The sequence below is a fragment of the Lactuca virosa genome, chromosome 3, assembly GCF_052849685.1.
Source record: "Lactuca virosa cultivar CGN04683 chromosome 3, Lactuca_virosa_CGN04683_v6, whole genome shotgun sequence".
NCBI classification, from domain to species: domain Eukaryota; kingdom Viridiplantae; phylum Streptophyta; class Magnoliopsida; order Asterales; family Asteraceae; genus Lactuca; species Lactuca virosa.
This window is the reverse complement of record NC_136428.1, coordinates 84587610-84731788: the sequence shown is the minus strand read 5'-3', so window position 1 is coordinate 84731788 and position 144179 is coordinate 84587610. Positions and strand designations below refer to the sequence as shown.

General features: G+C 37.0%; 1 protein-coding gene across 1 annotated transcript; it reads right to left on the bottom strand.

Moving 5' to 3' along the window:
• Nucleotides 1-72806: 72806 nt before the first annotated feature.
• Nucleotides 72807-133660, bottom strand: LOC145163747 (uncharacterized). Its single transcript, XM_079082530.1, has 8 exons — nucleotides 133603-133660; nucleotides 132442-133486; nucleotides 131971-132351; nucleotides 131490-131889; nucleotides 131154-131394; nucleotides 130968-131064; nucleotides 73955-74024; nucleotides 72807-72857 (listed from the first exon to the last, which is right to left on the bottom strand). Exons 1-8 carry the CDS (start codon nucleotides 133658-133660, stop codon nucleotides 72807-72809), a joined length of 2343 nt encoding a protein of 780 aa, XP_078938656.1.
• Nucleotides 133661-144179: the final 10519 nt, after the last annotated feature.

The following is a 144179-nucleotide window of genomic DNA, read 5'->3' as shown; positions in this document are numbered from 1 at the left end:
GTTGTGTCAGATGTTTTTAAAATGGTTTTAGAGACTGTACATTCCCTTTTGTTTGTTTTCTTGATTGAAGAGTTTTTTGAAAGATAATTTGAGAAAACAAGCTTTTCTGGTCTCTTAGATTTTGGAATTCTGACTCGTTTTTTGTTTTTTGAAAAGATTTCCCGATTTTTGCCACGGGATCGAAATTCCTCTTTGAAAGCCTTTTTAGCCTCGTTTTTTGGAGAACCGCAGTCATTGATGTGCAGCTGCGGTTTCCTGGAAACCTTTGATAATTTTTGAAAATGAGGACTTGATTCATCCGAACTAGAAGGTTCGGGATTTTGAGAGCATTGAGCTACTTCAAAGTTTTCAATGGGTATTTCATGATGAATTGGCTGAATAGTCATAGTGCTTTTGATGGTAGTCTGCGGTAAGGAAGATTTGACTACCGCAAAGTAAGTCTGAGTTGAGACTTTTGTGGGACATTTGATGATAGGCAGATGAATAGACTGTGGTTCATGACTGTAGTGAGAGACACTACGGTCTGAGGGCAGAGATGGAAAGTTCATTGAGACTTTGGGACCTTCTATGACAATTTCCTCATCAACAATTGATGAAGTCTGAGAATTGGGATATATTGTGCCATAGATAGGAATTTGATCACTTGAGTGACCCGAAAATTCAGGCATAATTTCCTCAATGACACATTTGTTACTCAGATTATGAAGTCTACCAAAATGAGTTTTGATGTCCTCGGGAAAGGTTTTGTCATTGACTGGAAATTGGAACTCTCGGTCCGGAGGGACATAAAGTCGGTCTTTGTTAAACCGGGGTGAGGAGTCCTTTGCGGTAGGATACTCATTGGACCAACCCCAATTATAAGTGTTATCTATGGTTCCATTGTTCACTAGATTCTCAATAGCTTCACTTTCATTGAACATATTTTCTATTAAAATATTTAAACGTACAATTTCGGTTTGAGCTAGATCTCTTTGATTTAATGCTATTCCTAATTGAGTTTGACATAACATTCTTGCATCTTTTTCTAATTCTAAGTCCTTTTCTAGCATGGAAACTTTGAGTCTTTTGTCTTCTAATCGTCCTCTAACATGGAATATTTCCTGGGATGCAATGTTCTTCTCATCTAAGGCTTTGTTATAGTCTGAAAGGACGGCAACACATGTGTCATTAAGGTTGTCAAGAAAAGGTTGACAGTCATGCATGCTATAATTAAGAGTTTGGATCATAAGTTTTACCTGCTCAACGATGCTTAGAGTTCCATCCTTTGCCATGTAGCAGTAATTCTTTTCCAGATTGCTTGATCCATCCTCGTCCGTAGTAGCCATAATGCATATTTTGCCTTTACCCTTGATGTTGTTGATATCTTCATCCTCATCTCCGGATGACCATACTTGATGTGCTCTCTTGACTTGGGCTACGTACGCCCTTGCCTTCTCTTTTTCTTCCAATTCTTGAGCCATTATGAGATAGAATGCTCTGTCTTTTACTACGTTTGCTTTACAATCTCTAGCAAAATGGTTTTACTTGTTGCTCTTGTGACAAATTACAAAATCAAAATTTTCTTCTACCGAGGTACCGGAGTCAGTTGTCTTTATAGGTTGCGGTACTTCTTTGGGTGGAGTGTTTTGAGATTGCGGTGCTGGGTGAGGATTTTTGGGATATCGAGAGTGATTATTCTGAGGGTTGAAGTTGCGGTTGAAAGGAGGTTTAGTAAACTGCTAATTTTTGCGGAATGATGAGGGTGGTAGCCTGTTGAATTGTTGGCTAACTAGAGTAATGGCATTTTGGAATTCCTCTTCATCATAGTATTAGAGTCGGCTTCGTATGACTGCGGAGGATTGTCATACGAGGGTGAATAAGATTGAGTGTGAGGTGCTTGTTCTATAAGAGCGAGTGGTCCTCCGAAGTCAGCACAATGTTTGAGTACGGTTGATTCTTGTGCTTTCAGTTCACCGTAGAGCTTGTAGAGAGATAGAGAGTGAATTTTTCTATCACCTTGGACGATCATCTTAATTGTGGTCCAATTTCTACCCAATCCATTGAGAAACTGAAGATTGGTCTCATGGTTACTTCGGATGGTGCCCACATTAGATAACTTTGTGACAATTAAATTGAACCTCTTGAAGGAGTCTTCCAGACTTTCACCAGCGTGAGCTTTGAAGTTGTCGAACTCGTTGAGTGCAGTTGTAAGCTTCTTATCTTGAGCTTGTTCTGTGTCGTCATACAGGTTCTTGAGAACATCCCAGATTTCTTTAGTCGACTTGCAGTTTATGATGATGTCGAAGTTGTCAGGAGCAACTCCACAAGATATCTCATAAAAGGCAACATCATCATTTTCCATCTTATCAAGATCATCTTTGGTAGGAAGATTCAAGGCTGGTTGACCTCCTCCCAGTCTAGCTTGTGTGCCATCGTTCTAAACTGGAGTAAGAACAGGAACATGAGGTCCTTCTTCTACAGATCTACATACATCTCTTCCAAGTCTTCGTAGATACCTTTCCATTCTTTGAGACCAATTGCTACCAGTATTGGAGCTCTATTCGAACCTCCAACACTGTTAGAAACATTTAGAGATAATGCTTGTGCCATATTTCCTTGTTTTTTTTGAACATATTCGTTTTTTTTTGTTTTTTTTAAGAAATGAGCTTTAGTGGTATAGAAGGCCTTTTAAAATCAGAGTTCTTGTTTAAAAAGCAACCACTTTGGCTCTGATACCAATTGTTGAGAGAAAAACTTGAGTAACACACTTGAACAAACGTTAGAAGTTTAACTCAATGGATCATAAAGCTCAACAATAATAATAAGTTAGATTTAGATAGTTAAATAATTAGGTGCGGGAATATAAGGAAATATAAATGACAACAAGTATTATATCAAGTATACACTTAAGTTGATTGTTAACGAGGAATGCAATCAGACCAAGTTAGTAAGTGAGATCAAACTTAGTGATTAAGTCAAGACTGACTTGCTCCAAAGAGATAACGATATTAGAATCTGAAGATCTTTGAGGTGAGATAGTAAGAGAGTAAATACGATATTCAAGATAGAGATAATTAAGAGAGAGAGATATTTCATTCAAAATAAGAGAACTCTATTTATAGAGTCTCGAAGATTACAAAAGTCCTATCTGTTAAAAGTTACCACGCAGGGCTCATTGGATAAAAGAAAGTACATCTAGAAAAACAGATAAAAGACTAAGACTAAGTGCTGATGATGATGACTGGGGTTGCGGATAAGAGAGAGGCTGTGTTTTCGATTAAGTTTAAGAGGGTCACTTCTATGTTTCAACATTTCTTCCTCCTTTTGATAACCATTTTTATTCTCCTCTTTCACCTTTTCAGAGCTGTAGCTGCCCTGCCAGTTTTGGTTCTTGTTTGAGGGGAAAGTAAAGTTCGTCAGCTCGCATTCAGATTGATCAGACTCAGAACCTTCTTCTGCAACTTTCTTGCCCTTCACAACCAGGGCTAGAGATCCCATTCCGGATACTACTTTCGCTTCTTTCGTCACTTCATCTTCATGTGACTTCAGGATGCTGACAAGCTTGGCCAAAGTAAAGTTCTTGAACTGCTCATGTGCCTTAACAGTAGACTCCACTACCTTCCACTCTGATCTAAGTCCATTCATAAACGTGACTTTTTGTTCAATTAACTCACGTCCAATACCATGTTTCATCATCTTGCTGAGAATATGATTATATCGATTGAAGCATTGACTCAAACTTTCTTCAAATTTCTTCACAAAGGCTCCAAACTCCGAAAGCAGGAGTGTTTGAGTGGAATGTTCAAGATCTACATCAGTAGAATAAAGTTCCTTGAGCCTATCCCAGATAGCTTTCGCAGTGTCACACGAGCTGACAAGACGAAAGGTATTTTGCAGGCAAAGCGAATCGAATGATTCTCATTGCTTTAACATTACTGATTAGCTTTTCTTTCTCATCATGAGGAATGTATTTTACATCAAGAAGAAGCTGGTTGTATTCCTTCTGAGATTTAATAACTCTTCTGGTTGCTGTATGAACAAAAGCATCTACAGTGATGGCTTCCCAGATTAAATAACCGTTATCTTCCAGGCCGAGAACATAATCTTCGAATTTGAGTGCCCAAACTTCATACTCATTTGGAAAGAGAATCGGGATCCTTGTTGTCGATCCAATGTTGCTTGAGAGATTTATGGAGTTGATGCGATAATTGTCGTGCTGCATGATGATATTTTGTTTGAAACTTGTTAAGAATCAGAAGTGTAAACTAAAGAAGTTTTAGGGTAATACTAAGATCACAGAATAGCATCAAGAAAACGATGATGACGACTAAACTAGATCCAATATTAACGGAAACCCTAATGACTCTATAAATAGAAGAGATGCGTATAGATTACACAGTCTCCTGCTCTGATACCAATTGTTAGGATTAAATATTCTTGAATGGTCGATTAGACTCAAATAGATTAAAGCAAGAACACGATAATGACTCAAAATATGTTGAATTATTCAAAGATCACGCCTCAAAAGAACTCGATGAAGAATTGCTACTGTAGAGGCATGATTAGGGTTACAAGATAAAATCAGAGTTACCAAAAACACGATGATGCATGCATCTTAAATACTCTAACCCTAGATAATAAATACGGGAGGACAGGCCCAACCCGTTTACAAAATAGTCTATACATAAGTCCTAATGACGCAACACAATATACCCAACAATATATATATATATATATATATATATATATATATATATATATATATATATATATATATATGTGTGTGTGTGTGTGTGTGTGTGTGTGTGTGTGGACGTTAGTATGGGTCCAATGGATAAATTTTCCAACTTTATCCATTAGAATAGTCCAAACAACCAAGATCTAGTCTTTAAGTCTCAAAGGGATCAAAAGTGCATCTTTTACAAATTAATCCATTAAATCCAAGTCTCAAACCTATAGATGTGAATCAATATGATGTTTAGATGGATAAAGTTTCCAGATTTATCCATAACAAGGTCACAAACTTTCAAGATCTAAACTTCATGTACTAAAGTGACCAAATGCTCATAACACCCAAGATTAGCTATATCTATCTGCATCATCAAGATTCAAACTTTATACCTCCAAAAGCTAAATCAAGACGAATAAGGCCTGGATCTACAAGCTCGAAGACAACCAACACTTCTCCAAGGTGTTCTTCTTCTTCCAAATGCGCGAAAAATCCACCAAAATCACTCCAAGACTCAAAATCCTTTCAAATGGGGGCTAGGATTTTGAATTTAGGTTTAGAAGGGATGGAGGCTGCAGATAAGAAGGGTTGCAAACGAGTTAAAGCCTTTAAATAACGTCCAAGACCCTAAATTAGGGTTTGTATTTGACTGGAGTACGCCCAATGTACTCCAGGTACGCCTAAGGTACTGCATATCACTCCGCGATCCCCCCAGCCTAGTACGCCCTGTACACCCCACGTAGTCATCTTAGCCCAAACCCCTCACAACTTCAAACGATCATAACTTCTTCATTCCAAGTTCGTTTTCAATGATCTTTATATCCACAGAAAGGTATTGAGGAGCTCTACAACCTTATCAAATTAATTTTGACTTAAAACACCTCGAACTAAAATCCTTAATTTAAGTAAAAGGCCTGAAGCATCACTTTTACCATTATGCCATTGGGCTCCAAAGCACAAACCAAACTCTTGGATCATATAATCTACATTACCCACTTCCAAATGGGTTTAAACATATATTTCCCCAAAGCCCGAAGCCTTATAATACTTGATCTTTGGGTCACGGCCCCGAATTATGAAACGACTTGAAACAAGGTGTTACACCCCCTATGTGTCATACAGGGCAAAAATCTAGCAGATTAAAATTGAATCATTAATTCACATTGGACATGAATTTATATCCATAGTTTACAAGATACATGGGAAGATCGATATGATTGCAAATTGAAAGTTGCACCAAGAAGTTTTAAGTTTATAGCCATAATACAATGAGGCATGTGAGTGAAATTCATTGTGCATCAGTTTCTAGATGGGATGATGGTCACTGCTAGAGGCTATATTAATGCTTGAAACTTGTGAGTGAAAAAGTGTACAAACATCCCTCAAAAGTACAAACCCACAAACTTATCATGTAAGTGGGTTTTGTCCACTTTTAATCCCTTTCTGTTTAATCATTAGTGATGAATATAATGTAATTTTGTGTTGTATACCTGATTAAACTTACCTGACACAAATGTCTCTTGTCTATTGGTAGATGTAAATTTATATTAGGCATATTAAGTTACTTGTGGTGAGGTTACCCTTCTATTATACTTATTTAATTATACGTGCAAATGAAGACCTAAGATTTATATTTACACATAATACTTGTACAGTAGTTGTAGATGGTGGTTTCCATACAAGCATGTGATGGATAACCAGGAGAAACTATATATCATGCCTATGCTTAAGTAAGTTTAATTACGACCTTTATTTACCTCTTAATTCTTTCTCTTTACTTTCTAAAACAAGATAATAAACACAAATTCAAGCGGTAACTATTGGTTAAAAACTAAAAAATATAAGGTTTGAGGGAATCTTGCATCCTTGGTTATAATGCCTTTTCCAATCTTTTATTTGATCAGGTAAAGGTGTTTTTTATGGCTTCGTTTCCTGTTTCTTGAAACTAAGAAAAATAGAAAAGGGAGGGTGGATTTGAAAGATTATGAGGAGTATAAACTACTGGTAGTTATGTAAGTGACTTCTTCTTTTTAGTTTTTATATGTTTTAGTAAAATTCACATATCTCAAACAAAGATATAATTACAAAAAAAATTGTCAAAATGATTAAAATCTAGTTTTTTTTCTTATCAATTTGTTTCTTGAACAATGTAACAATGTTTTAGTATTGTACTTTCAAAGTAATTAGAAAAAAGTTTAATAGAATGACTGAACTTTGCTTTTTTTTTACTCATATGTATGTTTCATGAACTAACTAACAATGTTATGGCATTGTACTTTCAAAGTACAATGCTATAATTAGCAAAAAAAAAGATTAATAAAATGAATAAAATGTAGTTTTATTATTTGTACGTTTCTTGATGTAGGTAACAATGTTATAGAATTGTTTTTTAAAAGTGCATTGCTATAATTAGACAAAGTTTAATAAAATGACTAATATTTTTTTTTCTTATTTGTTTGTTTCTTGATTATTAAATAGATTTGAAAATTTAAGTTTTAGTATGTCAATTTTCATCCTATTATTTTCCGTGAAAATTAGAATGTTCGAGTATTTTCTTTGTGGATTTGGTTAACTAGGATATGCATAGTTTCAATATGGTGTGTCCCATGTAACAATTGCTCTCCCCTATATGCATAATTTGTATGTATTATTCTAACGCTCTCTTTAACTTTACCTAATTAGATACTAATAGCTTCATGGATTGGTTTTCTTTTGTTAACATTTTTATTACCCTTTTCAGTTTCATCTCAGTTTCAAGTTTCAAAGAAAGCGAAAAAGAAAGGGAGTAAGAAATAGAAGTCCATGGAGATGGAGCATGCTAATATTTAGTTCGAGGTCGATCAACTTTCATGTTTCTCCCGCCAACAAATATTTAGTTTGATAATATTATGTTTTAAGTACTAGGACACCATACTTATTAAACTTTTTTTTTAAGATATTTGTGTTTTAAATATTGAGAATATTGTTGTTAGACAAGTTTCAGTTGAAGTGATGATATTGTGTTGTCCATTTATTATCTTAATTGTCTTATTATTATTTTATATTCCATTTAAAATTCAAAAAAAAAATCGGATCTGGTTTATTAATAGATTTTTTGTGTGAAAAGTGTTACTAACAGCATGAAAATAATATTTATTGTAGCAATTAAATAGTGGCATAAAATAGTGCCACTAAAACCTATAAGTTCTTTAGTGGCAAACTAAAAAGGTGCCACTAAAACCCAATTAAGCTGCAACGACACAACCAAAAAGTACTACTAAAAGCTTTTAGTGACAGTGCTTTTAGTAGCACTTTTTTTGTTCCGTTGATTGCCTACGGGGCCTTTAGTGGCACTTTTCTGGTTTTAGTGGCACTTTTTTTTTGTGCCATTAAATGCCAGTTTATTTGTAGTGTACACCTCACTGTGGAGGTCACCATTTAAAAAATCATTTTTGACATCCACTTGAAAGATCTTCCTCTGTTGAACGATCTAACATCTGGTCCAGGTATTAATAAACTTTTATGTATAAATCTTATTTGGGTTGGCCACGGCGTGGTGGAGCATCACCACGATGTGGCAGAGCGTTTTGTAATCGCGGGTTTTTAATGACCACCACGATTTGGTGGCCTATAACCACAGCGTGGTGGAGGTTAAATGAGAAGCCCTAATCTTTGGGGTTTGCGCCCTTATTTAAGGGAATGTGATAGCTAGGGCTGCTCACCCTCAGCCTCCATCACACTCTCTCCGCCTCCAAGAAAACCCTAATCTCCAACTTGTTTTATGAGCCTTTTGTATTGATTTTTTGTAGTAGAAGAAGAAGTAGGTGACATTTGGGCTTGGATTCAGCAAGGGACTCTTATCATCTTCTTGTTGTGCATCTTCTGGACTTTTGTAAGCCTTCAAGTTCCATGCTTTTTAGTTCTTTGTGAATATATCTAGGTTTTTAAGCCTTATTCTTCACATTGGGGTTTATTGGAGTGTTGGAATTCCATAAAGTTGCCAACTTTATGGATCCCTATAGTCTCTTTGGGGTTAGGAGTGTTTGATCCGAAATTTCTTAGATTTTTGAACTCTTTCATGTAATCTTGGCCCTTTTTACTCTATTTTGACCTAGCTTGAGTTCAAGACATGCATTCGACATGCATGTCTATAAAGTAACAATTTTTATGATTCACTGGAGATGAGAATGTCTTATGGAAAGTTTGAATGGTTAGCTTGATGGATTAAGAGATTATTGGAATAAGCTGGTATAAACAGTCACCACGGCATGGTGAATGGTCACCACGACGTGGTGGAAGGCTGCCATGTGGTTGTTTTGCCGTCTAGTCACCACATCATGACTGGAGCTAACCACGATGTGACGAGTGGCTAAGTTGACTTGTTGACATAGACCTTTGACCAGGGTTTGACCAAAGTTTGACCTGAGGATATTTTAGGTTTTTGGACAATATTTTGAGACAAGGTCACTCTTTGTTGTATAGGTGATCCATAGAGTTGATACGCGGAGCTGTGGTGTGATCAACTATCTTTGCAGATTGAGAGGTGAGTTTTCCTCACTGTACCTATGGGTCGAAGGAACCAATGTCGACCCACTGAATTATTTATCCTGGTTAGGGGATGTTACTATGTTGTATTGATCTGTTAGAACTAAGTCCTAGTATATAGGATATTGCCATGCGGTAGTGATATGTAGATCTGCATGTTTGCTTGTTAGCTGGTTATACGCTATTTGTTATGCATATGTTGACATGCTATGGTTAGGGTTGAGGATTTACTGCTATATGCGTGAGCCATTAGACCAGGGGTATTCCAGTTCGATGACTAAATGGAATCGAGGGTATTCCAGTCTAATTACTGAGCGGACCCGTTGTATATTAGCATTCCAGTCCGATGACTGATTGGGCCAGAGGTATTCCATTCTGATGACTGCTTGGACCCAGTATGCAGTGTTGTATATGTTATGTGTATGGTGGTACTTTGGGGAAACTCACTAAGCTTTGGCTTACAGTTTCAGTTTATTGTTTCAGGTACTTCAGATGACCGTGGCAAGGCGAAGGTGCGATCGTACACATCCTTCGGCGACATGTATTTAGAGATTTTATGATACACTGATCTTGGGAATATTTGTATTTGTCACTTGAATTGATATGGTTTTTATTTGAATACAATGGTTTCTTTTAAATTTAAAATGAATATTTCTATCGTGATTTTTGGGATGTTACAAGTTGTTATCACACGCTTGGTTTGAGAGAATTGGGTGAACATTCGTGTGAATCTAGACTCAAATTAAGGAACCCCAAAGGGTCTTCAAAAAGTTTTCAAATGATTTTCAAAACTAACCAAGGAAGGATGCGATGTGTACGATCAGCCGAAGCAAGGAAGTATACCCCAAATTACCACATTGTTATTTGTTATGATATGATAGAACTGTATGGTGGTTGTAGGCTAGAGAACTTCATAATTTACATGATAGAATTTCCTGGCGTATGTTGCACCTCAATGGCAGGTGCAAATTCCGCCCTAAAACTCATCACAAAATCGGTCCATGACATGGCCTCGACGACCTCTTCTATCAAAGAATGACCAACCTCCTCCCACTAGTCGCAGGCTCAATCCCTCAGAGGGCAAGATGCAAATCCCACCTTTAATCTGTAACTCCCGGTTCCTGGTATGTATTTTAATACGAATTATTCATTTTTGCAAAGGGACTCGACGAGTTGGAGGCCCCAAACTCGTCGAGTAGGAACGGGATATTTTTGGACGTGGGACTTGAAGTCTACTCGACGAGTAGACCTGCCAGAGTGAAACCCTAATTTTCAGGGTTTGAACCCTATTTAAAGGACTTTAACACCCCATTGTGGTCTCCCTCATCGCCTTCCTTAGTCCAGAAAACCCTAATTCGAGATCTTGAGCATTGTGAGTGTGTGTGAGTGAAAAAGGAGTGATTCTTTGCCATTTTCTTGAAGGAATAGAAGCTAGAAGTGCTTGGTTGAGGGAAGGAGCTTTGGATCCAGAAGAAGAACTTCATTTCCAGCTCATTTGAGGTATACAGTTTATACCTTGTCTATTTGTTTACTAGATCTCTTCATGGAGTAGTTTAGGGCTTTTAGGAGAATATTTTGGAACCATTCATGGATGCTAGCATGTTTTGGTGTCTTGACTTCAGATCTGGAACCTTTGAGGGACTCCATGGCATAAATGTGCCAACTTTATGGCCATGGGAGTCTCATGCAACTTGTGAACCACATTTTTGGGCTTTTTGAGCTAAATAACCTATGCATTGACGTAAAGTTTGAAACTTTACGTGATATATCGACCCTAGGAAGCCAGATCTACGTTTTGGATGCATTAAGCCTGACTAAAATCGACTGAATAGATTTAGACCATGGGGGACTCGACGAGTTGCTCATACGACTCGACAATTTGGGTCGTGGTCCCCCAAGCTTTTCTGTTACTGAGTAAACTCGTTGAGTCTAGAAGATGACTCAGCGAGTTGGCCATGGTTTGGGTTATGAAGATTGAGGAACTCGGAGAGTGCAAGGAGGGACTCGGTGAGTTGTGGGTAAAAGGTCCTGATTATGTTTTAAGGATGAACTCGACGAGCTCATGAAAGGACTCGACGAGTAGGATCGAGATTTCAGGGTTTTATGGATTATGGAACTTGACGAGTTGATGGACCAACTCGACGAGGTGAGTCAACCAGGATGTTGACTTTGAACAGGATGTTGACTTTGACTTTGACCATTGACCAGAGTTGAACCTTGGAGGGGTTATGAGTATGAAAGAGTAATTAAAGGAGATAATTATGTATAGGAGTTTGAGAGGAGCTGATCACAGAGCCAAGGACAGTTCAGCTACTTCACGACATTGAGGTGAGTTACCTTCCAGTAGAAGTGGGTCTAAGGCCATAATGCCGACCCACTAGTAGGAGTTGTTTGTTAGATGATTGTCTTTGTGATAATTGTCTGGTATGCCACTATCTGTTATGTTTTATTTGCTAGTATGGTATAATGTCATGTGATAATGGTAGTAAGGGAATAGTCTCCGTATCAGGTCGAAAGGACCAAAGGGGTAGATCGGGCACCCCGGTATGCCTGACAGTATGTTTATGTTATGTTGATTATGTGGTAGTGGTAGGGGTGAAATAGTCCCTGTAACCGATTGAGATAAACCGGAGGGGTAGGTCGGACACCCCGGTATGTCTAACAGGGGTAGGTTAGGCACCCCGGTATGCGTAACAGGGGTAGGTTGAGCACCCCGGTATACTCATCAGGGTAGGTCGGGTACCCAGATATGCCTGGCAGTATGTTTATTGTATGGTATGCGGTATGATGGGGGAACTCACTAAGCTTCCTGCTTATGGTTTACAGTTTTGGTTTCAGGTACCTCTTCTTTGAAGGGGAAGGAGTCGGTGTGACTGCAGTGCATCACACACACGATTTTCCACATATGAGATTTCTGGGATTTGTACTCTGACATTGTTACTATATTATGACAGGATTTTGAGATATATGATCTATGGTTTTTATGAAATGAAATAACTTGATGGTGTTTTCTATAAATTGTTTTATGAATCGTTATATCAAAAATGAAAATTTTAGTCTCAAATTTTGGGATGTTACAAGTTGGTATCAGAGCCTTGGTTTGAGGGATTCGGACACACCTTCGGGGGTGTCTGGACTCAAATCCAGGGTTTAAAAGATTTTTTTTCAAGAAAACAGTTTTTCTAAAATATAAAATAAAGAGTTTTGAGAAAGAACAAGGTGTGTGATGCGTGCAATCGGCCGAGATCAAGTAAGTTTTCCCCAAGATACCCATACATGTCATGTTATGATATGATTATCAGAACTGCATGCTAGATTTGGGCTAAGGATCTTGGAAGGATGCCTTATATGCCTACTGTATGTGTATGAGAACTGCATGCTAGATTAGGACTAAGGATCTACGAAGATGCCTTATGTACCTGTATATGTGCTTAATGAATTACATGCTAGAACTGATTAGTCGGTGATATGATGGCCTGAATAGGATATGCTTGGTATGGTTACTCAAAGCCTGAATGCTGCTGGCTTTGTGCTTTTAGGGGTTCTAGTTATCTTTAATTAAATAGTAAACGAATATGTTAAGTTACATATTACGTGGACTAAATAATTTCAGAAGGTTAGGTCTAGCCCTATTTTGCAGCTCTCGGGTGAGTGTAACCGTTGTAGGGTAGGATCTCTCATTCGAAGAATTATCTGGTCTTAGTAATATGTAATGGTATCTGCGAGCTAGTTAGGTAAAGGTAGCAGGGATTTCTTATGCAACTGATGGCGGATAGTAGGTCAGAGAGTTACCCTAGGGTAAGCCTAGGATGAGATTAACATGAAGAGCGAGAGTAGTAGAAGGGACTTGGTGAAGTCAAGGCAATCCTTGAGGAAAGTACGGATAGATGTGGAAGGTAGTATGGTCCCGTACTACTGAAAGAAGAGGATCCGTACTCGATTCAAGGAGGGATGAGATAGAACCATGGAACTTGTAGAGTGTGTGAGACCTCTCGAGGTTATGTATGAACCTGGCGATTATATGTTTTGTTTCAAAATGGTGGTGACAGGTCACAGAGCGGGAGGTTCAGGGTCAGGATCAGGTTCAGGTTTGGGTTCGGGTTCCGAGCCAGTCGATGAGGGATTGCGTGAGTTCATCGCGTCTGAGATTATGAGAGGCATCCTTGAGGCGACCCCGATGATTTTCGGGTCGATCAAGGAATGGATCATTGAGCTAATGGAGGATCGTCTCAGGGCGTTCAGGAGTGACATGGAATCTGGCCAATCAGGGAAACACACACACACTCTCCTTCAAGGATTTCAGGGGATGTGGTGCACTAGACTTCCACGGGGTGAAGGACCCCATCGTGGCCAGGAGGTGGATTGCAGACATGGAGTCTGCTTAGTTGATAAGCTTCTACCTTGAGGGGTCGAAGGTTTGGTATGCTACATGATGTTTGAGGGACCGAGCTCTAGATTGGAGGGAGGCGGTCAGTGACACATTGGGAGCCCCAACGATTGAGGCTATGACCTGGTCGGATTTTGTCACCAGGTTTAGGGCTGAGTTTGTGTCGGCTGTGGAGTTTCGGCAGCTAGCTAAGGAGTTTATGGATATGAGGCAGACTACTGAGTCGGTGGAGGAGATTACCGCCAAGTTCACGGAGAGGGCCTTACTGGTGCCTTAGTATACGGGGGATGAGGAGATGCGGAAGACCCACTACCACAACATGTTGAGAGCTGACATTCGGAAACATGTCAGCTACTCAGCATGCCCGACCTTGGATGACATGATCGCCAGGGCGAGGGGGAGGGAGATTGATATAGAGAACTGATGGGTTTTGAGCATTCTAACACTCCTAAGTGTACATGCAACCCTAAATACCTTGGATCTATGTTTTCTCTATTATACATGCAAATATGATTATCCAAGGTATTCTCCTAACTAGCATACCAAAACATTGATACTAGGATAATAAAATGGATAGAATACATACCTTGTTGTTGTTGCTTGACTCCGTGAAGCTTGAGAGCCTAGTGCCCCAAGTGTGACACCTCAAATGGTTCACACAACATCATGAACTCTTGGAATAACCATGAGAAGAAGACATACATGTTCAAATTGGTTAGCCCTCAAAATATGTATCACTAGTGCCAATTTCTTGAACTAAAGGGGTTCTTATATAGTGTGGCTATTAGGGTTACACCATGTAACTCATGACTTTACCCATTCCTTATGCTCCATGGGTTTTAACCTCCATGGAGTATCCATGGATCACCACATGGGTTAAACCCAACATAAAGGAATCTTGGATCATAAGCCCACATATATAAGAATGAATGATTTACACAATCAATCCCCATATATTTAATTAGTCTCTTTTTGATCACTAAATTAAGTCCAAATTAATTCTTGATCAATAGTAATTAAATAACATGATTTCATATTAATATATTAGAACTTATAATATATTAATATGTCACAAAATGTCTTTTCCTCATAAACGGTCTATCCAAATGTTCCGATGCCATGCAACCCAAATGGACCATGCCGAGTCGGGTCAAGTACATACCAATTATAGTTATGGACTTAGACACTAATCCAACAGTCTCCCACTTGGATAAGTCTAAAACTATTATTGCGTATGACTTCAGGAACCAACTGGCAATCGTAGCTCTCAAAAGCCGCTATCGAACTCTGACCTTGTAGATGAACTCTGACCTTTGTCAATGACTTGTCCATTAGATAAGGGATCATATATTCCTCCATTCTAGATATCATATGGACTGAGACATGGATTATAATCATTCTCTCTGTCCATTTGTTGTTTCCCGATTTCCAATTTATGACGACTGACTAATTGAAGAAATCAAATCAGTCCAGGCCCGGCCGAGCACTTACGTTTGTCATCACCAAATCATCGAGGGGCCCACAGATATCGCTCTTATCCCGAAGGTAAAAGGAATGGATAAACTTTGACTCATATGGCTTGTTCTACTACTTGTTGAATCATACACAAAGGCATGTTTTATAACACCGAGTTACCGAATGCGTTTTCGTGCAATCAATGTACAACCAACTCATAGTAACAACTCATATCTCTAGGTTTGAAGAATATAATATATTATCGTCTCATGATCACTCGTGATAAAATCCATGAAGTGATTCCAATGAGCGCGGGTTGAATCCAATACTCAGAACTTATGAGCACTCATGAGTGTTGTTGCCCCTTGTCCAACATCTTAGACCTCTACAAGCCAACCCATGACAGTCTTGATTCATATCTACTTCCAACATATGACCGACTGTGGATAGTTTGAATAACTTAGTCAATCAGGAAGAACGACCTAGTTATTCTGGAAGTCAAAACATGCAAAATGAAACACAATAATAATAGAATCTAATATGGTATCAAAACCTATGAACATAAATAAAACACCTTTTATTTATCACCATATGATTACACATTATTCATTGTATACTGTTTCAGCTATCAACTTTATTCTTGAATTTAAAACAATAGTTGTCCCATGCTCCAAGCATGTACACTATGTTTTCTAAACACTAGTCATGCCATACACCAAGTATGCATACTATGTTTGTCTATGATCTTCACTTTGTGAATTAGATCAATTGAACATAACTCCAATGATCCTCTTTCACAGTCCCAAATCCTTACTGCAAATGCAAGAATTCCAAATTCATGCCATTTACTGAAATCTGTTAGATTCTAAACTTATATGCATTGATCCTCCTGTAATGATTATGCACAGAGTCACAAGGACTTGACAACAAACATTACAGAGCATTCCAAGGAGATCAACTCCTTGGAAACATCCTTCTTGCATTAAGTTTCCTAATCTTACACAGATTGAATAATTTCTAACTTTAAAACATTTCCATATTCCATTTTGACTATCACTTCTGAACAAGAGTTGCCTCCTTACAGATTATGTCAATATGGTCCTTCCAGAATTATCACTATACTTCCAACTGTCCTTGAGCAACCAATCTTTGGTAAACCTTAGATTGTCCTCGACAATTGTTTAATCCTTTTAGTCATATCCAATTCTAGACCTTTTCCCTTCTTAATGCCCCAGGCATTTGGAAAATTTAGAAATGATGAATATAGCACATGAAATCGATCCTATATCCGAAGCATATGTGACACGAGTCATGATGTCTCACATAAAGACTAAACCAGTCTTTTGCTATAACATTTCCATTTCTATTTGCCAAGTTCTCATAATTCAGATTATGAAAAGGGATGCCGTAATCATAATCGAATTTTAGAACGCAAAAAATGGACCCATATATAGAATTTCCTTATGTTGAGTCATTCCAACATGAAATTTATATATATATCCTTGACTAAATACGACTTAAAACCTCAATCTAAGCTTTTAGAATTGAAATGAAGTATAATTTCCTCTCCCTTAATTATAGCAAAACAACTTTTTCAACCCCTGCAGCCTCACGAATTGACACTTTTGTTTTCTATAATTAACATAGCTAACTTGCAATCTTTATCATAATTATCATGCTCCCACTAACATGATGATTATTAGCATAACACTTATGCTCCCACTAGCTTTGACATGTAATCAGAAATCAGTTGGACTTCTAGAAATCAATACTTTATTGACTTTCTTACCAAAGTTCAGATTTCTGATACTAGATTGCTTTGATAAAACTTTATCAATATCATACACCTTATCTTAGATAGCTCACAGGTGTGTCTAAACAATTTTAAGAACTATGAAAAGGGATGCCGTAATCATAGTCTCGATTGTTTAGACCTTTACCACTTCTCACAAGTCCATGTTAGTGTGTCGGTTAACCACACACGCTCCACTAACGACTTTGAGAATGCAAATATCACAATTGCTATCTATATAAAATCTACTTAGTGAAAGTGTTTCCTCACCATCATTTTCATGAATCGGAGAGAAACCTTATGAAACTTAGATTTTAATGGTGTATGAGTTCCTATCCATATGAATTTTGTCAAAACCATAATCAGAAGACAAGGTTACTGACAAATCCACACTTATATGGATTAAACTTGTGCAATCTTAAATTCTTGCCATTTGGCAGCTCAAGGGCCTGCCATTGCTTCCAAGTAGTTGTGCAACCAATTGAGAACTCTAAGAACTCATATGCAAAGCCAACTATAATTGGAATGGACACAAAAATAGTCAACACGATAGGTTATAAACCTCAAGTCGTGTGCTAGTAAAGAACTTTAGGTTTTACTCTTGATTAGTTCTTGAGACTTTCAAGACCTTTTAAGACTCCCACTGTCCTCTTGACATATAAGACTCTCTTGTTAAATATTCAAGAGATAGTGTGGATTCTAATCAAGACAAACACTTCACACAATTGGCCTTAGTTGGTCTTTGTTTTATCCAAAAACATCACAACTTACCAATTTCAAATGTACAAGAGTAGAAAACTTTTACTCTTACATTTGACAAGTGTTTTAAACCTTCTTTAAGACATGTCACTTAAGTTACAATCTTAGAGTATAACTCTAAGAACTGTTTTTGGAATGAAGTATAAATCATCTTCTTGATTTAACCACTTCAACAATTCATAGCTCCTCTTCTTAGCTACCAGAATGCACTTAGAGGATGAATTGTGATATGGTCTCTTAATCATTAAGATGATTATCTAACATGATACTAAAGTACTCTCCCATCTTTTTAGATTTGAGAAACTTTTATCTTTCTGCCATACTTTGATTCTTCTTATTCGTTCTGTATCACATTGAAACTTCTCCAATGCTACAGACTTATACTTAAACTTATAAGTATAACCATATTTACTGAACTTAAGTAAATCATGACGAATAGTCTTCTTGATCTTTTGTGGTGGACTTGACCAGTGCACAAGAATGTGTACTCGATCCCTTAGTCCTTTCCTTATTCACATAAGGAATTAGTCTTAATTTTCCAAGCTGAAAGTTCTCATTCATCATACTATACAACTTGTATGATTCCAAGTTTCGGTCCAATTGAACCTTGGGTGATGAGAATCTTTCCTTATTTGGTAATATTAGACACTACCACAACCGAAAGAATCAAATCCATTTTTTTTTCAATATTGCTATCAATGGAATCTTATAAGCAACAACTTTTCACAAATGCCATTGTAAGGATACTTAAAATAAATAAAATCAAAACCTTTTTTCTTTTTATTTTAAAACTTTACGGAAAAACTTATCCTTACAATCCATATGAGAACCTTGTTGTTATTTATTCCTAAGCAATATATCATAACTCTTAAGAAGTAGCTCAAGAATCCGATCTTCAAACTATGCGATAGAAATCCATCTATGCCATCAGATTCAGCATATTCTTTCTTTAAGTTTCTTCACTTTTTCTTTGATTCTTAAAACATCAACATGTGACCCAGTCACATCATGTATCAAGAATCTCAGAATAGAAACTTAGCAGAGTTAGATAGTGGACTTTACCCGAAGTAGAGTCAAACTTATTGACTTTAATATCCTTAGGTAAATTTGGCAGCTTCGCAACCAGTGCCCCTTTCTTTGGCAATGGACCATTGATAATGGGACTATCTCAGACTTAGCCTCTCTCTTTACCATTTGGTCAACCAAATTGACTATGGCCGATCCCTTTCCATTGGGAAGAGAGAGCTTTGCTGGATATCCAATGTCATCATTGTCAATGTCCATAAGGTTTTAAGAGGTTGATCTTAGCAAATAGATAAGATCATTAAGGGTCTTGTCATAGTCTGTTTCATAGGAGTCCCAAAGGAACTCACTATGTGACTTAGAAAGTGATTGATCATCAGCTTCCTCTAGACTTTGACACCCAACTCTCCCGACTTGTCAATATGTGACTACATCTCCAAGATGTGATCACACATAGACCTTTGCTTGCCAATAGGGCTTGAGTGACCTTAAACTTTTCAGGAACTTGTGGGTTAGGGAGAATAATTGGAGGAGGTGAAAGAAGTATGATTTCCATGGGACATCATCTTCATTTAGGAAAGCTTGTTTCAAGAGATTTGGGAAGATCATCTTTTGGGAGATATTCAAGATAGTTGATTTAAAGTCTTTAATATAACACCCAATATGAAATATTAAGGCTAGGACCCAACAACCTATTTATAACTGGAAGAGGGATGCCGTAATCCAAGTTATAAAATAGTTGAAGGTAGGTAAATGACGATTTACCAATTTCCACCATGAAAAACGAAATATAATTAAGTTTTAATTGGATTTGAAACTCCTAGATCTTTTGAGATACATTGAACTTTCAATGGCATGTTTGAATCTCGATTGTGCCCTCTCAAGTTTGTGACTGGGATGCCGAGGATCACAAACAAGGTGTGAATTACCATACAAATTAACTTGGTACCCTCAACAATATTACCTAATCGATGTGCCGGTTAACCACACACGCTCCACCGATCTATAATAAAGTTAAGTTACCCTTTGCCACTCTTACTAGTCCATGTTAGTGTGCCGGTTAACCACACACGCTCCACTAACGACTTGGTAAGGTACAAAGTGTAATTTTATGGGCTAGCACCAAATTCATATTTTCCTAAGTAACTAAGATTGGGAATTTATAAATGTTTAGTTACTTAGTATTTATCATTAATACTTTTAATGAAGGGAGAATTATAGTCTTTGTCCTACCCGTTCGGCTAACGACCCTTCACCAGTCAAGGAAGCGGTGGGTGAGAGTGGACACCCATTAAACTGCCATTTTATAGGCAGTAACCTTATACCCCCCTTATAGACCGGCTTCGTGAATGAGGCCTACTAACGGTAAGATTGACTTTATCTTATACATATCTATATAATTAAAATTATAATAATAGTATAAGGGTTTGAATTTTAACTTTTAAAATTCTAAGGGCTAACTTGGAATTAAAGTATTCATAAGAGAAAACTTTTCAAATTCCAAAACTTGAGGGCAAGTTTTGAAACTATTCAAAACTAATTAATTCCATAACTTATGTGTTTAAATTAGTTTTAATTAAAAAACTCTTCAAGTTCCATAACTTGAGGACAAGTTATGGAAGACTTTAAACTAATAAAAAAATGTAACTTTTCTTTATTTTGTAATTTATGGAATTAATTAAGGTTACACATTTTATTACTTAATGAAGTGACTCTTGAACCTCCATAACTTGAGGACAAGACTCTTCATTTTTTGTAACCATTACCAACTTTTATGAGTTTTATGAAACTTAAATGTGACTTTTCATATAACTTGAGGACAAGTTACAAAAACACATTTTAGAATCAACTCTTAGATTAAAATGAATTGAAAACACATAATCATTTAACTTTTCTATTAATCTAAGCAACTCATAAGAACAAGATAATTCAAATCAAACTTTTTCATGTAATTAGCCTAATCACTAAACTAATACAAAACATGAATCTATTGACAATTATCTTTGAAATTGGATTAGCATGAACATTACCACATCAAAAACAAGTTTATAAGTCCAAAAACAGCTTAGGGTAATGTTCCTAGTCCATTTCTAGCCAAAAACCTCGAAAATATGCTGTCTGGGGCTCCTACTCGTCGAGTGTATCAACCTACTCGCCGAGTAGGATGATTTTCTTCATGTACTTGGCGAGTTCATCAGTGGACTCGGCGAGTACAGTGCCCAGAATGCCCGAAATTCGACTTTTTCAGCATTTTTCAGCAATTTGCATCAAGTATAATTGAAAACAAGCCTAGGCTCTGATACCACTGATGGGTTTTAAGCATTCTAACACTCCTAAGTGTACATGCAACCCTAAATACCTTGGATCTATGTTTTCTCTATTATACATGCAAATATGATTATCCAAGGTATTATCCTAACTAGCATACCAAAACATTGATACTAGGATAATAAAATGGATAGAATACATACCTTGTTATTGTTGCTTGACTCCATGAAGCTTGAGAGCCTAGTGCGCCAAGTGTGACACCTCAAATGGTTCACACAACATCATGAACTCTTGGAATAGCCATGAGAAGAAGACATACATGTTCAAATTGGTTAGCCCTCAAAATATGTATCACTAGTGCCAATTTCTTGAACTAAAGGGGTTCTTATATAGTGTGGCTATTAGGGTTACACCATGTAACTCATGACTTTACCCATTCCTTATGCTCCATGGGTTTTAACCTCCATGGAGAATCCATGGATCACCACATGGGTTAAACCCAACATAAAGGAATCTTGGATCATAAGCCCACATATATAAGAATGAATGATTTACACAATCAATCCCCATATATTTAATTAGTCTCTTTTTGATCACTAAATTAAGTCCAAATTAATTCTTGATCAATACTAATTAAATAACATGATTTCATACTAATATATTAGAACTTATAATATATTAATATGTCACAAAATGTCTTTTCCTCATAAACGGTCTATCCAAATTTTCTGATGCCATGCAACCCAAATGGACCATGCCGAGTCGGGTCAAGTACATACCAATTATAGTTATGGACTTAGACACTAATCCAACAAGAACATCAGAAAGAGGAAGGCAGAGGCTGGACAGGTTACTGGGGTTTCGGGGAAGAAACCCAAGGGGTTCGACACTAGGTCGAAGGGCTATCAGCGCCGGAGTCGTTGTGGGAAGTGCGGCAAGCCACATGAAGGGGTTTGTAGGCTGGGATCATTAGGCTGCTATAAGTGCGGCAAGACTGGACACTTTGGCAAGGATTGTACTGCCTCTACCCCCACCTTTCAGACATCATATGTGATTTGCTTTCACTGCAATCAGAAGGGCCACAAAAAGGCCAACTGCACGAGATTAACAGCAGCAGCGCCAGGCGCGGCGCCAGCTCCAGTGACCCTGAGGATCACGGATGGCTGACAGGGCAAGACAGATGCTCCAGTGGTGAGGAACCGAGCCTTCCAGTTGACCGCCAAGGAGGCGCATGCCGCACCAGATGTAGTGACGGGTATGTTTTCTTCTCCGTAACTCGTATTACATGTCGGTTATGATATTTATGTGTTGTGTTTATGTGTTATATTTAGGATCATTGCATGTAAACGGCATCCCAGTTCAGGTGTTAATTGACTCGGGGGCTACCCGATCATTTGTCTCTCTTGCTCTTAGCAAGAGGTTTTCTGAGTCTTCATGCATGTTAGATTGTCCTTTAGAGGTCGAGATTGCTGACGACCGATATGTCCGGGCATCAGAGGTTTTCATAGATTGTGTTTTGAGATTATATGACGAGCGTTACCTCGTAGATTTGGTTCTCATTCTGTTACGTGGGAACAAGATTATCATCGGCATGGATTGGCTGAGCCCTAATAGGGGCAGTGATCGACTGTGCACAGCAGCTGGTGCGTATCAGAACCCCAAGTGGGGGAGAGTTGGTGATTAAGGGCGAGAGGCCGCAGCGAGGACCAGCTTTGTGTTCAGCAGGGAGGACTCGACGCTACCTTCAGCAGGGTTGCGCAGGGTACGTCACCTACGTTATGGATACCCGGGAGTTTGGTAAGGCGACTGTGAGTGATGTGCCAGTAGTGCGAGAGTACCCAGATGTGTTCCCAGAGGAGTTGCCTAGGATACCTCTGGAGAGACAGGTGGAGTTCAGGATCGACCTAGTCCCAGGTGCGGCTCCGATATCCAAGGCACCATATCGGTTGGCTCCTCCCAAGATGCAGGAGTTGTCTACACAGCTGCACGAGCTGTTAGACAAGTGATTTATCAGGCCGAGCAGTTCGTGTCGGAGAGCCCCGATACTGTTTGTGAAGAAGAAGGACAGGTCGCATCGGATGTTTATAGATTACCGAGAGCTGAATAAGGTAACGGTGAAGAACCGTTACCCACTCCCGAGGATTGATGATCTCTTTGACCAGCTACATGGGGCATCTTGGTTTTCCAAGATTGATTTGCGTTCAGGCTACTACTAGACGCGAGTCAGAGATGAGGATGTTCAGAAGTCTGCTTTCTGGACTCGCTATGGGCACTATGAGTTCGTGGTGATGCCCTTCAGGCTGACTAATACCCCTGCCGCATTCATGGACCTCATGAGCCACGTATGGAGACCGATGCTGGATCGGTTTGTGATAGTCTTTATAGATGATATTTTGGTGTACTCCAAGACGTAGGAGCAGCATGAGGAGCACTTGCGAGAGGTGTTGGATACCCTTACGAGAGAGAGTTTGTATGCCAAGTTCTCCAAGTGCGAGTTTTGGTTACGCGAGGTGCAGTTTCTGGGGCACCTTGTCAACCAGAACGGGATTTTGGTTGACCCGGCCAAGGTGGAGGCCGTGATGAGATGGGAGGTTTTGAAGTCTCCATCTGAGATTCAGATTTTCCTCGGTTTAACAGGCTATTACTGTAGATTCATTCAGGACTTCTCCAAAATAGCAGTACCCTTGACCCGACTGACGAATAAGGCCGTTGTATTTCGCTGGGGGCCTGAGCAACAGAAAACGTTCGAGACACTAAGGTAGAGGTTGTGTGAGGCGCCAATCTTAGCCCTGCCAGAGGGTGTGGAGGATTTTGTAGTGTACTGCGATGCGTCCATTTCAGGCTTGGGCGCAGTCTTGATGCAGAGGGGACACGTCATCGCTTACGCCTTGAGGCACCTGAAGCCTCACGAGGCGAACTACCCGACGCACAATCTGGAGTTGGGGGCGGTTGTCTTCGCCCTCAAGATTTGGCGACATTACCTCTATGGGGTCTGTTGTACCATTTACACGGATAATAAGAGTTTGAGGTACCTCATGGATCAGCCAAATCTGAACATGAGGCAGCGTCGGTGGTTAGATGTGGTGAAGGATTACGACTGTGAGATCCTCTACCACCCAGGGAAGGCCAATGTTGTGGCCGATGCGCTTAGCCGAAAGGCAGCCCCGATCAGAGATATTTGCTTGAGGATGATGGTAGTGACTCCGCTTTTGGAGCAGATCAGAGAGGCCCAACAGGAGGCTATGAAGGAGGAACATCAGAAGAGTGAGCGTATTGTGGGTCAGGTTTCCTCCTTCGACTATGATTGTCGCGGGTTGTTGGCACTCCATTGGAGAGTGTGGGTTCCGTGTCATGGAGGCGTGCACCAGGTTTTGATGGAGGAGGCGCACAAATCCAGGTTTTCTATCCATCCCGGGGCGACGAAGATGTACAGAGATCTTCGTCCTGATTATTGGTGGCCCTGCATGAAGCGGGATGTAGCCTGGTATGTTGAGAGGTGCTTGACCTGTAGGAAGGTCAAGGCCGAGCACCAGAGGCCTTATGGCAAGACGCAGCCGTTGGATATCCTTATGTGGAAATGGGAAGATATTGTTATGGATTTCATCACGAAGCTTCCCAGGACCGCACAGGGGGTAGATTCAATTTGGGTCATTGTGGATCGGTTGAACAAGAGCGCCCCTTTCATTCCGATCCAGGAGAGCATTTCGGCCGAGAAGTTGGCCGACATCTACATCAGAGAGGTAGTAGCTCGTCACGGAGTGCCAGTTTCCGTGATTTTTGACCAAGACGTGTGATTTACTTCTAGATTCTGGAAGAAATTTCATGACGAGTTGGGTACTCGTCTGCATTTTAGCAAGGCTTTTCACCCGCAGACGGATGGTCAGAGTGAGCGGACCATCCAGACCTTGGAGGACATGCTGCGGGCATGCGTTCTAGACTTTGGTGGTATCTAGGATACCTACTTTCCCTTGGTAGAGTTTTCCTACAATAATAGCTACCACGCGAGTATCGACCGCCCTCCCTTCGAGATGTTATATGGGAGGAAGTGCAGAACCCCGATATGCTGGGGTGAGGTTGGACATAGGGTCATGGGGAGTACCGAAGTGGTACTCAAGACGACAGAGAGGATCAATCAGGTCCGAAGCAGACTTCAGACTGCTCAAAGTCGGCAGAAAAGCTACGCTGACAGACACCGATCCGACCTAGAGTTCCAGGTCGGGGATATGGTTCTCCTGAAGGTGTCGCCTTGGCAAGGTGTCATGCAGTTTAGGAAGCGGGGCAAGTTAGGCCCCAGGTACATTGGTCCTTTCAAGGTTGCAGCCCGGGTAGGCAGGGTGGCGTATAGGCTGGATTTGCCAGCTAAGCTTAGTCATATTCACAGTACCTTTCATGTCTCCCAGCCGCGGAAGTGCCTGGTAGATGACTCTGCGGTGGTACCTCTAGAGGATATTCAGGTGGACGACAGCCTGAACTATATCGAGCGGCCGATAGCTATCCTCGACAAGAAGACGAAGGATCTGAGGAACAAGAAGGTCAAGTTAGGTGTTGTTTGTTTTTCTTAAGAATCTCTTCAAAACTCTTATTGCTGCGCGGCGCAGCACACGCGCAGCACTTTTTGTCCCGCAGCAGTTTGTTTTTCGGAAGTCTTCGGGGCTTAAAACCTCTGCCTGTGTGCTTCTTGGGGAAGCACTTGTTGTACCTCTTCCCACCCCTCCAAACCTAAACCTAAAAAAAATCCAATCCCAAAAAGCAATTGGCCCTTTTTTTTTCCAAAAATCTAACAACGACGTGTGTTGTTTTTTAAATAAGTGTCCATGAAGTATATTTAATATTACGTTTATGGTCCTTTACTTATATACTATATTCTATTTTCATCCCTTTAACATTTAATACATTAAATATATATCCCTTTAACTGTTTTCTCCCATTTGATTTACATAAGTTAATTCATTTTAATGTTGTTTTTTAAATTAGTTTATTTTAAATTTTTAATGTCTGCAGCAGTCTGCAGATGTTAACAAAAACAAACACGCTTCTTATTACAGTCTGCAGCCGTTTGGTCCACCTCTTCTGCTGCAGAGGTTTGTAGAGGTGGTCCGCAAAATTTTTGAATTTTTGCTTCTGAAAAACAAACAACACCTTAGTGAAGGTGCAAGGGCTCGGAATGGACTTGGCAACCAGAGGACGAGATGAGGGAGCACTACCCTCAAGCTTTTTTCGGATGCAGCAGCAGACTTCGAGGACAAAGTCTAAAATAAGTAGGGGAGATTTGTAACGCCCAGTTCCTGGTATGTACTTTAATAAGAATTATTCGTTTTTGCAAAGGGACTCGACGAATTGGAGGCCCTAAACTCGTTGAGTAGGAACGGTATATTTTTGGACGTGGGACTTGAAGTCTACTCGACGATTCGAGAAGCCTCAACTCGACGAGTAGACCTGCCAGAGTGAAACCCTAATTTTCAGGGTTTTGCACCCTATTTAAAGCACTTTAACACCCCATTGTGGCCTCCCTTATCGCCTTCCTTAGTCCAAAAAACCCTAATTCGAGTTCTTGAGCATTGTGAGTGTGTGTGAGTGAAAATGGAGTAATTCTTTGCCATTTTCTTGAAGGAATAGAAGCTAGAAGTGCTTGGTTGAGGGAAGGAGCTTTGGATCCAAAAGAAGAACTTCATTTCCAGCTCATTTGAGGTATAAATTTTATACCTTGTCTATTTGTTTACTAGATCTCTGTCACACCCACAAACCGGAACAGCGGAAATCTTCGGGGGCGGAGGACGTCATGTACAGTATCACCACAATGCATAATAGTAAAACAAGCAACAACATCATCCATTGCATTAATAGTATAATTTAATACAAGTGTGTTATGTATAGTTTATAAGACACCAAAAATATGAATCAAAATAAGAGATGAGTCTTGAATGTGCTCCATCTTCTCAAAACCTGGTCATCGGTACCTATCTACTGGCGACCTGAGAATACAAGTTATTTTGAAAGCGTAGATCAGCATTAAAGATGGTGAGTTCATAAGTATTTTAGTGTCATTGTTCGTATAAGTTTGAAGAAAGTGCTTGTAAATGTTTGATGTAAAATTTTGTAAGTGTTTGATGTAAAAGTTTGTAAACTTCCTAGAAAATCCTATATTTTCTACTAAAGTAATCTTCTACCAAGACCCAACTGTTCTTTATGTTTGTTCTTTTGTAAAAGTGTGTGTTTTCCCAAAGTATGACTATCATTACCAAAATATAGTTTTCATTACCGTTTATATGAGAAGATCACAATGTGAATGAAATGGGAAAATAAAGATGTACTATAGTTTTATCTATTTAAATACCAATGTACTAACTACCTTAAACCTATTTGTTTAATTAAGGTAAAATGTGATAAGATTGTAACCATACTTGATCGACTAGTATAACATGAAGTTCGAGATGTCAAAATGATATGACATTCGTCACCCGTACACCTGCAGGTCCCACTATAGCTAGCAGCAAGGTGTGGGATGGTTAATCCCGTATAGATCTATACACAAATTCACGCTCTCCCTCCAGGAGACTCTGGGTACAAAACGTCACGCAGCAGTATATTGTCGCACCATGAAGTAGTATCTCACATTAATGTTATAGTATTATTGTATTTGTATAGTATGTTCTAGTATAGTGTATGTTCTCTTTGCCTAGTGTGTAGTATGTTCTATCTGTTTCTCTTTATAGTGAGTATTGTTTCTCGTTATAGTATGTACTGTTTCTCGTTATAGTATGTATGAACTGACTCTTGCATGTTTCATTGTTCTAGAAATAGTATTAGTGACTTCCTAAACTATACCTATTATAGTTTACTAGTAATGTTGTTTGTATGAATGAACATGTTTGTACACCTTTGCTACCCAAAGGTATTGAACTGAATGAAGAACTTTTATATCTATATAAATACACATACTATATAACAAAGATTCAAACGACCTTCGGATAAACAACCGATACCCTAAGTCCACAACCAAACAAGGAACATGAAATAAGGCGAGTTATCAGTCCTAAATCCTTTCAACCCTACTTATATAACTATATCTATATAGACATGATTTTGACAAAATATAAGTTTAAAATAGTTTGATAAAGAGTTTTGCATATAAAAGAGTTTGTAAAATGATTTGAAGCAATTTGTTTGAAAACACACTTTGAAGTATAAGAAATCCATTTGTTTGATAGTTATTACTCATATGTGATTGATATAATAACTATAATGTTTCTACTTGTATCCCCCCCCCCCCATAAAAGCATTTAAAATCATTTAAAAGGTAAGTTAAGGGGTATGAACTCACTTGCAGCGAGTTATACGAATGTAAGATCGGTTGTAGGATGCTAAGTCTCAAGTGAAGACTCGAGCAAAACGGATCCTAATAAGCATATAATGACACACACACATATATGTATATAATTAGTGTTTATACAACTAATCATGTAAGGAAAACACCTTAGGACTTAGGAAACACTTAGATTGAAGTGTTACAAGTACAAAGGATTACATAAAATGGGTTTATGGCCACACATGAGTGTGTACGGTCAAGTGGTGTACGGCCACTTGTGTGTACGGCCAGGTGTGTACGGCCATGGAGTGTACGTCCGTACACTCCTTGAAGAATTTGCCAAAAAGTGTGGTCCAAGGTTCTATCTTGCATCCTCTAAGTGTTCTTGATCTTGTGTTGGAATATAACATGAGTTTTAGGCCAAATATGCACTAAACAAGGGGTGTACGGCCATATGAAGGGTGTACGGTCACACACTCTTTGTGTTCATGCATTATATGATGTTTTAGGGCTAGAAAAGGAGTGATTTACAAGCCTAACTAGAAGATGGAAGAGATACTTATGAATTTGAAGCCTTTAGAGGTGTTTAAGTTCCAGGAACTAGTGTGTGTTCTTGGTGTTCTTGGTGAAAATGAAGAACACTTGAAGATTTAACCAAAAGAAGTAATTTCATGGATGAAATCATGGATCTTCACTAGATAGGGTAATGAATCAACTAATCAAAGGAAGTAACACTTACATATTGAAGATCTAGATGAAAAACCCGATGATAGTTGAGAGAGAATCGATTTCTTAGCTTGAAGGAGTGAAAAGTGATAAAAATGGCTAAGTCCCACATATATATGTGAGTGTGTATGGCTAGGAGGGGGGTGTACGGCCGTACACCCATGTGTACGGCCGTACACTCCTCATGAAGGAGTGTTTGGCCCTTTTGAAAAGTGATGAACTTAGGGAACCCATTTCTAAAACCTAACTTTGAAGGTACTAGGCTTAGAACACTCAAACAGACTCTAAACCATGCTAAAAGATAGCAGAAACGAGTCTGACTTTGATTGAATTGAACGGTTGTACAAGATAGAAATTTCGGGTTGTCACATCATCCCCCCGTTAGAGAGAATTTCGTCCCGAAAATAGAGTTTAAACAATTAAGCTATTACAAATAACTAAACGAAAAGATGAGGATATTTCAGTTTCATTTGATCCTCGCGCTCCCAAGTGAATTCAGGTCCTCGCTTGGCATTCCAGCGAACCTTCACTATCGGGATACGGCTTTGCTTCGTTTTCTTGACCTCTCGGTCCATGATCTCTACTGGTTCTTCCATGAAGTTGAGGCTCTCGTTGATCTCGATCTCGTCGAGTGGGATTACAAGAGTCTCGTCGGACAGACACTTTTTCAAGTTCGAGACGTGGAAAGTAGAATGTACGTTACTGAGTTCGCGAGGTAGTTTGAGTTTGTAAGCTACCAGGCCGATTCTAGCGAGAATCTCGAAAGGCCCTACGTATCTTGGATTTAGCTTTCCACGCTTTCCGAAGCGTATCAAGCCCTTCCAGGGTGAGACCTTCAATAGAACACGGTCGCTCACCTGGAATTCCAAAGGTTTCCTTCTCTTGTCTGCGTAGCTTTTCTTTCGGTATCTAGAGGCTTTCAATCGCTCACGAATTTGAATGATCTTCTCTTTCGTTTCCCGAATGATTTCCGGACCCGTGAGAGTGCTGTCAGGAACTCGTCCTTTAGCTAACTGAGTGTCGCCCACCTCATCCCAGCACAGAGGGGATCTGCACTTACGGCCATAGAGGGCTTCAAATGGAGCAGACTTTATGCTCGTGTGATAACTATTGTTATAGGAGAACTCGACAAGGGGTAAATGAGTATCTCATGCCTTCCCAAAGTCTATCACGCAGGCTCGCAACATATCTTCCAAAGTTTGAATAGTCCTCTCACTTTGTCTGTCGGTTTGCGGATGGTAGGCTGTACTCATGTCCAGCCTAGTTCCTAGAGAACTTTGTAGCGACTGCCAGAACCTTGAAGTGAATCTACTATCTCTATAAGAGATAATGGATATGGGAACACCATGCAGTCGTACGATCTCCCTAATGTATGTTCTTGTTAGTTTCTCCATCTTTTCAGTCTCTTTGATAGGCAGGAAGTGTGCGGACTTTGTTAACCTGTCTACGATCACCCAAATGGTATCGAGACCACCCGTTTTCTTGGGCAGCTTGGTTATGAAGTCCATCGTGATCCGCTCCCACTTCCATTCAAGTATCTCCGGTTACTGGAGTAAACCTGATGGTTTCTGGTACTCGACCTTAACCTTGGCGCAAGTAAGGCACTTGCTCACGAAGGTAGCAATCTCTGCTTTCATGTTAGGCCACCAGTATAACTTTTTAAGATCCAGATACATCTTATCTGAACCTGGGTGGACGAAATATCGAGTGTTGTGCGCTTCGGTCATGACCATGTCTCTGAAACCACCGTGTTTCGGTGTCCAGATCCGATCCATGTGATAAAAGGCTCCGCCACCCTTGACTTCCAAGTTCTTATCCATCCCTCTCAGGGATTCACCCGCCACATTTTCAGGTTTTAAGGCTTCAAGCTGAGCCTCCTTAATTTGTGTGGACAGGTGTGAATGGATAGTCATAGTCAATGATTTGACTCTACGACCAGAGTATTCTTTCCGACTTAGGGCGTCAGCTACTACGTTGGCCTTGCCGGGATGATAACGAATTTCGCATTCGTAATCACTGAGTAGCTCGACCCACCGTCGTTGTCTCATGTTGAGCTCCTTCTGGTCAAATATATATTGTAGGCTTTTGTGGTCTGTAAAGATAGTGCTTTTTGTACCATACAGGTAGTGTCTCTAGATCTTCAGAGCAAATACCACTGCTCCTAACTCAAGATCGTGTGTGGCGTAGTTGACTTCGTGTGTCTTTATCAGTCTTGACGCATAGGCGATGACCTTACCTCGTTGCATCAGAACACAGTCGAGCCCTTGATTGGATGCATCGTAATAAACCACGAAGTCTTCTATCCCTTCGGGGAGGGACAATATCGGTGCGGTGCATAAGGCTCACTTTAGCGTTTCGAACGCTTTCTCTTGCTTCTCTTCCCAGTCAAACGCCACGCCTTTCTAGGTCAATGTTGTAAGCGGTTTCACAATCCTTGAGAAGTTCTAAATGAACCTGCGATAGTAGCCAGCGAGTCCTAGAAATTGACGAATTTCTGTAGGCGTCTTCGGTGCTGACCAGTTCTCAATGGCTTTGATTTTGGAAGGTTCCACGTGTATTCCCTGTTCGCTAACCACGTGCCCCAAGAATTCGACTCTTCGGATCCAAAATTCGCATTTCGAGAACTTCGCATAAAGCTTCTTTGATTGCAGTGTTTCTAAGACCTGAAGCAGATGTTGACTATGCTCCTCCTTACTACGAGAGTAGATAAGTATGTCATCGATGAATACAATGACAAACTGATCCAAGTAAGGACGGCACACCCTATTCATTAAGTCCATGAATACTACGGGTGCATTGGTCAATCCGAACGGCATCACTACAAACTCGTAGTGTCCATAACGAGTTCGGAAGGTTGTCTTTGGAACATCCTCCCCTAGCACTCGTAACTGGTGATACCCGAATCTCAGGTCAATCTTTTAAAACAAATTCGCCCCTTGCAGTTGGTCGAACAAATCGTCTATGCGAGGCAGAGGGTAACGATTTTTGACAGTCAGTTTGTTCAGTTCTCTATAGTCGATGCACATACGGAACGATCCATCTTTCTTCTTGACGAATAAGACCAGTGCTCCCCAGGGTGAGAAATTTGGTCTAATGAAGCCCTTGCTGAGCAATTCGTTAAGTTGACTGGATAGCTCCTGCATCTCAGCTGGTGCTAGACGATAGGGCGATTTGGCTACTGGTGTATCCCCTGGAACTAAGTCGATTCTGAACTCGACTTGACGTTGCGGAGGTAATCCTGGGAGTTCTTCTGGAAAGATGTCGGGAAAGTCGCGTACCACTTGGATGTTCTTTATATCCTTCGTCTCTTGGCTCATATCGACAACATGAGCAAGGAATGCACGACATTCCTTTCGTAGGTACTTCTGGGCTTGTATGCTCGAGATGATACGAAGGTTCGTTCCGGGTTTGTCGTCGTAGATAACTAGAGTTTCGCTAGACGGCAGATTAAGACGAACAGCCTTTTCGTAACACATGATGTCGGCACGATGAGAACTCAACCAATCCATGCTGATTATGACGTCGAAACTTTTAATTGAGACCGGCATGAGGTCGATTGGAAATGAATGGCTACCTAGTGTTAGTGTACATCCTATGTATATACAGCTAGTGCTCTCTGTCTTTCCGTTAGCCATTTCTACGGTGAACGGTTCTTTAAGTGCATGTAATTTATGCTTAAGCAAGTGAGAAAATTTTTGGTTCACGAAACTCCTCTCCGCTCCACTATCAAACAGTATGCATGCATATGAGTTATCGAGGAGAAACGTATCAGTGACCACTGTGGGGTCGGCAATTGATTCCTCGTGGCCTATAGCCAAAACTCTTCCCACTCCGCCGGCATTCCCTGCCTTCGGGCAGTTTCTCTTGTAGTGGCCCGCCTCGCCACATCCGTAGCAAGCCTGGCCCACACCAGCGCCGGGGACTTGGGTGATTGGCCTTTTTGGAGCTTTGCAGAAACGGGAAGTATGCCCTTTCCTGTTGCTGTTAGAGCACATCATTTCCTGGCAAGGTCCGTTGTGGTGGAAGCTACATTTGTTGCACTTCGACAAGCTTCCAGCATACTGCTTCACCGGCGCAACAGCAGTAGGTGCTATTGCAGCATGAACAACTACGACCTGCTGTTTTTTGGCAGCTTTTTGCGCAGCATTCTTCTTCTTGTCATCCCAGAACTTCCGCTTGTTGTCAGCGGCTTTGGGGGGTTCTGAGATGGCTAGGGTTGTTGTTGTTGACGGGGTACGGACCCCATGGTCAATGAGCCGTTGTGCCAAACGCTTGGCACTATCGAAGGTAGTGGGGTTGGAAGCTAGGACATTCCCCTGAAATGGAGGTACCAGCCCCCAAATATACCTTTCCACCTTCTTCGCTTCCGTAGGGACAATTCCCGGAGATAGAGCTACCCGATCGCTGAATCTAGCAGTGTAGGAGACTATGTCGGAGCCCTTCATGGTTAGGCTCCAGAGTTCCTGCTCCAACTTCTGAACTTCGCCCCTCGGGCAGTATTCCTCGACCATAAGCTCCTTCAGAGTTTCCTAGCCCATAGAATTTGCCACTATAAGAGATAGTGACGTCACATGGCTATTCCACCATGTCAGGGCTCGGTCCGCGAAGGTGCAGGCGGCAAATTTTACTTTGCTCCCTTCCGGACAGGAGCAGATCTTGAAGATCGACTCCATTTTCTCAAACCATTGCGAGAGGGAACTGATTCCACCAGTTCCATTGAAGGCCCTGGGTTTGCATCTGGTGAAGTCCTTATACGATCACTCCCTAGAGCGCACTGGAACTTCAATTGGTGTGGAATGCACATTCATTCCACTCCCTCTAGTACCGGTAGTGTTAAATTGTGCTAGGGTCGTCATAACAGCCGCATTCACAGCAGATTGGATAGCTGTTGGGTTGTATTGAGGAGGAGGAGGTGGAGTTTGATTCGGAGTTATTGGAGTAGCATGCCTGCTCGATCTACGCGGAGTCATCTTGAAGCTATAAGATCACAAAGATGAAGATATTGGTAAGAAATTAATAGAGAGAATGATGAGAGTGACTCATGGACTAACTCTCCATAGCCCAACAACTCAGATGAAAGTATGATCGAATAGAGATCTAGTACTAGAAAGATGGAAGTATTTGGATATTAATTTCCATGAGATTAGATATCTATCAATAATATTGGTATTACAGATGTAACAAGTTCGGGAAAATGACCTAGAAGTAGGTCTTACATCAAACCAGGATAAGAAAATTTTGACAGCATAAAGACCTAATAGACTGAAAGTTCAAGGTCTTAACGTAAATAGGAAATTACAGGGAAAAGTGCTACTTAGAGCCTAAATAAGGAGGCTAATCCTTAGATAAAAGGAAATTTTGGGCAGAGCATTCCCTACTGGCGACGGGAACCCCTTGGTTGAACCCTTAAGTCAGCCAGCTGACGCTCCATGTCAAGAAGGTGTCGTTCATACACTCGTTCGCGCACGCGATGTTCTATGACTTCGGCTTGAGTCACAGCTAGTTCTTGCAGTAGAGACTCATGGTCTCTCGCAGCTCTCTCACGAGCATCTTCCAGACGACGAATGCGGATAGTATTGACCCCCGCATTGGCATCAACTTCCGCAATTCAGTTGAGGGCTGTCCTACCCTGTATTTCATTACGAGCAACCCTGCGGACCAGAATAGGCAGGACTCTGTCCGCTGAGCCTCCCTCGCTCAAGTTGTAGAAGCTTTTGTCTCCGTTGTATGGCATGGGTTGACCCTGTTCTTGACTCCACGTCTCCAAACTTTCCATCCACAGAGGCGTCGGGCCTTGAAAAGCCGGACGATGGTTAGGATTTGGGATTGGAGCTACCAGGGGTTGATCATTGACTTCTGGCTCGGAGTCAGAATCCTCCGGGAAGTTCTCTGCGAAGTCATCGTCTAACGGAATCTCATGATTCTCTTCTGGCTCATCATCGAGCCATCCACCATTGCCGTGGTTGGGAAAGTACGGGTCACCGGGGAGATTGAATCCATCCATGTTATCTACGCGAGAATGGGGGTAAAATAAATAATTAATAGACGTACTAATTAATATAATTATAAGATGATCCTTACCAGTTACTCCAATATTTGCGTAGTGCATACCAGTCATATGTAACCAAAACAGGGTAGACCTTCGAATAAGTGACCCTAACTCTAAGTCCACAACCAAATAAGGAACAGGAAGTAAAGCAAAGATCACATATTCTAAGTCTATAACACCCTAGTCACATATAATCTTAGCGTATCCACTCAGCAACTATTGACATACTAATAAAGACCTTTTTAGTTTGCACATAAGTAATTATAGTAACATAAAATACTCCTATAGTATTTTAAGTTTATGTTCTGTTCTAATGTTTTCATTGTAGTAGTGTTGGTAAGTTTTTAGACTTGCTGCAACCTTACAACCCTTCCTAGGCACATGCTAATCAATTCTCGGAAAGATATAGTTGATCAGGCTATATCACTCCCAGATCTGATTATATGTCCCCACGCCTACTTGTGCTGTCCAACAATCGTAATACTTTTGTTCTGTCCTAGTGACACTGACTTTAGTATGAATGCAGGTATGTATACTTTGATTAAATATTTTATTATTTAAAAGTATAAACTCTTGGTCAGATTATTTTAATCCCGTTGTGTTTATAGTTGTATATCTTTTATGGGTTGATATACTTAATTCACTATAAACAATGCTCTGATACCAATCTGACACACCCCCAAACCGGAACGGCGAAAACGTTCGGGGGCGGAGGAGGTCATGTACAGTATCACAACAATGCATAATAGTAAAACAAGCAACAACATCATCCATTTCATTAATAGTATAATTTAATACAAGTGTGTTATGTATAGTTTATAAGACACCAAAAATATGAATCAAAATAAGAGATGAGTCTTGAATGTGCTCCATCTTCTCAAAACCTGGTCATCGGTACCTGTCTACTGGCGACCTGAGAATCCAAGTTATTTTGAAAGCGTAGATCAGCATTAAAACTGGTGAGTTCATAAGTATTTTAGTGTCATTGTTCGTATAAGTTTGAAGAAAGTGCTTGTAAATGTTTGATATAAAAGTTTGTAAGTATTTGATGTAAAAGTTTGTAAACTTCCTAGAAAATCATATATTTTCTACTAAAGTAGTCTTCTACCAAGACCCAACTGTTCTTTATGTTTGTTCTTTTGTAAAAGTGTGTGTTTTCCCAAAGTATGACTATCATTACCAAAATATAGTTTTTATTACCGTTTATGTGAGAAGATCACAATGTGAATGAAATGGGAAATAAAGATGTACTGTAGTTTTATCTATGTAACTACCAATGTACTAACTACCTTAAACCTGTTTGTTTAATTAAGGTAAAATGTGATAAGATTGTAACCATACTTGATCGACTAGTATAACACGACGTTCGAGACGTCGAAATGATATGACATTCGTCACTCGTAGACCTGCAGGTCCCACTGTAATTAGCAACAAGGTGTGGGATGGTCAATCCCATATAGATCTATATACAAATTCATGCTCTCCCTCCAGGAGACTCTGGGTACAAAACGTGAGGCAGCAGTATATTGTCGCGCCATGAAGTAGTATCTCACATTAATGTTATAGTATTCTTGTATTTGTATAGTATGTTGTGACAACCGTCAATTTTTGGCCAAGTCAAAGTCAACTAAAGTCAACAAGTCAAACCGGTCAACTCATCTAACCCTTGTATATTAGGGTTTCCATTATGATTCTCATTGTACTACTCGCAATCTTAAAATAAAGTATCACTTAGAGTTTTCACGTATTCGGAAATTCTAAACCCTAATTAGGGTAAGTGATGAATCTACTCGATAAAACATTATTCCATACCCCTCGAGAGCGTATAACATTCATAACAAGGCTTAACATAGTGTAAGAACCTTGCGTTGCGAAGCCAAACACTCAAAAAGGTCACAAAAGAAGTCTCTCCCAATCTCTTTCACTCTAACTCTCCCAAAACTCTCTAAGTAAGAGAAATCTCTCCAAGAATGTGAAATCTCTCCCAAATTTCTCCAAGTATGTGAAATCTCTCCCAAATCTCTCTCTGTATGAGAAATCTCTCCAAGAATGTCAAATCTCTCCCAAATCTCTCCAAGTATGTGAAATCTCTCCCAAATCTCTCTCTGTATGAGAAATCTCTCCAAGAATGTCAAATCTCTCCTAAATCTCTCCAAGTATGTGAAATCTCTCCCAAATCTCTCTTTCTGTATGAGAAATCTCTCCAAGAATGTCAAATCTCTCCCAAATTTCTCCAAGTATGTGAAATCTCTCCCAAATATCTCTCTGAATGAGAAATCTCTCCAAGTATGTGAAATCTCTCCCAAATCTCTCCAAGTATGTCAAATCTCTCCAAGTATGTCAAATCTCTCCAAGTATGCCAAATCTCTCCCAAATCTCTCCAAGTATGTGAAATCTCTCCCAAATATCTCTCTGAATGAGAAATCTCTCCAAGTATGTGAAATATCTCCCAAATCTCTCCAAGTATGTCAAATCTCTCCAAGTATGTCAAATCTCTCCTAAATCTCTGTCAAAATCTCTCTCAACTTCTTATAATCACTCGGGGAATCCCGACCCTCGATTTAGTCGAAAACTGCTCGAAAACGGAAATCTACGCGAAAAACAGCCTTAAGGAGTCGAACCCTCTTAAGGAGTCGAACCCTTCTTAGGAGCCGAAACCTTCTTAGGAGCCGAAACCTCCTGAGAACCGAAACCCTCTCAGCCGAAATGGACAGAGGGCTCGGTCTATTTCGGTCCCCTGATCATGTTGAACCGAGCCTTCTCATAGAACCGAAAGGCAACAGTCGAGACCGAACCTCGCAGATAGCCACCGAGACCGAGCTCGCCTTCTGTTCCTTCTCCTCGCACTCTTGGTTCCCTCTTCGCACCTTCGGTTCCTCTTCCCCTTCTCCCGGTTCCTCTCCAGCGACCGAACCCTCCTCTCGGCTCCCACCTACTTTCGGCTCTAAGCATCAGGAACCGAACCTCCGGCCCAGACTTCGGATTTTCGCCTGTTTTTCCCGGTTTTTGACCATTTTCACGTATTAAGCCCGTTTTTCGTGATTTTAACGCGGAATTTCTCTAAAAATCATATTTTAACATATAACACCCTAAATATTCATAATTTAAACATATTTTTATGGAAATCTTTATTTAAGAATAAAATCTAGTGGATGAATATTTGAGGTGGAGTGTTGACTTTACCTTAGTGTGTAACATAAGCAACCCCCATACCCACTCCTTGAACATCCACAATCACTATTCCACCATACCTAGTTAATCATTGTCCTCCTCCTACCATAATTTCAGCCATACTCTTGGTCAGGGTCTAGAAAACTCTTATCTCTCCTCACTCTTCTCTCATTCTCCACTAAAGAACAAACACCTTTCTCTCTCACTTCTCTCTCTCAAATTCAAGATTCAAGGGCTGATCATCAAGTTTTCTTCCACTTTTGGTAAGTGATATTATCCTCCTTATGATTATTTCACTTCCTTCTACCCAAAATCATAGAATACTTACACAAATTTCATCACATTTGTGTTAGATCTTCGAACCTTCAAGGCATCTTCTAAGTGTTCTTGAGTAGAACACTTCTTTTCTTCAAGGGGGGGAATACAAGTTAAGTTTTAAGGGGGGGAATACAAGTTAAAACACCAAAAACTTAACTAAACTCAAACAACAGCTTTCATCAGAAAAGTTGAGTCTTATTCACGGACTGTTTTGACTATCTTAAACTTAATATCTTTCAAAACTGTTTAATATGAAAATAGTTCAGGTTCATACCTTTAAAATGACTACTTGCACATCTCCATCCGATTTTTCTACGATTTATGGTGATTTTTACAAAACTGCCTATCATTCGGAAACGAATTCGGACCAGTCTGTGAATATGAACATTTTAACACAAGTTAAAGACTTCTAAAAATCACAATAAAAATTATGAATAAACTAGACACATTTTGTGAACTCTCAGAATTTACGGAATCAGTTTTCGACTTCGTATGATTTTTCTATGATTTTTCTAAATTAGTGTAGAAAGGTAAAAATTTAGATAACAGCTTATAACTTTCATCACACTTTGTAACTTGTTGAGTAAAGTGTTAATCTTTAAAGATTTCATATTTTACATGTGTTTCTTGTTGTGGTATAATTATATAACAGAGAATACTCACTGAATTGTAAGAATTCTCCATTATTACCATTAGTACAAAATAAGGCATGATAAACATAGTTATATTTTTGCTATACATTCAACTTACATAGAAAAAGGGTCCTTATACATCACAAACAAACATGCTAGAACTATAATAGGTATAGTTAGGTTGCATATACATTACAAACATTTTGGATAAACTATAATATACATAATTCATGTTCACTATCACTACCACTATTTGGTGAATTATGATATGTATAGTTTATGTTCACTACCACTACCACTTTTGGATAAACTATAATATGCATAATTCATGTTCACTATCACTACCACTATTTGGTGAATTATGATATGTATAGTTTATGTTCACTACCACTACCACTATTTGATAAACTATAATATGCATAATTCATGTTCACTATCACTACCACTACTTGGTGAATTATGATATGTATAGTTTATGTCCACTACCACTACTTGATGAATTATGATAAGCATAGTCTCGGTCTTTGGTTTTTAAGACTACATTCTATCTAGAATTGTTAGTTTTCAGCCATAATTACCAAGTGTATATGCTAGAGTTATATAGAATTTAGTCGTGATCGACTTAGAATTGGTGGGTCTGCTTTATTTCATGTTCCTTGTTTGGTTGTGGGCCTAGGGCAGACCCATTACATTCGACGGTCTATTTAACTTAAATTTATATAACTTATATACACTTAGAGATTATAGAAGGAAACTATAGGAAATTCTAGGATGCACTATTTATTAATATAGAAACTTACGATTCACTCTTTAAGGAAAATATCGGATTTTCTTTGGAAACATATTTCTATTAAAAATACATTACGTCTAGAATTGTTAGGCTTCGGCTATAATTGCTAGGTGTATATGCTAGAGTTATATAAGAATCTAGTCACAATCGACTTAGAATTGGTGGGCCCGCCTTATCTCATGTTCCTTGTTTGGTTGTGGACCTAGGGCAGACCCATTATATTCAACGGTTTATTTAACTTAAATTTATATAACTTATATATGCTGGGTAATTATAGAAGGAACCTACAGGTCTTTCTAGGGTTCATTATCGCATAACATAGGAGCATTCATTTCACACTTAATTAAGAAAATATTGGATTTTCTGGAAACATACTTTGTCGCTTTTACAAGGAAAACGGTTTCTTTCTCAAACAAAACTCTTATGAACTCACCAACTTAATTGTTGACACTTTTTCAAAACTACTTGTATTCTTAGGAATTCAGTGAAACAGGAAAACCAACAGCATTTTGAGGATGGGACGATAAATCATCAAACAGTTCATTTTGTCATCATAATGTAATTGATTTTGAAACATGTAAACTTATTCTATGGTGTAACCTTTTCAATTATATTTATGAGGGTTGTATTTACTTTGAGCACTATTATACTCGTTGTTGTGATACTATACATGAAGTCCTCCACCCCCGGACGTTTCCGCCATCCTTGGTTTGGGGGTGTGACATATGTTCTAGTGTAGTGTATGTTCTCTTTGCCTAGTGTGTAGTATGTTCTATTTGTTTCTCTTTATAGTGAGTATTGTTTCTCGTTATAGTATGTACTGTTTCTCGTTATAGTATGTACTGTTTCTCGTTATAGTATGTTTAAACTGACTCATGTATGAACTGACTCTTGTATGTTTCATTGTTCTAGAAATAGTATTAGTGACTTCCTAAACTATAGTTTACTAGTAATGTTGTTTATATGAATAAACATGTTTGTACACCTTTGCTACCCAAAGGTATTCAACTGAATGAAGAACTTTTATATATATATATATATACATAGACATACTATATAACTAAGATTCAAACGACCTTCGGACAAACAACCGATACCCTAAGTCCACAACCAAACAAGGAACAGGAAATAAGGCGAGTTATCAGTCCTAAGTCCTTTCAACCCTACTTATATAACTATATCTACATAGACATGATTTTGACAAAATATAAGTTTAACAGAGTGTGATAAAGAGTTATGCATATAAAAGAGTTTGTAAAACGATTTGAAGCAATTTATTTGAAAACACGGTTTGAAGTATAAGAAATCCATTTGTTTGACAGTTATTAATCACATGTGATTGATATAATAACTATAATGTTTCTACTTGTATCCCCCCCCCCATAAAAGCATTTAAAATCATTTAAAAGGTAAGTTAAGGGGTATGAACTCACCTGCAGCGAGTTATACGAATGTAAGATCAGTTGTAGGATGCTAAGTGTCAAGTGAAGACTCGAGCACAATGGATCCTAATAAGCATATAATGACACACATATATGTATATAATTAGTGTTTATACAACTAATCATGTAAGGAAAACACCTTAGGACTTAGGAAACAGTTAGATTGAAGTGTTACAAGTACAAAGGATTGCATAAAATAGGTTCAAGGCCACACATGAGTGTGTACGGCCAAGTGGTGTACGGCCACTTGTGTGTACGGACAGGGAGTGTACGGCTGTACACTCCTTGAAGAATTTGCCAAAAAGTGTGGTCCAAGGCTCTATCTTGCATCCTCTAAGTGTTCTTGATCTTGTGTTGGAATATAACATGAGTTTTAGGCCAAATATGCACTAAACTAGGGGTGTACGGCCATATGAAGGGTGTACGGCCGCACACTCTTTGTGTTCATGCATTATATGATTTTTTAGGGATAGAAAAGGAGTGATTCACAAGCCTAACTAGAAGATGGAAGAGATACTTAAGAATTTGAAGCCGTTAGAGGTGTTTAAGGTCCAAGAACTAGTGTGTGTTCTTGGTGTTCTTGGTGAAAATGAAGAACACTTGAAGATCTAACCAAAAGAAGTAATTTCATGGATGAAATCATGGATCTTCACTAGATAGTGTAATGAATCAACTAATCAAAGGAAGTAACACTTACATATTGAAGATCTAGATGAAAAACCCGATGATAGTTGAGAGAGAATCGATTTCTTGGCTTGAAGGAGTGAAAAGTGATTAAAAATGGCTAAGTCCCACATATATATGTGAGATTGTACGGCCAGGAAGGGGGTGTACGGTCGTACACCCATGTGTACGACCGTACACTCCTCATGAAGGAGTGTTTGGCCCTTTTGAAAAGTGATGAACTTAGGGAACCCATTTCTAAACCATAACTTTGAAGGTACTAGGCTTAGAACACTCAAACAGACTCTAAACCATGCTAAAAGATAGCAGAAACGAGTCTGACTTTGATTGAATTGAACGGTTGTACAAGATAGAAATTTCGGGTTGTCACAATCTCTTCATGGAGTAGTTTAAGGCTTTTAGGAGAATATTGTGGAACCATTTATGGATGCTAGCATGTTTTGCTATCTTGACTTCAGATCTGGAACAGTTGACGGACTCCATGGCATAAAGGTGCCAACTTTATGGCCATGGGAGTCTCATGCAACTTGTGAACCACATTTTTGGGCTTTTTGAGCTAAATAACCCATGCATGGACCTAAAGTTTGAAACTTTACGTGATATATCGACCCTAGGAAGCCAGATCTACGTTTTGGATGCATTAAGCCCGACTAAAATCGATTGAATAGATTTCGACCATGGGGGACTAGACGAGTTGCTCATACGACTCGGCGAGTTGGGTCGTGGTCCCCCAACCTTTTCTCTTACTGAGTAAACTCGTTGAGTCTAGAAGATTACTCAGTGAGTTGGCCATGGTTTGGGTTATGAAGATTGAGGAACTTGACGAGTGCAGGGAGGGACTCGACGAGTTGTGGGTAAAAGGTCTCGATTATGTTTTAAGGATGAACTCGACGAGTTCATGAAAGGACTTAATGAGTAGGATCAGGATTTCAGGGTTTTATGGATTATGGAACTCGACGAGTTGATGGACCAACTCGGCGAGTTGAGTCAACCAGGATGTTGACTTTAACCAGGATGTTGACTTTGACTTTGACCATTGACCAGAGTTGAACCTTGGAGGGGTTATGAGTATGAAAGTGTAATTAAGGGAGATAATTATGTGTAGGAGTTTAAGAGGAGCTGATCACAGAGCCAAGGACAGTTCAGCTACTTCACGGCATTGAGGTGAGTTACCTTCCAGTAGAAGTGGGTCTAAGGCCACAATGTCGGCCCACTAGTAGGAGTTGTTTGTTAGATGATTGTCTTTGTAATAATTTTTTGGTATGCCACTATCTGTTATGTTTTATGTGCTAGTATGGCATGATGTCATGTGATAGTGGTAGTAGGGGAATAGTCTTTGTATCAGGTCGAAAGGACCAAAGGGGTAGGTCGGGCACCTCGGTATGCCTGCCAGTATGTTTATGTTATGTTGATTATGTGGTAGTGGTAGGGGTGAAATAGTCCTCGTAACCGGTTGAGATAAACCGGAAGGGTAGGTCGTATACCTCGGTATGTCTGACAGGGGTAGGTTAGGCACCCCGGTATGCCTAAAAGGGGTAGGTTTAGCACCCCGGTATGCTCAGCAGGGTAGGTCGGGCACCCAGATATGCCTGGCAGTATGTTTATTGTATGGTATGTGGTATGATGGGGTAACTCACTAAGCTTCGTGCTTACGGTTTACAGTTTTGGTTTCAGGTACCTCTTCTTCGAAGGGGAAGGAGTCGACATGATTAGTACTCTGACATTGTTACTATATTATGACAGGATTTTGAGATATATGATCTATGGTTTTTATGAATTGAGATAACTTGATGATGTTTCCTATAAATTGTTTTATGAATCGTTATATCAAAAATGAAATTTGTAGTCTCAAATTTTGGGATGTTACATAATCCCTCAGGGCAAAAACTCATTCGCTAAGCATTCTCCATGTCAGCAATCCACCATGTACTGGTAATAGGGTCCTTTTTCCCGAAGAACTCTAGGTATCTACAAGCCTTGAACTCTCGAAAAAAGAGAGTTTGTGCCCTAATCTAGCGAGTCGTAATCTCTGAACGAAAAACCTAAGCTAATCGTCCAATAACTCCATGATCCCCTCCTTCATGCCACCAAACATCACAGGGTTCGCCTCTAAAGTATCGTAAGTGATTTCAGACAAAAAGAACTTGCATATCCTCTCATCAGTCGGCTTAGTGCCAAAACCAGAGCCTGATATAGAACATCATCCACGTGTGCTCATCACCATACTGAAAAGCAACCTTACAAATGGTCAAAACATACCCAAAAAATTCTTCATTCTACAGGCTTCTTAGAATCGTCATGACTTTCCTTGATTCAAGTATAGATCATGTGCTTTTAGTAGTACGGACCCAATACTACCTTCTACACCTATCCATAATTTCCTGAAGAATCATCATGAATCCTCTAAATTACCTCCTTATAATGATACTCCCAAAACCCACTAATAAGCACACCATTCGCATTAAAATACTTCCTAGGAACTCCTAGGGTTCCCACCTCACCCTTCCATCTATTACTAAAGAAATCCTACTAATGTCAGCTAACTATTTCATGAATAAAATTACATGCAACAAAACTCAAATAATCTTTCGACTAAAAGACCAAACACTACAACGGTAAGACTCTAATGAGAGCAGCGCAATTGGGCTGAATCAATCATTCTAAAATTATTTAACCTTTGCAGCATGTAACTTAACATATTTATTTAAAAGTTAACTCACATCAACATGAGTCCCACAAAGCACAAAGTAAGCAGCATTCGAGCAGTAACACTTTATAGGCCACAAAATATAATAAGACATCCTCCAACTAACTTGCTTCTATGATGCTAGGAACTTATACCAACATTGTCGGTTGCCTTATGCATGCAAACTATACACAATACAGGATCAAATAGATTGTCTAATAAATGATTCTACCCTAAGCCCACAACGAGACGAGGAACAAAAAATAAGGCTAATCAGTCATTTTATGGCTATATGATCCAAACCGTATACAATTTTTTTGAAACATACACTTAGCAATAAACTTCACCAACATAGATTCCAAATAAGACATAGCATCCAATTCCTCCTAGTTTAGAAGGCATCACGAATCAGGTCATTCTATCATGAAATTCCTGAAGGTATCCTTATCCCTATCATAGAATTCAAACATTCCATAACATATAACATATCAACATGTGTGGGTATTATGGGAATCACTTACTTGAGCTTGACTAATTTCACGCATCGCACCCCTTTCTTTATAAAAGTCTTTTTAGAAATTTTATTTTCTTTCAAAAAGATTACCAATTCCTCAGCTTAAGTTTAGACACACTCGAGAGTGTACCCAAATCCCTCAGACCAAGGTTGTCATACGAATTTGTAACATCCCAAAAGTACCGATAAAAATTTTCATTTTTAAACAATCAAGTCATACAACCCTATATTTCAAACCAAAAAGGTAAAAATGTATTTTTCAAACATCAAAGTAAATCAAAAGTAATCAATGTAGAAAAAGCCATCAGGAGATGTTGTGCAGTGAAGCTGGGCCCTTCCCTTTGGAGCTGAAGTACCTGAAATTTTTAAACCACAAAACCGTAAACACAAAGCATAGTTAGTTCCCAAAATACCATATACCATACATATGATAGGGAATGCTATATTCCAACCATAGTACTCTTATAATCACTATCATCTATGAGCCACATGATGGTCTTTCCTTGCCACGATGGGGGCCAAAGTTAGGTCTTACATACAAGTACCAAGAGCCAGATCCTGATCTTCCAAGAAAGCATCACAAAGAAAACTAGCATCCTACATATAACTGCCAGGGTCCAGATGCTAGTCTTGCATACAATTTTCGGAAGCCACATCTTGGTCTTTCATACAATTCATACAGGCCACTACCTAGACTTCCTACATGGTATAGTGAAAAAGTTACCTGACTCTCGAAGTCCGCTAATCCACAACTCAATTCCACATAATAGGTTCTACTACACTCCTATAAAATAATACAAGGTTCAACATTTGTCTACACACTCAATCCAACAATCTTGACCAAAATTCAACTCAGGTCAACAAGTCAATGGTCAAGGTAAAAGTCAATGATCAACAACATCAACACTTGACCCTCACATCGTGACCAATCCATGGTCATGTCGTGAAAACACACCCGACCCGATTCCAACCTGACCACACTCCAACCCAACCAACTCAGATATAGACAACTCATTTGGCAGTCATCACGACATGAACCATCCTTGGTCATGTCATGAACACAATATACAAAATAATCATGGAAACCATCAATCTTCACGTCGTGACACTTTCCATGTCTCGATATGACCATTGTTTGAGGCAAAAATCTTAATGTTTGAGTCCTTAATCCATTAAGCCTTATCCTCCAACCTTCCACAAAACGTTAAAGGACTCCATAGGTTTATAAAAATGACAACTTTATGGACATGCAACCTCCATGCATGTCCTCTACCTAACCTAGGTCAAAAGGCATAAAAATGACCTAAAACTCATGCAAGACTCACAATCCACCACCAATTCTTAGATCCACAATATCTGATGCTCTAAGGACTGAGAAGGACCATAAAGTCGCCAATTTTATTCCATCCATTCACTCAAATAAAAACCATTGCCAAAAGGGACTAAAACAACCTAGATCTAAGAGAATAAACCATAAAGTTAGAAGCTTGAATCCTTACAATTGCTCCAAAGGTGATATCAAATATGAGAAAATGTTTCTTCCTTGATCCTTGCACCAATTCTCTTTCTACTTCCTTTAAAAAGCATCAAAACCACCACAAATGAGCCAAAACCACCAAGATGGACTAGGGTTAGGATTTCTGAGGTTTGAGAGAGATGGAGGCTGAGAAATGATCCATAAAGCTGAGTTTAGGGTGCTCAAATATGAAGGAAACCCTAAAAGATCATGGGCTTAGGCTGCAACCCTTATCACGTCGTGACCATATACATGTCACGTCGCAACATTGCTTCCGGGCATGCATTCTCAAATTGACTTGTCACATTGTGGCCACCCTATTGTTACGTCGTTCATGATAAGATTGAAAAGTTAATTGAATGATTGACTCTACTATAAGCCTATACCCAAACAAGGTGATAGGTTTTATAGGTCATAATTAAAGCATGAGGCCAAAACAACTTAACCTTTAAGTTCACATGCAACCTATTTTCGATCTAAGTTTTCTCTATTGAAAGCAATAAATAATTTAATATAAAGAACCCTAAGACATTCTACTATTATTAAAAATAACAAGGATTAGGGTATACATACCTTTTGATTATTATAGTAAATAATCAGCAATTCTTTTCTTCAAAATCTTTTGGAAAGCTAACACCAAAAGCTTGATGTCTCTAATGGTTTGTAGCCAAACCCTATACCCAAACAAGGTGATAGGTTTTATAGGTCATAGTTAAAGGATGAGGCCAAAACAACTTAACCTTTAAGTTCACATGCTACCTATTTTTGATCAAAGTTTTCTCTATTGAAAGCAATAAATAATTTAATATAAAGAACCCTAAGACATCCTACTATTATTGAAAATAACAAGGATTAGAGTATACATACCTTTTGATTATTATAGTAAATAATCAACAATTCCTTTCCTCGAAATCTTTTGGAAAGCTAACACTAAAAGCTTGATGTCTCTAATGGTTTGTACTCAAACCCTAGCGATAGAAGACTTATGATGAAATAGGACAATTTTCGACTCTAATACACTTAAAGGAAGGGACGAAAATATGAGACCCTTAAGGAAGGTATTTATAAGTGATTCAGGTATCCTAAGGTAACCCTAGTTTGAATATTTTAACATCTTGATTTCCAGGAATTCCATTTATGCCCTTAGTATGAGAATTGTTTGCATTTTGGTCCCCAATGGCATTGTTGTAATTTTTAGTTGCTGCATGCATATGCTGGGCGTACATGGACAGTGTGCAAATGATAATTTTTAGGGTTTGGACCCTTTTAAAACATCCTTAACTCTCAAGGCTTCTGTCTTTCATCAGCCTCCAGCCCCATTTCGACCCCTTTGCAAACCCTAATCCATTTGAGAACATCTTTGAGCCATTAGTGTGTGTTTTGGTGATCTTAAAGGAGGAAGAAAGAAGAGGAGACCATCTTAGAAGAGTGGAACACTTTGGATCCAGAATCACATCATCATTTGACACCATTTTATGGTAAAAAGCTCTGAACTTGATGATGTATGGATTAGATATTGTTTAGCCATGGATTTGTGTTCTTTTGTCCCATAAGCTTGGTATTATGAGTATGGGTTACTCTAATTAATATAAGTTGTCCTTTCAGGGGTGTTGCCCATTGGAACCACCGCCAGGGGCTCCACCCCTTGGACCCCGCTACAGTCGCAGCCCCTTAGAACCCTGCACCCAGGGGCACTGCCCCCAGACCCCCGTATTCACGAGTTCAGAGTTATCACTTCGAGAGTGCACCTTGAACCTCCTATTTCGGTTAGTAAATGGAGCTCAGCCTATCTCATTATTAATAATAATTACACCAAAATATGTTGATAGCACTAAAATCGCCAACAATAAATGAATAATAATGCATCAGATTTTTATTACAGTTCATTTATTATTCACTTATGAATAAAACATATTCTTAATTTTTTTTTATAGTTTAAGTATCATTCATATATGAATATAACATATAATAAATTTTTTTTTACCTAAAAAATATTTGTATACGTATGTGAAAAAAAGTGTATCAGATTTTTATTACAATATATTGGTTATTCACTTATTAATAAACCGTTTAAGTATCATTCATATATAAATAATCATATGTTATATTCATATATGAATAAAATGTGTATTAGCTCTCCTCACATGTTATATTCATATATGAATAAAACATTTATCAGAATTTTGTTACAATTCATTTGTTATTCATATATGAATAAGTAGTTTGAATTTTCAAAACACTTTGTTCATACTACTTAATCATATATGACTAAAAAATAAAGTATAAAAAAAATTTGATAAAAGTTTTATTCACATATGACGAGATAAAAAACATTTTATTCATATATGAATATAACACGTGACGAAAGCTGATGTAAAAAATATAATTTAGGTAAGAAAAACTTTATTACATCTTATATTCATATATGAATGACACTGAAACTTTAATAATAATAATAATAATAATAATAATAAATACGCATGTGTTTTCAAAGTAATATATATATATATATATATATATATATATATATATATATATATATATATATAATCTCCAGAAAAGTCTCAATATTTTGTGAAATTTTTTAATAAAGTCTTAAAAAAAATTTGAACAGAACAGTCCTGACTACTTAACATATTTAATAGAAAAGTCCAAGAAAACGACTAATTTATTCACTTTAGCCCTTTTTGACATTTTCAGCAGGTAATAGGACAAAATCATTAACTTTTCCGCAATAATGAGAATTTTCTGCAAATTTCGTCAAAATTTATATATAATGTAACATGTTTTTACGTATTTATATCTATTTTTACGTATTTATGTTTTTTTTAGTTTTTATATGTGTATGTTTATGTATTTTTATGTATTTTAAATGTATAAATGTATTTTTTTTACGTATTTATATGTATTTTATAGTATTCTCCATATTTTTATGTATGTTTATGTGTTATTATGTAGTTATACGTATTTATGTATTTTTTTAAAAATTTTTTATATAGATGTTTATGTATTTTAAATGTATAAACATATTTTTTTTACATATTATGTGTACTTTAAGTACTTTACTTACTTTTATGTATTTTATGTGTTTTTTTATGTATTACGTATTTATATGTATTTTTACGAATTTTATGTATTTTTTTATCTTTTTTCTATAGAGGTTTATATATTTTTATGTATTTTAAATATATAACTGTATTATTTTTATATATTTTTCTATTTTTTACTTCAAGTCGTCTTCACCATTTCATCCAATTCCCATAGTTTTTATGAGTATGTGTAGATGATTTTCCTACATACCCACATATTTTAAGATTTTCTCATTCACGTATCTTAAAATTAAACATCGAATTAAAAAACAATAATTTATGCGCATATGAAACTTCACCCGTATTATGTGGCCTCAAGGGAACCCCAAATTTTCATATGTGCATAAGTTATTATTTTTTTTTAATTCGATCTTTAACTTCAAAAAAAAACAAATGGGAAAAACTTAAAATATATGGGTATGTGGAAAAACCATGTAGACATACTCGGAAAAGCAGTGAGAATTTGATGATATAGTTAAGACGGCTTGAAGTAAAAAAATACATAAATACGAAAAAATAATATTGTAATATATTTAAATTACATAAAAATAAATAAATATTTATATAAAAAAACTTTAAAAAATACATAAATATGTAAAAATACATATAAATACTTAATACATAAAAAACACATAAAAATATATAAATTATTTAAAACTACATATAAATACGTAAAAATATGTTTATACATTTGAAATACATAGAAATACATAAACAATTATATAAAAACTTTAAAAAATACATAAATATGTAAAAACACATATAAATACGTAATAAACAAAAATAACACATAAAAATATGTAAAATAAATAAAAATACATAAAAATACTGTAAAATACGTTTCTACATTTAAAATACACAAAAATATGTAAACATATACACAAAATAAACTTAACAAAATACATAAATACGTAAAAATAGATATAAATATGTAACAAATATGTTTATATATTATATATAAATTTTGACGAAATCTGTAGAAAAGTCTCATTATTTTGGAAATATTAACGATTTGCTATCATGACCTGAATATATTAAAAATGGCTAAAGTGAATAAATTAGCCGGTTTGTTGGACTTTTCTATTCAAAAAGTTTAAATAGACGGGACTTTTCTGTTCAAAAAAAAATTAGGACTATATCAAAAAAATTTCAAACTATTAGGACTTTTCTAAACATTTATATATATATATATATATATATATATATATATATATATATATATATATATATATATATATATATATATATATTCGTTTCGTCAAATGCACAAACGTCAAACTCATTTACTTGGTCGTAACTTGTTAGCACGCGACGCACGTGCATGGAACGTAATACAGAGGCGAGGGAATAATCATGCGCGACGAACGTCCATAGAACGTCATTTAAATGGATTTTCCTTTTCTTTTTCATTTATTTTGTTTTTATTCCTTTTTTTATTGTTTTTTTATTTTTCGTTAAAAAAAATTCAAATTTTTTTCTTAAATAGATATATGCTCGGTTTTAATGTTTTTATATTTTTTTCGTTTTTTTCATTTTTAATTTTTTTTTCATTTTTTCATTTTATTTGTTTTTTGAACAAATTACACGAATGGTCCTTACGGTTTTGCTTTTTTCCCTAAAGTAGTCCCTACGAAACTTTTTTCCCTCAGATGATACCTACAGAGCAAACGTTGCATACAAAAGGCCCTTGTGACTAACTTCGCTAACAGATTCTTTTAAGTTTTGTTAAATGACAAAAATACCCTTTGTTTTATGCACACAGATGGTCCTCTCTCTCTCTCTCTCTCTCTCTTCTTCTTCTTCTTCTTCTTCTTCTTCCTAAAAAAACACACACAATTAATCAAGCCCCAAACACTTCTTTCTTGCTGTGTGCATGCTTTGGTGAAGAAATCAATCCTACTACCATCATCAAACCCACAACCGAACTTTGTACTGAAGCAAAAAACCTCCATCATTCAATAGGTGAACACAAGCGAAAGCAAATTATGACAAGGGCAGAATTACGAAGATGTTTTGAAACACAAATTTTCTTTAAACTTACACAAAATTTCTATAATAAACAAACCAACAAAGGCTCAGATCTGCTGTAATTTAAGGAATTTAATGGTCAAAATCCGCCATGGCTGCAATCACAGTTGCAGGTGACGTTTGGAAAAGAAATTTTAAGAAACAAGCACATGCCCTCTGGATTGCCCAGCCAAGACACGAATTAGATCAACAAGCACATCACCGGTTGAGAACCAAGGAACAAGTCTTCGTCTTCATCTTATCGGGGAGCAAAATAGAGAAATGAGGAGGTTTGAGGTTGTCACACCCCCAAACTGGAACGATAGAAACGTTCGGGGGCGGAGGATGTCATGCACAGTATCACAACAATTGAATAATAGTAATCAAAGCAACAACAACCATTGTATTAATATTAAAATGTTTACATTGTATTCAAATCATATAAGATTTATTCCAAAAGTAAATAGCAAAGTAAAGACTTGAAGCTACTATGCTCCGTCTTCCAGGAACCCGGGGCGTGTACCTGTCTACTAATGTCCTGAGAATACACGTGGTTTTTGAAAGAGTGTCAACATTAAAGTTGGTGAGTTCATAAGCGTTTTGTTTTAGAAAACATGTTCTTTGTTCTTTGTAAAACATGATGTGTTTCTCTAGAAAATCCTATATTTCTATATGTGATGAGTGATAAGTAAAATGACTCGTACTAGTTCCTTCTACGACTACTTAGTGTATACAAGTTATATACAATTCAGATCGAACAGACAATTGATTGTGTGGTTCTGCCCCAAGCCCACAACCAAACAAGGAACAGGAAATAAGGCGGAAGCCACACATTCCACTTCATGTCAGATCCTCATTGTATATCACTCTAGCGTATTCACTAAGTACTTACAGATTTAACTGTAATGGTCCTTTAAGATGTGATGAATGTGTTCCTTCAGAAAATCCTATATTTTCTTAGTAAGAATTATTATGATACCAGTTCCTTCTCTAACCACTTAATTTATACTAGTTATATATAAACTAATATCGAACGGACAGTTGAATGTGTGGATCTGCCCTAAGCCCACAACCAAACAAGGAACATGACATGAGGCGGAAAACACACATTCCACTGCCTATCAGATATTCTTCATATATAACCTGGATGTAAAAACTTAAGGAATCATAGAATTAACGATGATAGTTCGTAAGTTAAATGGTAAACAATTTGCTTGTAAAATAACGATGTTTATCCTGAAAAATCCTATATTTTTCATAAAAGTGAAATGTTGTCTCTAATGTTCCAAAACTGAAAAGTACAAATATTTATCCATACTTAGGTTGATAAGATGTAGCTTTATTATTAAATAAAAATAGCCGAAGCCGTGTTTTCCCTGTAAACGAGAAGTGATGTTAATACCCTCCTATGATCACTTAGTACATACGCGTTATAAAAATCTAGATCGAACAGACAGTCAATTGAGTGATTCTGCCCTAAGCCCACAAGCAAACAAGGAACAGGAAATGAGGCGGAAACCACACATTCCACTGCATGTCGGATATTAATCTCATATCACCCTGATGTATATACTAAGTAATCACATAGTTACTAACCACGAAAACTGTTCGATGAGTATATTATTACGTGAATGAATCGTTGTTTTATCCATATGAGTTCTTATAACCATACTGATTGACGGAAAACCTTTACGATTTTCTTCGGACGTCGTTAACGTTAATGACGTTTGTCACCACATGCCTGCCGGCCTAGCTATTGCAAGCAGCTCTGGTGCGGGATTGTCAGTCACGTATAGATCTATACACAAACTCACGCTCTCCCTCCAGGAGACTCTGGTTCATAAGGTTAGACTTCCCTTGGTACTTAGGTAAGTACTCGAAGACGTGTCTCACAGATTTGTTCCCTCAACGGATTCACAAATAAGACAATGAAAACCTTTTTGTAAATAACGTGTAACTTTGTAAAAGTAGTTCGTTTGTTCGTTCCATATACTATACTTAATATAGTTTATAAGTTTTTTTTGCGTGTTATAATATGTGCTTGTAAAATAGTTGTGTCTTAACATGTTTCGTAAATTGTTTGTAAGTCTAGTAGTCACAATGTTTGCCGTATTTAATACGTTTCACGTTCAAATGCATGTTAACGATAAGAAAATGTAAGAAGCAAAATTATATTTTTAAACACAAGATTACTTGTGTTTTACTTGTATTCCCCCCCCCCCTAAAAACATTGAAAAAGCTATGAAAAATATGAGGGTATGAACTCACCTTGAATGTGTGTGCTCGGTTGAGTTGCGAAGTGCTAACGGTAATCCTCGGATTAGAATATGTGACAGTAGTTGTATCCTAAAAATAATTATCCCCAACGTCGTATTCAAATTAATAAGATATTAATTTAAATTATAAATTAAATAATGATTTAATTAGTTAAGGAATACTTACAATATTTATTTGGAATTGTTAGGGATGTTTGAAACGGGTTCACGGTTGAAAAAGGGGTTTACGGTTGTAAAATGGGTTCACGGTGTGTTCTTGGGAAATTATGAAGATTTGAAGATATTACGAATGTTCTTGGTGAATTGGTTGAAGATTTGAAGATTATGGGCGTAAACCTTTGAAGATTGAGAGGAAATGGGGTTGTTCACGGATGAAGATTGAGAGGATTTTGGAGTGGTTCACGGTTGAGAAATGAGGAAATGAATTAATTCAAGGTGAAAACACATATATAGGGGGTGTTTACGGTTAAAGTGGTATTGGGCTTTAGTGTTTACTGCCTACAAATGGACTTGAAAAGGGGATTACAGCACAATAAGAGGGGTTCACGGTCAAAAAGTAACCGTGAACACCCTTTGTTTCCAAGTCCCAAACCGTGAACTACATCTTTGAATCACTCTTGGACCGTGAACACATTGGCTTTCTATTTTCTAGGCCGTGAACACCCTTCCATTAATTGTATTAGGTCGTGAACTCTTCCTTTCTAGAACTCCTTGGCCGTGAACATCTTTGCTTTATTTGTTTGGCCGTGAACATCTTTGTTCTAGATGCTTTTTGGTCGTAAACACACCTATGGTGTGTTATTTATGGTTTAAACCTTAATCTTTTGCCCAAAGTTGGATTATACCTTCCTAATTTAGTTTAGGTTTCTTTCTATACTTCTTTGTTAGCTCTATAAACAAGCCCTAAGGCTATAAAGGTCATCATGTAACATCCCAATATTCAAGGCTGAAAATTTCATTTTTAATTAAGTTATTATAAAACCAACAGTGTAAGAAAACATCCATAATAACATATCATGTCAAACCAGTACGTCAATAATCAAAGCATGTCATCATAAAACCATATCAGAGTGTAATCCCAAAGATCTCATGTGCGGAAAACATAGTGTGATTCGTTGCGATCGAGCCGGCTTATTTCCTTTGAAAACGAAGTACCTGAAACCAAAACTGTAAATCGTAAGCACGAAGCTTAGTGAGTTTCCCCATCATACCACATACCATACAATCACATATTGCCAGGCATATCTGGGTGCCCGACCTACCCTGCTGAGCATACCGGGGTGCTCAACCTACCCCACTGTCAGGCATACCGGGGTGCCTGACCTACCCCATGTTAGGCATATCTGGGTGCCCAACCTACCCCTTCGGTATCTTTCAACCGGTAACCAGGAGCTTGCCTCCCCTTCGGTATATTTCAACCGGTAACCGGGGACTATTTCACCCTCTACCACTACCACATAATACCGTAGCATATATACATAAATCACATACTGCCTAGCATATCTGGGTGTTGGCCTACCCCTTCGATCCTGTCGAACGGTAATTGGGGACTATTTCACTCCCTACTACTACCACATAATATCATATCACATATATCATAATCTGTCTAGCATATTTGGGTATTAAACTACCCCTTTGGTCCTATCGACCGGTAACCGGAGACTATTTCACCCCCTACTACTACCACTATCACATAACATCATATCATGCTAGCACTTAAAACATAACAAGTAGCAGCAAACCTAGATGAATATCACAAAGACAATCATCTAACATACAACTCCTACTAGTGGGCCGGCATTATGGCCGTAGACCCACCGCTACTCAAAGGTAACTCACCTCACTCTACTGAAGTCCCGTAGACACAATCCCAGCTGCTGGATGACAGATTCTCGACCCATAAATACACCCACAACCACCTCTCACGGTGGCTAGTGGTGGCGGAATAAGGCAGAAACAGTAGCCACGACGGCGTAGCAGCAGAAGATAGCGGCGACAGCGAGATAGCGACCACACACACACACCACTCTCGAGATTCGAAGGCAGCCACCCACCTGGTGGCGTTCATCGAACGGAAGCAACGTCGCTCTTGACCGACGGCGGCGTGCTACAACCACGGGATATGGTGGCAGCAGAACAACGTTGGGCTAAAGGTTCATACTGACGGCAACGCGACTGGCTGATGACGATGGATGGATGGAAACAGCAGGGTAGCGGCACCGGTGGGGAAATATAAGGGTGGAGAGATGGCGGCTGATGAATATGTTGAGTATTAGGGTTAGGGTTTGAACAATGGGAAGGCTATATACCCGGTTATGAATAACTTTCCCATATTTACATTATCAGCCCCTCCAACCTAATTCCTTTCAAATAAAGCCCATAATTTACCATTTAAACCCTCAGCATTAAAATCCTATACATCTTAGGTACAAAATTTACCAAACAGCCCCCAATATCTTAATTATAACATATTCAGCCCTTCCACCTCATTTCCTTTTAAATTAAATCCAAATAATTACCACGAAGCCCCTGTCTTCATAATTATTTATAAACCGAGTCTGGAACTTACAGTTTTAACCCCTGACTTCTAAAATTGTGACAATTAGCTCTTCGAGACCATCCTTTTATATATAATTATTTATTTTAGGTCTATTATACAATCATCAATTTATTTACTTATTTATTAAATAATCGGGGTGTTACAACTCTCCCCCACTTAAATTAGATTTCGTCCTCGAAATCATTCCTTACCATCCCTTACAAGCCAAAATACTCAAGTAACATGGTCACCATCCCAGGGTACACCCTAGCGTTCCGAGGGTAGTTGTGACCAATCTTTGCAAGGCCCTAAAATCTGTAGGTGAATGAATTCCTCGCAACAAGTTCACATCTACTTTGTTTGAAATATGCTGTCCTGGGATGGTTTGATTCCTTGAAAGACCACTCATATTGAATCATTATCGATGGAACCAGCCTGCTTATCCCTCAACTGACTACTCAACTTCTGATAACACGAGGTTCCCACTATAAAACAGGGTCACAGACCCATTTATCCTTGCAGACCACTTATACTTGTCCAATGCTCAGATACTCCTGTTGTGAGTGACTTGTCACTTCCCAAATCATCTAGCCATTCCGTCCGTACTCGCAACCTAAGGCACAAATGCTAACATTGCCTAAACGCTGAAACTGCTTGAACATTGAACTGCCTGAAGCAGTATGCTACTACATAGCTGCTTCCCAAAATCTATCGAGCCCTTCCTGGTCTCAATTCATCCGTCAGTCATCTGAAATATTGGGGTTTCTGCCCGGCTGCGGAGCCAAAGGACTCCCACTTAGTCGGCTCACACGACTTCTGAACGAGATCCTTCTCTGGAACTAGTTGTGACTAGTTATCAAGCCACTGTGGTTCTAACAACCTCCCGATCCAACCAATCGGGTCCATGCATCGAATCCTGACGTCGCCAAATCCAAGGCTAAAAGTGATTGCTACATGACCAACGGTAAACGTATATCACAAACGACCTTAAGCAATCCCTTGCTTCCTTGATCTCATAACTATAGTGGCGTTCCTATAGTTTTATCACCGGCTCAAACAGATCTAATCCATCCGGGTAATTTGGGAATCCAATCCGTGGATTTCCATATCCTCACTGCTACACCCGAACTGGTGGGTACTACTGTTCCTTCCGCGTCCTAACAACGCGTTCATGCTATCTACCAACCAAGTGAAAGTTGCGGCTCCTCCCACAGACTTACATCACTCAAGCACTATCTGCTAACCTCGTGAATGTTACGGCTACACCCACAGACTTATAGCACTCTAACACTATCTGTCAACCTCGTGAATGCTACGGCTACACCCGTAGACTTACAGCACTCTAACACTATCTGTCAACCTCGTGAATGTTACGGCTACACCCGCAGACTTATAGCACTCTAACACTATTTGGTTGCTAGTGAATGCTACGGCTACACCCGCAGACTTGTAACACTCTCCAAACCGGACAACCACGCACTCGACCTAACATACCACTGAACTTGAGTCCTAATCGAAACTCTAACCTGGTTCCCGAAACCTGCTATCACGTGACCCCACTGTATCAGTACCGCACACATGCCCGTGATCGAAGCGTCACAGTAAACCATGAAATCATCTACACCCTCTGGCAGGGTGAGAATCGGTGCCTCGCACAACCGCTGTCTGAGAGCCTCGAAGGCTGCCTGCTGCTCAGTCCCCCAGCAAGAGGCCACCGACTTCTTGGTCAGTCGGGTCAAGGGAACTGTAATCTCGGAGAAGTCCCGTATAAATCTTCGATAATAACTCGCTTGACCCAGGAAACTCCGAATCTCAGTTGGAGACCTCGGAATCTCCCACTGCATCACGACCTCTATCTTGGTTGAATCGACCAGAATACCCTTCTAGTTGACAAGGTGCTCAAGAGATTGCACCTCGCGTAACTAGAACTCACATTTAGAGAACTTTATAAAAAGTCTCTCCCCCACTTAGATTTGACTAAGTCTTCACGGCACGCGAGAATTGAAGGATTCCCAATCCTTCTAGCTTTCTAGTATCCCACTGATGACAACCTGTGCTTACCAATGCTAGCGATTAATCACCGGTTAAACCTTAAGATCTCCCATACTCGGAAATCTTGATGAGTACTCTTGAAATCTGGTCCAGTCTGCCACCTCAATCCACCTCCCATGCTGACAACTAGAGGCTCTAATCTTCACTCTGGCTGACGAGTCCTCGTTCCCACTTCCAATCTCGCAGCACCACTGAACTCTAACTATACATAGCCCATGCGAAAATACAATTCTCTTGAACATTCGATGACCAACCACTTATGCATCTAACACCCGCAACTGACACTACCCTCTTCATGTTACCAGTTCTGTCCTTGCAACGGTAGTGCCTTGAACTCCAAAGTTCATCCATAGACAATTGCCGACCACACCTGAACAATGATAGAACCCCTGAACGCTAACTTCACTGGAGAACTATCACTCTAACCCTGACCGAGTATCCTCTAAATAACACTCCTGCATAGATCCCGATAAAGATCCGGAACGATAACGATACGTCCCTCTATGGGTTCATCAAGCATTTTTTGGCATGCAGGATGGCATATATGATCCTTGATAACCTAAACACTAGAAGAAAACCGACCCGAGATCTGACTTATCCAAACTCACTCACAATCCCAAAGCGATACGTATCCCCATCATTCATCTATTAGTAGAAAAAGATGACATTCCCGCAACATCTGGAGGAATACTGATCACCTTCAGCTGACATGATCAACCCTGCCACACCTGTAGCAGCCTAAACCCCTGTAGTGACATACTCCCTTGTGTACTTTCTCGTACGTGATGCACTGACTCTGGCCCTGCTGGCCTTTCACCCGATGATCGGAGGTCATGGGTCTCTTTCCGGGACCTTCTACTATACGCACCTGGCATGACCCTCTTTTCCCAGGGTGCTCCAAATCGATCTCGCATATGCAACTCTTGTAAATCATATCGTTCAGGGTCTGACACCCTGTCACGCTCACTAGCTCGCTTGCCCATGGCTAAGCTGCAACAACTGGAACATCCTCTGTCCCCAAACTGGGTCACAAACTCTTCCCTGAAGCTTCTCAGATTCTCCAAGACTCTCACCGATTTGAGTATGGATCATGTGCTTTCAGTAGTACGAGCCCAATACTACCTTCCACACCTATCCATACTTTCCTCAGCAATCCTCCCGAATCCTCCAAGTCACTTCCTCAAACTGGTACACCCAAGTGTCACTGAGCCTCACTACTAACCCACTGAAACATATCCTAGGCTTCCCTAGTTTCCCGAACTCACCCAGTCCTCAACTGTTGAAAGATTCCGAATAATGGAAACTAGATGCCTCACGAATATAGCCACATGCAATAGAGATCAGATAATCCTTCGAGTAAAAGACTTATCCCTAGAACGGTTAGACTCAGACAAGAGTTGCGCAATTGGGTCAAGTCCATCACTCTGAGATTATCTGGCCTGTGTCCCATGTGACTTGGCATATTCACTTAGTAGCTAACTCACATCACAAAGAGTCCCACAAAGCATAAAGCAAACAACATTCAGACAATGGAAAATCTAACCATCATAATTCAATCAAACCATTGTATCCTCTAATTAGAAATCTGTACATGCAATTCAAAGGCTCATACAATCAGGCATAACCTAAACAGGCTATCCTATCACTGACTGATCAGTACTAGCATGCAAGTCTACAAGCACATACAATAGGCGTATAAGGCATCCTCCTAGATCCTCAGCCCTAATCTAGCATTTAGTTCTCATAACCATATCATATCATAACATACCATAACATGTATGTGTATCTTGGGGAAAACTTACTTGAGCTCGGTTGATTGCACGCATCACACACTTTGTTCTTTTCAAAGTTTTGTTCTCTTTTCAAATTCTTTTCAAACTTCTTTTTATAATAGGGTTTTTTTCTTTTGAAAATTTTCATACCAAGTCCTTAGTTTGAGTTCAGACACACCCGGGGAGTGTGCCCGAATCCCTCAAACCAAGGCTTTGATACCAACTTGTAACATCCGAAAATTCAAGGCAGAAAATTTCATTTTTAATTAAGTTATTATAAAACCAACAGTGTAAGAAAACATCCATAATAACATATCATGTCAAACCAATACGTCAATAATCAAAGCATGTCATCATAAAACCATATCAGAGTGTAATACCAAAGATCTCATGTGCGGAAAACATAGTGATGCGCTGCGATCGAGCCGACTCCTTTCCTTTGAAAACGAAGTACCTGAAACCAAAACTGTAAACCGTAAGCACGAAGCTTAGTGAGTTCCCCCATCATACTACATACCATATGATCACATATTGCCAGGCATATCTGGGTGCCCGACCTACCCTGCTGAGCATACCGGGGTGCTCAACCTACCCCACTGTCAGGCATACAGGGGTGCCCGACCTACCCTATGTCAGCCATATTTGGGTGCCCGACCTACCCCTTCGGTATCTTTCAACCGGTAACCGGAAGCTTGCCTCCCCTTCATTATCATTCAACCGGTAATCGGGGACTATTTCACCCCTACCACTACCACATAAAACCCTAGCATATATACATAAATCACGTACTGCCTAGCATATTTGGGTGCTGGGCTACCCCTTCGGTCCTGTCGACTGGTAACTGGGGACTATTTCACCCCCTACTACTACCACATAATATCATATCACATATATCATAATCTATCTAGCATATCTGGGTACTAAACTACCCCTTTTGTCCTATCGACCGGTAATCGAGGACTATTTCACCCCTACTACTACCACTATCACATAACATCATATCATGCTAGCACATAAAACATAACAGGTAGCAGCAAACCTAGATGAATATCACAAAGACAATCATCTAACATACAACTCCTACTAGTGGGCCGACATTGTGGCCGTAGACCCACCACTACTGGAAGGTAACTCACGTCACACTGCTGAAGTCCCGTAGACACAATCCCAGCTGCTGGATGACAGATTCTCGATCCATAAATACATCCACAGCCACCTCTCACGGTGGGTAGTGGCGGCAGAATAAGGCAGAAACAGCAGCCACGATGACGTAGCAGCAGAAGATAGCGGCGGCAGCGAGAACAACCACGGGATAGGGTGGCAGTAGAACAACGTTGGGCTAAAGGTTCATACCGGCGGCAACGCGACTGGCTGATGATGATGGATGGATGGAGTTTCGACCGGTCGGAAAACGGATGAGGTCGGTGGTGACGACTATCGGTGGCGTTGACGGCTTCCATTGGTGGCATCGGCGATCACAACCTTCATTTCAACGCTCCTTGCTCCTACCTAGGTCACCAATGGATCTCCCGTTCGATAGGACGGGGCACGGTGGTTGGTTCGGTGGTTTGGGTCCTTGTCATCGGTGGCTGATCGGAAACAGCAGGGTAGCGACACCGGTGGGGAAATATAAGGGTGGAGAGATGGCGGCTGATGAATATGTTGAGTATTAGGGTTAGGGTTTGAACAATGGGAAGGCTATATACCCGGTTATGAATAACTTTCCCATATTTACATTATCAGCCCTTCCAACCTAATTCCTTTCAAATAAAGCCCATAATTTACCATTTAAACCCTCAGCATTAAAATCCTTTACATCTTAGGTACAAAATTTACCAAACAACCCCCAATATCTTAATTATGACATATTTAGCCCTTCCACCTCATTTCCTTTTAAATTAAATCCAAATAACTACCACGAAGCCCCTGTCTTCATAATTATTTATAAACCGAGTCCGGAACTTACACTTTTAACCCTCGACTTCTAAAATTGTGACAATTAGCTCTTCGAAACCATCCTTTTATATATAATTATTTATTTTAGGGCTATTATATAATCATCAATTTATTTACTTATTTATTAAATAAACGGGGTGTTACACATCATGCAACAAAAATTGCATTGTGGTTTACACTAGTACTTGGTTAGGGTTTAGACCATGTTAGGTCTAAAATTTGGAGTTGTGACAGAGGCTGCTCAACCCCATGGAAGGGAACGAGCAGTAACAGTAGCGAAGGAAGGAAGGTTCGTGGGTTTCTTTACCAACCGGTTGAAAGATTAGAAGCGGCGGTGGCAGCTCCTTGTTCGCCGGCAGCTTCTTTGACAGAAGGAGCCCTCGATGAGACTGCTAAGTGACGGAAAGAACAACAACGATCAGCTCCGATTATGGGGTGTTTCTAGCTATTGAGTATCGACTGGAAGGAAGAATAAGAAGAGTTATTGCCCTTTTCTGGTGGCCGGAAAACGTACCTCTGGTAGGTGGTTCTTCCACCGTGTAAGAGAGATATAGATAGAATGGTTAGAGAGAGAGAGAGGGCCTCACCTATTTTTTTAATTTGAAATTAATAAAATATTAAAAATAAATAAATAAATAAAAGCAAAGGGCATTTTCGTCTTTTCACACACACTTAACAGAGTATGTTAACAAAGTTAGTCATAAGGATCATTTGTGTGCAAGTTTTGCTCCGTAGGTACCATTTGAGGGAAAAAAGTTTCGTAAGGACTACTTTAGGGAAAAGAACAAAACCTTAAGGACCATTCATGTAATTTGTTCTTGTTTTTTTAATATCTTTACTACATACTTGAAGATAGTAGGTTCTTTTTTTTGAGTTTTTTAAACTAAATATCGGTTTGAGTTTTTTAATGTTTAACAATTATAAAATTTTAAATAAGAAAAATATTAAGGATCATAATATTTGGATCATAAAATTTTGAATCATAGTATTTCAATCATAACGATATTATGAATCATACATTTTTTGATCATATTAATTTGGATCATAATATATTGAATTAAATAAAGTTTTTATTCAATACAACATTTGGATAATAAAAAATTTTGAATTATTTAATTTTGAATCATAAAAATATAATAATTAAAGATCATTAAATATTTGAAAGAAAATATTTTTAGATCATAACAAGTTAAGGATCATAAACATATTGAATCATAATATTTTTGAATCATAAATATTTTGAATCATCTCTATTTGCATCATATTATATTCAACAATTTTTAAATTTTTTTTAACCTTTTAAAATCAAGTTTGGTATCTAAATCACTTTATTTTTTAAAAATTCTTTTTACAAAGTCATTATAATAGTAAGTAGAAGTATTCCTTAATTTTTTATAATTTTTGGAGAATTTTTTTTCGTTTTTTATATAAATATAAAAAAAATTCAAATTTTCATGATTGTGCTCATTTTGTAGAGAATTAAATTTTAAAAACTTTGGTTTTTTCATATTTTGCTTTTCAAACAAAAAAAGTTATGACCGAAAAATTAAGCGGGTGGAAAAAAACCCACCAGCCAAAAAGGGTTGGGCAATTGTCATGCTGGAAAGTGGGGGCACGTGTCAGCTCCTGAAGAAGCCACATGACCGAATTTTCCTTTTCATTTTTCTTTTAAACTTTTTGTTTTTGTCACTTTACCGTCGAAACAATTAACCTTCTCTGGAAATTATCAAAATCTCGCAATTAATTACGAAAATGTCATATCATCTCGCGAGATTTTGACGATAAATAAAATCAAATACTAGCCATTTATTTTTTAATTCTTAAGGCCAAAAATTGTCCTCACAGTTTCTACCATTTTTTGAGTTCATACATGATCCTACTTATATATATATATATATATATATATATATATATATATATATATATATATATATATATATATATATATATATATTAGTTCTTTTGAGAAACAAAATTTGTGTGCGCACTTGAGAACTATTAATTCAAACATCATTTTTCAAAATCAAAACCACAAATAATAATTAAATACATCGTCTAAGTCATATCTAGTCTAAAAAAAAGAGATTTGAAGAATATGTACAACGGAAGACCAAACAACATGTTACCAACCGAACAAAAAATGTTGGTAACCAATAAGTTTTTTGGTCAACATGTTTGGTTGGTTGTACCATCCAATTGAGTAATCATGATATGGTAGTGGTATAAATTTTCAATACCACGATAGTACCTTATCTGCCAATCATATATATATATATATATATATATATATATATATATATATATATATATATATGGAAAAATTCAATGGAGAACCATTACTAATAGTTCTCCAAGGAACCAAATAATTTTTCAAGTTTTATAGCTTATTTTTTATCGAAAAAAAACTAAAAATATATAAATTCAAAACTTTAGATTGGGAATGCTTATATATTTTTCGGATTCACTGTGTGAATTCAGATTCACACAGTGAATTTGACGAAAAAAAAATAAATTTATTTTATCGAATTTGATATCGTTGGAAAAAGGATAAAAAGTTATAAATTTATGTATTTTTTGTTTTTTTTTATAAAAAATAAGTTCTAAAAGTTGAAAAAAAAATTGGTTGCTTTGTTGCATGGTTAATAATGGTTTCCTATTGAACATCATATATATATATATATATATATATATATATATATATATATATATATATATATATATATATATATATATATATATAGGTTCGATGTTTAAGATATTAAAAGTTTTGATATTAACATTTAGCGTAATAGTAAATGGTCAAAGTTTAATGTCATGTTGGCGTATGCATTTTCCTCCACAGTTTTAACTTCTGAAGTTATGGTTGAAGTTAATAAAATCATTTTGGATCGAAAATAATATTTAAATTATTTTTTTCGAAAATTTTCATTTATTTTGTATTTTAAAAATATTTTTTTATCTCCAAAATGAATTGCTATGATTGCGTCTCCATGTCTCACAAAATATGATGGTACCACATGAACTAGCCCGATATATATATATATATATATATATATATATATATATATATATATATATATATATATATATATATATATATGGGATAATCTTATAAAACCCAACATATTTTAATGAAAGTCTTAAAAAAATCACTATATTATTTTTTTGTACGTTAAAACTCTTTTACTTTTTAAAATGTATCATTTAAGGAATTGAACTCGGTATGTCTTAGATAGCCAAAAATGTTAGGTTATCGATTGTTAACGTTTCTATTGTTACAACTCATTATATTAAAAGAATTTTAAAAAATATGAGGGTTTAAATGCACTAAAAAAAAATAATATAATGGTTTTTTAATCCTTTCATGAAAATAGATTAGGTTTTTCTGAGGGTTAGAAAACCTTAAATAAGAATTTTAGAAAATATAAAGGTTTTAGTGTACTAAAAAATAATATAATGGTTTTTTAAACATTTAATGAAAATACGTTGGGTTTTTCCGAGGTTTTCCCTATATATATATATATATATATATATATATATATATATATATATATATATATATATATATATATATATAGCCTTAAATGCTGAATTTTAAGAGGTACAATCCTTAAAACAACATTTACAACAACTTTATGCAGAAAAATCAGATATTATCTAGTCAATACGTGAATCAGGTAAAGTTGAACCCGCATTCCTCAATTCCAGCAGATTGAAATTGGTGAAAACCAATTGAATCGGTTAGATTTATGTTATATAGCATCTCAGTCTTCTTAAATCTTTGTGTGTGTTTTTTTTGTTTTGTGTTTATAGGTTCGAAGAAGCCAACAACAATTGACACTTCCACTGCTTGTGTTCTGGCTTGAATCAGTCACCGCTCTCAACCATCCACCGCTACAAACATCCCATTATTCTTCTCTTTCCCCACTGCTTTACGTCGCCGCCTTTTTATCTTAAGAATAAAGCGTTTGAAGGTAAAAATACATGGGTTTGCTCTCTTATTGTTCAAATTTTCATATTTATAAGAAGTGTTCAAGCTTCTCTCCGCTCCTTCATCTTTTATCTTCTCTACTTCATTCACTTCTCTAATTTTTATTTCCCTTCTTTTTCCAACTTCCGACGATGAGGGTTTGGAACGATGGTATTATATTAATCAATTTTTGTGTTTTTGGGTTATGTTATCATCGCGTTGTGGTTATGATTGGTTCTCCTTCATTCTATATGGTTATTTATCCTATTTAATTTTTGTTTTTGAATAGCTTGATGAAAAGGGCGATTTTCGTGTTCCTCACATCATCACAGGTTGAAATCCATTTACCCTTGCAGGTTTAGATGCAATCCCTCCTCTCCCTTTTTGATTTATATGTTCTTCTTTTTTATCTAATCTGTTTGAATCGAAATTCATCTCAACATAAATATGTGTAATCGACAGTTACATCTCCTTTACTATCTATCTCTTTATTTAAACCCTCTCTCTGAAAATCCCTAAACCCACCAATTTCACCTTTCATTTTTATTAACATAAGGTTTATGGTTTCCTGTAGGGTTCAAGATAATGCCGATTAACTAATTTGTTAATTCTGTATCTCATTTAATTTCTAGGGATGCCATTTTTGTTGTTGTCTAAGCCGATCTTCTCCTCCCTGGTAGAAAGGCTTTCCCATGTAAAAAAAATATCCATCTCTTTCTTTTTGTTTAACCACTAGCACTACCACTTTGGTTCTTTCTTTATATCCATGTGTGTATGCTATTTATTTGTGTGTATATTTTTGCACCATTTATGTTTGTTTTCAAAGATTGTTTCATATGTTTTTAATTGATCAAGATGATATGGAAAATAAAAAGATTATTTATTGGTGAGAAAAGTTTGAATTTGTTTAACAACACTAGAAAGTGATTAATTAACAACACGAGTTTGGTGAAGATAATCCTTATCCACACATACATAATATAATATCTCACTTCCTTTTTGCTTACATTATATTTCCATCCGCCCATCACGAAAAGTTTATGGGCCACCCTGCTTGTATCTTAATTTATTTCTCATGTAGAATACTATGTGGCAGGAGCAGTGTAGAGATATAGCAACCAAGTGCTTAAAATACATAGAGCAACACCACATCAATTATGTTTTGTGCAAGCAAACATTTGTTTATAACCTCTGTGGGGCGAAAAAATGAACATATATGTCTTCTTTTCTTACTTTCAAGGTGAAAAATATGGTCTTGTACCAAGTAGAGTTCGAATCTGTGTTATAACTGTATAAAAAATGTGAAATTGTAAACAATTTTTTAGTTAAAAGTCTGACTACATGTTGCATTAAGTTTATGTTTCATTTTTTCTTATATGTAGATATCTTATGGAAGTTAAATTATAAGAACTTCAAGAAAATGAACTTCAAAGAAAAGAAAGCCAAAGAAGAAAAAAAAGACTAATATGTCCCTAAGAGATTAATAAGTGGTGTTTTGCTATTCTTAGCTTAATAAATTTACCATAAGGTCCATACATGTATCATGCTTACTCCCTCTTTTGTGTTCAATTGCAGAATTTTTGGAAGGACATCCCTGGTATTGCATTTTAATAAATTCGAAGGCTTTTTAAGGAATGATGGAACAAGTTATAAGGGTTTCTAAACTTCATATATTCAGGAAACACATAATTATTTTAGTTTTTATTTATAAATTGTATATTATGTTTCTTATTGGTGTTTTAGTTTTTAACCGACAAATTTTGGTTGAAATTCAAAAGTATTTGCATTATAACACATCAATGGAAGGTTACAACTTTAAGTTATTTGCTACTTGCATTTCTCATTTCCTTTTCTTAAATATTTTTAAAATTCACTTTAAAAAGCTGAAGCAAATCTTCATTTTGTTTTAGAAAAATATATTTTAAAATTCAAATATGATTTTAAATCTCAATTGACATAAATATATGAAGTGATGCCAATATACTAATTTTAATATTTGATCATGCAATGTATCTTTTCTTATGAGGCCAAGTGAGGGTTCTTCATCCATTAATACAAGCTTAATAACAATCATTCAAAAAAGAAATACAAAAAGTTATGAGGCAACTCAAATTCATATGACGATTTAAATGTAAATATAAGAATTAAAGGGTAGTTTATAAATACAGTTTACCACGTATATGGAACATGAAAAAACAATTTTTTATAAAAATGATATTAATTTAAAATTTAAGTAGTTTGGTATTTAAAATAAAAATAATTGGTTACTTAAACTATTAATTAAAGGATAACTCAAAAACAAAAATAAAGCTTAAATTAGGTTATAGTAAATGCTATTCAAACTTATAGGAGCGACACAACAGGTTAATAATATATATCATAATTTTGTAAACATTTAAGCGAAGTTTACAAATAGGATCCTACTACAACCCTTTTAATGGATTAAAAGAAATCTATAAGTTTTAAAAATTGTGAAATTGATATGGTATGACAAAACCAATGAAAATATAAAATATCATAAATATTAATTTACAATTTTATAGGTCTCAAAACTGATGATGGTTGTGCGACCGATTATTTGCTTAAAAGAACTAATCGCCTCTAGAAACTAATTTCTGAAAAAAAAACCATTTGCACCCGTCGCTTGACGCGGGTAAACGACTAGTGTATATATATATATATATATATATATATATATATATATATATATATATATATATATATATATATATATATATATATATATATATAAAAGCAAAAGTTCAACAATGAACCATTTTAAACCATAAAACTAAGAAACCATTACTTTTTCAAGTTTTAGATAATATTATTTATTGAAAAAAAAATTCAAAAAATATAGAAATTCATAACTTTTTATCTTCTTTCCATTGATATCAAATTTGATATATATATATATATATATATATATATATATATATATATATATATATATATATATATATATATATATATATATATATATATATATATATATATATATATATTACTTTTTTTATCTATTCAGATTCACATTGTAAATCTGCACTATAAATCATTAATTTTGTATAAATTCACTGTATGAATCTACACAAATTCACAGTGTGAATATAGATTCACAATGTGAATCTGAACAGATCAATTATTATTATTATTATTATTATTAATATTTTTCTATCAAATTTGATATCAATGGATGGAAGATTAAAAGTTATGAATATCTATATTTTTTGATTTTTTTTTAATGAAAAGTTTTCTCTAAAATGGTTCATTGTTAAACCCAACCCTATATATATATATATATATATATATATATATATATATATATATATATATATATATATATATATATATATATATATATATATATAAGTTCAATAAAGAATCATTATTAATCAAGTAAAAAAAACCAATCTAAAGCGTTGAAATTTAAATTGATCAACGACAAAAGGAAGGTTGTAGACTTTTACAATGGATGCACATACATCGGATTATAACAAAACTTATTTTATTTTTTTTTCATTTAATTTCTTTAGGTCATGTTTTTTATAAAAAAAAATTGAATATACCATTGTTCATGATTTTTGTTCTTTATCTTTCCATAGAGATCTATATTGATATACAAAAAATAAATTTTTTTAATTCACTTCATTTCTTACTTCTTTTTTGAAAAGTTAAGACTTATTTATTATCAAAGAAAAATTTAATAAATATATTAAAGTTCATATTCTCTCCGTCCCAAAATTATAGTCTATCTTTCCTTTTTGGTTTGTCCCAAAATAATAGTCCACTTCTAAAAATAAATAATATTTTTTTACCAAAATACCCCCTCATTATTACTTAACCAACTAAGAATTTAATGAAACATTAAATGCAAAGTAAGGACAAAACTGTCATTTTATTAAATAAAGTTAGTGGTAATTAATGTTTTTCTTAATATGTGTGTTTTTTTGTCTGTGGACAATAATATTGGGACGGATGGAATATTTTTTTGGCACTCTTTAATTTAGTTTATTAATTTAGTTTCTCTTTGTCAATTAGATTTCTAATCATCGTTTAAAAATATAATTTATTGATATCAAATCAGAAAGAATCTGTTTATTTTTTTTTAATGCCGAACGTGTATCTTATTCAACATTTGTATATGAGTACTTACAAGATTACAAGATGATATTCTACCCATGTGCTCACCGTATATTAATTAAGCAATTAACTAAAACCAAATAAAAAAAATTTACCCTTTAATAATGATTGATTTATCTTTTATATATTATCCCGATATAATATAATAATACTCCCTCGCAAATGGATGCTTACTTCCTATATAACTTCGTATATATTCTATATTTGGTAGCACCTAACGAATCCAGTCAAAAAATTAGGTCCAAAATAAATGACGCCGTTTATTTATTGCAACCTTTTGTTTTGAAAATTCAAGAAAATATATGCATACGCTTGATCTTAATTTTTATTTCCCGCTAAAGTAATCATTTTGTCCAATCTTGTCAGTGTAAAATATTATTTTAAATGGACACTAGAAATTCAAAATTGATATTTCATTATTTAAGAAACTTTCTAAGATAATATTTCTGCCACTCCCAATTCGAAGATAAAGTGTTAAATCATTAATTAACTACACTTATAAGATTAAATATTTTTGTTAGTTTATATATATAATAGACCCCATAAAAGATATAAATTAATAATTTCATAAATGCTACATAATATTATATTACATGAATGCTTTCTGAAAGTTTTTCAAAAAATGATTCAAATGTTTTTTTTTTTTTTTTTTTTTTTTTTTTTTTTGGAATCAATACCATCTTGAATCCCCTATCTAATTTTCTTATCATTGTAAGAACAGCTGCTGTTTGTTTTCTCATAACTCAACAAAAAATTATTCAACGTGATGAGAAGTCATGTTGTGTCTATTATTTGTTTGTCTTAGCATATTTTGATCTTGTATTTATATAGAATTTGTTTTTGAATGGTCATAAAATGATAGATTGAACACATAAAACATAATAATGTGGAAGATAAAAAGAACGTTAAAAACTGGGTCATTAATTTGATATAGCGTACATATTATATAATACTATAATAGTTAAGTTGAAGTTTGAAAAGTAAATCAAGGTTTTCATTATCAATTAATAAAATATTAACTAATTAATATATAATTTAATAATAGTTTAATAATTTATTGATTAATTAATAACTTTTTAAATTAATAAATTTAAGTGGTCCATGAATATTAATTTATAGAATTTATATTATATGACAAAAAAAAGGTATACATTTTTATACAGTTGTGTTTGCTCTGATTATATAAAATCTAATGAAACAGTAAGACCTATGGACTAAGGTCTACGCATAATGTTAGATTTGTAGAAAAAACAAAAAAAAAAAATTCCTTATTATTATTATTATTATTTTATTTTAATATAATACAGCCATTAGTTTTAAGGAACACATGGGACATTCGAAGACAACGCACCATAGATGAATGAGACAATTGGAATTTCTTTGTGCTATTTATTTGCCCCATAAGGCCTATCATAATTATTCCTTGGATATTTTATATTTAAAATCTGATCTCCAGTTATAATAGTAGTTGGATTCTCTCTATATGAAAAAATCTATCACAAACTAAGTAGATATTTTAGTTCTTATTTCAAATTCTAACGATGGTATATTATAAATCTATATAATCTAGTTCAATATTTACAAAAAATATATATTTATTTAGTGATTTCTAATGGGATTATGGTCCATATTTCTCCTCTGGTCATCAAGTAGACAAGTAGTCTAATCCGAGTTTTAATATTACAACTCTTGAAATTGTTACCGTGTTTCTAACCTTTCATTTCATTTTTGCCGTTTTTTTATTTTTTTTTATTTTTTTTTATTTTTTATTTATATATATATATATATATATATATATATATATATATATATATATATATATATATATATATATATATATAAACTTGACTTAAATATTATTTCTTTTAATCTAAACTTAATGTTTTTGTTTGAAAGTGAGTATCATTAGATGGTTTTTTCTTCACATTGTTTAGTAGTTTTGATAATACCTGTATTAATTTATAACCCAATAAATTGATACGGACATATCACTAGATGACTAGTGGTTGTTTTGGGGGTATTGTTTCCTATGATAAGCTTTAAATTTTAATCCGGTTTTTTTTATCCCCCTAAAATCCCCGAAGCAATAGAAGAATAGAATGACGAGTTATAAATTTAAATGATTAATAGATTCTCCCTGCATTGTGATTGTAATATTTGATTTTTACTTTTATTATACAGTATCTTACAATCATATACATCAGCAACGATGAGGTTTCCAGGCCGGAAAGAGGCACAAAGAAAACCACCTAATTTCAAAGATGTCCACATGTGAAGTTGGTAAGAGCAACGAGTGATGAGACCACCTAACATTGTGATTGTACAATGTATTAGAAAAAGAAATCACATTTTAGTCCCAATTAAACTCCATATGTACATTTCGGGGGTCATTTCAATATATTTTTCCATTCATGTCGAAGAGACCAAATAAAGTTTCCTAAATTTTTATATTGAATGGGCAAATTTATTAATAAAGACTGTAACCAGAGGGGCTGTTCTAATTCCTGCACCTTGTGCACCAAGAAAAAACAAAGGAATAGATAGGAATAAAGCGAACAGGGAAATATGAAGAAAACTATGGAAAACAGGGAAACAAAAAATATTTGTAGGCTAAGGTATTACTGACTATAAAAACTTGGTTTTGGAATGCATTGATCAAAACAACGAATTCATCTATATATATTAAGTCAAAAGGAATTTGACTCTAACACAAAACATGGAAAGAAAAAACTAAAACATAAACACTTTCCAAAAATATCCATGAACCATATTTTCTGAATTAATCCAAAATTCTCCTCCTTAATTTAAAATTTACTTCACTCCTAACTTCATACAAATGTCTTCAAACTTTATATTGCCTAACGATTGCGTGAGTATGTCAGCTCGTTGCTCAAGGGTGCTAAAATGCTTGACCACTATGTCACATCTTTCAACACATTCCCTAATGAAGTGATAACGAGTATCTATGTGCTTACTTCGCCCATGGAACACCAGATTTTTCATCAATTAAAATGTTGACTTGTTATCAACATGAAGCACAACTGGACCAAGTAGAACTCCAGTGATAACGAGTATCTATGTGCTTACTTCGCCCATGGAACACCGGGTTTTTCATCAATTAAAATGTTGACTTGTTATCAACATGAAGCACAACTGGACCAAGTAGAACTCCAGTTAAAGCATGGATCATATGACGTATCCATATTCCTTGACAAGCTGCACTGTTTGTTGCTTTTGTGAACACCAGACCATAAGATTTTCATTGAGGTAATAAGCCATTCGAGCTGTGATCACCCTATTATTAACATCCTTAGCTAGATCACTGCCAGTGTAGCTTGTGATCACATTGTCATCATCTATTTTGCTATAAATCAAACCAAAATCGAGTGTTCCTTTCACATACCTTAGCATGTGTTTCACAGCTTTCATATGCATACTTATGGGATTTTCCATAAATCCACTTATCATTCCCACTACAAAGGAAATATACATCAATTATTAATAAATTTGAAATTTTCTTTCTTGAATAAACTACATGTTCTTGAGGACATTTGAGAAATCCAATACTTTTCATGCACTTTTCAATTCGAGAGTTCCATGCATTTGGCGCTTGCCAAAGGCCATAGAGAGCCTTTGACAACTTATACACTTTTTGGGGCTGTTACTTATACAGAGCATTCGGGTTGTGAAACGAAAACTTCTTCATCAATGTATGTGTTCAAGAAAGTTGTAGCAACATCAAGATCGAAAGATCGTAATTGACAAATATCAAACAATAAAGAACACAAAGAAATCAAAAACCAATTTTGATTAATAACTTCTCATAAAGAGAATGCATCAAGTGATATATTTTACAAGAACCCTAATATAATTTAAATACTAGGATGGGCTATTCTAGGATCGAAATCCCTACAAATTAGGGATTTAAATTTAACTTTACAAAGATAATATAAACTATACAAATAAAAGATCTTATAACAAAGATAGCATATCTGGAACCGTGTTGCAAAAGAAATCTTCACGCTGTTGTGAGAATCTCTAGTCAACGGTCGATACGTTGAGACCGCTACGCTGAAAATGATGTATCAACGTGAAGTAGGTTTGACTCATACGATTATAAGGTTCAAACTTACAATCTCCCTAAATCTGATGATGTCAAAACCTAATCCTGTGAAAAGTCATGAACACAAAACTTTATCAGCTTCAACAATTATCTTTGGCTTAATCCACAAGTAATCATCGCATGCAAGTTCTTCTCTTCTTTTGTTTAGCCTGAATGAGATTAGCCATTTCTAGCTTTCAACTTCATGTTTTCCCAAAACATTCTAGCCTCAAATGAAACAAGTGTTCAGTGAGAGATTTTGAAAGCTCATCAGATATTTGGAAACACACATGATAATTATCATTAACATAAAATATCCCATGCTCTGCTTCTCGAATGAAAAGATGTTGAACATGAATTACTCCCATTGGCAATGAATTATTGATATAAATAGATCCGAAGGGCAAAAGAAATTTAGCATGCTTGGACCTTATTCTTGGAATCCCTGAGGAACTTGGGGCTATTGACGAGGAAGTTACAGTTGGAAGAGGAACCAAATTAACATTAATGACTTTATTAATCATTAGGATCAAGGCACGCCTTAACCCTTGAACATGAATACCCTTGTGGTATTTAATGATGTTCTGAATTTCTAACCACTCGCCGTATCCATACTTTTAAAGATTGATTTTGCTGAGAATTTCTTTAACTTTATTTTTCTTTGCAACTTCAGCATTAAAACGTTTAAGTGCTTCCTTATGCTGAGCCAAATTTCCCTCAACAGATGCAACTTTTGGAACAACATTAACATCATGCTTAAGTATAGCTATGTTACAAGATCCTGCATTATGTTCTATTGCAAAGTCCTTTGTTTCTTCAACAAATAAACCCCATTCTTTAATAATAATAGAAAGTCGAGTGATCTTTTAACATTTGACAGCAGTAGATGTAGTGGTAGTGGCAGCATGAGTTGTTGTTGACTTCCTCTTTATAGACATGAGTTGATCATCATCAGACTCAATATCACTATTTATATGTTTCTCCCCTGATGCTAAGACTCCCCCTCAACATGTGGCTCATATAAAGGTAAAACAGACGAAATGAGGATATCTTAAGCCTGAATTGTATCACCCAGGAAGTCAACATCTAAGAAACCCTCTTCATCACGATCAGTAGGATCAATGGAAAATTCCTCATCAGAAGACTCACTTGAGGAGGAGGACTTGGCTTTTTCAACAAAATATTTTTCTTTATCTTTCTCCCGCTTTTTGACATCATCTACTAGCGGTTCATTAGGTGGAGCGGAGCTAGGAGTAGACAGAGGAGGCCGTGGAAGAGGAGATTGATTTTGAGGTAGTGGTTAGTTATCTGATGGGTGTGGAGGAGGAGGTTGATTTTGAGGAGGATCATGACAAACATAAGAATAACTTCCCTTTTTATAGCGACACCATCATCCTCTATGCATCCTAGACGTTAAGCAAAAGAACATCAGATACCTCAATCAACGTTCGGAGAGCCGTGAGAATCTAGACTACAGATTTGGTTGTTGGGGCTCATGCTCCCTCTCACGCTGAGTAGGAGGTGAGTTGTAATGAACTAACCATGATTCTGTATGAAAATGATCAAGGGATGGAGAGGATGTAGTTTTGTCGAACCCAAATATATGTTCAGATACAATGTGTTTATGAGGAATACCTTGATGTGATAAGGAGGAGGAATTGAAGTATATATGCTTGTTAAGACGATGATGAGATAGAATAATTGCAGTTAAAGTAACAGGATCAAGGTGACGTAACACTGGCTGCTGGATTTTGATGGATGGGAATTAGAGGAAAGTCCTAAAATGTCTTCACTGTCAGAAACCTCCACATTTTCTTCATTTTTCTCCATATAGACATCTTCTCCTCAGCCTCATCATTTTCCTCATCAGCCTCTTCTTCTTCCTCAAATATTGGCTCTTCTTCAGAACTATCTTCTCAAAGGGGTCATCAGTGGTATTTACCTCGACCTTCAGAGGGAAGAGTTGATTACATGATAAGATTTGGAAGACGACAAACATCTCGAACCACTTCCAATGTAAGTAAAACTTCATGATCATCGTCACCAATGTTGCCAACTATGGTTTGTAGATGCTTATTGAAGGTACATGTTTAAAAGAACTCAAACACATGTTTTTCATAGAAGGATACAACATGATCAACAAGAGTGTATCGTAAAGGATGAACTTTTGAAAAATCAACACAAACTTCCAAACACTTTGAAACATCCCAAAAATCATGACCAAAAATTTCATTTTTAATTATTAATAATACCATAGTTATCAAATCATCACATAAAATCATAAGTCATTGTATCTCAAAATATCATAATCATCTGTCAAATATATCAGAGTAAAAACATCCCAGGCTAAAAACATGGAGTGTGCACTGCAGTCATCCCGAGCTCTTCCCCTTGCTACCGAAAGTACCTAAAACCAAAATTGAAATTTGTGAGTACGAAGCTTAGTAAGTCTCCCCAAACAATCACATACCATACACATAATCACATAATCACATAATAACATAACATGGGCCTTGGCCGCTACATCGAGCCCCGCTCGACATCAGACCGAAGTCCGGCATCGGGCTCCGCCTGGCATCGGACCGAAATCCGGCATCGGGCCCCGCCCGGTATCGAGCACCGCTCGATATACATATAAACATATCAACAAATACACATAAATAATCACAATAATCACATAACATAAACATATAAACATTTATCGGGCCCCGCCCGACATCGGACCGAAATCCGGCATCGGGCCCCGTCCGTCATCGAGCAAAGCTCGGTATACATATAAACATATCAACAAATACACATAATAATCACATAACATAAACATATAAACATTCCTCGGGCCCCGCCCGACATCGTACCTAAATCTGGAAACATATAAACGGGCTTTCCCCGGCATCGGACCGAAATCCGGAAGCATACAAAACAAACACATGCAGGAATCACAAAGACATCAAGCATACAAACATTCCCCAGGCTTTCCCCGGCATCGGACTGTAGTCCGGAACATATAACACATAAACCTACATCGGGCACTGCCCGACATCGGACTGAAGTCCAGCACATACTAACATACATAAACGGGCCAACATTGGTGCCTTAGACCTGTTCCTAGGAGGAAACTCACCTCGCACTACTGAAGTCCCGCAAATAAATCTCTGGCTGATGGCTGGCAGATCCCCGAACTGTCAACATCAAATCGACACCCAATTAATAATTGGGTTCCAGTATATAACCATATGTCCATGCTTGGGGTAAAAGACTACTTTACCCCTAACCTAGCTTGATTCAAGCCCAAGGCCCAAATTCACACCCCGAAAGCCCAAAATCCAAATAAACAACCAAGGCCCAATTATGGCCCAATTTTCCAAATTAGGCCCAAGCCCCTCACATGGGCCTTACTATAAAGCCCATCCAAATTCCCTAGTCCATATACTTGTTAATATTTGTCCCTTTAAGAGTCCGAACATCTAGGCCCGACAGAAAGGCCCAACTCAAAACCCAACACAATTAGGATTTCACATGAAATGACGATTAGGGTTAATTAGAAACACTTAACCCATTAAGGAGTTAATCCATTAAGTCCATAAATCTACTACGTCAATCATACAGTGTAGTCGGGCTTAATTTATAATTCTAATCCAGTCGTCCAAAATGCGAGTCCCGACAAGTCCAAATTAAAATCTCCAAGATTAGGGTTTTCTAAACCCTAATTAGGGTTTCCAACCCAAAACACGCTAATTAGGCCCAAAATCCAAGTCTTTAGACCAATTAGGATTTCATTAGGTCAACTAGGGTTTCATTAGGCCGGGCACCATCCACTACCACCTCGGGTAGTGGTGGTCAACGGTGGCTCACGGTGGCGGCCACCACCTCGTGGTGGTGGTTATGATTCTAGTCCAAATCATGTCCAAGCATCCCAAAAGCAATCCAATCACATGCAATGTACATCTCCACTCAACACAGTGGCTGATGGTGGCAGAAGGCGGCAGCCACCACCTCACGGTGGTGGTGGTGGGTGTTCCGGCCAAAAAATTGCACATACAACTTCACACCCATAAAGTACACTCTCACACATACAAACACACACACACACACACACACCCCTCACGGTGGCTGGTGGTGGCATAAAACGATGGCAGCCACCACCATGAGGTGATGGTTGTGGGTTTCTAGCCAAATAACACACATGCTTACGCGTTTGACTCGTGGCTGCAACACATACACATAAACGGCACGAGACCAAAGCTCCCAACCACCGACTAGGAGGCTGATATCTTCGGAACAAGCAAAAACAGCGGTTCAAGGGCCATCAGCCACCACAACCATCATACACGGCGTCAAACCATCGGAAAGAACGAAGGAGATGAGAGAGAGAAGTGGCAGATGACCTTACCAGAAACTTCTCGGTAGCTCGTGACCACGAACTCGTCGATCCTCTATGCATCGTAGACGTTAAGCAAAAGAACATCAGATACCTCAATCAACGTTCAAAGAGCCGTGAGAATCTAAACTACAGATTTGGTTGTTGGGGCTCATGATCCCTCTCACGCTGAGTAGGAGGTGAGTTGTAATGAACTAACCATGATTATGTATGAAAATGATCAAGGGATGGAGAGGATGTAGTTTTGTCGAACCCAAATATATGTTCAGATACAATATGTTTCTGAGGAATACCTTGATGTGATAAGGAGGAGGAATTGAAGTACGTATGCTTGTTAAGACGATGATGAGATAGAATAACTGCAGTTAAAGTAACAGGATCAAGGTGACGTAACACTGGCTGCTGGATTTTGATGGATGGGAATTAGAGGAAAGTCCTAAAATGTCTTCACTGTCAGAAACCTCCACATTTTCTTCATTTTTCTCCATACTGACATCTTGTCCTCAGCCTCATCATTTTCCTCATCAGCCTCTTCTTCTTCCTCAAATATTGGCTCTTCTTCAGAACTATGTTCTCAAAGGGGTCATCAGTGGCCCTAACACTGATTGGAGCATAAGGGAATTCTCAACATCGTAGGTATTCACTGACCATTTTTACATCCACATTGTGATAGAAGGATCAACATTATTTGGAATAATATTAATCATTTTTCAGGACTTAATACATGGAGTGATTTCACCATGGCCAACTAGCAGGGATAAGAAGTATAGGTAAGACGTTTCTTCCATGTAATGGTGTCAACAAGATGGTTAAATATTAGCTACAAAAATTTGAGATGCTTTTTTCACCATAGAGTATAGAATCCTCATCTCGAAGATTTTAAGCTGGTCAAGACTCCAATTTTTGTGCCTGAGGCACTTATCGATGACACTAGTGAGATATTTCCATCCTGTTGGAAGACATTGATGTAGGAAAAACTCTGTTCCATCATGAGGACCTAGAAGTGTGAGATCATAAGCCAAAAATAGGCAACACCTATTTACATCGACCTTCAGAGGGAAGAGTGTTGGATTAGGTGTCTAAGTTCATAACTATTTCTGGGTTGTACTTGACCCGACCCGACATGGTCCATTTGGGTTGCATGGCATCATGCATTTGGATAAACTAAAATGAGAGAAATAACACTTATGGTTTATTAATATATTATAAGTTCTAAATATATTAATAATATTATTTAATTAGTTTTGATCAAGAATTAATCTAGGATTAATTAAGTGATCAAAAGATGACTAATTAAATATATGGGTTGATTATGTAAATCATCCATAACTTGTATAGTGGGCTAAAGGCTTCATGGATTATCAAGTTGGGATAAGGTCCATAGGATGCTCCATGGGAGTTACAAACCCATGGGTCATGGAAATAAAGAGCCATGTTACATTAGGGTTTACATGGTGTAACCCTAAATGTAACACACTGTATAAAGAACATGTTATCTACCAAAATCGGCTACACTAGAAGCAAGATTGAGGGCAAGCCGATTTCTAAGTGTGACATTCTCTCTCAAAGTTTATTCCAAGTGCATTTGGTGTTGTGTGAGACATTTGAGGCATCACACTTGGGGTGCTAGGCTCTCAAGGTTTTCAAGGAATCAAATCAATTACAAGGTATGTAATTCTAGCCATCTTTTATGTTTAATGTTCCCCATGTATGCTAGATAGGATTATGAACCTTGGAAAAAGTATTTTGCATGTATTTTAGACAAACATAGATCCAAGGTTTTTCTAGGGTTGCATGTACACTTAGGAGTATTAGAATGCTCTAAACCCATCAGTGGTATCAGAGCCTAGGTTTGTTTGTTGATACTTGATGCAAAATAGTGAAAAAAATCGAATTTGTTGCTGTCTGCACAGGGGAATCGCCGAGTCCATGAGGGGACTCGACGAGTCCAAGCATAAACTCATCCTACTCGTCGAGTAGGTTCTTGCACTCGACGAGTAGGAGTCCCAGGGTGCAGATTTTCGACTTTTGCTGTTGGAAATAGACTAGAAACATTACCCTAAACTGTTTTGGTGTTTTAAAATTTGTTTTTGATGGTGTAATGGTTGTTCAAATCCATTTACAATGGCTAATATCAAAATTACATGATTATATGTGTTCATATGTTCTTGAAATTTTGATATGACTATTCATGTTCTTATGAGTTCTTGATAGATCATAGGAATTACTTGTTTAATGCTTAATTCATGATCTTTATGTGTTTTAATGGAGTCCATAACTTGCCCTCAAGTTATGGATTACCAAAAGTCATTATTTTAAAGTCCATTAAAGAAACACATAGGTTACAAAAAATGAAAAGTCACTCATTTTATTAAGCCATTAACTCATAAGTTATGAAAGATGAAAAGTTTTGAAAGTTACAAAACTTGCCCTCAAGTTTTGGAACATGTAAAGTCACATTAAAAAACTTTATTTCCAAGCCCTAGAAATTTAAAAGTTAAAATTCAACCCTTATACTTTATAATATTACAAGTTTAAGAATAATTATATATGTATAAGATTAAGTCGTTTTACCGTTAGTAGGCCTCATTCACGAAGTCGGTCTATAAGGGGGGTATAAGGTTGTTGCCTATAAAATGGCAGCTTAATGGGGGTCCACTCTCACCCACCGCTTCCTTGACTGGTGGAGGGTCGTTAGCTGAATGGGTAAGACAAGGACTTAAAACCTTCATTAAAAGTATTAATGATAAATATAAAGTAACTAAATGTTTTTATAAATTCCCAATCTTAGTTACTTTAGGAAAAAAGTGAATAAGGTGCTAACCCATGAAATTACACTTTGCACTTTGCTTAAGTCGGTTAGTGGAGCGTGTGTGGTTAATCGGCACACTAACTTGGACTTAACAAGGTAGGCAAAGGGTGACTTAAGGTTTTTCATAGGTCGGTGGAGCGCGTGTGGTTAACCGACACATCGATTAAATGAAAAAACATTAAGGGTACCAAGTAATTTGCATGGTTACTTCACACCTTGTTTTGTGATCCTAAGTATCCCAGTCACAAAACATGAAGGGCACACTCGAGATTGAAACATGTCATTGAAAGTTCAATGAATCTCAAAAGATCTAGGAGTTTCAAATCCAATTAAAACCTAATAATTTATTTCGTTTTTCATGGTGGAAATTGGTGAATCGTCATTCACCTACCTTCAAATATTTTATAGCTTGGATTACGACATCCCTCTTCCAAGTTATAAAATATTGTGTTGGGTCCTAGCCTTAATATTTCGTATTGGGTGTTATATTAAGGACTTAAAATCCACTAACTTGAATATCTCCCATTGCAGATGTCTGGTTTAGACAACTGTGATCTTCCCAAATCTCATGGAAATCGTATTTCCCTACCTCCACCTCCTCCATTTATTCTCCCTGACCCACAAGCCCGAAGACTTGAAAGGTTTAAGGTCACTCAAGCCTTACTAGAAATGAAACATAAAGGTGGAAGACCTGTGTGCACTCATGTCTTAAAAATGAAGTCACACATTGACAGGTTGAGAATGTTGGGTGCTGTTATTTCAAGGAAGTTTGCTATTGACTGGGTTCTTCAGTCACTTCCTGAGTCATATAGTGAGTTTATTAAAGACTACTATATGACTGATGACGACATGACCCTAATAGATCTTTCTTATTTGCTTATTGCTGCTGAATCAGCAATGATTTGGAGCAAAAGTCAAACAAATATGGGTGGAAGGTCTATTTCTCAAACTTCCATGGACATTGATAATGGTAACATTAGAAGTCCAGATAAGCTTTCTCTTCCCAATGGAAAGGGATCGGCCTTGGTCAACCCGGTTGACCAAAAGGTAAAGGGAAAAGCTAAGTCTGTGATAGTCCCATGTACCATACCCAAAGAGTCCATATTTTTTCATTGTCAAGAGAAGGGGCATTGGTTGCGAATCTGCCCTGACTACCTGAAAGATCTAAGAGAGAAGAAAAAAAATCAAGAAGATTTGACTCTACTTCAGGTAAGTCCACTATCTAACTCTATTAAGTTCCTTATTGATGATTCTAAATACAAAATGTGACTCGGTTACATTTTTTTTGTGTTTGGCAGGATCAAGCAAAGGGAAGGAAACTTAAAGGAAAGGTATGTTGAATCTGACCACGAAGATGGATTTCAATCGCATGGTTTGAAGATCGGATTCTTGAGCTACTACTTAGAGAGTTATGATAGATTGCTAGGAAATATGTAATAGCATAGTTTCCATTTAAAGTTGCATTGTAAGGAAAGTTTTTTCCGCATTTATTAAATAAATAAAATTTTGTTTTACTTTATTTTATATCTCCTTGCAATGGCATTTATGGAAAATTGATGTTTGTATGGTTCTAGCAATAATGGAAATATGAATTTGATTCTTTCATTTGTGGTAGTGTGTAAATTTACCAAATAAGGAAAGATTCTCATCACCCAAGTTTCAATTGGACCGAAACTTGGAATCATGCAAGTTGTATATTATGATGAATGAGAACTTTCAGCTTTGGAAAATTTAAGACTAATTCCTTGTTCACATGTATATGTGAGTCAAGTGAGGGACTAATGGATCGAGTACACATTCTTGTGGACTAGTCAAGTCCACCACAAAAGATTGATAAGACTATTCGTCATGATTTACAAAGGTTTAGTAAATGTGGTTATACTTACAAGATAAGTATAATTCTGAAACATTGAAAAGACTTCGATGTATGGCAGAACGAATGAGAAGAATCAAATTAGGCAGAAGGATAAAAGTTTCTCAAATCTGGAAAGATGGGAGAGTACTTTAGTATCATGTGTTGCGATCATCTTTATGATTAAGAAAAACCATGTCACAATTGATCCTCTAACGACATCTTAGTGCATTCCTATGGCTAAGAAGAGGAATCAAGAATTGCTGAAATGATTGAATCAAGAAGATGAGTCATACTTCGTTCCAAAACAAGTCTTAGAGTCATACTCCAAGACTGTAAGTTGAGTGAAATATCTTAAAGAAAGCTTTATAACACTTGTCAAATGTAAGAGTAAAAGTGTCCTACTCTTTTACATTTGAAATTGGTAAGTTATGATGTTTTGGATAAAACAAAGACCAACTAAGGCCAATTGTGCGAAGTGCTTCTCTTGATAAAGAATCCGCACTATCTCTTGAATATTTGGCAAGTGAGTCTTATATATCAAGAGGACAGTGGGAGTCTTAAAGATCTTGGAAAAGCCTTTAGTTCTAATCAAGAAGAAAAACCTATAGTTTATCACTAGCACACGACTTGAGGTTTATAACCTATCGTGTTGACATATTCATACTTCTGTGCCCATTCCAGGAGAAGTTGGATTTACATATGAGTTCTGAGAGTTCTCAATTGGTTGCATAACAACTTGGAAGCAATGGCAGGCCCTTGAGCTGCCAGGTGGTAAGAAGTTAAGACTGCACAAGTTCAATCCATAAGAGTTTGGATTTATCACTAACCTGGTCTTGTGATTATGGTTTTGACAAATTCACATGGATAAGAACACATACACCATAAAATCTAAGTGTCATAAGGTTTCTCTCCGATCCATGAAAATGATGGTGAGGAAACACTTTCACTAAGTAGATTTTAAGTAGATAACAGTTGTGATATTTGCATTCTCAAAGTCGTTAGTAGAGCGTGTGTGGTTAACCGACACACTAACATGGACTTGTGAGAAATGGCAAAGGTCTACACAATTGAGACTATGATTACGGCATTCCTTTTCATAGTTCTGAAAGTGTTTAGACACACATACATGCTACCTAAGGAAAGGTGTATGGTTTTGATAAAGTTTTATCAAAAGCATCTCGTATCAGAAATGTGAACTTTGGTAAGAAGGTCAATAAAGTATTGATTTCTAGAAGTCCAACTGATTTCTGAGTACATGTCGAAGCTAGTGGGAGCATAAGTATTATGCAAATAATCATCATGCAAGTGGGAGCATGATAATTATGATAAGTGTTGCAAGTTAGCAATGTTAATTATAGAAAACAAAAGGTTTCAATTGGGAAAAGTTGTTTTGCTATAATTAAGGGAGAGGAAATTATACTTCACTTCAATTCTAAAAGCTTAGATTGAGGTTTTAATTATCTTTAGTCAAGGATATATATATATGAATTTCATGTTGGAATGGCTCAACATAAGGAAATTCTATATATGGGTGCATTATTTGCGTTCTAAAATTCGATTATGATTACGACATCCCTCTTCATAATCTGAATTATGAGAACTTGGCAAATAGAAATAGAAATATTATAGCAAAAGACTGGTCTAGTATCATGTCTTTATGAATCGTGTCCCATATGCTTCAGATATAGGATCGATTGCATGTGCTATAATATTCTTCTGTTCTAAATCTTTCCAAATGCATAGAGCATTAAGAAGGAAAAAAGTACTAGAACTAGATATGACTAATTTGATTAAGCAATTGTTGAGGACAATCTAAGGTTTACCAAAGATTGGTTGCTCAGGGACAGTTGGAATTATAGTGTTAATTGTGGAAGGACCATATTGACATATTCTGAAAAGAGGCAACTCTTGTTCAAGAGTAATAGTCAAAAGGGAATATGGAAATGTTCCCATAGGTGGAAGCTATTCATTAAATCTGTGTAAGATTAGGAAACTTAATGCAAGAAGAATGTTCAAAGCAATGAACTTTGAATATAGACTTCGTTTCCATGGAATTGATCTCCACTGGAATACTCTGTAATGTCTGTTGACAAGTCTTTGTGACTTTATGCATAATCATTACAAGAGGACCACTGCATATAAGTTTAGAATCTAACAGATTTAAGTAAATGCCAGGAATCTGGGATTCGAGCATTTGCAGTATGGATTTGGGATTGTGAAATGAGAATCGTTGGAAGTATGGTCAATCGATCTATTTCACAGAGTAAAGATCATAGACAAACTTGGTGTGCATACTTGATATATTGCATAACTAATGTTTAGACAAACATAGTGTGCATACTTGGTGTATGGTATGACTAGTGTTTAGACAAACATAGTGTACATGCTCGGAGCATGGGACAACTATTGTTTTAATTCAAGAATAAAGTTGATAGTTTGAAACAGTATACAATGAATAATGTGCAATCAATATGGTGATAAATACGAGGTGTTTTTATTTATATTCATAAGTTCTGAGACCATAGTTGATTCGATTATTCTTATGTTTCACTTTACATGTTTTGACTTCCAGAATAACTAAGTCGCTCTTCCAGAATGACTAAGTTATTCAAACCATCCACAATCGGTCATATGTTGGAAGTAGATATGAATCAAGACTATCATGGGTTGGATTGTAGAGGTCTAAAATGTTGGACAAAGTGGTGCTACAACACTCATGAGTGCTCATAAGTTCTGAGTATTGGATTCAACCCACGCTCACTGGTATCACTTCATGGAATTTTATCTCGAGTGATCGTGAGACGGTAATATCATATAAGTCTTCAAACCTAGAGATATGACTTGTTGCCTATGAATTGGTTATATATTGATCGTACAAAAACACATTGGTAACTCGATGTTATAAAACGTGCCTTTGTGTATGATTCAACAAGTAGTAGAACAAGCATATGAGTCGAAGTTTATCTGTTCCTTCTTGGATTAGAAGCGATATCTGGGCCCCTCGATGATTTTGTTTTGACCTATGTACCGGGCCTGGTCAGAACTAAGTTGATCTGTTCACTTAAGTTCTATGTCAAACAAATCGGAAATCGGGAAACAAACTGCTGGACAATAAGCAAGACATTGTTCCATGTATTTGTCCGGCTGATATCTAGAACAGAGGATTATATGATCACTTATCTTAAATGGAGTATCATCATCATCTCAGTTCCGCGAGACCTTGAAAAGAGCTACGATTGCTGGTCGGTTCCTGAAGTCATACTTGCAGTTATAGTTATTAGACTTATCCAAGCGGGAGACTGTTAGATTAGGTGTCTAAGTTCATAACTATTTCTGGGTTGTACTTGACCCAACCCGACATGGTCCATTTGGGTTGCATGGCATCATGCATTTGGATAAACTAAAATGAGAGAAATAACACTTATGGTTTATTAATATATTATAAGTTCTAAATATATTAATAATATTATTTAATTAGTATTGATGAAGAATTAATCTAGGATTAATTAAGTGATCAAAAGATGACTAATTAAATATATGGGTTGATTATGTAAATCATCCATAACTTGTATAGTGGGCTAAAGGCTTCATGGATTATCAAGTTGGGCTAAGGTACATAGGATGCTCCATGGGAGTTACAAACCCATGGGTCATGGAAACGAAGAGCCATGTTACATTAGGGTTTACATGGTGTAAACCTAAATGTAACACACTATATAAAGAACATGTTATCTACCAAAATAGGCTACACTAGAAGCAAGACTGAGGGCAAGCTGATTTCTAAGTGTGACATTCTCTCTCAAAGTTTATTCCAAGTGCATTTGGTGTTGTGTGAGACATTTGAGGCATCACACTTGGGGTGCTAGGCTCTCAAGGTTTTCAAGGAATCAAATCAATTACAATGTATGTAATTCTAGCCATCTTTTATGTTTAATGTTCCCCATGTATGCTAGATAGGATTATGAACCTTGGAAAAAGTATTTTGCATGTATTTTAGACAAACATAGATCCAAGGTTTTTCTAGGGTTGCATGTACACTTAGGAGTGTTAGAATGCTCTAAACCCATCAAAGAGTTGATTACATGATAAGATTTGGAAGACGAAAAACATCTCGAACCACTTCCAATGTAAGTAAAACTTCATGATCATCGTCACCAATGATGCCAACTATGGTTTGTAGATGCTTATTGAAGGTACATGTTTAAAAGAACTCAAACACATCTTTTACATAGAAGGATACAACATGATCAACAAGAGTGTATCGTAAAGGATGAACTTTTGAAAAATCAACACAAACTTCCAAACACTTTGAAACATCCCAAAAATCATGACCAAAAATTTCATTTTTAATTATTAATAATACCATAGTTATCAAATCATCACATAAAATCATAAGTCATTGTATCTCAAAATATCATAATCATCTGTCAAATATATCAAAGTAAAAACATCCCAGGCTAAAAACATGGTTTGTGGACTGCAGTCATCCCGAGCTCTTCCCCTTGCTACCGAAAGTACCTAAAACCAAAACTAAAAATTGTAAGCACGAAGCTTAGTGAGTCTCCCCAAACAACCACATACCATACACATAATCACATAATCACATAATAACATAACATGGGCCTTGGCCGCTACATCGAGCCCCGCCCGACATCAGACCGAAGTCCAACATCGGGCTCCGCCTAGCATCGGACCGAAATCCGGCATCGGGACCCACCCGGCATCGAGCAAAGCTCGATATACATATAAACATATCAACAAATACACATAATGTTGGGACAAAAACCCTAATTGTGATTTGATGAACAAGATGCGGAAAATAAGATCAAACACAATAATGAAGATATGTCGAATGATCACTCGATTAATTAAATATATTAGAAATAAATTACACTTTCAGAATAGACTAAAGAATCTAACTCTACATAAGAAACCTCACAACGTGGCGGCTACATTTTGCCTCACTCTTAACCCTAATTATGAATAATACATGACTATTTATAGGGAAAATACAAGTCTTGGGCTTTTAACCTACACTTCATCAAGGGGGCCCATTGCCATAATCCATGGAGTACTTTGAAACCCTACAATCTCCCCCTCAAAGTATGGAATAGATGACAAGGATTCAACTTCCAAAACAAGCATCTAGAAAATAAGAAATGATATCGCAACGAAGAATATTTGAAGCAATCCATAAATCTTGATTCTTCAATAGTCTTCAGAAACGGGTTCTAGGATATATAAACCAAGCACTGAAATAATGTCTTTAAACTTCATTTTCTAATGTAATCCCAAAGATCGTCAATAAAGCCAAACCCGCCATAAAAACCCATTTTAGAATTAAGAAACCGAATCACTTCTTGTCTTTGAAGAACTCCCCCTCCCAGTCACAATGAACTTCAAATAAGCTAATGATATAAGCGACGAAAAAATATCATATCACAACCCAAATTTTAAGATTTGTAACGTCACTTGATCGAGAAAATACTAGAAGCCGGAGATACAACAAGTCCTTAGAAGAGCTCGATGAAGAACTGCTACTGTAAAAGATACTTCTCTGTAAAAGCTTTAGAAGAGCTCGATGAAGAACTGCTACTGTAAAAGCTACCTTCATAATTCTACCACAAGCTTCATCAAAAATCTTCAAATTTGAAAAGTCATATCCAATTTCGAATGACCATACCAAATTCTCCCCCGATTTATAATAACAAACGTGATTATAAAACCTTCAAATGGTCATGAGAATGATCTTGAATGGATAAATAATTACTGTGCTCCCCCGCGGCAAAATGATATAAACGATGAAGTATAAAATCCGAAAAAGTCGAAAAAAAATTGACGTTATCACGAAAAACGACTTTCCGAACCGCCAAGACTTGATGGAATCCTTAATTTTTTGTTCACGAAAAAAAATATGTGCATTAAAGAATCCAAAACTGTTCACTAGCGCTCAAATTTGCAAACTTTTCGAAAAAACGGGTTGAAACTGTCACATTGCTGAAAGTTAAGGGATTAAAATAATAAATATGCATCATATTCCCCTTCATTTGTAACAGTTTCTGGAAATGGTCCATAATCGCCAAGCTGTGAAAACAATAGGGACCAAAAGTGTCAAAATGTTGAAGTTGCAGGGACGAATAGTGTAACATAAGTCATCTTCCCCATTTATACAAGCAGCGATTGACGAACACAGTGATATAACTCACGACTAAACAACGAACCCAATAAATCAATAACCCCGAATTTATACTTTCGTTCCGAGCACCCAGATGCGAATCCGAGCCATTCGTAGTTGATTGCAAGTCAGTTCACCATCACGAACAATTTCAGTCTCGCTGCGAAACCTTGTCCAAAGGTTCGCTATGAATCAAGGCACCTCGAATCTTTAACCTCTCGCTACGTATCAAGTGATTATAACCCAATGCGAATCTCTAGTAAAACCAAATCCAAGCACAAGTTCGCAGTCGATCAATCGTGAGAAAAGAACAAGTCCGAGCCCGATTTCAATTCCGAACGTTCGCAGGTTGGAACTTTTAAATCAATTTTGACTATTTTTGTTGACGAGCAATTGCGAATAAGCACACAACTACCTCGATTTCGTTCGTTCACATGCCATTTCCGGTTACAATTTCAATTACGAATGCAGAGAGCCCGTTTGCCCCAATTTTGACTTTTTAGATTGAATCTCCAAATCGACATACACCACTGTTTATCCGTTCATCATCAGACTTCGAGATTGAAATCAATCAAACACCCAATCTATACTCCAAAGATCGATTTCCAGATCAAACACCCATCAAATGTTCTCCGGTTTCTTCTTTCAGCTCCTCAATCCAAGATAACTTGATTTCAAGTCAATTAAAAAAATATATGATACCGGAGAAATCGACTTGATAAGATGAAGAATATAAACTCGTTCTCGGATTAAAACCAGAAGCAAAATCTTGAAATCGAACGGATAATCGTGAATCAAGAATACAACGTGAAGGAGAAACACGATTCGCATATATGATTAATCAAGAAAAATTGATTCACTGAAAATACAATCAATGAAAAAGATAGAAACAAATTGATAATCAACATCGATACAACATACACTCAATTCCGGGAAAATCAAATTAGATCAATTTGTGATTACAAATGAGATTTCAACTGGAATTGATATCGACGACAAAGTAAACAACGGAAACAAGGATGTGTCAGTCTCGAGATTTTGGGTTAGAAATTGAAACAAATCATAACTTGGGCTTTAATAATACCATGAACAGTAAACAAAAACTATGACCCAAATCAAAAGAAATTGATTTACGAGGCAATTGATTGATTCAGAAAAAAAATCAGATCCAATAGAGAATATGAACAAAATACGATTTGGATTGAAACAATACCCAGATGAACAATAGCATAATTCATAAATCTCCATGAACAGTAGCTTGAACAAGAATATTGATTCCAAGACGCCAAAACACCAATAATCTTCAATAACTTGTGCAGAAAATCATCAAATCAAGAACCAATACTTCAAAAATCAATAGATCTTCAAAGACCCGCTCTGATACCACTTGTTGGGACAAAAACCCTAATTGTGATTTGAGGAACAAGATGCAGAAAATAGGAACAAACACAATAATGAAGATATGTCGAATGGTCACTCGATTTATTCAATATATGAGTAATAAATTACACTTTTAGAATAGACTAAAGAATCTAACTCTACATAAGAAACCTCACAACGCGACGACTACATTTTGCCTCACTCTTGACCCTAAATATGAATAATACATGACTATTTATAGGGAAAATACAAGTCTTGGGTCTTTAACCTACACTTCATCAAGGGGGCCCATTGCCATAATCCATGGAGTACTTTGAAATCCTACACATAAATAATCACATAACATAAACATATAAACATTCCTCGGGCCCCGCCTGACATCGGACCGAAATCCGGCATCGGGCCCCGCCCGACATCGAGCAAAGCTCGGTATACATATAATCATATCAACAAATACAGATAATAATCACATAACATAAACATATAAACATTCCTCGGGCCCCGCCTGACATCGGACCGAAATCCGGAAACATATAAACATTCCTCGGGCTTTCCCCGGCATCAGACTGAAATCCGGAAGCATACAAAACAAACACCTGCAGGAATCACAAAGACATCAAGCATACAAACATTCCTCAGGCTTTCCCCGACATCGGACTGTAGTCCGGAACATATAACACATAAACCTACATCGGGCACTGCCCGACATCGGACTGAAGTCCGACACATACTAACATACATAAACGGGCCGACATTGGTGCCCTAGACCCGTTCCAAGGAGGAAACTCACCTCGCACTGCTGAAGTCCGCAAATAAATCTCTGGCTGCTGGCTGACAGATCCCCGAACTGTCAACATCAAATCGACACCCAATTAATAATTGGGTTCCAGTACATAACCATATGTCCATGCTTGGGGTAAAAAACTACTTTACCCCTAACCTAGCTTGATTCAAGCCCAAGGCCCAAATTCACACCCCGAAGGCCCAAAATCCAAATAAACAACCAAGGCCCAATTATGGACCAATTTTCCAAATTAGGCCCAAGCCCCTCACTTGGGCCTTACTATAAAGCCCATCCAAATTTCCTAGTCCATATACTTGTTAATAGTTGGCCCCTCAAGAGTCCAAACATCTAGACCCAACAGAAAGGCCCAACTCAAAACCCAACACAATTAGGGTTTCACATGAAATGACGATTAGGGTTAATTAGAAACACTTAACTCATTAAGGAGTTAATCCATTAAGTCCATCAATCTACTAGGTCAATCATACAGTGTGGTCGGGCTTAATTCATAATTCTAATCCAGTCGTCCAAAATGCGGGTCCCGGCAAGTCCAAATTAAAATCTCCAAGATTAACGTTTTCTAAACCATAATTAGGGTTTCCAACCCAAAACACGCCAACTAGGCCCAAAAGCTAAGTCTTTAGATCAAATAGGGTTTCATTAGGTCAACTAGGGTTTTATTAGGCCGGGCACCATCCACTACCACCTCGGGTAGTGGTGGTCAATGGTGGCTCACGGCGGCGGCCACCACCTCGTGGTGGTGGTTATGACTCTAGTCCAAATCATGTCCAAGCATCCCAAAAGCAATCCAATCACACGCAATGTACATCGCCACTCAACACGGTGGCTGATGGTGGCAGAAGGGGGCAGCCACCACCTCACGGTGGTGGTGGTGGGAGTTCCGGCCAAAAAATTAGACATAGAACTTCACATCCATAAAGTACACTCTCACACATACAAACACACACACACACATCCACCACTCACGGTGGCAACCACCACCATGAGGTGATGGTGGTGGGTTTCTAGCCAAATAACACACATGCTTATGCGTTCGGCTCGTGGCAGCAACACATACACATAAACGGCACGAGACAAAAGCTCCCAACCACCGACTAGGAGGCTGTTGTCGTCGGAACAAGCAGAAACGGTGGTTCAAGGGCCACCGGCCACCATAACCATCATACACGACGTCAAACCATCGGAAAGAACGAAGGAGATAAGAGAGAGAAGTGGCAGATGACCTTACCAGAAACTTCTCTGTAGTTCGCAACCACGAACTCGTCGATCTTCGCAGTCACCGGCGACGACAGCGTGCGAGATTTGGCTCTGGGGCTTCCGGATTCGTCGGCAGTGGGCATCGATAGATGATTTAGCCGGCAGCAGTGGTTCACCAGTCACCTTGGTTGATCGGAAAGCAAGAGGATAGGGTGGTGGCGGTTGGAGTTAACCATATGGCGGCTACTCTAAGAGAGCTAGGTTTAGGGTTTCCATCAAGGAACGAGCGGGGAAGGGATACTGGGTTTAACCCATGTTCTCTTTCAAACATATGAGCATTTTTACAATTTCAGTCCCTCCTCACAAGATTTGTTTTCAATTTAAATCAAAAATTTACCTTTTAGCCCCTGCTTCCATAATTCCTTTCATAATAAGTCCAACAATTACCAATCATACCCTGGCTTCAAAAACCCTTTTCAAATTCAATCCATAATTTACGAAACATCCCTCAACCTTCAAAATTCTTTACAAACTAGGCCGGAAATTACACTCTTAACCCCCAACGTCCAAAATAAATCATTTAACCCCCACAACGAACGCCTTGCTAAATTATTCCGATTTTAGGGCTACTATTCCTTTATTAATTTTATCTATTTATTTATTTAATGAACGGAGTGTTACACACTTATTCTTGAACTTCTTTAGAATTACACCTGAGAAGGAAACATTAGTTCCATTGATGACAATAGGAGTTGTTGGTGTGTTTGGGGCCATGTGAATGCTTGCGGTTGGAACAAAAACAAAAAGAGGAGACATGGTTGAAGGTTTTAGAGGTCTTCTAGGTTTTTTTAAGAAAGAATCACTTTGATGATCAATAATCGTAAAACCTTGAATGAGACATTGATATACTTTCGTAATGAGAATTTGAAAATATTTAGAAAGAATTTCCAAATGTGATGATGTGATTTGTAATCATCTTGACAGAATAGGCGTCATAATCCTTGAATCCCAAAACTGACAATTTTGTTCTTAGCCAAAAAGTTACTTTTGTGCAACATCTTTGATGTGATTATGTTTTTTAAAAAGAACTTCATAACCAGTAAGAGAGTATATCATGTTGCAGCGAAATTCAGGTGGGATGGTTGATGTCTTACTCGTTATATGGTATAATACACGAGTTCTAAGACGTATAACTGATTGATGCTCATATATTGTATGTTTATAGTACATGGATCATAGACATTTGATTTGTTTTTCATGCCTTACACACTGAATTGGATAATACAAAGGAACATATAAACTTGATTTAGTGCCTCACATAATCTATGTTTATAATAGAAAATATCACATGCATAATGGTGAAGTTTTTCAGATGTCATATCCAAGTCTATGGTGATAATAGAAAAGGGTCAGGGACATCAAGTTCAGGGTGTGTCATATCAAGTCTATGGTTTCAATAAAAAAGGGTCAGTGATATAGAGGAAACCCTTTGTATCTAAGAACCACACAAGTATCTATCAAACAATAGATTGTGCTATCAAGGTGATCCACATGGTTATGCTTAATGTTTCAACAAAACATGATACTCTTTTCATATGACGGCATGTCTCCAGGGACACGGTCTGGCTAAAAACAATTAATCATTTAATTCAAACATTACTGACATATATATAAAAACTTTATTTGATAAGGACATGGCTATGTCACCTGAAATTTTAGACATGCTATCTAACCAACGTGAGTGGATGACTTAATGTCATATTAGTAATTGGTCTGCATGATGAGATACTTAGATAGATTTAGTCACATACATTAGAATGCTTCTAGAGACATAAACTAAGTACAAAGTAAAAGCTAGGAAGAATTAAATCCCCCGTAAATTCATTTAGGAACAATTCATCACCTGATGAGAGAATCAGTAAAATAAACAAAGATATAGTTACAGTCTAGAATATAATATTCACCATCAATCCCTTAGACAAAGGTACAAGTTACTCAAAGCATGCTAAGCTTAACAGTGAGGAAAAATATTAAAAAAATTAGAATGAAAAAAAGAAAAAATAGTCATAAAATGAAAATGTCAAAGAGAGAAAATTATAGCTTTTTCAGAGGGAAATAACTGGTGCAAGTATTTCAAATCTTTTGAACTGAATGATCATAACTACATATTAAAGAGTTTCCGATTTTCAACACACCTACTCCCAATTTTTGTATATAAATACCAAATCACATTTTCATGTCATCCTTGTCTCAAAAATTTTTCTCAAAAAAATGATGAAGGTAAAAAAGATCTATTTATTTGAATAAAATATCATTTTGATGGATTCCAAGTTTCACACACACACACATGTGTATATACATATATATCATCAATGGCGAGCCCTGTGTAACTTTTTAACGATCAGGTTACTTTCTTAAAATCTTTGTAACCCTCGAGTAATGCTGTTTAACTAGAAGATACTCGGAGGAAGAAAATAATATGAGAAAAAACATAGGAGACAAGGTTAATTATATAGATTTAAAGAAGTTATTTTTTTAATGAACACTTGAATATCTTAAATGAAGAGAGGGATGAACGAAGAAAGATTCAGGTGACGTAGAGAACTTCTCTTAAAATTAGTCATTCCACCCGTTTTTTCTCAACCTCTCTCAATACAAAAGGGGCGCTTCTTTCTTTGAAGATGGAGAGTCTGCTGTTTAGTTATGAAGAGGGCAAAATCTTGAACCATGTAGCTTAGAGAATGAAGACATCAAGAAAGAAATCTTTAGAATACAGTGTATACTCCATTGGTATTATGATGAAATTTCTTTGAGATGTACCAAAAAAGGAAATAAAAAACCTTATTTTTGAGTTTTTGAGATTTTTTTATGAAATTAAAAACATTCATAAATGAAGTCTTAAAAACACACAAACAATATACAGAAAAAAAACTTAGGACATGGAGAGTTTTCCCTATTCATGAGTGAGAAAAAATATCTTTTGTTCATCCAGGAGCTTAGTAAAGATATCGATGAGTTGATTAGTAGTTCAAATACACATTAGCTCAATCTTTCCTTTTTGAACGTTGTCCATGATGAAGGGATGCCTTATATCGATATGCTTTATCTTTGAGTGCCGAACAAGATTTTGAGTGATAAGGATGGAAGTGGTGTTGTCATAACAAATGAAAGTCTTTGTAAACTTGAATCCATAATCTAGGAGCTGGTTTTGAATCAAGAGAATTTTAGCACAACATCTACCAACACCAACATATTCAGTTTCAACGGTTGAACAAGCCACGAAAGACTATTTATTGTTTGGCCAGCTGATTAGTCTATTTACCATAAGTTGACATCCTCCTGAAGTACTCTTTCTGTCTAATGAACAACCAGCATAATCAGAATCAATATATCCAACTAAATTGAATTCGGATTCATGAGGATACCAAAGCCTAAGGTTGGGAGGATGCTTCAGGTATTGAAATATGCACTTGGCAGTGATAAGATGTGACTTCTTTGTATTTGATTGATAGCATGCACACATTCTAGTTGCAAACAATATATTAGGGCAACTGGATGTGACTCATTTTGATTTGATTAATAACGTACACACATTATTGACTCCTCCCACTTCCATTCTCGATCATCTTTAAATAGCACATCTATACTTCGATATTCCAACTTACTTTGATGTTGTTTGGCGATGTTAGCATTGGTGACAAACCTGAATACGCTTAAGTATTCATGATTCGGTCTTCTCCCAAACCAAGCCTCGTAAGGTGTTACATTATTCAAGGATTTTGTCGTTGCGCGGTTAACAATGTATATTGCTGGTGGTTGTCAAGGAAAACAAATAAATAACCCTAGAAATTGCACACTAGATAGTTTATAATGACAAGGGGATCGAATCCATGGAGATTGGTTCTATTCATAACTCTATAAAATCTCTTTGCAAAAGCACTCGCAAAATGCCAATAAAAATAAGATGGGGGATTTTAGTCTTTTGGTTTCTTTAAAGAAACTAAATTATAATAAAACTTGGAAATTATAATTTAACAAGGAAAATAGTTGATTTATATCACTGAGAGAAAGATGGTTGACTTTGGCTTTCATCACACGGATACTTAGCTTGTTATCATTAGATATTATCGTGCAAGACTTATGGATTATTTTAATTCAGCTATAATGATCTAAAAGTTTAAATCATCTAGACTTTCCTTACTTAGTAAAATAGCTAGAGAAGCTTATAACATATTCCCTTAGTTAAACTCCTAAGTTCCCATGAGCATGTAATTAATCAAAGTTAACTAGCACTAAGATTTAGAATCCAACAAAATCTAAGAGGAGTCAAAATGCTTTCACTACCATGTTGTAGAAAATACTTTCATGATTGTGTACAAGAAAATCAAACACAAAAATCATTTATTATTTGCTAATATAAAGATCCATTACTTAATCAAGAAATTAGCCAACTAATCACTAAACATACAATCAAACTCTTGACTAAAGATATATTTGAAAGAACTTGTATGCCCAAGAGTCTTCATAGAATGATATTTCTAATAACATATGGTCAAATATGGTCACACCTAATAGTAAGTTACCACTGATTGATTATTTATTAGTAGAATTTTGATTATTAATAAATATCAACACTTGTATTTAATTGGAAAAAAATCCTTTGGGAAATAATATTTTACCAATCTATTGGGAATTTTCTTGATTATGTATAAATATTTGGTCACTTTGAGTAATCATGTACTTGTAATGTAACCAAGTAGTTAAAGATAAAATAATGAACAATTGAGTTTTGTCTCTTTCTTTCATCATTATTGAAAAGGCGTAGGGTTGTTTTTATTATTTTTAATAGATGTTTCATGCTTGTAAGAGACATGCTTTCACTTTTCATTATTACTTATGGTCTTTTCTTTATTATACATAAGATGCGATATAAAAAGAAGACCAAGAACAAGTGTATGAGCTAGTTTTTTGGCATAAAATCTTCTCCTCTTTTATCCCTTATGAACCGTAGGCAAAGAGGCGCGCTTTCCCTTTCTTCTGGTCTTGCAATTTTGGTACAAGATTCAAGCATAAAAGTGTATATTCTCTTTAGCCTTGTTTTGGTATATGTCTTAAAGCTTAAGAACAACATTTTAACAAGTGTTTACTAGAATATTTTGGTGGAGAAAAGCTTTCTTCGTGGATACATTATTGAGAGCTTGATTTAGAGCTTAAATCCATCTTCATCAAGTTCCTAACTGCCAGAAGTTACCAAAGTCTTCAAAGGTTGTATGACTTTCTACTTCTTTGGTTTTTTTTTAATATTTCTAAGTTCTTGCAAAATGATCCTTGGTGGGTATTAATTGGTTTTAGTTTATTCAAACAAAAATGCTTCCGTTGTTAATTACGTCTAATTTAGTGTTTATAATTGGACTATTTTGAATAAAAACCTATACATATTTTCCTTAACAATTTTATAATTGTTATTTTTTAGTGACAAAACTTATATGCATTTTTTTTCTTCAGAAAAGTTGCTCTAGAAAAACTACGAGTTGTTTTATACCACTTTGAGTATATATATATATATATATATATATATATATATATATATATATATATATATATATATATATATATGTGTGTGTGTGTGTGTGTGTGTGTGATGTCAGTGGCGGAACCAGAAACATTTAAAAGGGGTAGCACAATTTTTTTTCGATAAAAGATAGTAAAATAAAGTTTTTAATTACGATTTCAATAGAAATAACAAACTAGCGCAAGTTTTACATAACATTTTAAAGTTGACATCTACGATTGCCCATTTTCCGAAAGCGTTCTATCACTCGTTCGATCTTAACATCCATAAGTGCTTCCTTTTTTTACACTACAAATCAAATCATCATTCAAAAAATCATAACCGATTTTGTTACATAAGTGGGTCTTCAAGAGCTTCATTGCGGAAAAACATCTTTCAACGGTTGCGGTTGCTACGGGCAAAACCAAAATCAACTTTAATAACCTATAAACCAAAGGAAAAGAATGATGTTTCCCAGTTTCCACCATCAAACGAGAAAGGTCTGCAATGCCCTTAAAATTAGCAAATCTCTCATAATCAGTCAAAGAGTGATAATATGTTTCAAGTTGACCATCAAGATACACCCTTTCCAAATCCTTAAAATCATTTTTTTATAATTCACTTAGTTTCACCAACTTTTATTTTTCGAACATAGAAAATGTATTACAAGGCCTCAAAGGCGCCATGTATTCTAGTATATCAGTGCTCACTTCACTAAAACAGTCCCCAAATTCTTAAATTTGCATATCCAAAACCGTGTTGAAAATATCAACTTCAAAGTAATGTTGATTAGTAACCTTGGTTCTACGGTTTCTTGGAGTGACATAAAATTCGGATATTTCCACAATTTTAATTTCATGTTTATGACAAAAAGAAAATACCTTCTCCAGCATTGAAGGAAACCCAAAGGAAACCCATTATTCCTTAAAGCTTTCAATGTTTTCATCGTTACTTTCACCAAAGAAGCCGCTTCCAAAATATTTTGATCCTTTCTTGGAAGATGTTTTGATAGGGTATTCGTGAAACAAAAAATGTACAACATCAAGTGTAAATAAAACACAAAATCAAGTGTCTTAAAATACGACAAAATACCGTACGCTTGATTTCAGTTATTTAAACTAGATCCATCGTCTTCAATATATTTAAGAACCTTGACAACCTGCAGAAACAAATTCTTCAAACTTATTATTGTTTTATAATGTGAGCCACATCTTGTATCTCCGGCTCGAACAAGAGAAGTCTCTTGATTTAATCATCTCCCGGTCTCAATTTCACCATTACCAATTTCTTTTTAAACCCTTTCCTTGTAACTATCCCGTATGATATCTTTTCTTTTACAAGAAGCACACACCACCTTAACCACCAAAGCTAATTGCTCAAAGAAATCATCAGCACCATCATGGTTGTTTGCTACGGTTACAACCACTAATTGAAGTTGGTGTGCAAAATAGTGTATATAATATGTCGAAGGATTATCTTTCAATATCAATGCTTTCAAACCATTAAATGCACCCCGCATATTACTTGCTCCATCGTATCCTTGCCCTCTTACATGTTTCAAATATATATATATATATATATATATATAATAATAATAATAATAATAATAATAATAATAATAATAATAATAATAATAATAATAATAATAAGAAATAAAATAAATCAAGAGTCAAATACATAAAAAATGAATTCATGATTTCTTACATGAGATATACTCAAGTTATTGTTGGTAAATACCGAATCAATGGATTTTTTAGAGTTAAAGAAGTCGTGTCCTTCACGTGAACAATTCCAACAAATCTTTATGAACACTATTCCAAGGTTATTAACCTATCGCAAAACCATAGCCATTTGTTATTTTTGGATTCGTCACTAGACTCGTCTACTAATATAGCAAACACATTCTTACCAATTTCTTCACAAATAGACTTTATTAACTCTTTTGAAAAGCATTGAACAATCTCTTTTTGAATCTTCGGAGACATCAGTTTCTCATTTTTTGGAGCATTTTCTAAAGTAACATTATAAATGCTTTCATTATGGTCCCGAAGGAAAGTTAATTCTTCAAGGAAAAGGCCTCATGAAAGAGATCCATCCGACTCATCATGACCACGAAACAGTAACGTATTTTTTAATAAAAATCTACAAGTATCAATTGTAGCACGTAATCGAATTTGATAGTTACTTGCCTCAACTTTGGTTTGCTTATGAAAATCTTCACTAATTGATTGGTTTTTCTTCACTAGATTTCACACTTTTGTCTTCCGTTGTTGTGATAACTATTAACATTACCCTCATGAGTTTTAAATGCTCACTTTTTACTCCAAGTATCAAAGCCTCCCGTCATAAATACATATCTCCCCTTTTTTGCCCCACACTATCTCCAAAAAAGTAACAACATAAACAATAAGCTTTGTTCTATTTTTTTCTATACTCTAACCAATTAAAATCATCAAACCATTCCTTTACAAAATGTCTATTCTTAGTACCAATCTTGGTTATTTTAAATTTATGACCTTTTGGTTGACAAGGTCCTCCAATATAATATGCTCTCCTTATTTCATCAATTTGATTTGGGTGATAGGTTGTAATTCTTTGCCTATCCGTCGGGTCCAAAGGAAGATTATTAATATCAAAACATGTTGGAGTAAGTTGTGGTTGTGGAGTAGTAGATTGTGGTTGTGGTTGTGGAGTAGGTTGTGGTTGTGATTGTAGAGTAGGTTGTGGTCTTTTTCCTCCACCACTTTCATCACTACTACCAACATCCGATTTCCTTTTACAAAAATTTACAATGGAACCCTACAAATTCACAAACAATTATGAATTTTAACCTAGTTTCATCATTCACCAACAAATTAACAATCACAATTAATAATAAGATAATAACAAGTAAATATGATAAGAGAATAAGGAAGTAAAGAAATACATAAATTATGAAAGTATTAATTATAGTAAACTAACAAAGCATTAAAATAAGGGTTTAAAGAAATACTTGTTTCATTCTTGATATATGCTAAAAAGCTCCACCAAGCCAAGCCACCAAGCCTTGAGAGAGAGAAGAAGTCAAATTGAAGCCAAATTGAGAGAGTGGGCAAGTTGATTTGACAAAAAAAAACACAAAATGAAGATTCTTTTGCTTGCCCTTTTGTGTTCACAATCGACACATTAAATAGAAGGAGACGAGGATTTGCTTTCCCCCCCCCCCCCCCAATTCCCTTGTGTACGTATAACCCCCCTCCCCCCACCCATTCCAATTAATGGAATTTTTAAGCTTTTATTTTTATTCTAAGTAAATGGACTTACTAAATAACAATTACTTATTTATTATTAGCCCAATAAATTAAAAATATAATTGGGTTAGTAGATTATTAGGTAATGGGCTTTTAGATATTTACATTATAGTTAGTTTTCATTCTTTATTTCTATAAGTTACCATAATTTTTTAGTAGTGCACTTGTATATAAAAAAAAAGTTACACTATTACAAAGTTTTCAAGATGCGTACTGGCTACTGCTGGCTCCAAGTCAGTTCCGCCACTGTATGATGTGCATAAACTAGCCATGGACCTTTGTGTTATTGTTTGTGTTGATTTTTTTAAAATAGTTGTAATTATTTATTCATTCATATGGTATGTAATAATGAAAAAGTTAGTTTTCTTTGTTTATTTTTAAAGTAATATATTAGTTTTAGATATAATCTATTTTGTATAGAAATATAATAAGAAATGAAGATGGAGCCATTTTTGAATATCAAAAGGGGTTATTTTTGTAACTTTTATAGTGCAGATGCAAATGCAACCTTTTCTGAAAAGTGTTGCGAAAATTGTTGTTGTTGGAAAAGTGTTGCATCAGATTTTCATAATGCATGTCATAAAGCAACACTTTCCTGATGTGTTGGATGTTGTTGAAAATACACCCTTCAAGAAACTTTGCTCCTTTTTTCTAGCAATGGATGCTTTCTCAAGTGTGATCTTCAACAAGAACATTACTAGAAGATTTTTGGTCCCTTTAATTTTACTTTAGGTATAAACTTGACATTTTATGACGGCTCACAAAATGTCCCTAGACTTGGTTGGTTTATGCACATATGTTTTTGAATGTTTATGTTATTTAATATTTATGTTGTTATTATTATGTAATGGTTGATAAATTTGTTTTCAAATGATAAATAATATTTGAACATAAATAAACATCACAAAGGAGTTTGGTTTTAATGAAATTTACCTATTAATAGAAGAGGGTAAAAATAGTCTTAAAATAAAACAAACTTTATTTATTAAGACTAATAACCGGTAAAATTCCAGGATTAAAATTATATATGTTTAAAATAGAAATTTATAAACTCATAAAACTCTAAACCTTAATTTATAAAAATAAGTTTTACAAAAAGATTTACAAATGTTCTAAAGCGCTCAATTGGTAAAATTTGATACTAGTTATTAATTTTTGAATTTGATCACGTCAATTTTGTAAAACCGGATTTTATAAAAGAACATCGTTAAAATGTGATTTTACATAAAATAAGATTTTTTAAAAGTATATCATGGCTTATTGGAGGCATTTAATAACCATGAATGAGTTCATGTTTTGAGAAACCGAAAATTGTATACTCATAAATGACCTATTCCAAAACAACTTGCTTTGAGCAATGAACTTGAACATGATACCTAGTGAAGGCATCACTATGATGCTCAAGATGCTTCTAACATACACATAAGAATAGTTATTCCTGACTTCCAAGAAGTCTTGGATAATTTAGATGTATATATGATGATATAACATGTTATGAAAATATTCCAAAAATACAATGATATTTTCTTTTATGCCAATTCAAACAATGGAATAATGAAATGCTGAAAAGAGTCACCTTGTGTGATCTAAGCGACCCATAATTTATAGAATGAATACCTTTAGGCCCAAGAAATCTAATAAGGCTCACATATATGGATTTTGTTTCTTTTCTGGAGAAACATAATATTGGAAAAGAAACTTGTCTTTTATGTAAAAGGAAAGTATGTTAGAGATTAGCACTTCAGGTATCTACTATATAGACCTTATACTTTTCATATATGTGACAACCCGAAATTTCTATCTTGTAAATCCATTCAATTCAATCACAAGTCAGACTTGTTTCTGCTATCTTTTAGCATTGTTAAGGGTCTGTTTGAGTGTTCTAAGCCTAGTACATTCAAGGATTTGGTGTTAGGGAGTATCTGCTATAGTTCACTGTGCAACATTCAAGCCGGAAAACTCCAAGTCTTGGAGTTTATGACCGTAAACTAGAGATTACGGCCGTAAACTCATGGTTGACCGTAAACTCCTCCCATAAACATGATATTCCTTCATTCTTCACCACTTCTCACACTTCCAACTCAAGAAACTCGATTCTCTCTCAACTATCATCAAGAGTTTTCATCTTGATCTTCAAATATGTAAGTGCTTCTTCCATTTGTTAGTTGATACCTTTCTTAATCTAGTGAAACCCTATGATTTCATCCATGATTCATCTCTTTTGGGTAGATCTTCAAATCTTCATCACTTATACCAAGAACACCAAGAACACATACTAGTTCTTGGACCGTGAACACCCCCCCCCCCCTTCAAGCTTCAAAACGTAGGTAATCTTCCATATTCTAGTTATCCTATAGAAGCTCTTAACATACACCCTTGAAAACAACCATTTCCCAAGAACAATAAGAGTTTACGGCCATGAGCATCTCTCTTGGCCGTAAACCCTCCTCAAGATCTTCATTGACCGTAAACTCCCATGGCCATGAGCATCTCCCTTGACCGTAAACTCCCATGGCCGTGAACACCATGGCCGTAAACACCTTGGCCGTAAACCACCTTGGCCGTAAACACCAAGGCCGTGAACACCCTTGTGTGGCCGTAAACCCCTTTAGTACAATCACATGTGATTGTAACACTTCATTCCAAGTGTTTCCTAGTCTCTAAGGTGGTTCCCTATCATAATTAGTTGTTATATACACTAATTATATCCATATATGTGTCATTATATGCTCAATAGGATCCGTTTGTGCTCAAGACTCCACTTGACACTTAGCATCCTTTATCGATCTTACATTCGAATCACTCACTACAAGTGAGTTCTTACCCCTAACTTATCTTTTAAATGATTTTAAATGCTTTTAGGGGGGGATACAAGTAGAAAACGTTATAGTTATTGTATCAATCACATGTGATTAATAACTGTCAAACAAGTGGATTTCTTATATTTCAAAACTGTGTTATCAAACAAGCTGCTTCAAATCGTTTTATAAACTCTTTTATATGTTAAACTCTTTATCATTTTACAAAACGCTTTGTAAACTTATATATTGTCACAATCATGTCTATATAGATATAGTTATATAAATAAGGTTGAAAGGGCTTAGGACTGATAACTCACCTTATTTCCTGTTCCTTGTTTGGTTATGGACTTAGGGTACCGGTTGTTTGTCCGAGTGTCATTTGAATCTTAGTTATATATTATGTATATGTGTATAGATATAAAAGTTCATACATCAGTTCAATACCTTTGGTTAGCAAAGGTGTACAAACATGATTCAGTCATACAAACAACATCGCTAGTAAACTATAATAGGTATAGTTTAGAGGATTACTACACACTATTTCTAGAACAATGAAACATACAAGAGTCGGTTCATACATGAGTCAGTTCAAACATACTATAACGAGAACAGAGAGAACATACTATACACTAGAGAACATACTATACACTAGAACAGAGAGAACATACTATACAAATACAAGAATACTATAACATTTATGTGAGCCACTACTTCATGACATGGCAATATACTGTTGTGTCACGTTTTGTAACCAGATTCTCCTGGAGGGAGAGCGTGAATTTGTGTATAGATCTATACGGGATTGACCATCCTACACCTTGCTGCTAGCTACAGTGGGACCTGCAGGTCTACGGGTGACGAATGTCATACCATTTCGACGTCTCGAACATCGAGTTTTACTAGTCAATCAAGTATGGTTATAATCTCATCACATTTTACCTTAATTAAACAAACAAGTTTAAGGTAGTTATTACATCTATAGTTACTTATATACAATACTACTGTACGTCGTCATTTTCCCATTACATTTATATTGTGATCTTCTCACATAAACGATAATGTAAACTATATTTTTGGTAACGATAGTCATACTTGGGAAAACACTCACTTTTACAAAAGAACAAACTTACAAAACAATTGAGTCTTGGTAGAAGGCTACTTTAGTAGAAAATATAGGATTTTCTAGGAAGTATTCAAACATTTACAACAAACACTTACAAACTTTTACATCAAACATTTACAAACAATTTCATCAAACTTATACAAACAATGACATTAAATACTTATGAACTCACCAACTTTAATGCTGATCTACGCTTTCAAAATAACTTGTATTCTCAGGTCACCAGTAGACAGGTACCGATGACCAGGTTTTCAGAAGACCGAGCACGTTCAAGACTTATCTTTTATTTTGATTCATATTTTGGTGTCTTTGTAACACCCCTAAAATTTGAGCCAATTTAAAACTTTTTAATTTATATAAAACCATTATGTTATTACAGTTTGTTTTTAAAATAGTGTAGACATCAGAGTTCCCAGAAATCATAATCATAAATCGAGGAAGTGTACGGTCACGCCTTCGCCTTCTCGCGGTCATCTGATGAATCTGAAACAATAAACAGAAACTGTAAGCCCGAAAGCTTAGTAAGTTACTACCAAAATACCAACCTCATACAACCATAACATATCATATAACAAACACAAAACAGCCATGCATCTTGAGTCTACAGTGTGACTGGTCCGCCCGCACCCGACCTTCAGTCCACCTGGTTAACTCTTTGAGTTTATAGTCTGACTGGATTACCCGCGTCGGGCCTTCAGTCTATCTGGCCCACCTTCCGAGCCTAGGCACGTCTGGACCGCCCTCTCGGGACATTCAGCCTATCCGGACCGCTCGCCGGGCCTTCGGCTTGACTATGTGCCCTCCTGGGCCTGCAGTCTATCCGGTCCGCCCTAGGTATGTTGGCCTACAGCACGAAGCAGGACCCGCCTCAACCGAACCCCCTTACCAATCAAACAATCATGTGCACATAAATATCATACCCTAGCATGTATATAACAGATAATCATACCGATCTAACAGATCACTAACACAACAACCATCCTATAACTAGGATACCGACCTAACCGGTCACTAGCATAACATCATCCTATATACCAGGATACCGACCTAAACCAGGTCACTAGCATAATACCATCCTAACTACCAGGATGCAGATCTAACAGATCAATAAACATATCAAGCAAATACCCGGATCCAAATCCGATAAAGGGCCGACCTTGGTGCCTTAGACCCTGTTGATATAGTGAGGATAACTCACCTCGCAACTGTCGATTCGAAAGATAATCTCAACCTCTCGGATCACCGACACGAACTCCACCACCTATAGTTACCATCAAACCATGTTCATAAATTTCCAATTTCCCAAAATACCCCAGGAGTCCAATAGTTAACCCTCGGCCAAAGTCAAAGTCAACTATCAAGGTCAACAGTACATGTTGACCTCAACTCGTCGAGTACCCTCAGCTACTCGCCGAGTTCCTGGCATGACTCGCCAACTCGCCGAGTCACTTGAGTGACTCGTCGAGTTCCTAGTGTCAGTGGTCGTTACTCCTTGGCCAACTCGTCAAGTTTTCCCTTTACAACTCGTCGCGTTCATACGTGTCCAAAGGTTGGGAAAACCCTAGCAGACTCGCCGAGTCACTCGACTGCCTCGCCGAGCTCACGAAACCTTCATCGGACTCGCCGAGTTGACCATGCAACTCGCCGAGTCCCTTCAGTCCTTCAATCATACAGATGCTTTTTAATCCATTTTAAGTTTCCATACTACAGATCTAACTTCCAAAGGCATGTTTATCATGTAAAGTTGCAACCTTTACGTGCATGCAATGCTCTATAGGCTTAGAATGTCAATCCCAACCTTACAATGGGGTTTATGTCAACATGGTGGGTTCATGCTTGCTAAAGCTGGAGACTTTATGGCTCTAGAGTCCAAGATGAGCTCAGATCTAAAGTTGCGACTTCAGATCCTAGCCCATACCCGAAAATGGTTATCACCCATGCTATAAAAGCCCTAATATTCAACATGAAGAGATCTAGAAAGAACAAGGTCAGGGTAAGAGCTTGTTACCTTCAAATGATGCTAAACTGAGGTAGACTTCAGATCCCCAAACGTTCTTGCCTCCAAATTCTTGATCTTCAAGCTTCTAGCAACAAAATCTTATTTCCAAGCTTGAAATTTACACTAATATGGAGCACACACACGAATTAGGGTTTCTGGAAACTTAAGAGGAAGTAAAGGGAGGCTAAGGGGAAAATGACCCTTTAAATAGGGTGCAAAACCCCGGAAATTAGGGTTTCATCCTCCAGCTCCGACTCGTCGAGTCCCTTCTTGGACTCGGCGAGTAGGTCACTTAAGTACGCGGCCTAACCCGCTGCTACTCGACGAGTCAGGCAACCAACTCATCGAGTAGACCTTGAATTCATGGGAATTTATCACCATAAATTGATATTCGAGAATTGGGGCGTTACAATTCTCCCCCACTTGAACTAGACTTCGTCCTTGAAGTCCGCCTCGGGCTCCCACGTTCACGTAGACCCTGTTCGGTGTTTCTTTCGTACCTTTACCAAAGGTACCTCTCTATTCCGCAGAACCCTCACCCTCTTCCCTATAATGGCCACGGTCTCTTAGCATAATTCAGGCGCTCATCGACCTGAATGTCATTCAACAAAACCTTACTCTACCTAACTCGCAATCTGGAACCTGGATTCGGTTTGGCTCCATGACAGACCACTCATACTAACCATCGCTAATTTGCTTCCCAACATTACTAACAGACTTTTCAACCTTGGGATTCTAAGATTCCTACCCGAAAGTAGAACCATGGATCACATTCTGCTGAACCCCTGTGCCTACGACCTACCATCAGCCCGTACCGGGTACCTTGGCCTACTACATAGAGCAAGACCACCTCAGCGCGATCAAGTACAACATGCCACCTAATAGTTCATCTGGATAAATGTCCACACAGTACCGACGATCATGAACATGTCGCTCCTTGTCGTCCACCCCATCCATATAATACAGCCCCCGCAAGCGATTACCACCAACAACATACCTACCACTACCGGCCCACCAGCAGGGCACTCATATCTATCCCATACCACCCTTCGGGTGGGAATACCAATATGCCAAGTCCAAATGACCATAGGGTCCTGTCATCCTCGGGGTGGAATACCCTAGATTGAACTACCAACATGTCGAATCATATCAACCATCGAGTTGAAACTCCCAGGGTTTGTTGGCCTACCGCCTCAACCCTGCCGCTCCTCTTGAGCCTCTGTGCCTATGACTTTCAGTCGGCCCATATTGGGTATCTTGTCCTACTGCATAGAGCAAGACCGCCTCAACCCTTCCCACATATAATGTGTCGCCATAGACGATCAGGAGAAAAATCTAACCCGAACGTGCTCCTACAAAAGACATAATCAACACAATCTCTATGCCCACAGCCTATGATCGGAATACCCTTACATGGTCCTCAACATAGGTTTGGATTGCCTATGAGCCCACAACATGAGTCTGGTATGCCCTCTCCAGCCCTCAGCTCATGACTGGAATGCTCCCGATAACCCATCGACATCGCTGTCGACACTTCAGATGTCCAACACTCCGTCCTGGAGGTACTCATCTCCTCCATTACCCAAGAAAACCTAATCAATGTCCTTTACAACTCCAACAAGCGTCACAGTGCTGAAACCTCGTCCTATACTATCCACTTGCAGAACAAGTTGCTACCCCGTAACACACATATAAACTCAGAACCTAATCATGAAACTAACAAAACCCATGCAAAGTCTTCAGCATACTCCATCAGCATGTTCAATACTTGGGATAGACCTACTGATTGCTATAACATAGCAACATACTCAATACCTGCACATAGATCTACAAACATACGCGCACAGAGTCTTCAACATGACTGGACCGCCTCACCAGGCCTTCAGTCTACCTGGACCACTCTCGGAACCTTCAGCATGTCTGGACCGCCTCTCATGTGGACTGTTCTCACCCACTTGGGGTTCCGAACTCCTGATCCATTCCGTGGACTCTAACCCCAGCCTAACCCTAGGTCTCATGTCGATCGCCCACCTTCTCGAAAAACCGTGGTCTGTTCCCTGACCCGCGTATCTACGACATACGCTAAATAACCCACACACCCGTGCCGAATGTACTACCGAGCCCCGGGCAGCTAACAAAACCCTCAATCTATCAATCCAAAAACCTTCAGAGTCGAGCACACCCTCGATCGAATACTCAAACTGAACTCAATTCATGACTAGAACTCCAACCTGGTTCCCTAACTTCTGCTATCAGCACCAAGAAGACGTGTTTCTTATGCTGGGGAGTTTTACCGAACCCCCAACCGACACAACCCTCAAACCAAGTAGCCACTGGGGCCTCCATTCTCCCTGTCGGGTTGTGAAACTTATCCCCGTTTCAAAACCTCTCCCGCTTCTGTATCCCGGGACGATTCTCCCCCACTTACTTTCGACTAATTCTTCACAATACATGAAAATTGGAGAATTCCTAATCCTTCTCACTGTCCAACGATCGATCCGATAACAACCAACTCTTCTAACTAGCGCTCCAACTAATACCTCGACGACAAGCTACTTCCCTTGGTGCTTTCGCCCGCCAACCCATGACGGTTACTAAAACCACTGAATCCCGACAATACTGAATAACCATTCTGTGGGATCCTGTCCGCAGACCTCCCACGTAATGCCCCTTTTCCAAAGGTGCTCCAAACAAGTTTCCCGCTCAAACGTTCACAGCTGAACTGCAGTAGCTGAAGCAACCTCTTCCCTACATCGGGCTACAAAATATTCCTAAGACATAGTCTATAATCCCAAAATTGCAATAGGTCGCACTATCAATCCTTACCACCTGATACAAGAAATCCAAGGTAAACCGGACCTCACAAAACACTTATGTCACAGCGACCCATCTGCGCTGAAATAATATCGCCAATCCCTGCAACCAACTGACCCCGAGCTGGAATACAACTTGATCTTGGGGTCACAAGCCTGCTCACTCCTTTGAGCTCGAAAAACTGAAAGGGCACAACCCTTGCCATAGATGAAAAAAGAATTCTAATCAACCACTCTACATCACATCCTCTAATGAATCCCTGAACTCTAATCACCTACAATCCTTTGATAATAAATTTCTCCTGACACCTCCAATGACCTAACAACTCATGAAACTCCGGAACACATAGATCAGACAGAACATGCAACTAACCCGAAATTACTGCTTATCCATACTCAACAATATTCCAAGACAGAATAAATAACGATCATGGACGAGTTGACCACAATATTATTACAGAATGGGGTTTTCCAATTCCATACCAAAGACTTCTTGCGGCTCGACCTTGACCTCCTGAGGAACGATGATCGCTGGAATCTGAATTCCTTCCGTCCTCAACGCAGGACAGCTGGACCTGAAATGACCTGGTTGGTGACAGTGAAAGCATATCTGATCCTTCTTGCAATCCCATTGCACATGCCCTCTCTCCCCGCACTTGTAGAACCTGAATTTGTGACAAGCAAACCCGTGGCTTCCCCCACACTTGCCACACACCTCGTGACCCTCCTGACTTCCAGTACTTAGGTTAGCTGTCTCCAACTCTTCTTCCTTTGCTGAAAAGTCCCTCCTGTTCTTTCCTAGTTGTGACCCCACCACCGACGCTCCCCCAGTAGTCATCCCCGTAGCAACATCTCTCACCGATTGCAACGCTGCAACTTGCTCCTCGAACTTGGCGATCACCCTGGCGGTGACCCGGTCCACGACACCGAATAATTCTTCTCGCAAAATCTGAGAAACCTCCATAGAAATTATCTCCTGTATCTGATCGACGAACAATACTGGCCTATCCTGGCCACTCGCTCCCGATCCTGATCCGGATCCCGTCTCAAATCGATTTTCCATCACTATACTGAACATATACCAGGAAGATATCATATAATCCGCATACATGACAGGGAACCTACTCCCAACCAAACCCTAGGGGTTGTGACTTCCTTGACACGCATATGGGTCCTGTGCTTTCAGTTGTACGGGTCCATACTACCTTCCATACCTACCCATATTTGTCTCAAGTATCACCACAACAACCTACCATATACATATACATAGCGACCGTTAAATCCTCACTTCTAGAGGAATGATAAATATCTCATAACTAGCCTTCTGGCCTCTCACTACCCACCAATCCACCAACTGCCACACGACCCTCCATTGGTGCCAGTTAACTATTGCATGAATACAATCACATACCGCACGGCTTAAACAATCTTAGACTAAAAGATTTAATCCCACAACGGTTGGACTCGGACAAGAGCTGCGCAGAAGGTCCAAATCCCTTACCCTAAGACCATTTAACCCATGTAGCATGTGACTTAGAGTATTCACCCAATAGTTAGTTCACACACGAAAGAGTCACAAACAATCAATGAGGTACTCTACATAGGATAAGGCATCAAAGATCAAGAAATTCTATCATACGATTCCTGAGGATCCCTATGTTATTACTAGCATGCTGTTCTAACATATCACATAATTTCAAATAACTTGTATGGTATTTTGGGGTCTACTTACTGGCTCCGGCTGATCGTACACTTCGCATCCTCCTTTCTTATTTTGAAAACTATTTAAATCATTTTGAAAATATTTTCCTTAGTTTGAGACTGGATTCACACGAGTGTTCCTCCAATTCACTCAAACCAAGGCTCTGATACCAACTTGTAACACCCCTAAAATTTGAGCCAATTTAAAACTTTTTAAATTATATAAAACCATTCAGTTATTACAGTTTGTTTTCAAAATAGTTGAGACATCAGAGTTCCCAGAAATCATAGTCATAAATCGAGGAAGTGTACGGTCACGCCTTCGCCTTCCCACGGTCATCTGCTGAACCTGAAACAATAAACTAAAACTGTAAACCCGAAAGCTTAGTGAGTTACTACCAAAATACCAACCTCATACAACCATAACATATCATATAACAAACATAGAACAATCCATGCATCTCGAGTCTACAGTGTGACTGGTCCGCCCGCACCCAGCCTTCAGTCCACCGGGTCCACTCACTGAGTCTTCAGTCTGACTGGACCGCCCGCGTCGGGCCTTCAGTCTATCTGGCCCACTTTCCGAGCCTCGGCAGGTCTGGACCGCCCTCTCGGGGCATTCAGCCTATCCGGACCGCTCGCCGGGCCTTCGGCCTGACTATGTGCCCTCCTGGGCCTGCAGTCTATCCGGTCCGCCTTGTGTATGTTGGCCTACAACACGAAACAGGACCCGCCTCAACCCAACCCCCTTACCAATTAAACAATCATGTGCACATAAATATCATACGCTAGCATGTATATAACATATAATCATACCGATCTAACAGATCACTAACACAACAACCATCCTATAACCAGGATACCGACCTAACCGGTCACTAGCATAACATCATCCTATATACCAGGATACCGACCTAAACCAGGTCACTAGCATAATACCATCCTAACTAGCAGGATGCAGATCTAACACATCAACAAACATATCAAGCAAATACCCGAATACATATCCGATAAAGGGCCGACCTTGGTGCCTTAGACCCTGTTGATATAGTAAGGATAACTCACCTCGCAACTGTCGATTCGAAGGATAATCTCAACCTCTCGGATCACCGACACGAACTCCACCACCTATAGTTACCATCAAACCATGTTCATAAATTTCCAATTTCCCAAAATACCCCAGGAGTCCAATAGTTAACCCTCGGCCAAAGTCAAAGTCAACTATCAAGGTCAACAGTCCATGTTGACCTCAACTCGTCGAGTACCCTCAGCTACTCGCCGAGTTCCTGGCATGACTCGCCAACTCGCCGAGTCACTTGAGTGACTCGTCGAGTTCCTAGTGTCAGTGGTCGTAACTCCTTGGCCAACTCGTCGAGTTTTCCCTTTACAACTCGTCGCGTTCATACGTGTCCAAAAGTTGGGAAAACCCTAGCCGACTCGCCGAGCTCACGAAAACCTTCATCGGACTCGCCGAGTTGACCATGCAACTCGCTGAGTCCTTTCAGTCCTTCAATCATACATATGCTTTTTAATCCATTTTAAGTTTCCATACTATAGATCCAACTTCCCAAGGCATGTTTATCACGTAAAGTTGCAACCTTTATGTGCATGCAAGGCTCTATAGGCTTAGAATGTCAATCCCAAGCTTACAATGGGGTTTATCTCAACATGGAGGTTTCATGCTTGCCAAAGCTGGAGACTTTATGGCTCTAGAGTCTAAGATGAGCTCAGATCTAAAGTTGCGACTTCAGATCCTGGCCCATACCCGAAAATGGTTATCACCCATGCTATAAAAGCCCTAATCTTCAACATGAAGAGATCTAGAAAGAACAAGGTCAAGGTAACAACTTGTTACCTTCAAATGATGCTAAACTGAGGTATACTTCAGATCCCCAAACGTTCTTGCCTCCAACTTCTTGATCTTCAAGCTTCTAGCAACAAAATCTTCTTTCCAAGCTTGAAATTTACACTAATATGGAGCACACACACGAATTAGGGTTTCTGAACTCTCAAGAGGCAGTAAAGGGAGGCTAAGGGGAAAATGATCCTTTAAATAGGGTACAAAACCCCGGAAATTAGGGTTGCATCCTCCAGCTCCTACTCGTCGAGTCCCTTCTTGGACTCGGGGAGTAGGTCACTTAAGTATGCGGCCTAACCTGCTGCTACTCGACGAGTCAGGCAACCAACTCGTTGAGTAGACCTTGAATTCATGGGAATTTATCACCATAAATTGATATTCGAGAATCGGGGCGTTACAGTCTTATAAACTATACAGAACACACTTGTATTGAATTATATTATTAATGCAATGGATGATGTTGTTGCTTGTTTTACTATTATGCGTTGTTATGATATTGTACATGACGTCCTCCGCCCCCGAACGTTTGCGCCGTTCTGGTTTGGGGGTGCGACAATATAACACTCAAGTACTTGGTATTTAATTGTTAATTTAATATTTGTAAATTGTTTGCAGATATTCACGAAGAGTAACCAGCTGAGCATATGCAAGTTAGAACTTTACTCTTGGAGTTTAGTTTATAATTTATGCTTAGAGCATAATGTACTTGTATTGTAAACCAATGTTTTTTTTGGAACAATGTATGTTCAAAATTTAGCATGTATAAATGTATGTCTCAGTTAATTTGTTAAAATTTGATTTTTTACTTAAATCGTTTTTCATAATGATAATATTCATATTCTGAAATGATTAACTTCTGTTTATGATACTAGATCTCATCATAAAATTATGGAGTAAATATCAAAGTTTTCTAAATAATAAGTTCTATATGCAAACACTTTTGAATTAAACTTGTTTTAAATCAAAGTTATCTAAGACATTGTTATCTTTATTATATAAATGAAATACACATATTCAAACTTCAAGAAAGGGATCCTTGATGGAAAATAATGTAGTTTATTTGACATATGTTGATCTTATTTATATATAAAAGATCCCTAATGATATTTTCACTAGACTATAGAGAAAAATAATTATTAAGGAACTATATACTGTGATGTATGACTTCATTTCTAATGACTGTCTTAGATTTAGTGAAAGATACCAAATCAAATTTATTAACAACTATAGTAGTTATAAATTATATTTTACATGTTAAAACATAATTTTGAAATATTTATTGAAGTTTTTAAATATAAATTTGAGATATAAACCAACAATACCATCTAATGCCTTAGTGATAATAAATGATGAACTAAACCTTATTGGATAAAGTTTACTTTCTATTTGGCATAAATATCCTCCTTTGTTCTCTTGGGATTATACTTCAATTAATATTAATTTTCTCTTAAATACAAACACCAACTAATTACATTTTTGTTGAATATTCTAAAAGGGCATTCAGATTATTATATACTAACCCACCAAGAATAAGTTCTCTTATTCATTTGAAGGTTGAGTAAGCAGAAATCAAGCTAAAACTGACAAAGCAAGTAGGAGGCACATGGAACTTGAAGTAGCTCAAGAACCATAGCCTGAGGTAGCACAAGTTGGCAAAAGTTTTAACATAAAATTGTTAAGAATGAATAATAGCTATTCTTAAACACAAAATGCTTGCATTATTGGTAGAAATCATCTTTCACTTGAGAAATTTGGTATCTCTCATTGATGCGTTCTTCTTGATGATTTCTATAAAATCTATCAACTACCAAAATGCTATATCAGAGCTTGAATCTGTTAAATGAATCTGAGTCATGAACATTGAGAGGTAATCATGTATAATAATCAAGTATGGGCTTGATTAATCTTCCTCCATATAGCAAGGCTAAAAGGAGTAAGTAATTCTTCTAGAAAGAATACATACATGGATATCATACACATTTAACAAGGCTTGTTATAGAATGATTTTCTCTTACTCATGTCATTTCCTATGGTCCTTATCATACTCATGACATTAACTATAATCAAACCTTTTTGCAAGTTTCTATGATTAGATAAATAAGGATATTATTTACTGTAGCTACATATTCATAATATGATATATAGAAAATATATTTCAAGAAAGATCGTTTTTCTTAATAGGCATCTACTAGAAGATATCTATATAGCTCAGCCTAGAGGTTTTCTTAATCCATGTTATCCTAACAAAATTTGTAAAGCTTAAGATCTAGTTGTGATGGTTTTTATACAAAAGAACATCCTATGTGCTCATGCAAACCCTAATGCTTGGATCTAGGTTTCTCTATTGTACATGCAATTCATCCAAGGCTCAAGAACCCTAATCTAGCATATGCATTTCGAAATTATCACATAAGAGCAGATCTAGACGATTACCTCTTCTTCAATGGCTTGAATCTTCTTGTCTTTGGAGTTTAGAGTCACAAGTGTCACTCCTCTAATGGCTTACAAACACCACAAGCAAGAGAATGACTTATGAGAGGGAGGAGGAGCACCAAAAACGACCTAGGCTTCTACCAAGAGAGTTCACCACGTTTTTGGGGCCATAGGGGTCTTTATATAGAGAGGCTATTAGGGTTTTCAACTAGGAAACCCTAATTTGACTGCTTAGGCCCTAAGCGGCCCATGGACTCCCTTTAGAACACCCCTTGGACGAATTCCTTATAGGCTTCCCATAGAATTCGTCCAACCTATGTTCCAAGGTGATCCATAGCCCAATTGCAATTATCTTATAAATACAATTCCAGTCCCTTAAGTTTAATTAATATCTTTTAGTCACAAAACTAACTAGCAATTAATTCTTGACTAATATTAATTAAACAATATGATTTCTCCTTTAATATATTATTATATAATATATTAATAAATCATAATTAATCCTCTTTCTCCATAAATCATCCTATCAAGTTGCTTTGGTGAAGGCAACCCAAAAGGACCATGCACAACCGGGTCAAGTACATACCAAATATAGTTACGGGCTTAGACACTAATCCAACAGTCTCCCACTTGGATAAGTCTAGTAACTATAATGTAAGTACAATCCGATTAGCAATCGTAGCTCTCAAAGACGCTGTCGAACTCTGATCTTATCAACAACTTGTCCTTTAGATAAGGGATCATATATTCCTCCATTCTAGATATCGTATGAACTGAGACATAGATTTTAATCATACTCTCTGTTCATGTGCTGTTTCCCGATTTCCGATTTATGACGACTGACAACTGACTACAATTGAACACATAAACTTAGTCCCGGATTGGCCAATCGCTTAGGGTGTCATCACTAAATCATCGAGGGGCCCACATATATCGCTTTTATCCCACTTTGGGTAAAAGGAACGGATAAAATTCGACTCAATGCTCGCTTGTACTCACTCACCGAATCACACACAACAATACGTTTTATAACACCAAGTTTCTGGTGCGTTTACATATTATCAATGTGTAACCGACTCGCAAGATACAAATCACACATCTCGGTTTCAATAATATAAGATATTATCGTCTCACCAATCACTCGTGATAAAATCCATGAAGCGATCCAAGTGAGCGTGAGTTTAATCCAATACTCTAATCTTATAGCAGCACTCATGAACTCTGTAGCAAACTTGTGCTATGACTAAACGCTTTAGTCAATCTATAGACAGATTCACGACAGTCTTCATTCATTCCTACTTCTAAAGAATGAGCAACTGTGGAGGGTTTGAATAATCTTATTATTCGAGAAGTCAAAACATGCAAAGTGAAACACAAGAATAATATGAATCCTATATGGCCCCAAACCTTTGAGTATAAATAAAACACCTTTTATTTAATCACCATATTGATTACTCATTATTTTTTGTTTCTGGTAATCAACTTCTTACTTGAATTATAACAACAATTGTCCCATGCTCTTAGCATGCACACTATGTTTACATATGGTCCTTACTTTGTGAAATAGTATAATTGAATAACATTTTCAATCACACTCATTTCATAACTCCCAATCCTTACCACAAGTGTGAGAATACCAAATTCTTGCCACTTATAGAATATGTTAGATTCTAACATTTTATGCAACGGTCCTTTCGTAATATCATAGCGCCAAAGTCACTAAGACTTTGCTAATAAAATTACAAAGTGCACTATTGGAGATTGTTACAAGACAATTCCATAGTCATGAAGTCTCACATTCAAAGTACATTCCTTTGAACATCCTTCTTGCATAGAAGTTTCTAATCTAGACATAGATTCTTAACGTCCAACTCCCAATAAGGAAACATTTCCATATTTGCCACATGACAACTCATTCTAAATAGAGTCTTATCTATTCATAATAATGTCAATATGGTCCATCCATGACTATACTTCCAACTGTCCACAAGCGACCATGTCACACCCCCAAACCAGGATGGCAGAAACGTCCAGGGGCGGGCGACTATCATGTAGTGTATCATAAAAGTTGAGTATAAATGTTCAAAGCAAACACAACCAACATATATATAATTGAAAAAGTTACATCATTTGTACGTATTACATGTTTCAAAATATCAATTACAATATGTTGTCAAAAGATTTGTTTAGACGCCTAAGCGTCCCATCCTCAAAGCCAGTTGTTACCTGATTTACTGATTTCCTGAGAATACAAGTTATTTGAAAAGAGAGTATCAACATTTAAGTTGGTGTGTTCATAAGCATTTGTATGTATATTTGTAAACCTTTTCTATGAAATGTAGTAATGTTTGTTTTCCGGAAAATCCTATATTTTCCCTAAAATGAGATGTGGCCTTAAATGAACGAAGACCGAAGCGTATAAGTAATTTTCCTACTTAAAATGATGTTATGCAGTTTTGTTTGTATATAAAGCTGTTTGAAGACTGTCTTTGCGTAAACTAAAAGTGTCGTTGTTTTATGTGAGTTTTCATTTTTATCTTATAACCATGCTTGAGTGACCCAAACTGCCTTGTTCGCAACGTTCTTCAGGTGTCGATTTCGTTATGACATTTGTCACCTGCAGACCTGCCGGTCCAACTCTTGCAAGCAGCTAAGGTGCGGGATTGTCAGTCCTAGTATAGATTTATACACAACTATCACGCTCTCCCTACAAGAGACTCTGGTTATATTTAACAGGACTTTCGTGTGTACTTTATAAGGTACCGTGAAGACAAAAATCACTAAATTTGATCAACAAGTTTACGTGTTTTTGTGCTAAAAATGTTTGTATAAATGATCATCCCCTAAGATTGGGATAGCTATGAAAAACGACATGAAATCTTTAGATATGCATTTGATAATATTTTACCCTTTGCTCAACGGGATACAAATGGGGTAAAGTTTCGTAAACTATATTTGTATATTTTTGATGCAGAAGACAAGTTTTTTTAAACAAAACATATATATGCAATTGGTTATATATATATATATATATATATATATATATATATATATATATATATATATATATATATATATATATGTATAAATTTTAAAAGATGATTTGGTATGTTTCGTAATTGTTGTTCATATTCTTACAGTTTTATTATAAACTTTGCATGAAATAATCCTTAAGTTTGATAGTAAAGGCCTTTTTGTACTTATCACTTTTGTGAAAATTGTAATTAAACATATTTAAATGATTGTGTTTTAACTTCCTTAATGTATAAACCTTGCTCAAAAATGTTAGAAGGTGTTAATAAATCTATAAACCACTTCTGACAGTTTTACCCTTTACTGTCCCTGTTTTTAGAAAACTTATAGAAAAATCATCGTAAGTCGAAAACTGAATCCGTCACCTCTGAGAGTTTATAAAATGAGTCTACTTTGTTCATAATTTTTATTATGATTTTTAGTAGTTTCAAACTAGTGTGAAAATGAACATCTTCACAGACTGGTCCAAAATCACTTCTGAAATGACAGGCAGTTTTATAAAAATCGCCATAAATTGTAGAAAAATCGTATGAACGCGTGCAAGTAGTACTTAGAAAGGTATAAACATGAACTATTTGCATATTGTACAGTTTTGAAAGATATTAAGTTTAATATGGTCAAAATAGTCCGTGAACAGGACTCAACTTTTCTGTAGAAAGTTGTCTTTTAAATTTAAGTTATGTTTAGTGTTCTAACTTGTATTCCCCCCCCCCCCCCCCCCCTTAAAACTTGAAGAAAACATGAAAATCTAGGGGTATGAACTCACCTTATGTGAATACTTGAAGAATAGAAGGTTGAAGATGAAGAACTTTTGGATGTTGGTTTGATGCTCCAAAACAGCCACTGTTTTGGCTATGTTGCTGTCACGAAAACTTCACAGCAAAAGAGTAAGAAAAAGGGTAGTTTACTCACTGTTTTGAATCTATAATTTTGATTAGCATAACAACTAACTTCCAGGGGTATTTGGTGGTAAAAATATCAAGCAAAAGGAAGGTGTAGATGGGTGAAATGGTGGCTGAAATACAAAAGGGACAGCAGCCCTTTAGTTCACGGTTTTGATGGCTTTGGAAGGAAGTTCTTGTGGCGGAAAATGAGATGAAGGTTGAGAGTAATTCCCTAGAGTATTGACTGGTGAATTGAGGGTAAAATGAAGAGGAAATTTCGTGATTATGAAGGAGAAAAGGGTGGAAGAGGATAAGGGGACAAAACCTAGACTAGCTTGTGATGGGATGTGAGTTTAAGTGATGTGATCTTGTCTAGCCACTTGCTTGGGTGGTTGCTTAGAGATAGGGTTAGTTAACTAACTAACTACTAGTTATTTAGTTAGTTAGGAGTTCTAGTTAAGGAGAGGGAAGGTCTTAATCTCGAAAATTAGAAGAGGGATTAAGAAGCATTCTTAGTAAAATGTCTTAAGTGATTAAGCACTTATTAGTTAATTTGGCACTTATCTCCATCAATTCTCTTATCTTAATTGATTTAGACATCATATTCCTTACATGAAATCACTTTAAGTCATGACCCATAACTAGTCATTCACTAGATAATAATACATATGTACAAATACATACATGTATACTTAGTATAAAATAACAATGTAGTTTTTGTGTAATTGAACTTTAATGTTTATGTTTTATTCTTTTTATTCAAAAACACTTAAATACATTCTAATTATACCTTATATTAATTCATTTAATATTTTTATTTATTTAAATATAAAATTTATTGACCAAAGTATAATTTCGTGACATTTAACCGGTTAACCATATCGTCAAACACGTTTTGTCACTTTGGTTCGTATATTTGTCAAATTTAGATCCTCCACAACTATTAAGCACACGTTTTACATAGAACCTAACTTAATTATCAACTAGATACATGTTGATACAAAAATTAAGTTTGTTGCGTTCAAATGATGTTATATGCTAATTTTCACAAACCGGTGATGGTTCGTAGTCATACATCATAATGAAATTTATCAATAGTTACTTGTTTTATATTTCACAAGAACTTATTTAAATAAAAGTGGTTAAATTCCTTCAACCATTCTTGATAAAATACGCATATTGCTAAATATTCAAAACATAGCATCGTACGATCGTTCATATTTTTACCAATTGTTACAGACCAATCGTTGGCGAACCTTAGATTGTCCTTGACAGTTGTTTAATTACTTTAGTCAAATCCGGTTTTATTCCATTTTTCCCTCTGAATGCCCTAGGCATTTGGAAAATTTTAGAACAGTCGAATATTACAGCATATGCAATCGATCCTATACCCGATGCATGTGGGATACGATTCATAATGAAAAACGTGATACTTTACCAGTTTCTTGCTATAATATTGCCATAATATTTCTAGTTGCCGTGTTCTCAAAATTCGAACTATGAAGAGGGATGCCGTAATCATAATCGAACTTTTAGAATGCAATTAATAAATATATCCTTGACTAAATTCAATTAAAATTTCTCGATCTAAGCTTTTAAATTGGAAACGAAATATAACATTCTCTCCCTTAATTATAGCAAAAACAACTTTTCAACCCCTGCAACTTTGCAAAGTGAAACTTTTGTTTTTCTATAATTAATATTGCCAACTTGCAATACTTAAAAGAATAATCATGCTCCCACTAACATGATGATTATATCCATTCCAGCATAACATTTATACTCCCACTAGCTTTGACACGTATTCAGAAAATAGTTGGAATTCTTAAAGACAATACTTATTGACTTCCAAAGTTCATATTTTCAATACGATGTGCTTCGATAAGCCTTTATCTAAGCTTTTGAAACTCACACACCTTTCCTTAGATAGCTCACATGTGTGTCTAAACTAATTCAGAACTTATATTACTAAGTCCCAAATGTTCAGACTAATCACCAAATCTCACAATTCGAACTATGAAGAGGGATGTCGTAATCATAATCGAATTTGAGAATGCAATTTACATAATCGCTATCTCCTTAAAATCTCTCTTAGTGAAAGCGTTTCCTCACAATCATTTTCATGAAGGATAGAAACCTTATGACACTTAGATTTTGTGGTGCATGTGTTCCTATCCATGTGAATTTGTCATAAGCATAACCATAAGATAATGTTTGTGACGAATTCAAACTCTTATGGACAGAACTTGTTCATTCTTAATTTCTTGCCATCAAGGGTCCTACCATTGCTTCCAAGTTATTTAGCAGCTCACCTATGCCAGTCAATGTACTTTCATTGAACAAGGTGCTTGCCTTATGCAGTCTATTGAGAACTCGTAGAACTCATATGCATAATCACTCAACTGGATTGGCACAGAAATAAAATTTTGTCAACACGATTGATTACAAACCTCAAGTTGTGTGCTAGTGTCTAATAGATTTACTTCTTGATTTGTTCTTGAAACTTTTTAAGATCTTTAGACTCCCACTGACCTCTTGACATATTAGATTCTCTTATCAAGAAACATTTCTTGACAAAAACAAATATCCAAGAGTTAGTGTGTATCTATATCAAGACAAAACCTACACGCAATTCGGTACTAGTTGGTCTTTGTCTTATTCAAGACATCACAACTTACCAAAATGTGCAAGTGTAAGAATATTCTTACTTAAGATTATGTCACTCAAGTCACAATCTTGGAGTATGACTCTAAGACTTGATTTTGGAACGAAGTACGATACATCTTATTGACTTAACCATTTCAACAATTCTGCATTCCTCTTCTTAGCCAAACCAGTGCACTAAGGTATCCTTAGAGGATGAATTGTAATATGGTTCTTACTCTTACCAAGACGATCATAAAACACGATACAAAATTACTCTCCCTTCTTCTTAGATTGGAGAAACTTTTTATCTTTCTGCCTTCATTGATTCTACTTATTCGTTCTGCCATTCATTGAAACTTTTCAATGATTCAGAATTACACTTAATCTTGTAAGTATAACCACATTTACTAGACCTTTAGTAAATCATGACGAATAATGTTATTATTATTTATGGTGGACTTGACTAGTGCACAACATTGTGCACCAGTTCCTTTAGTCCTTCACTTGACTCACATACTTATGTGAACAAGGAATTAGTCTTAATTACTTAAGTGCCAAGATTTCCATACATCACACAATACAAGTTGTAAGATTCCAAGTTTCTGTCCAATTGAAACTTGGGCGATGGGAATCTGTCCTTACTTAGAAAATTATGACACTACCATATATAACATAACTAATAATCACATCCATTTCAACATTGCTAATAATAGAAATACACAAACCTCAATTTTTCATACATGTCATTGCAAGGATAAATAAATAATACAAAATCAAAATTTATTTTATTGCGGAAAAATTTGTCCTTACAACGCAACTCAATTGAAAAACTATGCTATTACATTTCTTACCAATCTATCCTAACTCTAAAGGAGTAGCTTAAATCCGATCTTCGAATCCATGCGATCAAAATCCATTTATCCGCGATCAGACTCAGCTCACTTCTTCCTTTAAGCTTCCTTTCTTTTCTTCGATTCTAAAAAACATCAAAAATGTAATCTTATCACATAATGTATCAAGATCAAAAATAGGAACTTATAGAGTTAGTTAATGGGTTTTACCTGAAGCAGAGCCAAACTGCTTAACTCTCCCATCTCTTAGATCTTTCAGGTAGACAGGGCAGTTTCGTCTCCAATGCCCCTTCTCTTGGAAATAAAAGCAAATTGACTCTATTGGAACAACACACAGAACTACTTCAGACTTTGCCTTTCTCTTATGATCAAACTTTTCGATCATGGCATGCCTTTCGTTGCCATTGCCTATGTTCATGGAGGTTTGGAAGGCAGATCCACCAACCAACTTTGCTTCTCCAGTGTGCCAAATCATTGCCGATTCAGCAGCAACAAGCAAATAGGTGAGGTCGATGAGGGTCACGTTGTGGTCTATCATATAGTACTCTCTTACGAACTCACTATATGAGTCAGGAAGCGATTGAAGAACCAAGTCAACAGCCAACTTCTTACAGACAACGACTCCCAACATTGTTAACCTATCAATGTGTGACTTCATCTCTAAGACGTGTGCACACACTGACTTGCCTTCTTCATGTTTACTTGCCAAAAGGGCTTGAGTGAGCTTGAACTTTTCAAGCTTTTGGAGGAAGTGAAGCATGATCTCTTGTTCCTCGATCGAATCATTCTACCAAGAGAGTTCACCACGTTTTTGGGGCCATAGGGGTCTTTATATAGTGAGGCTTTTAGGGTTTTCAACTAGGAAACCCTAATTTGACTGCTTAGGCCCTAAGCAGCCCATGGACTCCCTTTAGAACACCCCTTGGACGAATTCCTTATGAGCTTCCCATAGAATTCGTCCAACCTATGTTCCACGGTGATCCATAGCCCAATTGCAATTGTCTTATAAATACAATTCGAGTCCCCTAAGTTTAATTAATATCTTTTAGTCACAAACTAACTATCAATTAATTCTTGACTAATATTAATTAAACAATATGATTTCTCCTTTAATATATTATTCATATAATATATTAATAAATCATAATTAATCCTCTTTCTCCATAAATCATCCTATCAAGTTGCTTTGGTGAAGGCAACCCAAAAGGACCATGCACAACCGGGTCAAGTACATACCAAATATAGTTACAGGCTTAGACACTAATCCAACAAGTTGTAGCTATAAAGCAAACATCTCAAGGTGAGAATCCTTATTAAAATATATAAATGCAAGGTATATTTTTATATCAAAATTAAGATGTCATTTATGTTCACTAATAACTAGTGGGAGCTATAGTGATATTCCTAGTCTTATTAAGACATACTTAATCATGAGAAATTACATTCTGACCAGGTTAGGCCTTTCCACATTGACTCAAATTGTGTGTCTAAGATGAAAGAGTTAGGAATAACAAGATACATTCTTGGAATATAAAATATATATAGATATATAAAGATGAATATTAATGTTTTAAAATGTTTATGCATATATTGACGATATATTGAAAGAGATCAAACTATAAGATTGCTTTGGATGACTATTGACATTTCGACATGGCACTAAGTTTGAGATAGCCTCAAAAGAATCTAACACATAGGTTTGCGCTAGATAGAATGATTTATATTCAATTTTATTTGGCAAATAAATTCATCATTTATGTCATATTATGCACAAGACTAGGTATATGATTATATCATGACATATCATAGGATACCAATTGGATACATGGGTAAGTCACTGGATAACTATAAGGACATTATAAGAGTACTTAAGAATAACTAAGAGAATGTACATGAGATAATTAATTTAGAATAAGATCTCCATGTAAAGAGCTACACAAGATACAAACTTCAAAACAGATATACATATAATTATGAATTATAATTGGTTTATGACTTCACTGTGGAATGAAGAGTGAGTTTTGTAGGAATACGGTCCAAGCAAAACATAATTGCACAATCTACTAAATGAAAATACACAGCTACTTCAGAATTTGAAATCAAATGTGATTGGATGAACATGATCATTAAGAAAAACTAGGATGAATTCTTTCATTCTGGGATAACCTAGAAATCTTTTGTGACTTATGGAGTATACTTAATCAAGATAATGAACTCTACATCACATTAGAACACCAATCATATTCTTCAAGATATTTAACTATACTTAGAGTAAAATCAAATATGGAGATGATATCATTCGCAGAATTCACACAAATTAAATTTATTCAAATATATTAATAAAGTACTTCATTTAAACTAAGAATGAGTGGTCACACTTCAACTATAGGACTTCATTATGCTAGAAATGGCATTTTAATTTGAATTTAGTATTTGGATTTTGGAAAATTTAACAAACAACTATTATATTATTTTGATATATTGGGATATGATCATCACATTAATACTTAGTGTGTTCTATATTAACATGTTTAATCCATGAATAATTTGATTATACCAAAAGTTCGTAGTTGGTTATAATTGCAGGAGAAATTATGAAGTAACACTAATATGAATTGGATTGGTTGTCTCTCACCAGATGAAAGTACGCAAGCTGTTGTAACCAAGTTTCATAGGTACTCGTCATAGAACTTGTACCGAATGGACCCATATCAATATCATCTCATGGATCGATTTGGTGAGTCTCACTTGATTAAAAGGTACTATCTTTGTATCCTTAACACCTCATATACGTATTGTATGGAGTGTGGACCTTAGATATAGTCAAAAGATGATCCTTAAACGGGAAGTTGTAAAATCCATTTTCATGTATGTTGTGAACTGTGCAAGGGGATTATGTAGTCAAGATGGTATTTTTTCCTCTTCTGTGTTGGGAGTTAGGCATCAATTGTGATACCCTAAGTTGAACACCAAATGAGATTGATTACGAACCAAGTATCATGTTCAACATGATGTATGTAACAAAAGGATAATTGATAAACTTACCTTATACATCAATTGAAGCTTTAAGCTTTTGGGAAATGGATTTTGATGAATGAAATTCTTTATTGTATGTTATTCAGGGAAGTGAAATGTTGCTAGACATCCACCACTATCTATATAAATCTATGACGAGTCTTGTGTAAATGTGAGATTCAAAGATCTTGTATGCCTAAGAGTCATTATAGAATGACAGTGCTAATAACATATGATCCTATAGGGTCACACCTTATAGAAAAGTTACCATTTATTGATTATTTATTAGTATAATTTTCATTATTAATAAATATCAACACTTGTATTTAACTAGAATGTAACACCCTGTTACGAGTCGTCCCGTAGTTCGGGGCCGTGACCTAAAGATCAATTATGATAAGGCTTCGGGCCTTGGGGAATGAGAGGTTTAGACCTATCTGGATGTGGGTAATGTAGATTATGTGATCCAAGAGTTTGGTTTGTGCTTTGGAGCCCAAGAGTATAATCGGAAAAGTGGTGTTTTAGACTTCTTTTATGAATTAAGGATTTTAGTTCGATTTGTTTTAAGTTAAAAATAATTCGATAAGGTTGTAGAGCTCCTCAATACCTTCCGGTGGATATATATATCATCGAAATCGGAGTTGAAACGAGAAGTTATGACCGTTTGAAGTGTTAGGGCGCAAAGTTATTCATGGAGTGACTTTGTAATGGTTTGACTTGAAGACCCACTTGCATATGGGATTGATGCCTTATGACAGGAGAGTGAGAGAGAGAGAGACATGTTAGCACCTCTATATGTAGTGGATTTCATACCACTTATAGAGCGTGCTTGAGAGATGTAGTTCATAGAGAGCTTTGAGTGAGTTAATTATGTAGACTAGATCTAGTTCCTTTTTGTAATCTCCTCATAATGATCGAATACATCTTTTAGCACCCACATCACCATGTTATTTGTGTTCTTACAATTCCGCATGCCAAATCAAATGCTCATAATTCACTACATTTCGTATCAGAGCAGGTCTTCGAAGATCAAAGCAAATTTTGAAGAAATGGTTCTCGATTTGGCTACATTCAACACAATTGGAACGTTTATGGTGAGTCTCTCGATGATCTCTCAAAATCTCTTTAAACCGTGCTTGCATTATTGAATTTTTGATCATTTTGACGCACTGGATCAATTTTTTTTCAAAACCCAATTGTTATGATCCAATAAAAATTTTCATTGATCAAGCCCAATCTGATCCTATTTTCTTATGTTTGATTCAATTCTCAATTTGCGAATGTTCATTTGAATCAAAATCTAGCTCATAATGAATTAAATCATGCATTTGTTATTGTTCCTACTGTTAAATCGATCTAGTTGTTTGAAGAGACTAATCCAAATCCTTGATCTAAACAAATTAAGCCCAATCACGTATGTGTTACTGTTCATGGTCTATATTTTAAGCCCATAATTTTTTGATCCGGTATGTGTTACTGTTCATGGTCTATATTTTAAGCCCATAATTTTTTGATCCGACATAATCATATTTGAGCCCAAAATTCATTCAATCCATTGTTTGTTCTTTAATAAGGTTGATTCGTCGCTTACACGTTTACACACTCTGATGTTCGTTTCTCGTTCCTATATTTAGATCGTAATTTTTGCTCTCGTTTCAACCTCAACTGATAATTGAATAATTTTGGTTGTGAATCTGGTTTTGTGAACCGATTTGCTTATAATATTGTTTGATTGTGATTCGATTATGATCAAGTTGAAACTTAGAGTTTTTAATCAATATTTTGATTTTAAAGAATTTGATGAAGATCTATTGAATATGATGAAGAACAGTTGTATATTCTCTGTTTGATCTGAAAATCGATGTTAGATTCATGAATTTTGTGTTTGTTGACTATTAAAATCGAAAAGTCAAACATAAAAAGTCAAAATCAGATTCTCAAACGTTGATTAAATGTATTGAATGTTGAAATCGGTTAATAGAAGTCGAACAAGGGTTGTTTGGTGTCGAAATTGTATTTGATTGGAGTCTAATTTCGAAATGGATTGGGTTAGAGTTCTTGGTGTCGAACACTGTGACTTGAGTTCTTGTTCCCATATTGAAATTGAATTGGAAATCGAATGTTTTGTGGTTAATATTGATTTCGAATGATGGAGACTTGGAGTCGAGAGGAGTTGATTTCGACGTGTAGTATCAAATTCAATTTGGATTTGGTTCTTGGATTCGAACGAGTCTTGACTTGTTTTGATCGCTCGCATCAAAAATTAATATTGCTCCGGGTCGAAAGGTTGAATTCAAACTTAATTTCGACATGTGGTTAAAGAAAGCTGTTTGATATGTGATTTGAAATTTCGACTGATGATGCTTTGAAGCCATAGAGTCGAATGGAAAATATTTGGAGTCAAGATATGTTGCTTGAGTTTATTGGTTTCAAAATAAGTTTTGACTTGTAGTGTTGAAAACAACTTGGAATCGAAACACCCTGTGTGGAATTGAAATCGAAAGCAGATGGATTAGGATGAATGGGTTTCGCATCGAATGCTTATACTTGAGTCAAAATTGGTTTTGATGTGTGCCGAAAATTTCGATATGTGATAGTCGCGTTTGGATTGAGTTCGCATGTTAGGTCGTGTTTTTGGTTGATGATCGAATTGGCTTCACTTTGGGTTGGTTAATTTGGAGGTCGAATGCTTTTGACGTCAACGCAATTTCGACTTATGGTCAAGCGAATCTGTCGATTTGTGAGAGTGATTTCGATGTGTGATGCTCGTCGTTCGGATATATGGATAACAATTTCGACATAAGGTCAATAAAGTTGTTCGATCTGTGGATTGCGTGTTCGACTTGTGAAGGTCCTTTGATTATGCATCTCGAAAGCGAAGTGGAGAAGAAAGAGTATATATCGATTTAAATCCCTACACTTTCAGCGAATTGGTAATTTTAATCCACTTTCGACATGGGGGTCATAAATTGTAAAGAATGTTGAATTTTCATTTCGAATGCTTGCAATTTATGCAAGTTTGCAGAAATTACACAGTTTCGACATTGGGCTAAAATTATGTGAAATGAAAGAATTTTCGAATCTGGTCCCTACAGTTGATACGAATCGACACTTTATGCCTAGTTTCGCATTTGGGGTAAAGTTTCGCATTTGAGGCTATTTTGGGCGCAACAGGTCCCTGCATATTTTTGAAATTGACAGTTTCTACCCGGTTTTTCGAATTTTAAGTCAAAAACGGTCCGAGATGTATAAAATTCGAAAATTGTGATATTTTTGGATTTTTCAAATTTCAGCAAAATGTTTATGCAATGTGTGAAGAGGGAGTTTTGTATGGAAAATTACGAATTGAGTGCTTTCTTATTCCTTTTCGGAATTATAATCATTTTTCGATTATAAAAAGGGGGAGATAATTAAATATGAGAATTCAAAAGTTGTGAATTTTTCATATTACGCAAGGTTGTCAAGATCGGGATCCTACGTAGTATCGTTTTTGGGTTTGCAAGATCGGGATCGGGATCCTAAGATCCCACAAAAAAAACATAATTTTAAAGGAAAAATATCTCCAACATCAAGTTTTCCATTCTAAAGCTATAAAAAGTTCAAAACATTAGTCACAACCTAAGTACCATTTAATCTAGTCTAAGATAACAAAAAGTACTACATCCAGATCATCATCCTCCCTAAAGTTCAAAATATTAGTCACAACACAAATACCATTTAATCTTGTCTAACATAACAAATTGTGCATCCAAATCATCTTCCTCTTCTAAATCCAAAATATCTTGTCCTAAATCTCTTCGATCATCCGCACCTGCAGTTAAATGTAAACATGACATATTAAACTAAAAGTAAAAACTATCATTTCTAGTTTTAAAATAATATAATAAAAGAATAACTCACGCAATTGATCTCTTATAGCCCTTTCAAGAAAATCATCATCATCATTTACATCATGATTAGAAGACGGTTCTTCAGTAATCCACTCATCGTCAAAACTAACATCATCAAGATTTAATGTCTCAAGTCCATCATGCCCTTTTCCTTTATTTTCATCTCTTCCATTCAGCTTCAAGTTGTACATAACATACACAAGATCATTCATCTTTTGTTGTTGTAGTCGATTTCTTTTCTTAGAATGTACCTATATACGACATAAAGAAAACCCAAAAAATTAGATAATGATATAATAAAAGTAACATTAAAACATAATGTCGTTACTTGTTACTCATAAGTTACCATCTCAAAGGCACTCCAATTCCTCTCACAACCGGATGAAGAACATGTCAAGCTCAAAATTCTCAATGCAAAATTTTTCAACTCGAGCGTGTCATCTCCATAGGAATCCCACCAATCAACAGGTGATTTTTCTTTCCTTGTTAGCTTAGCTACATTAAGACCAAAGAGACCTCTTGCATTCGTGAATTGATCAAACTGACAATCAATCGTCTTCGCTAGGTTCTCATCAGCACCACATATTCGTTCTAGGCACATGTACAATCCACTTTTGATCCAACCATTATTCTCAAAATCATCGCTATATTGCATCTGTGGGTTCAAGTAATAACCCGCCACATGTTGTGCCCTATTCATCTGATTATACCATCTATCATCAATGATATCATAAAAAGGTCCATACCTGAAAATATATGTAAAATATATGAGTTGTTGGTTTAAAATTAATTCCAAAAAATATAAACAAATAAGCAAAAAAAATTACCTTGTTTGGATATCTTTGAAGTTTGCTTTAATTTCCTTCTTTGCATTTACAATGGCTTGGTAAATGAAACCCATAGCTGGTTTAGAATCTGAATCAACCAATCGAAGAACCTTCATTAAGGGTTTCACGGCCCTAAGGCATGTGATAACTGATGACCAAAATCCTGCAGTATCCATAACTATATCCTCAACATCTTTTCCGGTATCAGTCCTTGCATAGTTAGTAGACAACCATTTTTTAGATGCAAAAAATGAGATCAATGCACTTTTCAGCTCAAACAAGCGACCAAGTGTAAGATAAGATGTGGCAAATCTAGTTGCTCCAGGCCTAAGGAGCTCTTTCCCTTTTGTAAACTCTTTAAACAAGCAAATTAGTCGTGACCTATAATAAATTAAACTTGTTATAACTTATAACTTATAATTAATAAAATAACTTATATAAAAAATAAATAAGTTAAGAACCAATTGTCACCTATTATAGATGAAACTTGTTATCTTTCTTCCCTTTGTAATTGTCACCTTATGTTCTTCAATCTTTTTCTCAAAATCCTCCAACATTAGATCTATACAATGAGCTGCACATGGTGTCCAAAACAGCTTCTTTCTCTTTTGCATCAACATCTCCCCAGCAGCCTTATAGTTAGCAGCATTATCCGTGACCACCTGAACCACATTTTCTCCACCTATTTTTTCAACAAAGTCATCTAACATTGCAAATACTTTCTCCTTCGTCCTGATAATGTCAGATGTGTCGATTGATGCTAAAAATATAGTTCCTTTAGGACTATTTACAAGAAAATTACATATTGACCGGTTTTTTCGATCACTCCATCCATCACTCATAAGTGTGCAACCGGTCTTCTTCCACTCCTTTTTGTAAGATTCCATTAATGATTTGGTGTAATCAACTTCATTTTTCAACATTGTGACCCGTATTTCATGGTAAGAAGGAGGATTAAGGCCTCTCCCAAATTCACCAACCATTTCAATCATTTTTCGAAACTCGGGATTTTTTACACAGTTAAAAGGGATGACACTTGTGTAGAAAAACCTTGCAATTTGTTGGGAAACTCTTTCACGTTCTTCCTTCTTGAAAATAGAATTCATTGTGCTTTGAACCTTTCCTTTTTTTGTCACATTGTTTTCCAAGTTATTGCCTCTAGCTTGCTTCTCATAGACCTCATCATCTTCACTGGTTGAAAATGCACCTCTCTTTTTCTTTGTTACCATATCATTCTCTTCCAATAATCGACAAAATTCGAGCCTAATATTTTCGGGAACTTTATCACAAGGCGCGACATTATTACGTGTGCGAGCTAAGTGGTGTTTGAATATGAAAATCCCAACAGAGCATACAGAGTTACAAAATTTACACTTGACTTTCCGATCATGCAAATCTAAACCATGCTGCCAACCAGGATCAGTTCTGGCCCCACTAGCATTTTTTCTCATTTTACTAGTTGTTGAAGGTGCAGAAGTAGTTGTTGGAGCTGATCTAGAACTACTCTCCATGATGTCTGAAATAAAAAAAACATAATTGTTATACAAAAATTGAATCAAATTTGGAAAGTTGAAACAAATAATTTAGTAAATGGCTTTATGCTACCGTGACATGAAAGTGAAGAAAAGAAACAGATATCATGTGAAAAAACTGATAATCTTTTTTTGACATATCGAATGGAAAGAGACATTTTTTGGTTATAAAGTAAATGACTAATTACTTCTTTTTTTGAAGAACACTTGTCATGAAGCAAGTTCCATGCAAACAAAGAAATGTATCAAGTCATGAAGCTAGTTGTAAGGTACAAGTCATGAAGCACTAAACCCATGTGGGTATAAATAAATGTATCAAGCACATGCAAACAAAGAAACGAACCTACCAAAACTACTTCTCCTTTACTCTTGACCAATTATAATCCCATCTATCTTCTAACACATGCATACATTTGGTTAAGTTATCTCAATGCATACCATACTAAAAATTCTAGCTATATACCGCTGTATTGGGCCTACAATAATCAATGTACAAGGGTAAATATGTCATTACACACCTAACCATCAATAAAAAGACAATCACTTTACATGGGTGGATCATGGAGGTATAATTCCATCCTTACATATTTGATATTTAACGATTGTGTTGTTGCTTCTGATAAAACAGATAATGAAATTTAACTACTGTGACATGAAATTGAAGAAAAGAAAACGAATATCATGCCTTATGTGACAATTCTTGGAACAAAAAAGGGGAAGAAAGTCGCAAATATCATGCTCTGTTCTCTGTTGTAATAGCTTGTGTCCCACAATCAACTAACTTGTAAAGAATAAGGTAGAATTCCGAGCAATGTACTGACTATGAGTTCGATTTATATTTAAGCAAAATCATATTATCATGTACGATCAAAATCGACAGAAAAGAAGAAATCTCATACCCATAAAGTTTATGTACAAGCAAAATCAGAAGTCACACAATTGTTGAACAGTCGACACAAAATTAGTAACCTTTTGCGTGATCTTTGAGGTCGATTTGTTCAGAGTCGGCGTCAATGATTCATCAGTTCGTCAACAGAAGAAGAAGGGAAAGTGGGAAACGATTCTAGGGTTACAATGTTGCACTTCTCGACTTCTCGTTTCCGTTTGAATGATATCTGATCGTGTAATCGAGAAAGGGGAATAAGCCTAAGCGGTAAAGAGTAAATCCAATTTTCAATGGAGAGTAGGATCGGATCGGATCCCGATCCTCCGATCCCATATGCGATCTTACGATCCCACTACCGATCCTACCTTAAATACGATCCGGATCGTTTTCAATACCTATGATCGTAGGATCGTGCGATCCTACGATCAGGATCGCGATTTTGACAACCTTGATATTACGCAAATTTGAAGACCAATGTGACCTTGAGAAATCGAAGTTTATGAAGTGATTCAATTTGAGATTCTGACATGTGTAACATCCCAAATTTCAAGCCCAAAAATTTCATTTTTAATTAAGTAATTCACAACATAGTTTACCAAAACATTTACCATGCCATGTCATTTGTAGAAAGAAACTTAATAATGTGTCTGAAAATCATATCGTCAAAAGTAAAATAAATCAGAGTACATTCCCAGAAAACTCCATGCGGAAACCATGTGTGTGTGTGATGCGCTGCTACACCGCGACTCCTTCCCCTTAGATGAAGAGGTACCTGAAACCAAAACTAAAACTGTAAGCACAAAGCTTAGTGAGTTCCCCCATCATACCATATACCATACAATCACATAGCATACATACTGCCGGGCAATTCTGGGGCGCCCGTCCTACCCATGTCAAGCAATTCTGGGGTGCTGACCTACCCATGTCGAGCCATTCTGGGGTGCTGACCTACCCATGCCGAGCCATTCTGGGGTGCTGACCTACCCATGTCAGGCTATTCTTCGGTGTCGACCTACTCTCCAGTCATTCAACCGAACACGGGGACTATTTCACCCCCTACCACTAACACATAATATCATATCTCAATCATGCTGTCAGACATATCTGGGGTGTCCGACCTACCCGTTGGTCCTAACGACCGATTCGGGGACTAGTCCCCTCCTACTGATACTAGCTCACATAACAAAGCAACTAGCATACTTCCACACCAAGCAATCTAGCATACTCACATATCCAACAATAACAGACCAGATAAATATCACAAAGATAATCATCCTAACTAACAATCACTAGTGGGCCGACCTTGGTGCCTTAGACCCACTCCTACTGGAAGGTAACTCACCTCGATGTCGTGTAGTGTCTGAACTGTCCTCGGCGTAAAGGTCGGCTCTCCTCGACCCCTCAATCCCTACACGACAACCCTCAAGTCATCAAACAGAACAAACAACCCTAACCAGGGTCAATACTAAAACCAAGCAAGGTCAACATTGGTCAAAGTCAACACCCAGTTGACCTGACTCGCCGATTTAGTCTACCAACTCGTTGAGTCCGTACTCCACTAACCCGATCCAACCCCGATTCCACTCGTCGAGTCTAGCAAGAACTCGACGGGTTCTCCTTCATTCAAAACATCGGGACCATCTTCATCCGACTCGTCGAGTTCCTCCTTGAACTCGGCGAGTTCATCTCCCTCATAAGAATGTGTCCCGTCTACGACTCGCCGAGTTGTATGCAAAACTCGTCGAGTCCATCTTCAAAGATTGGGAGATTGCATTGGACTCGCCGAGCCTGTTCATACACTCGTCGACTCCCATGATTCCCATGTCCCCTTTCGCATCTAAACATCCACGGGACTTCCTCCCTAACAACTGGTCCATCCATAGAAAGGATTTGGTGGTCAATACACCGCGACTCGCCGAGTCCCAAGAACTACTCGTCGAGTCCATCCTTGAGCAATATTGTAACATACACGTTTTGAGACCGTGTTTTATATAAATAATATTATGAAATATTATGTGATATTGAGTATTGAGTTCTAACAGATAGTTTTTAATAGAAATAAGGTAAAACTATGTTTAGAATCACTCATAAACTATTGGAAGTCTTATGAGATTCCAATTAAATGCTAAATAGTGAAATTTAGCGAAAATATAAAATTTGAAATAAGTAAAATTTTATTATTGAAAGTTCTAGATAATCTCGTTCGAAACACGTAGGCGAAAACCTCGTCGAAATCCGAGTTATAACGAAGAAGTTATGACCAATCGAAGATCTGCGATAAAACCGGCACGGTGCCGAATGACGTAAAAAGTTAGTTTTTGATAAACTACTTTTTAGCCTTAGTGATCTAAAAGAAATTCGTAGCATTCGTTAAACCGAGAAGTTTGATAAAAAGAACGTCAAAATCTGACTTCGTATGAGGAAGTTATGATTTTTACAAGTTTCAGTTTAGTAGTAGACAGCTAAAAACTCGAATTTTAGATCGAGTGATTTTTAGCCGACACAACCTAAACGAGAATCGTAGGTCTCGTCATTAGTAGTACAACGGTAAAAAGTCTGATGAAAACAGACGTCGGATGAAGAAGTTATGAATTTTTAACGGATTTACTAGTCTCGGTCTGTTACAAATAATAATATAAAAAATAAAATTAAAATTTTCCGACGAAGTCTAAACCAAAGTTGTAGAGCATAATTTTCTCTACGCGTGCATATAAAGAACGTCAAAAACGGAGTCCGTATGAGAAAGTTATGGATTTTACAAGATTGAGCACATTTTTCGAGAAATTTCGCATGAATAGTGATTACTACATCACCCTCGCTCGGAGTTGGCCACGTGTCCGAAGCTGCTGCGTGGCATGTCCGAGAAGCGACGCGTGTCGCACAGGTGTCCGAAGGGCCACGTGATCCTCGCATGCCACACGTGATCCGACCCTCGTGTTGGCTCCTGATTCGACCAAGGCTCCTGACCCGATCCGAAGCTGTAGACGCGTCACCTGACCAATCCGAGGCTCGCACCTATCCGTCCGAGCCTCGCCCTGCTGCCACCTATTCCGAGCCTCGCAGACACCTGTTCTCTTCCCCTCGCTTCGGATCCGAGGCTCGCACCTATATAAGGGGTGCGAGACCTCTCGGGTAAATGTTAGAATTTTGCTCTTTTTCACCCCTTAGCCTATATTTCTTACATTCCGACTTCCCTGAAGCCCCGGTACTTATTCCAAAGCCCGAAACACGCCCCGAGATTCCCGAGAAACCCGAAAATTTTTTATCTTTTCGGTTTCGAAGCCCAACCCTCGCAGGGCCCGATTTTCAAGAAAACTCCCGGTTTTCAACGAAGAAAGTTATATTTAAAGCCGAAGTACTGCCCAAATTACTATTTTGACCCCCGGTTATTTCACGGTGAGTTTAATATATAGGAACAATTGTATGTTATGTGTTATATGTGCTATGTGCTTTTCCATGTTATCATCTCGAGTTGTTGTTTCCGCTATTTTTATAGCAAGGCTGTACCTCTGACTTGAAGTGTATGACATAAGCATCACATGGGTATTGGTATGAACCGTTGACCATGAAGTGTCTGACATAGGCATCACTTTGGCTTCGGTAGTATGCTAAGATAAGGCTGAAAGCCTAAATATTCTAGCAAAATGATATTCCTGAGCATTTTCTGTGTCATTTGTGCTGAAACTTTATTGATTTTATATCAAGTATGAAATTGTTATGTCTCATTGATTGATATGGAAAGCTTTTTGCATTATGCCCTTGTTGTTCCTTGTTCTTCTTTGATTCTGGCATATTAAAGTATATATATGGCATAACGTTATATTGTATCTATTATTGAACTCACTAAGCGTCACCGCTTACCCCTCTCAATGTTTAACTAATTTGCAGGAGATAAGCTTCCAGTATAGTTATATACTGATGGAAGATTTTTGAATAGTTTGAAACTACTGTATTGATAGAAGATATTCGAATAGTTTGAAACTATTGTATTTTGCACTCCCATATGTATAAAACTATAGAATCCTGGGGAGTTATGTAATATATAACACTTGAAATAGTTGGTTTGTATCCAGTAGTTTGTAACCGCTTTATCAATATAAAATATTGTTTTATGAATATGCATGTAGCATGTTTCGGAGTAGCAATTGTTATATATGAAAGTGTTGGTCCTTTCAATCATAGTATCAGAGTAGTGGTTTAAGTGAACTAAATTCCACGGATTGGTATTTAGACTTAAACTATTGGAAGTTCAATATATGAACTTAATTATTGTAAGTATAGGGATACAAACCATAGGAAATATATATATAAAAGTATTAGGTAATAGTAAACCCTAATATTCTAAAATACAATATTACTCCCTATTGTAGAGCAATGGCTGAACAGGTTAGTAGCCATACCCCCGAGGTTGGTGAAGGTCCTCAACCTGAGGAAGTGAATACTCCAGTATCTCCTCGTGAGGAGCGACACTTGGGTAGACTTACCGGTGTTATTCGACAGACTCTCGAAGAACACAAAAAGAATGGTGATAAAGGAAAAGAGAAAGCCACTGGAGAATCTTTAAAAGGAGAGGTGAAGCGTCCCTCGTTCAAAGATTTCAAAAGTAGTGGTGCTACAGAGTTTTCTGGTGTTCTTAATCCAATTGTTGTTCTTACCTGGATCCAGAACACAAAGAAAGTGTTTCGTATCTCTCATGTGGATAATGAAGACAAAGCTAACTATGCTTCTGCAATGCTCATCGGAGAAGCATTGGTCTGGTGGGAAGCAACATATGAAGCTCTAAACGGGTTTGACCCGGAGAATTTAGCCTGGGAAATGTTCAAAACTCGTTTGTTAGGGAAGTATTGTCCTCTAGATATGAGGAGGAGATTGGAGAAGGAATTCCTCGAGCTTAAACAAGGAAGAATGACTGTGAATGAGTATGAAACCCAGTTCAATCAAAAAGCACGGTTTGCCGTAAAGTATATTCCAACTGAAGATGAGAAAATTCAGTTATTCTTAGAAGGACTACGGCACGAAATTCACGATTTCGTTGCCAATCGGGAAGTATTGTCGTTTGATAAAGCTGTTGAGTATGCTCGAAAGCGTGAGCATGACTTAGAAATACGTGGTGCCACTCTTACTGTTCCGAAACATCCACGTACTGAAAGGACTGCTCCTGCTTCCCCTATTCCACCAACTCAATCCGTTCGATCTGAACCTAGCAAGCAAGTACAATCTCAGAGTGCTTTTCGTGGCCGCGGCAGGTCACAATCTTTTTCTCTTCAGTCACCAGCTTGTCGAAATTGTGGAAAGAATCATCCGGGCGAATGCAGACTAGAGGAAAGAACCGTGGTCTGTTTTAGATGTGGAGAAGTAGGACACAAGAGGCCCGTGTGTCCAATGAAAGGTGTTACATGCTTTGCATGTGGTGTTACTGGCCACAGGAAGCGTTTTTGCCCCACTCTTACTAGTCAGATGACGGGAAGTCAAGCTTCCGTTCAACAACCGGCGAAAAGTCAAGCTCCTGTTCAACAATCAAGGGGTACTTTAACTAAAAAGGAGGAGGTTCCAAAAGCTAAGGGTCGTGCATTCCAGATCACCACCGAAGAGGCACGCGAGGACCTGAATGTTGTGACGGGTACATTTCTTGTTAACTCTAGACCTGCTCACATCTTATTTGATTCTGGTGCCTCAGATTCTTTTGTGTCTTATGAATTTGCGCATTCTTTTCAAATTGCTTGCTATGCACTCGCGCAACCCTTTCACGTAGAGACTGCTGGAAGTATATCATTACTTGCCGATAAAGTCTATAGGAATTGTGTTATAGAAATTGAAGGCTACAATTTTCTTGCTAATCTAATTCCTATCTCCTTGCCCAACTTTGACATTATTCTCGGCATGGATTGGTTGTCAAAGAACCACGCAGACCTCTTGTGTTATGAAAAGATAGTACGTATTCCCATTGAAGGGGAGAATCCTATCTATGTCTATGGTGAACAAGGAGCCTTAAAAATAATATCTTTCCTCAAAGCCCGTAAATTCATATTGAAAGGGTGTTCTATCTATCTGGCCTACACAGTCGATGTCTCAAAAGAAGAGAAGAAAACGGTGAATGATGTTCCCATTGCTAAGGAATATCCAGATGTTTTTCCCGAAGAATTGCATGGACTTCCTCCGGACAGGCAAGTAGAATTCCGAATTGACCTTGTGCCTGGTGCTGCTCCGATTGCTAAGACTCCTTATCGTCTTGCGCCAGCTAAGATGAAAGAAATGATGATCCAACTGCAGGAACTACTTGACAAAGGCTTTATCCGACCGAGTACCTCTCCCTGGGGTGCTCCGGTACTGTTTGTCAAGAAGAAAGATGGATAGATGTGGATGTGCATTGATTATCGTGAGCAGAATAAGGTGACTATCAAGAACAAGTATCCACTACCTCGCATCGACGATTTGTTCGATCAACTTCAGGGTGTTAGCTATTTCTCAAAGATTGATCTAAGATCTGGCTATCATCAGTTGAAAGTTCAAGAGCAGGATATACCGAAGACTGCTTTTCGTACTCGATATGGGCATTACGAATTCCTTGTTATGCCGTTTGGTTTAACAAATGCTCCAGCTATATTCATGGATATGATGAATCGGGTATGCCGCCCAATGCTCGATAAATCTGTCATCGTATTCATTGACGATATTATAATATATTCCAAGTCTGGAGCTGATCATGCCATTCATATTCGTGCGGTATTAGAACTTCTTCGAAAGGAGAAACTATATGCTAAATTCTAGAAATGTTAATTTTGGCTTCGCCAAGTTCAATTTCTTGGTCATGTTATTTCTGGTGACGGTGTATCCGTAGATCCTACTAAAATTGAAGCTATTCAAAATTGGGAAGTGCCCCGTAATGCTTCCGAAATTCGTAGTTTCTTGGGTCTCGCGGGATATTACCGGAGATTTATAAAAGACTTCTCTCGTATAGCCGTACCTCTCACGAGTCTTACACGAAAGGAGTGAAGTTCGAATGGGGTGAAGCCCAAGAAAAAGCTTTCTCGACTTTAAAAGACCTTTTGACTAATGCTCCAATCTTATCACTTCCAGAAGGTGATGATGATTTCTCTGTATATTGAGATGCTTCAAGATTAGGACTCGGTTATGTGTTGATGCAACGTGGTAAAGTGATAGCCTATGCCTCAAGACAACTGAAAGATTATGAAAAGAATTATCCCACTCATGATCTCGAACTCGCTGCAGTGGTATTTGCCCTAAAACTTTGGAGACATTACGTCTTTGGTACAAAATATCAATTGTATACCGACCACAAGAGTCTCAAGTATATATTCAGTCAGCAAACTCTGAATATGAGACAACAACGAGCCATGGAGCTGATCAAAGACTATGACTGTGAAATTCTATATCATCCTGGAAAGGCTAATGTAGTTGCCGATGCACTTAGCAGAAAGGTTTATCGTAATAGTATGTGTTATGCTATTACTCACACCACAGTAAAGTTCACTAGCCTAGATGAACTAGAGAAATGGCAAGTAGAAGCCCTAAAGCCAGAAAATGTGAAGAAAGAAGGGATGGTACATTACACCGATGTTTTACTTGATGATCCCCAAGGACTGAAGGTATTCAAGAATCGGCTGTGGATTCCGAAGATTGGTGGATTAAGAAAGAAGATTTTAGATGAAGCCCATAAGTATAAACTGTCAATACATCCTGGTACAAGTAAAATGTACTACGATGTAAGAGCTGATTATTGGTGGCCTGGATTAAAGAGAGACATTAGAAGATATGTACAGGAATGCTTGGTATGCTTACAAGTCAAAACAGAGCACCAAAAGCCTTATGGAACCCCAGAAAGTCTTAGTGTACCTGTATGGAAATGGGAAGAACTGTCCATGGATTTTATTACCAAATTTCCAAAGACTGCTAGGCAGCATGATAGCATTTGGGTAATCGTCGACCGCATGACTAAAAGCGCTCATTTTCTTGCCATGCGTGAAACGGCTCCAATGGAGAAATGCGCACAAGTATACTTGGATGAAATTGTTGCAAGACATGGTGTGCCACTAAAGATCGTTTCTGATTGTGATACTCGCTTCACTTCTCACTTTTGGGCGAGTATGCAACGTGAATTGGGATCTCGAGTTGCTCTCAACACCGCCTATCATCCCCAGACAGATGGACAGACGGAGAGAACAATCCAAACGGTAGAAGATATGCTTCGTGCATGTGTCTTGGAGTTCGGTGGTAACTGGGATAAATACTTACCTCTTGTCGAATTCTCGTATAATAACAGTTACCACGCTTCAATTAAAATGCCACCATATGAGGCATTATATGGTCGCAAGTGTCGTACTCCATTATGTTGGCGTGACATAGGACAGAAGATCCTTGGAGGCCCTAAAATGATTCAAGACACCACCGACGAGATTCAAATTGTACGAGAAAGAATGAAAGCCGCCCAGGATCGACAAAAGTCCTATATGGAAAAGAGGAGACGACCAATAGAATTCCAGGTGGGGGATTTCGTAATGTTGAAGGTATCCCCATGGAAAGGTCTTATGCGATTTGGAAAGAAAGGAAAACTAAGTCCTAGATTTGTTGGTCCTTTCAAAATCCTCCATAGGATTGGTAAACAAGCATACCGCTTGGAATTGCCTGAAGATTTGGCAGGTATTCACGATGTCTTCCATGTGAGTTATCTGTGCAAATACTTGAGCATCTATGATGAAGCAGTTCCATTATCCGAGGTGAAACTGGATAATAAGTTAACTTATGTAGAAGAGCCTGAAGAGATCGTAAACGAAAGAACGACTAAGCTACGTAATAAAGAAGTAGAGTTGGTGCTTGTCAAGTGGAAACACCATCGAGGCCCGAACTATACTTGGGAAAATAAGAATGAGATAAGAGCGAAATACCCCCATTTATTTTAATCGATGTAATTTCGGGGACGAAATTCTCAAAAGGAGCAGGTATTTGTAACATACACGTTTTGAGACCGTGTTTTATATAAATAATATTATGAAATATTATGTGATATTGAGTATTGAGTTCTAACAGATAGTTTTTACTAGAAATAAGGTAAAACTATGTTTAGAATCACTCATAAACTATTGGAAGTCTTATGAGATTCCAATTAAAAGCTAAATAGTGAAATTTAGCGAAAATATAAAATTTGAAATAAATAAAATTTTATTATTGAAAGTTGTATATAATCTCGTTAGAAACACGTAGGCGAAAACCTCGTCGAAATCCGAGTTATAACGAAGAAGTTATGACCAATCGAAGATCCGCGATAAAACCGGCACGGTGCCGAATGACGTAAAAAGTGAGTTTTTGATAAACTACTTTTTAGCCTTAGTGATCTAAATGAAATTCATAGTATTCGTTAAACCGAGAAGTTTGATAAAAAGAACGTCAAAATCTGACTTCGTATGAGGAAGTTATGATTTTTACAAGTTTCAGCTTAGCAGTAGACAGCTAAAAACTTGAATTTTAGATCGAGTGATTTTTAGCCGACACAACCTAAACGAGAATCGAAGGTCTCGTCATTAGTAGTACAACGGTAAAAAGTCTGATGAAAACGGACGTCGGATGAAGAAGTTATGAATTTTTAACGGATTTACTAGTCCCGGTCTGTTAAAAATAATAATATAAAAATAAAGTAAAAATTTTCCGACGAAGTCTAAACGAAAGTTGTAGAGCATAATTTTCTCTACGCGTGTATATAAAGAACGTCAAAAACGGAGTCCGTATGAGAAAGTTATGGATTTTACAAGATTGGGCACATTTTTCGAGAAATTTCG

Bases quoted from the DNA above. Each gene is read 5' to 3' on its own strand.
- LOC145163747 (XM_079082530.1), bottom strand. From the start codon at position 133,660: ATGTCTCTTTCCATTCGATATGTCAAAAAAAGATTATCAGTTTTTTCA. The intron at 131,395-131,489 runs GTAACTTATGAG...TGTCGTATATAG, and splicing joins ATTGGAGTGCCTTTGAGATG to GTACATTCTAAGAAAAGAAA. The intron at 74,025-130,967 runs GTATTTGTGTTG...TTTCCTTTGTAG, and splicing joins ATGTTAGACAAGATTAAATG to TGGGAATGATAAGTGGATTT.